Source organism: Tenebrio molitor, chromosome 6 (assembly GCF_963966145.1).
Source record: "Tenebrio molitor chromosome 6, icTenMoli1.1, whole genome shotgun sequence".
In the NCBI taxonomy this organism is placed as follows: Eukaryota; Metazoa; Arthropoda; class Insecta; order Coleoptera; family Tenebrionidae; genus Tenebrio; species Tenebrio molitor.
Genome location: NC_091051.1, coordinates 22,206,001 through 22,350,179, shown reverse-complemented (window position 1 = coordinate 22,350,179; position 144,179 = coordinate 22,206,001). Strand labels below are relative to the sequence as shown.

The 144,179-nt window shown below is 35.4% G+C and overlaps 3 protein-coding genes and 6 long non-coding RNA genes across 10 annotated transcripts; 2 read left to right on the top strand and 7 right to left on the bottom strand.

Moving 5' to 3' along the window:
- Positions 1–10,301: 10,301 nt before the first annotated feature.
- On the bottom strand, positions 10,302–11,489 carry LOC138133298 (uncharacterized). Its single transcript, XM_069051159.1, has one exon. It carries the CDS (start codon positions 11,487–11,489, stop codon positions 10,302–10,304), a length of 1,188 nt encoding a protein of 395 aa, XP_068907260.1.
- A 28,085-nt stretch (positions 11,490–39,574) lies between these two features.
- LOC138133297 (uncharacterized) lies at positions 39,575–40,147 on the bottom strand. The gene has a single exon (XM_069051158.1). The coding sequence runs from the start codon at positions 40,145–40,147 to the stop codon at positions 39,575–39,577; it is 573 nt and encodes a 190-aa protein (XP_068907259.1).
- A 10,903-nt stretch (positions 40,148–51,050) lies between these two features.
- LOC138134135 (uncharacterized) lies at positions 51,051–55,042 on the bottom strand. The gene is made up of 4 exons (XR_011160650.1): positions 54,681–55,042; positions 53,958–54,182; positions 51,841–53,896; positions 51,051–51,782 (listed from the first exon to the last, which is right to left on the bottom strand). It is a non-coding gene; the product is annotated as an uncharacterized lncRNA (long non-coding RNA).
- Positions 55,043–57,306: 2,264 nt separating this feature from the next.
- Positions 57,307–58,557, bottom strand: LOC138133557 (uncharacterized). Of its 2 annotated transcripts, XR_011160409.1 has the most exons (3): positions 58,002–58,251; positions 57,467–57,936; positions 57,307–57,414 (listed from the first exon to the last, which is right to left on the bottom strand). It is a non-coding gene; the product is annotated as an uncharacterized lncRNA (long non-coding RNA). The 2 variants fall into 2 exon arrangements; XR_011160408.1 differs by having other exon boundaries at positions 57,307–57,936; positions 58,002–58,557.
- Positions 58,558–59,083: 526 nt separating this feature from the next.
- On the bottom strand, positions 59,084–117,931 carry LOC138132903 (glutathione S-transferase 1-like). The gene is made up of 6 exons (XM_069050617.1): positions 117,813–117,931; positions 117,593–117,758; positions 117,478–117,536; positions 117,284–117,425; positions 86,526–86,690; positions 59,084–59,230 (listed from the first exon to the last, which is right to left on the bottom strand). The coding sequence occupies exons 1-6, from the start codon at positions 117,857–117,859 to the stop codon at positions 59,084–59,086; spliced, it is 726 nt and encodes a 241-aa protein (XP_068906718.1). The 5' UTR covers positions 117,860–117,931.
- LOC138132906 (uncharacterized) lies at positions 77,821–78,514 on the top strand. The gene is made up of 2 exons (XR_011160215.1): positions 77,821–78,282; positions 78,334–78,514. It is a non-coding gene; the product is annotated as an uncharacterized lncRNA (long non-coding RNA).
- Positions 78,622–79,264, bottom strand: LOC138132904 (uncharacterized). Its single transcript, XR_011160214.1, has 2 exons — positions 78,855–79,264; positions 78,622–78,803 (listed from the first exon to the last, which is right to left on the bottom strand). It is a non-coding gene; the product is annotated as an uncharacterized lncRNA (long non-coding RNA).
- LOC138132907 (uncharacterized) lies at positions 104,735–107,211 on the top strand. Its single transcript, XR_011160216.1, has 2 exons — positions 104,735–106,916; positions 106,978–107,211. It is a non-coding gene; the product is annotated as an uncharacterized lncRNA (long non-coding RNA).
- Positions 117,932–131,078: 13,147 nt separating the features above from the next.
- Positions 131,079–132,653, bottom strand: LOC138133921 (uncharacterized). Its single transcript, XR_011160567.1, has 2 exons — positions 131,910–132,653; positions 131,079–131,856 (listed from the first exon to the last, which is right to left on the bottom strand). It is a non-coding gene; the product is annotated as an uncharacterized lncRNA (long non-coding RNA).
- Positions 132,654–144,179: the final 11,526 nt, after the last annotated feature.

The window sequence follows — 144,179 nt, the reverse complement described above, 5'->3', positions numbered from 1 at the left end:
GGTAACATAAATCTGGCGGACCCAGAATTCAATGTGTCCAGAAAAATAGACGTTTTATTGGGGTCCAGTATTTTTTGGCGTGTTTTAAGTGTCGGCCAAATCAAGGCAACTCGAAACAACCCACATCTGCAAGAAACGATCCTGGGGTGGGTTGTTGGGGGCGATATGGTTGCAGGTCGTAAACCATCTTACGGGACTCTTTGTAACGTGTCATTGAACTCCATCAATAAACAACTTTCCAAATTTTGAGACGTGAACGAATATCCAACGAACAAAAGGGTCGTAATTGTAAAAAAGGAGGACATGGAGTGCGAAACCCATTTCAAAAACACGTGTTCTCGAAATGCCGAGGGTAGATTCACGGTCGAAATACCATTCAAGCTAAATGGCCCCAATATCGGCGTCTCGAAAGAGATGGCCATAAAACGTTTTTTATCATTGGAAAATAAGTTCCGAAAAGACCCAGCGTTGAAGCGTGATTACATGGAATTTATTGAGGAGTACATCCGACTCAATCATATGGAGCTAGTACCACCAACTCAAATGAACATTAACGAACGGGTGTTTCTTCCGCATCACGCGGTCACGAAGGAAACGAGCACCACCACAAAGCTGAGGGTAGTTTTCGACGCCTCCGCGAAAACGACCACAGGTGCTAGTCTAAATGACGCGGTTATGGTCGGTCCAAAACCACAAAACGACTTGTTTGATATCATCATTCGGTTTCGGACGCACCAGTACGTTTTCACGGCGGATATCAACAAGATGTACCGGCAGATAATCGTCGCGGAACAACATCGGAAATATCAAACCATTTGGTGGAGGAGAGAAAGTCCAGATATACCGATTCGAGAATATCAACTGGCAACGGTTACTTACGGGTTAAATTGCGCACCTTTTCTCGCGATACGTTGCTTACAACAACTCGCAGAAGAAGAAAAGGATAAATACCCTGCAGCTTACACGGCCTTATTGAACGATTTCTTTATGGACGACGCATTAACCGACGCTAACAGCATAGAAGAAACCAATCAAATAGTAAATTCGCGGCGAACCACGACCAACTTCTGCCGGACCTAAATAACGCCGATTCGCATTTAATCAACTTTGATAAAAACGGCGACACAAAAATTTTAGGGTTATGGTGGAATTGTCGTGACGATAACCTAAGATACGAAGTCAAAACCGAAAATCCTCAATCAATATTTACCAAGCGCAAGGTTTTGTCCGCGATTGTAAAAATTTACGACCCCTTTCAATTAATCGGTCCGGTCATTGTAAAAGCAAAGCTCATTATGCAAGAGTTATAGAAACGGGAAATCGGTTGGGACGAAGAACTACCTGAGGACCTCAAAACCAGCTGGACCATAAATCTGAATCAATTACACCTGCTAAACCAAATCAGAATACCAAGGAAAGTCATTATCGCACTGAATCGTTCTTCGTTCATGTTCAACAATTGATGACACTTACTGTCAAATTGAAAAATACGTTGTCACTAAACAAAATACGAACTATAATTATTCTCACTTGGATAATGTACTTAGATTATTCTCACTATAATAATGATACAATTGGACAGATTTGAACATGTGATCAAAAATGCTGATGAACTATTGGAAGTTATAAACATGAAAAAATAATCCGTAAAATTGTTATGTGCGAAGTCGCGGGTAGCACCGTTAAAAACTGTTTCCATACCGCGTTTGGAATTAGCCGCAGCTGTCCTATTAGCAAGGTTAATATCAAACATACAAGATATAATAAAAATCAAAGTTGATACGGTTCACTACTGGACAGATTCTACGATAGTACTCGCGTGGCTGGCAGGATCTCCCGGTAGCTTTAAAACCTTTGTTGCGAATAGAGTGAGCGAAATTCTAAATCTGTCGAACATGCAAAATTGGAATCACGTAAATTCGGCGGATAACCCAGCAGACATCATATCGCGCGGAGTCTATCCCCCCGAATTATTGACAAATAATTTATGGTTCACGGGACCGCACTGGCTGTCGCAAAACCCAGATGGTTGGCCCTCACAGACGGCACAACAAATCACTGACGAAGTACCGGAATTACGCAGGTAGTAACCCTTACGGTCACCGGGACGGATGATGGTCACTCAAGTCTTTCGGTTATCAATCAATTTTCCACATTTCGTAAACTACGACGGATAATAGCTTTATGTCTTCGATTTGCCGATCTCTGCAAAAAGAGAATAACAAAAAACGGTTATAATCATCCATCGACAGCGGAACTGCAAAACGCGGAAGAGAAAATAATACTTCTGGTGCAAAAGGCGAATTTCGAACACGAAATACGAGACCTAAAAGCAGGTAGACAGGTAAACTCGAAGAGTAAATTAAAGCTGTTAAACCCATTCATTGCCAATTCGGGGATGATAAGAGTGGGAGGACGATTGTCCAATTCGCAATACCCACACGACAAAAAATATCCGATTGTTTTGCCAAAGGGTCACGTTACCCGACTGATACTTGAGAACACACATCGCGATCAACTACATGCTGGACCAACGGCCACACTAGCGGCAGTACGCGAAAAATTCTGGCCGTTAGATGGGTGCAGTGAAATTCGGAAAGTCGTGCACAGGTGCATCCCATGTTTCAGAACAAAACCGCACGACAATAACCCGATTATGGGCAATCTACCATTGCACCGAGTTAAAGCGAGCCGGCCGTTCACTAACTATGGCGTTGATATTGGCGAATATCTACTCCGACAACGCCACCAATTTTGTTGGAGCTCAACGGGAACTACGTGACGTGTTTTTGGCTGACGAATTCGGCAACATCGTGTTAAGACACCTAGAGGAGTTTAATATCAATTGGCATTTCATACCCGCCCGGTCACCTCATTTCGGAGGTCTTTGGGAAGCCGGAATTAAAGCAGTAAAGGGGCATATCAAACGCGTAATTGGCCAAACCTCGTTAACATATGAGGAAATGTACACATTGTTGACAGGTATTGAAACTTGCCTCAATTCGCGACCCTTGTGCCCGCTGACCGAAGATCCGAGCGATTTAAACGTCTTAAGGCTCTCTATCAGTACCGAAAATGTATAGGAGAAAACAGCCAATTTTTGCCGGTAAATAACATCTTTAATCTTCAATTCTGAATGGAGATCGATATTTATACAGGATGACAAAGTCGTTTTCTATGTCGGACCGGGTTAATTATTTTTAAATTTTGATCCGAACGCCTTAAAAAACACAATAATTGAAAAACTTTGCATACATTTTTCTCCAAACCTATTTCTTTGCCAATCTTCATACTTACACCAAAATGACGAGCATGTTGCGAACTAGGACGGTGTGCGTTTACTTTTTTAGTAAATGGAATCTAATTCTCTCTATTTAAAAATAATGAGTCGAAGCAACGTAACTTTTGCATCGAAAAATTCCTTTTCGAGGGGTGATTTATAAGCCCTCATAATTTATATTGCCCCCTGGAGAGCGGTCGGACTCGCCGCCTCGCTACTGCTTTAAATAGACACAGACCTAGGTACCAATTCTGTTTGCCGATTTTGTCTACAAATACTTCGACTGCGTCTTTAAAATTTAATTTCATACTGTCCGGTAGATGTTCGATTACATTATCAATAGAGCATTAGGCATTAAAAATCGGTAAAATAGGCAGAGAAAAAGGCATTAACAATGCGAAGATAAACATTTACAATTAAATGTTGCTATAAGTATTATTGTTTCAGTGATTTTATCATTTACTTATCATGTAAACTGTACATTATAGAAAAAAAAAAACATCATTTAGAACAATCAAATACATTTTCTCAAAATTCACTGATTTTTGACAGATCTTACAAAAAAACAACACGGAAGCATCACTTGAAAAAATAAGACTTCTAAAGTTCCGCACAGATTTATTTAATTTGTCGGTAATTTTCGACATTATGACAGAAACGATTCTTATTGTAAAAAATTTGAAAGTGAACGAATATCACATAAAGAAAGTAATTTCCAGGTAAAACGAGATAAAAGCAGAAAGGGGGATTTAAGTTACATTGTGGATTATAGGAAAACTCGAGTCAGGTAATGTAAAGTCCATTCACGTTGGATTTTCCTCTCAAGGTCAAATAATTTAATTTTTTGGCCCTGTAATTATGTTTTGTAAATAGTGACATGCAGCTAACCAACATAATGCGATTTAACAATGCTCAATCCAACCTGTACGGTGTTTACCTGCATGTCACTATTTACATAACATAATTAAAGAGCCAAAAAATTTAATTATTTGACCTTGAGAGGAAAATCCAACGTGAATGGACTTTAGATACCGTAATGGGATGGGATTTTCTATGAACTGTAGGTAAAGTTATTTCGTTGCTGCTATGTATTCCATGAAAAACAAAATTTATGTCAAAATTGGCAGTTATAGATATAAGCCAAATGGGCTTTTTTTAGGAAATGATCAATTTGAGTCCGGTAGGTGAGTTACAACAGGGAAGCAATACTTACCAGACTGTTTTATTTTTATAAATCAAATCTGACAGTGAAAAGTTAAAAAGTCAAAAAATATTCGGTCATTGTTGTAACATAACATATTTAGCCGTGACAACCAAAAACAAGATAGTGGAACGTATTGATATGAAGATACAGGGTGTTTCTGAAATAAGTACATTCATTTTAACTGGTAATAGAACTCATCAAAAGAAACAAATTTTCTCTCCGCCATTTTGGCGAATAACGTTGCGTAGTGGCTTAAAAAAATAGGAAAGATTTTCCTAAAACCGTTCATATCTCCAAAACTAAGCTACCTAAAAACGTGAAACAACCAGATTCTTACGAAGTGGATTTTTTGCTATACGGGTAGATTTCTTTGAATTTCGATTTCTGCGTTAAAACACGTTTTCTGGATGAAAATGGACGTTTTTTTCATATTAGCGCAGATCTCAATTAGCCATTGCAGTATTTAGTGGCGTAGGGCTATTTTAGTGAAAAATCTCTCCAATTTTTTTTTGGAATTAAACATCGTTTTTCGGCAAAATGGTAGATAGAAAAGTCGTTCCTTTTGACGAGTTCTATTACCAGTTAAAATTAATATACTTATTTCTGTTACACGTTGTATGTAACCTGTGTTTCAACCTGTGTTTATTGGCGCGTGGAGTTCCAGTATCGACATACGATTTCGGATTCATGGATAACTTGATTAATTTGATCGCTCTTTATAAGATCACAAAATTCCAAATATATAATTCTTCTCGGAAGTTTTCCTAATCTGCCGTGTCCAAATTACCTGCCCCCTGGCTGTTTGGGCTAGCTAAAGGATCATTATTGGACGACACCGTTATTCATCCCCGTTTCAGGTACAATCTTGAATATAAATATTCTGTGTTTGTTTATACATATTTCTATTTATTTTGACTGCGTCCTAGTGACTAGAAGTTGAGTTATTATCCGAGTGCGTTTTAAAAATGGGTGTCCATGGCAAGAATAAGATTTCTACGAACGGTTGCCGGAAAAGTATAAAACGTAGAATGAAGGCAATACGTAATAAGAGGTAAATATAATGAATATAATTTCTGTTTCAATTTTACTCTGTCTTACTTTTCGCAACTGTACGATACTTGCAATCTGCAGCTATGTTATTTATTACAATTATGTTATTGTTACATGTTATTCTTATGCTTTTTTAGATCAAATCAGATCGTAGCAGACACTGAGCCGGTTGTTTGCGAGGACGTAAACGAACAGCTCCAGATGGAAGCTACAGGTAATTTGCCGGAATTGAACATTGTCACAGAAGATCCAAAGCATCAAGATTTTGGAATACAGGGTCGCCGTGTGGTAGATATACAATATTTTTTAACAAGTTTAAAAAACCTAAAGCATGATGGGTTTGGCTGCAGCTTTTTTGATATTGAAATTTTGTCAGAAACAAGGTACGGACTGAAAAGTATTTTCGTAACTAAATGCAAAGTGTGTAATGTATCAAATACTGTTGCAACTGAAGCTGATTCAAATGTCAGTATCAATAAAGCTGCCGTCTGTGGCTCCTTGGCAGTCGGAATGGGATATTCTTAATTCACAGAATTGTGCGCGTCTCTCGACATACCGGCAATATCTCCTAATACATTTTCATCGCATGAAAAATCTTTGTCTGGCGTAATTAATCAATGCACACATGACTCAATTATAGAGGCAGGTAAACAAGAAAGAGCTTTGGCTGTAGAAGCAGGAGACCTGGATGTTGATGTTATCCCGTACATTTCTGTAATTGTTGATGGAGCATGGTGTAAGAGGTCTTACAAGACCAATTACAATGCTTCTTCTGGTGTCGCATGCATAATTGGTATGAGAACGAAAAAAATATTGTACATTGGCATAAAAAATAAATATTGTCAATTTTGCCCGGACACTTCCTGATTGGCACGGCGATGACGTCCCCACTGGAGCATCAAATCGTCGACGTTCCCCAGAACCGCTTGACGCGATGGCAGCACCTAGAGCAGATGAGACAGCACTTCTGGAACCGCTAGTCCAAGGAGTACGTCGGCCAGCTGCAAGAGCGGCCAAAATGGCAGAAGGGCAATTTCAGCGCAGCAATCAAAGAAGGCGATCTGGTAGTTCTGAAGGAGGCCACACCCCCGCTCACCTGGAAACTTGGTCGCGTCACAGCCGTCCACCCAGGCGCCGACGACATCATCCGCGTGGCCACGGTGAAGACGGACTCAGGCACCACGAAACGAGCCGTCAGAAATCTGTGCGTACTCCCCATCGACGATTAATGCAGTGGTGATATGTTTCATGGGCAATTTTGTGCAGTGAAGTGGCGCAATTTTTATCAGAAATAACTGCCATTAGTTAAGGATAATTAATCAATTGAATTAATTTAGGTCACATATTAGGTTTTTTGAAATTAGTATTCCTAAAATGATAAAATGTAGATACGTAGTTTGTAGTTATGATTTTTTGTAATTTAATAGCTCGTATAATCTTGTTTATTGAAACGATTGTTTCAATCGGGGGCAGGATGTCGGGGCGTAGGGCTACCCCCCTCCTTTCCGAACGAGAACCACCCCTGCGTGGGTGAATGACAAAGATTTGAGAGGACAGTACCGAGATGGACTCAGGGTAGAACAGTCAGAGTCACAAGTCAGAAGTCATTTTACCCAACATCTCGAGTACGGTCGTACGGTCCAAAGAATTGTATAAATGTAAATAAACGTTTTACACAAAACCATACAGTGTGTCCGTTCACGCGCGCCTACAGTCAAACCAGTGAAGCCTCCATTAGGCTGAGCAAACCCAGGAGCCCCATCACAGTTAGTGAACGGCCGGCTCGCTTTCACTCGGTGCGATGGTAAATTGCCCATTATCGGGTTATTGTCGTGCGGTTTTGCTCTGAAACATGGGATGCACCTGTGCACGATTTTCCGAATTTCACTGCGCCCATCTAACGGCCAGAATTTTTCGCGTACCGCCGCTAGTGTGGCCGTTGGTCCAGCATGTAGTTGATCGCGATGTGTGTTTTCAAGTATCAGCCGGGTTACGTGACCCTTTGGCAAAACAATCGGATATTTTTTGTCGTGTGAGTATTGTGAATTGGACAATCGTCCTCCCACTCTTATCATCCCCGAATTGTCAATGAATGGGTTTAACAGCTTTAATTTACTCTTCGAGTTTACCTGTCTACCTGCTTTTAGGTCTCGTATTTCGTGTTCGAAATTCGCCTTTTGCACCAGAAGTATTATTTTCTCTTCCGCGTTTTGCAGTTCCGCTGTCGATGGATGATTATAACCGTTTTTTGTTATTCTCTTTTTGCAGAGATCGGCAAATCGAAGACATAAAGCTATTATCCGTCGTAGTTTACGAAATGTGGAAAATTGATTGATAACCGAAAGACTTGAGTGACTATCATCCGTCCCGGTGACCGTAAGGGTTACTACCTGCGTAATTCCGGTACTTCGTCAGTGATTTGTTGTGCCGTCTGTGAGGGCCAACCATCTGGGTTTTGCGACAGCCAGTGCGGTCCCGTGAACCATAAATTATTTGTCAATAATTCGGGGGGATAGACTCCGCGCGATATGATGTCTGCTGGGTTATCCGCCGAATTTACGTGATTCCAATTTTGTATGTTCGACAGATTTAGAATTTCGCTCACTCTATTCGCAACAAAGGTTTTAAAGCTACCGGGAGATCTTGTCAGCCACGCGAGTACTATCGTAGAATCTGTCCAGTAGTGAACCGTATCAACTTTGATTTTTATTATATCCTGTATGTTTGATATTAACCTTGCTAATAGGACAGCTGCGGCTAATTCCAAACGCGATATGGAAATAGTTTTTAACGGTGCTACCCGCGACTTTGCACATAACAATTTTCCGGATATTTTTCCGTTTGCATCAATTACCCTTACATATACGCAGCATCCATATGCAACTTGGGATGCATCTGAAAACCCGTGAATCTCGAGTGACTTATACGGATAACTTTCAATGACTTTCCTCGGTATTCTGATTTGGTTTAGCAGGTGTAATTGATTCAGAATTATGGTCCAACTGGTTTTGAGGTCCTCAAGTAATTCTTCGTCCCAACCGATTTCCCGTTTCCATAACTCTTGCATAATGAGCTTTGCTTTTACGATGACCGGACCGATTAATTGTAAGGGGTCGTAAATTTTTACAATCGCGGACAAAACCTTGCGCTTGGTAAATATTGATTGAGGATTTTCGCTTTTGACTTCGTATCTTAGGTTATCGTCACGACAATTCTACCATAACCCTAAAATTTTTGTGACGCCGTTTTTATCAAAGTTGGTTAAATGCGAATCGGCGTTATTTAGGTCCGGCAGAAGTTGGTCGGGGTTCGCCGCGAATTTCCTAAGTTCGAATCCGCCGCTCGCTAATAACCTTGTTAGTTGTTCGCGTATTTGATTGGTTTCTTCTATGCTGTTAGCGCCGGTTAATGCGTCGTCCATAAAGAAATCGTTCAATAAGGCCGGGTAAGCTGCAGAGTATTTATCCTCTTCTTTTTCTGCGAGTTGTTGTAAGCAACGTATCGCGAGAAAAGGTGCGCAATTTAACCCGTAAGTAACCGTTGCCAGTTGATATTCTCGAATCGGTATATCTGGACTTTCTCTCCACCAAATGGTTTGATATTTCCGATGTTGTTCCGTGACGATTATCTGCCGGTACATCTTGTTAATATCCGCCGTGAAAACGTACTGGTGCGTCCGAAACCGAATGATGATATCAAACAAGTCGTTTTGTAGTTTTGGACCGACCATAACCGCGTCATTTAGACTAGCACCTGTGGTCGTTTTCGCGGAGGCGTCGAAAACTACCCTCAGCTTTGTGGTGGTGCTCGTTTCCTTCGTGACCGCGTGATGCGGAAGAAACACCCGTTCGTTAACGTTCACTTGAGTTGGTGGTACTAGCTCCATATGATTAATATGTAATCACGCTTCAACTCTGGGTCTTTCCGGAACTTATTTTCCAATGATAAAAAACGTTTTATGGCCATCTCTTTCGAGACGCCGATATTGGAGCCATTTAGCTTGAATGGTATTTCGACCGTGAATCTACCGTCGGCATTTCGAGAACACGTGTTTTTGAAATGGGTTTCGCACTCGATGTCCTCCTTTTTTTACAATTACGACCCTTTTGTTCGTTGGATATTCGTCCACTTCCCAAAATTTGCAAAGTTGTTTATTGATGGAGTTCAATGACATGTTACAAAGAGTCCCGTAAGATGGTTTACGACCTGCAACCATATCGCCCCCAACAACCCACCCCAGGATCGTTTCTTGCAGATGTGGGTTGTTTCGAGTTGCCTTGATTTGGCCGACACTTAAAACACGCCAAAAAATACTGGACCCCAATAAAATGTCTATTTTTCTGGACACATTGAATTCTGGGTCCGCCAGATTTATGTTACCCGGAATTTGCCGTGACTCGAACTCAAAGGAAGATAACGGTAATTCTTCCGTAATTTTATTTAACACCAAACAATCGATGTGAGCATTGAATGGGTTATGTAGCGATTTGAAATGAATTTGCGCTAACTGCCGTGCACAACCCTGCAACCCTTCTACCGTCGTTATCGGCCAGTTGACCGGCTTCGTTCCGATCCCTAACCTTTTGACCGTTTCCTCACTGATGAAGTTAGACTAGGAGCCTGGGTCTAATAGCCCACGGCATCGCTGCCAGTTGCCCTGACCATCCCGAATTAAAATCTCCGCCGTTGCGAGTAGATTTTGTTTGGCTTTTCCGAATGATGAGTAAGTTATGAAGTCAATTTGTTATGAAGTCTGCACGTTATTTTCTACATGCAAAAGAGAATTATGTTTCTCCTTGCAGTACCGACATGCTCGCGATTTGCATTGTGCTTCGTGGCCTTTTCGGAAGCAGTTTTCGCAGACCTTCCATTTTTTGACCTGTGTGACGCTCTGCGCGATAATTGGTACAGTCCGTGTGCCTCTTTGCACATGTAGCACTGTATTTGTTTGTTTGTGCTAGCGTTGCACAGCGTCCTGTCCGTGCTGAAATGATTCGCGGAGGTCTTGTTATTTGATTTGGGCGTCGCGTTGTTGGTTTTTGCGCTCTGTTGCTCTGCGACGCTGAGCGATTCCAAAGTTACGCATTTTTTTTGCAAAAAGGATTTTAACGTCTCAACAGTCGGTGGATCCGGACCCAATTGAGCTTCCCATTCGCGCTTTGTGAAAAAGTCCATTTTCTGACTTATGATAGGTACTAATAAACCCGACCAATGTTCCGTGGGTTGCCCTAGATTCGTCAACGCTGCGAGGTTGACGTTGAAATCGTCAACTAATTTTCTCAGCGACTGATACGAGTTTTTCACCAACGGTGGCAGGTTTATTATGGCGTACGCGTGTTTTTGAATTATGAGTCGTTTGTTTTCAAATCGAGTGATTAGTGTTTCCCATGCTACCCTATAGTTTGCCTCTGAAACCGCAATTGATTCTATTGCCTTCAGGGCTTCGTCTTTTAAGCAACTTCTAAGGTAGTGGAATTTCTCGATACTCGTGTACAGATTACTATCATGTATCAACGCCCTGAATGTGTCGCGAAATGACAACCAATCCCGATAATTACCACTGAATGTGGGTAATTCTAGTACGGGCAATCTAACATTGCTGTTACCGGTACCATGGCTTGATACCGATGGGGTGAAGCCCGTCGCGTTAGCGATAGTTGCGGCTTCATTAACGGTGGCGGTTTCTATTTTCTCTAAAATGGTGGATTCAATGTTGTACGCGTTCTCAAAATCGGCGCGCTCGTTGCCTTGTAAGGCCGTTTCGTCGAGTATTTCGATTTGTAATTGAACCGCGTCAAATTCTTTGAATGCCTCCCGTAAATTCATGAGACGTGTTTTTACCTGGAAAATGTTACCGTCGCCGAAATCCCTTACGAAGTTAGATACACGCGTGACGGCGCTCTTGATTGTACCGCGACGTATTCTAAGTGATTTCAATTCTTGCTCGTTAGCCATGTTTTTTGGAAATGTACACACTAATCAACAGATAAAAAAGGCATGCACCTCGCTGTGGCTTCCTCGATGTCGATACGAGCACAAATTCCTGGAGCGCCCATTAGGCCCCCAAACAAACATTGTTATTTTCAGAATGTCTAAAGTAAGTGTACAGAAGTCAACGAATCCGTAAATGGATTTTACTGCTGACGGGAAAGTTATTTTTTGTCAAATATGTTCCAAACACAAAATAGTTATTTTTATATTAAGTGCGCGAAGAGAGTGTTTTTTGTGCATGAAAAGGTCTTTTACGCCGAGACGAAGGTCGAGGCAGTATAAGCCTTTGAATGCACAAAAACATCTTCACGCACGAAATATAAACAATATTTTTTCTATAATTGATTCAAAAAATTGAAATTAAAAATTCAAATTTTTGAAGGAACTCTGAAGTTTTAATGCAGTGACCATGTTGCTAGGTAACTAATAAAAAACAGTGCGTGAAATGAAAAACAGAAATAGTCGTATGCGTGAAATTGCATTTCACACACTGTTTTGTATGGTTTCTATGGTTTCGATCTTACTAACAATGTAAAAAGAAAGACACGTAAGAAAATGACCCACTTCATGCACAGATAACTATGCGTGAATTTCAATTTTTTGAATCAATTATATAAAAAATATTTTATCTGCCAGAAGAAAAAATGTTACTCCAGAAAATTTAGAAAGGTATCTTGTTTGCCATTTTAATGGTAATTAAATCAACATTGTATTGTAATTGTATTATTTTTTAATTCATATAAGTTTTAAATTAAAAAAGCGTGCCTCTTTTGATTTTTTAAAGCATATTTAGCTACATATTTTGCATACTAAAGTGCAGATTTTGTAATCTCGGTAGCATATTTTGCATGCATATTTCGACTTTTTTAGTGCATATAAATCCGGCCCTTACTTATCTGTCATCGTTTTTGACCTATGTCATCTTTTTTGCAATAAAGCCAGGTTGCAGGGCTTCATTAACAAATTTATAAGTCTTGAACCAACTGAAAAAAATAATAGATTTTTTTTAGTTGAATTCCTAAAGACCTGGCCGATCTTTTCCGTCATTAGTGAAATTTTTTTAATGTTTCATTCGCCTACTGAAATTTTTCAAAATTGCTAATTAAAAAATGTCAAAAACTTAATTTTTTTAAATGGCAACCACCATTTGTGACACTAAATATAAATGTAAAATTTAATTCTAAGCCTACTTTTATTAACATTGTGTATGCCTATTCCCAGCCGTTTTGGCGTAATTTCGATTTTTTGAGTAAAATATTGTTTTTTTTTATCAAATTGTTTTTTTTTAATTTTTATTCAAAAATCACATGCAATAAGCAGTAAAAAACAACGAAATAATAAAAAATAAGCAAATTAACAAAAACATATTTTCAATGAATTCATTTACATTAAAATATTTTTTTGTTAATTTGCTTATTTTTTATTGTTTTGATGTTATCTAATATTGCAATGCTATTGCAATGCTATTTTTGAATCAAAATTCAAATAAAACAATTGGTTATAAAAAATAATATTTTATTCAAAAAATTGAAATTACGCCTAAACGGCTGCAAATAGGCCATACATAATGTTAATAAAAGTGGCCTTAAAATTTAATTTTACATTTATATCTAGTATCAGAAATGGTACTTGCCATTTAAAAAAATTGCAGTAGGCGTACGAAACATTAAAAAAATGTCGTTGATAGCGCAAAAAAACGGCCAAGTCTTTGGCAAGTCAGTAAAGTAAAAATAAATTATTTATTTCTGATGGTTCAGGAATTATACATTTTTTAATGAAGCCCTGCAACCTCACTTTTGCAAAAAAGATGACAGGTCAAAAACGATGACAGATTAGTATTGACAAAAAGACGTACTAAACTCAAAAGTTGACGTAGAATCGAAATGTGAAGTCAAAATGGGGCCTTTCTATTTAAAAAAACAAAGATGGCATCGATTTCCGGTATTTCCGGAAGTACCGCCATTTTGAAAATATTTCATTTAAACTTGGAGTAGTCGGTTATAGTCAACTACCAATTTTCATATTAATATGATTTTGGGAAATCAAAAAGTTTCTAATGAACGGAATACGTGAATCAGCCTGTATATAATTTTTTCCTACATTGTATGGTTCCTCAGTAAGTTAAGATTTTCCTAGGGTGAGCTTACTCAGTAACTTTTATCACTCCTTCTTTTGTTGGGATTGGTTGAGGGTTCATAGATCTTCGCAAACATTCGTATCAGGTGAACACCTACAAGTGTTAAGGGTGATGTATACCGGGTGTCCCAACGGTTTGGCAAAGTAGATTTACTAAGTTAATATAAATTCTTAGAAAAATGTTATTATTTCATGTTATACATACAAGTTATGAGCACGGTTTAAAAATATTTTAGATTATACAGGGTGTTTGGTGTATCGGTGGCAACACAAACTTATATTTTTTTAAATAGAACACCCAATATTTTTTTACGTGTTTGGAAAGCTCTCGTCAAAACAAAGAGGAAGATACCACATTGGATGGGTCTAGCTTCTACTGTTAGTAAACTATTCGCTCTTTTGTGTCCGGACAAACCAAACTTTGAAAATTTGTAAAAAATATAACAGATGATAATTATTTAGATTAGGTTTTTTTAGAACATTGTAAATAAGTTATCCAAATTTGTGGATAAACTATTTATTTTAGATGCCAAACACCTTATATTTTTTGAACGCTCATTGAAAGAGCTATCCAACGGTATATCGAAATACAGGGTGTTCCATTTAAAAACATTGACTAAATAAAGAGTTTGCGTTTGAAGCGCCCTCTACGTAATTAAGTAAAAATCTTAATGTTTTTCAACAAGGCAATAAAATTGACGATATTTACAATGTTCTAAAAATACCAAATCATTATCATCCTTTGAGAATCTTTTGCTTTTTTCGTATAGAGCTTTCAATGTAGCAGAGAAATCAGATAAGTCGTTGAATAAGCATATAAAAGAAAATCTTTCTAATTTTGAAGTACCTCAAATACGAACTGGTTCTAAGAAACGTACAAATTTATCATTAGCTAAGAAAGTGGAAGCAAAAGTAGCCGATTTTGATATCAGAGGAGGTGTTAAATTATTGTCCTCGGATGACTCATTAGCTTCATTCAACGAAGATGTTGCCGAAGAACTTAAAAAAAAACATCCTTCACCATCTCGCGAACTTTTTTAGTCTTGCCATTCAACCAATTATTTTATCTTTGGATTCTCAAATGAATATATGGTATTTAGATGATGGAACCTTAGCTGATTACCCAGAAGTAGTTTTATCACACTTTAAGAAAGTTATCAATTTATCTCAGGAAATTGGCCTTGAATTAAACTTTAACAAATGCGAGATCTTTTGCTGTTCTGGAGACACAGATTTAAAAGTCATAAAGGAATTTCAAAATTTAGCACCAGGCATTAAAATCTGTGACCGAGAAAGTTTATCTCTTTTAGGTTCTCCAATCTTTGACCAAGGTTTCAAAAACTATAATTACAGTTGAAAATCTTTTAAACAAAGCTGAACTCCTTAACAGACACGTGGCTTATACTTTAATCAAAAACTGTCTTTTTATACCAAAATTTAATTTTTTATTAAGAACAACTCCATTTTGGAAATTTTCTAATTATGTTAATTCAACTGATTCTTCTTTAAAGTCTTGTTTAGAGAGAATACTTAATTTACGTTTAACTGATTTACAATGGCGTCAGTCCACTTTACCGAGTAGATTTGGTGGTCTGGGAATTCGTCGCATTTCCGATATTTGCCTCCCTGCTTTCCTATTTTCAATTAATGGGGTTAAAAAGCTTGTTTCTTTATTACTAAACTCAAAGGATAATAAGCTTAATATTCACCATTATGATGAAGCTTTAGCAGTCTGGGGTGTAGCAAATGAGAACGAAATACCAACAATCCCACAATTTCAGAAGAATTGGGATAATGTTAATATCAAACGAATAATTGCCAATGACTTAATCTTTAATTCACCTAGAGACTTGGCTCGTTTTAAGGCTTTGCAATGCAGAGAATCAGGATCTTGGTTACATGCAATACCTTCTCCAAATATTGGTACTCTTTTAGATAACACTTCCTTCCAAGTTTGTATTGGTTTAAGATTGGGTTGTAATCTTTGTACACCTCATATTTGCAAATGCAATGCGAAAGTTGACGAAATTGGCACCCACGGTCAAAAGCAGTGGTAGATTTTCGAGACACACTGAAATTAATTCCATTATCAACCGGTCTTTAACTTCTATTCATGTGAATTCAACTTTAGAACCAAACGGACTGTCTCGGGATGACGGAAAACGCCCAGATGGGATGACTTTAGTACCGTGAATTAAAGGTCAACCTTTGGTTTGGGACGTTACTGTTGTAGATACACTTGCAGACAGTTACGTATTGAAATCATCTGAAGTCTCAGGTTCTGCCGCTGAAATGGCTTGCAAACGCAAACACAGCAAATATAGTTCAATCATTTCGTCAAACTACGTGTTTAAAGGTTTAGCATTTGAAACCTTAGGCCCTTGGTGCAAAGAAGCCATCGATTTCATTAATGTCATCGGAAACCGACTTATCGCGGAATCAGGCGATTCAAAATCAAAGAAATTCCTTTTCGAGAGGATTTCCCTTGCCATTCAACGTGGAAACGTTGCAAGCATTCGGGGCACTTTTCCAGATTCCGCAATATTATCGGAAATTTTTGTATTATAAAACAAAAATGTTTATGTAATTATGTTATTAATACAGTTTTTTATCTAAATAATTATCATCTGTTATATTTTTTACAAATTTTCAAAGTTTGGTTTGTCCGGATACAAAAGAGCGAATAGTTTACTAACAGTAGAAGTTAGACCCATCAAATGTGGTATCTTCCCTTTTGTTTTGACGAGAGCTTTCCAAAAACGCAAAAAAATACTGGGTGTTCCATTTAAAAAAATATAAGTATGTGTTGCCACCGATACACCAAACACCTTGTATAATCTAAAATATTTTTAAACCGTGCTCATAACTTGTATGTATAACATGAAATAATAACATTTTTCTAAGAACTTATATTAACTTAGTAAATCTACTTTGCCAAACCGTTGGGACACCCGGTATATATATATATAGGCACACACACACACAATTTTGCTATTATTTCCGTAGGTTCCGTTTCATGCATTAATTAAGAACGAATTTTTTTTACAGAATGGACAGTGTCACATGTTTGTGCAAGCGTTCTGTGAAAGTGATACGCACTTACATAAGTAAAATAAAATCATTGACAGAAATTAATAAACTTCAAACTTATATTAACCGTACAATACAAATTGTTCGCAAAGCAATTATAATTGACTCAAGTTGCAAAAAACCACTTGTCATTTGCAACAGCATTTTTTTCATATTTTTGAACCAAATAAAGGCACAAAGGGACTAGAAAGTCATAGTCGGGGTTAAATATTTTCCATATAAGTACAGTTTAAAAGTAATTTCAAATGATTAATGCCATAAAAGTGCTGTTGCAAATGCAAAGTGGTTTTTTGCAACTTGAGTTAACTTTGTTGTTTGGAGTCACCTTTTTCTTTGGAAGCCAGTTTGTCGCATCTAAAATATTATCGATTGAAAATCAAACAAATTAAGAAATCGTTAATAAAGTCAGGTGAAGGTGTATCGACAAGTGTAAAAAGACAAGTGTGCAATGTAAAATGGGAAGATATTGAGTCATCTTTTAACAACAGAATTCGTACTGGTTTTATATCAACAGTAAACATAAAGGATCCTTTAATATTTTTGAAGAAATCGTATACATGTTTTCTGATAAAAATTAAGAAAATTCTTCAAGAATCTATGCTCAAATGTAATGTTATTTTATCTGCAAATTTTATAAAACCTCAAACAGGGGAAGTTGATTTAAAAAGTTTTAGCACTAAAAACTCTCCTCTCGATTCTACTACTGATCTAAAGCGATGGTATCAAGATAACGTAACGGATAAACTCATGACAAAATTGGAAGAATTTGCTGAAAAAGATTCAGGATGGGCCTTGCATGAACTCTTGGGTTTGAAAGGTAATATTAACAAATATGATCCACTTAAAATAGGCTATTCTACTTTTGTCTCAGTTCCGAATTATATAAAGAAAAAGCATGCAGTCATCAATGTTTGCAATGAGGATAAATATTGTTTTCTTTGGGCAGTAGTATCTGCCTTATATCCGGCTAATAAAAATGCTAATAGAAAGTCCTCGTATCCTCAGTTTAAAGATGTCTTGATATATGATGATGACCTACAGTTTCCCATTACAATAAAAGATATTAGAAAATTTGAAAAACTTAACAAATTAATTATCAATCTTTATTGCATAGAAAACAAAAAAGTTTTACCTTGCTCTCTTAGTTCCAATGTTGAAAGGAATGCTAAGACAATTAATTTGCTTATGTTACCGTTAAAATGTAACTCGAATACATATAGTTTGTCCGATACGGAACTACTATTTCATTTCACGTGGATAAAAAATATGTCGGCGCTATTGTCGAAACAGTTATCGGCACGTGGTCACAAAACATATATTTGTGAACGATGTTTAAATTACTTTGGAACAGTAGATTTGCTTGAAAAACATAAAAGTTTATGTCATAATATTAATAAATATTGCGTAACGTTACCGAAGGAAACGGAAAAATATTTGTCTTTTAAAAATTATCGTTATCAGGAAAAAGTGCCTTTTGTTATCTATGCAGATTTAGAAAGTATTTTGGAGAAAGTTAAGGAGAAAGACATTTCATATGAGACTAGAAGCACACCATATCAAAAGCACACAGCGTGTAGCGTAGCATATTATTTCAAATGTTCCTATGATGACTCGTTATCAAAATTTTCTATAAATCGAGGACGAGACTGCATCGAATGGTTTGTAAATGAACTAAAAAATATTGCTCACTTTTGTGATGATCAGTTTAAAACAATTATTCCCATGACAAAATTGAATGACGATGATCAAAACAAACTGTTTCTTAGCGTTGATGTTTGTCACATTTATAAAAATCCATTTACCGATAACGAAATAAGAGTTCGCGATCACAATCATCAAACCGGCAGATTTCGGAGAGCAGCTCATCAAAATTGCAATTTAAATTACAAGGATGTGCACGCAGTACCGGTCGTCTTTCATAATATGAGCGGATACGATGCACATTTTATTATTAGAAAATTATCTACACTACTAAAAGGAACTGTCAAATTATTACCTATTAATAAAGAAAAATATATATCGTTTAGCATATTTGTACCAGATACAAATATTTGCCTTAGGTTTATCGATTCGTTTCGTTTTATGTCACAGAGCTTGGATAAACTTTCATCCAATTTAAAAGATGAACAAAAGTTGACGACTAAATCTAATTGTAATAGTGTAGAAGAGTTTTGTTTGTTGAACAGAAAAGGAGTATTTCCTTATGATTACGTTGATTCTTGGGAAAAGTTAGAAGAAAAAAATTTGCCTTCCCAAAAAGATTTTTATAGTCAATTGCATGATAGTGAAATTAGTGACTTTGACTATTTTCATGCTATCAATGTGTGGAAAGTTTTTAACATCCAAACCCTCGGAGAATATTCTGATTTGTATTTGAAAACTGACGTCCTTCTACTGACTGATGTATTTGAAGCGTTTCGTCAAACTTGCATGAAAACTTACGAGCTAGATCCCTTACATTACTACACGGCACCAGGATTAACTTTTGATGCAATGTTGAAAACAACAAAAGTCTCATTAGAACTTCTTGTCGATATTGATAAAGTTCTTTTCATTGAAAAAGGAATTAGGGGAGGTGTTTCCCAATGTTCCAATAGATATGCCAAAGCAAATAATAAATATATGAAAGAACGTAATGATGTCAGTAAAGATAGCACCTACTTAATGTATTTTGATGTAAATAATTTATATGGAGCAGCCATGTCTCAATGTTTAACATACGGAAATTTCGAATTCATGGAGAAATTTAATGTCGAAGAAATCCTTAATACGGCAGATGATTCCTGTACTGGGTACATTCTGGAATGCGATTTGAACTATCCGATTCATCTGCATGATTTACATAGCGATTTACCGTTAGCACCAGAACATATGGTTCCACCAAGTTCTAGATCTAAATTAAAGAAATTACTTTTGACATTGTATCCGAAGAAGAACTACATCATTCACTATAGAAATTTGAAAGTGTATTTACAATTAGGAATGAAGTTAAGAAAAATTCATAGAGTACTAAAATTTAGTCAGTCTCCTTGGTTAAAAGAATATATAGATTTAAATACAAAATTACGACAACAATCACAAAATGAATTTGAGAAGGATTTCTACAAATTGATGATTAATGCTATTTATGGTAAATGTATGGAAAACGTAAGGAAGCATAGAGATATTCGTCTAGTAACAAAATGGGATGGACAATGGAGTGTTCGTGGTCTCATATCGAAACCGAACTTTCACAGTTCTGTTGTATTTGATGAGGATATGGTTGTTGTAGAAATGAATAAATTAGAAATATTTATGAACAAACCTATTTATGTGGGATTTAGCATATTAGATATATCAAAAATTTTCTTATACGACTTTCATTATGAATACGTTTTAAAAACTTTTGGATTGAATTCTAAGTTGATGTATACCGATACAGATAGCTTAATTTATCTCTTTAATGTTGATGACATATATCAGTATATTAGAAAAGATAGTCATCGCTTTGATACTTCCGACTACGATCCTAAAAATATTTATCAGATAGAGTTAAAAAATTAGAAAATTCCTGGATTAATGAAAGATGAAAACAATGGTAAAATTATGTTAGAATTTGTACCTAGGACTTAGATCAAAAATGTACGCTTATATAGTTGAAGAGAAACTGAACACAAAACTAATAAAAAAAAAATCAAAAGGATCTACGAGATCCTCAATTAAAACCATCACATTTGATGATTATAAAGAATGTTTATTTAATAATAAATTATTTGAAAAAACTCAGAAACTAATTAAAAGCAAACGTCATAACGTGTTTCCAATCAAGCAGAGAAAAGTTGTTCTGAGTTCATATGATGATAAGCGCATGCTCAGTTATGTCAGTACAGACACAAAACCGTGGGGTTATTTCTGTAAAGGGGAAGTATAAGTTTAGATTCACGCACATTCAGATACCATACCGTGATATCGTTTTGTTTATTGTGCTCTTGTTTATTAAAAGAAAGATGGATTTTGCCTTGCAAATTGAACTAACAGCACAAGAGACTGCGCAAAGGATATACCAAAATTTCTTTCAATGTGCCATTTCTCGGACCGAACCAAACAGTGCTAATAATGTTCTTACATTTTTGTTGAACAAGAAAGATTTTATTATATCAAGTGAAATTGTATTATATGCCGCACCTTATGGGAAAAAAATTGGTCTTTTCACAATGTGTCGCTTGTTAAACCGAAAAATAAATGTAGATAATTATCTCAATAAGTTCGTTGATATATGCGTAAAGGAAAATTGTGAAATGTTAAGTTTAAACGAACTAGATAAACTTTTAATTGCTCATAATTTAGAACGTAATATTTCTCATAAACCACATGTTATAAAATTACTATCTGGATTTAATCTTGTCGACGCATATCGTTTGGAGTACCCGGTGAAAAATATTTTGAAGAATAACAAGGACATCAACGCATGCATCGATGAATTCATCTGTCGAGCAGCGCACCTGGCGGATAGTCAAAACCTGGAAACGTTTACGCAAGTCAGTGGCGGCTTGTCAGGTGAGGCAACTGAGGCCGGGCCTCATCCTCATTTAAGCATGAATTTAAATAAAAATTTATTTTTAAGAATTAGTATTTTGCAGATTTGTTTTTATATAATAATTATTTTATAATTTAACATATTTTTAAACTAATAAATCCTAGCAAGAATATCAGGAGTAGTATCCAAAGCATTTATTTTGTTTTCTGTGTTCCACTGGAGAGCGATAAATTTTAAATCCAGCGCTCCCAGTGCAACGGGAAATATTCAAATATTTATCGTCGCGCCGCATCCAATAGTGGCCGCGTCAATTACTACGAATCGAGGCCGATCTTACGTCACTTTACGCATGCGTATTATGGTCTAATTCCAGAGAAAAAAGACTCCCATTGAATGGTTTATCTGCTAGGTGGTATGAAATTTTCGGGGCCTCCCGATGAGCATCGTGGACTCTCGTACTACAATTTTGGCAGCATGCATTGAGCTACACCATATTTTTTAACGCCCGCCTTTTAACCAATAGGAAATCATCCCCCAAAAATGACGTAAAGATCACGCCAGTTTATTACTCCAGCGGGCCGTCGCGACGCGGCGCCTTCGCGCGAACTAATATAATTCAGTAACAGTTTGAATAATAATTTGTTCTGTGCTGGTCACCTTTGTGTCATTTTCCATGGTTATTTTGATTTGGTTAAGTGCATATTTTTGATTTTTGGTAAGGTAACATAGGTAGATCAACCATCAAACATGAATCCCCAATTTGATTTAGTTATGTCGTTGTTAAATGTTCCAAAATATGCGCCTCACGCTTGGCCTCACCTCACCCAGAGGTCACGAGCCGCCACTGACGCAAGTTCTATTGTTGAATAACACTTCACATAAATTCAAGCCTTTAGAAAACCAAACGCATGCTGCCATAATGACCTGGTTGATGAAGAACATCTCTAAAGGAAAAAATGATTCTGAAGCTATGCTGGGTTGGACATGCGGTCCGGATTCTGCGAAGTGGCCTTCCACCGATTTGAAAGATTATGAAGAAACAGTATCTTTATTGAAGATGTTATCTTGAGGTTTTTGTGTGAAAAATAAAACTGTTTAAATGTATTTGATTGTGTTTTATTCATAAAATAAGTATTACATTATTCCTAAAGATAGAATACACTTAAATAGAAAATTACATTATTGCACAGTATTTATTGAACTAAAGAAACAATATTTTTTATTGGAACATATTTGGCAATTCTGTCATGAAGAATTAGACAATATGCTGTTATTTTATTGGGGATAACAACGTTGGTTTCAAATTCAATTCGTATATCGATTGGACTTCTCTTTAATTCTTCCTTCTGCTTGGAACAATCGATGACTACAATCGGCGCCAATTCTTTGAACTCTTCTCGTGTGAAAATTGGTTCGGTATCTTTATAAAGAAATGAAGTTTGAAATTCTGTAAACATATCATATAGAAGTGCGTACTGATTGTTTGCATAATTTATACAGGGTGTTTTCGAAGTTGAGGCGTTCCTTTTAATATGTGATAGTATGCGTTGTTCTAAAGAATGTTAGCCAAAATCACCTTAGTAAAATGTGTACCGCAATGAAGATACAATAAATTTTTTGAAATTTTTGAAACCGGTCCTGCTCAAATTTGCGCTGATTTGTTAGAAATTGGAATTGACCAAAAAAAAAATCAAATGAGCATGGACGTTAACCAAAAATACTGTCAGAGTTGTCATCTAATTAGTCGAAATAGCTTTATTATTAGGAAAATAATGAGCTCACAGATATGTTGCAAATGTATGGGCAATGTTATCACGTTATCAGAATGCAGCTGCGGCGTCCAGAGAGTACTGCAGAGCAATTTCCAGAAAGACACCATCCTGGGCCAGGTTAGTTATTAATCAAGTACAGCGGAAAAATGGACAGGACCGGACTCAAAATTTTAGAAAACAATAAAAATATACAATTGATTATATCCGTTAATACAAACATTTTACTAAGAAGATTTAGGCTAAAATTCTTAAGAATAATGTATAATACCTCGTGTTACAAGGAACGCCTCAACTTCGAAAACACCCTGTATTTAAATTGTCATACGGATAAACCGTATCATTAAGGAATACTTTGATATTGCTTAAATTACAATGATCGAAACGACTACAATCTTTTGTTATTTGATCTTTTCTGTCAGTTTGAAGACCAAAAACTATATACTGGGGTTTTTCAATCGATGATTTAATAGCCCAAGTGTGCCTCTGAGTCTGTGACAACATGGGATATTCATGCAATTCTCTACTTCTGAAGGGGATGTATAATTCTCTTGCGCTCTTAACAACATCGAGTAATTTTAATTGTTCCTTAATAGCCACAGACATATGTGGTACACGCCAAGCTATTTTATGTATCAAAACTTTGGCAGATCTTGCAGTAGCATCCACATCATCAAAGATTAAAGCGTTATTATCTGTATTGCTACGGACCAATACCAATTCTTGTCTGGAGTTTAGTACGATTTTTTTGAAATTTTCATACAAGCCTAAAATGGTTCTGAGTGGTATTATTGCTTCAAAAAGTCCAGTTGTTTTATCAATTAAAGTAGATTTTGCTTTCGGAAACCAGCCACCATTTTCAAGAGCCTTACTCTGTCCCGTATTGTATGTAACGTATCCTTTCATGACGGACATAATTCCAGGATTTCTAACGCGATCAACAACATCTCCAGCTACTTCTAAACGAATTTCATTGAACAAAAATAAAATACCCATATTAACAAACCGAACGTCAGGTGATTCAATGAGCACGTTAGTCTCATTTTGCACTTCTACTTTTCCTTGTACATGCAAAGAACTGTACCAAGCAGGGATGGGCGGTGTCGACAATTTGTGTCGACTATGTCATTGTCGACGCGTCGACAATTAGCTAGATGTCGACAAATTGGGAGCTGTCAACAATGTCGACAATGTCAACAATGTCGAGATTCCGATAATTAAAGTTTTAATTGCATTCAGAAAACATCCTTACTCTCGAAATAAAAATTTAAGAAAAGTGACGGTTTTAAATGCACTCTATGTAAATTAAAAAAAAAAAATCCAAAACAATCAAATCGAACATGGTCCGCATTAACAATTTGGTTAAGTTGGAAATAATGCTAAAGCTGAGTACGGTTGGTCAATAAGGAGGATTGCGCCAAATTTATACAATTACCTATCATTTAAGAAACCAAATACGAAATTCATTTTTACCGTTATGTTTTAAAATTATATTATTAGAAAAGTTTTCGCTACGGGACTGCGGCCGGTCGGGATCGAGTTAGGTAGAAAATTTCAAGGCAAAACCGAACATCTGGCAGCTTCAAAAAATTGCACCCTTTAACGCTCCAAATTGTTGTAAACAACACCGACCCAAACAAAGCCTTTAACAAACATTTCAATGCCGAGTATGACACTTTGTATCCAATGTTTAGCAGTGCAGCAGTTGTGCTGCATATTTTCAAGATATAGGATATTTATCTGACTCTGAAGGCCGATCTAATAAAACTATAATATTCACCACATACAGGGAGAGGCATTGTGTAGGTGTATTTCCCAAAGTATTACAATTAAATCTGAATTTACTAAGAACGATCCCTGTAATTGAGGAAAGGACTGTGCGTTCAGAGTTTCTAAATGATTTGACAAGAATTATGAATGAGACAAAAATGACCCTTGTGGTAAAACATTTTTAAGGTAAAATTACAATGAAACAGTCGGTACCAACATCTTCATCTGGTGTCCCATCGGTTTATTAGTCTGGCCTTCAGTCACATAAATATCCTAAAAAATGCAGCGCCACGAAAACAATTTGCAGACCCTTTGACGGCTTTCAATTAGTTGTTCTCCGATGCCACCCGTCACCCGCACAAAGCTTCCGTATTTACATAGTTGCCTGTCTACTTATGACACTTATCGCAGCTAATATGAAGTACGAGTAAGAGCAATTGTATTTAAAAAAAATAGCTGTTCACGATTGATTTAAACACGCAGCAGGCCAAGATATTTTTTTGTTAGTTTGGCGTCAGGTCTCGTCATATGACCTTTCGTTATTAAATATTCGTCTTGTTGTCAATTCCGTAATTGATTTAGTACAATTCAAGGTAATTGTTCACTTTAACTACTTCTGGAATTTTCGCGTTTTTTCGAGCTAGACAGCCTCAGGGCGTCCTCCTAGATCGTGTCCCACCATTCAAACCTTGTGCAAATGCCTTTTTTTTCTCTCTTGTTGTGTTTCAAGGTCGCGTCAAGGTCGCGCCAAGTCTTAGTATTTTATAACTAAAGGGTAAGGAAAATTTTCATTTGCACAAGGTTTGAGTGGTGGGAAACGATGTAGGAGGACGCCCTGAGACTGTCTAGCCAGAAAAAACGGGAAATATCCAGAAGTAGTTAAAGTCAACAATGACCCAATTCAATTATAACCTAAAATAGATTTATTATGCTAAATCACAATATTGATTATTGATTGCCAACTTAAATGTCAGATTTTCATAGACATTTTGAAATTGAAATAATTGTGAATGTTGTATAATAAATTGTTGGCATATATGCGACAGTGCATGTGAGATTTAAGTCATACATAACCTCACATTACATATTACAATTTCCGACATTGTCGATATTGTTGACGCACTGTCGACGTTTCATCGACATTGTCGACATTGATAACATTGATGACGTATTGTCGACGTGTCGATGTCGACAAATAAAGTCGACACGTCGACGCCCATCCCTGGTACCAAGGTAAAGTGTATACAGGGTGATTTACGAGGAATAATGAGCCAGACGGAATAGAAAATGCAACCCGCAATTCATCAGGAGAAAAACCCGGACATTTACCGCTTCGATGTCCGGCTTTTTGTTGCAATGTATTGTGGGTTGCATTTTCTATTCCGTCGGGCTCATTATTCCTCGTAAATCACCTTGTATATCTTGCTGGTGAATGGGAATTCTAATCTCATCATTGTTATTGAACGAACTTGATGCATAAGGTGGATGAGTTCGTTTTTCTGCATATGCAATTGTTGTATCAAAAAGAGGTGACTCATTCACGTTCAATATTTCAAAATTCATTTTCTCAATTAATTTTCACTTTAAATCCTAAACTCTCAAGGAATTTTCGGTTTTCCAATGTTAAATACTTGCCTCTCGTCAACTGACTGATCAACTTCCTCTTGTCAACTGTATTTATATATTTGCCTCCGGTTTGAGTTTTATTGAAAACGATACCCATCACATCAATCTAATGGATTCTTCTGAGATGCAGTCTCACCGTTATCACTTCTTCTCTAAAATTGACTAAATTTCCATCCTGGTCTGTTATTTTAATGATAATTTCATCAAGTTGCTTCGTGTTGATTGGTAGATAAATTACGTTCGATGGTGATTCTATTATTTTGTAACCTGACGGTAGTATAGTATCTCCCAAGAACGTTTTATTTGCATCGAGAATCTCTAACGAACGAATTTGCATCTATTTAAGTAATAAGTCTTTGGTTGATGACGTGGTCTTAAACCACTCATCCATCACCATCAATGACAAGGTCATTGGGGTACGTCGGTTAATAAACCCTGCGCGTCGTATTATTTTGTCAAATGTTTGTCCATCAATTCCCCATCATGTTTTCGAGAATCAAATTAGAGCTCTTGGATTTACTGTACTTTCGCAAATGTCGTTTGTCAGGGCAAGAATACTAGATGATGAATATTCACATGTCCTTAGTTTTCGCAGACAAATATATGTACAGCCGGATGACGCTATCGGGCTGCCAGATTCGGTCGTGTTAAAGTTCGATAATACAAATTACCGTATATTTATGACCTTCGACGATATATGTTTTAAGTGCAAAATGATTGGCCATTATGCGAGCGACTGTCCACAGGACAGAGATGCTGACCTTGAAACATCTACCCCTAATAACAACCCTACAACGCATGCTACGACTGACACTCTGGCAGGAAAGCGGCAATGATGATGACGACGAGACAGAGTTAAGCCCTTCAAACCCTACGAACGCGAATTCCGATAGCACCGGTAAATCCAAAAATATAAGATCCAGTGACTCAGTGGAAAGCCTGACCTCTACTTCTGAACTCTTAATGCTTGCAAAAGACGCTGTTAATAACTCTGAGCAGTATCCAATTGACTTCAACCAAATGGTCGAGTTTATGGAGAAAGTCAGCGGTGAAACGGATATACTTGCTCTGGTACGATCTTTCACAAATGATACTCAAGGCGTAATTAACCTCTTGCATGATGTTTACAACGTGGTCCCCCACAAGAGTATCAAAAACAAGTGTCGAAAAATACAGAGGCGAATCCGGAAAGCCTTATTGTGTAAGGATTCGGTGAGCGCCGATGACCTGAACTTGAGTACCATAGTTGGCGAGCCGTAAATTCTAGTAAATTATTTTAACATAACAACATTCACGTCAGACGCAAATTATTTATCCTGTAGTATAGCTTACACCAACATCGCATCACTTTTAGCAAAATACGATGATTTTTGTGCTTTTGTGGGTCGGGACGAGCCGTCCATCATTCTGTTGACCGAAACGTGGCTCTCATCTTCTATCCCCGACAGTTTGGTCTCCCTAAGAGGTTACACACTATTCCGGAGGGATCGGTTCGGCAGGAGGGGTGGTGGTTTTTGTATGTACTTTGCGAACAGAGTTCTGACCAACTTTAAGATACAACCAATATCCGGGGACTTCCGCGGTATTGAAGCACTGTTTCTTGGGGTGCACAGCAAAACTGTATCATTTGTTTTGGGTTGCGTATACAGGCCACCTTCGTCGTCTATCAGTGACGACAAAATCTTGATTGATTTCATCAAAGGTCTGGCGGACACATCACAAAGGATTTTCATTTTCGGTGATTTTAATATGCCGGACATGCTGTGGCCTTTGGACTCTAGCGGGCCATTCAGCAACTCATCTCAACTAATGGCTGATCTAATTATTAACAGCCACCTATGTCAACTTGTATCGGAACCCACAAGGTTCAGACTCAATCAGACACCATCCACTCTGGATTTAATCATTTCCTCAGATGATAATTCGCTCACAAATTTAAAATACCTGAGTCCAATTGGGATCTCAGATCACGTGACCCTGTGAATCGAGCTTCAGATCTATTCTTGTCCCAGATTGAAAACTGTTTCATTTGAGAGAACAGTGGTAGAATGGGCTGCGGTAAATCAGCATCTATCAGTTGTTGACTGGAATTTATTACTTTCTAATACTTCTATGACCCATAACTGGAAAGTTTTCAAAACCACTTTGCAAGACACGATTGCGCAGCACACTACTAGAGTAACTTTTAAAAGATCATCAAAGAAGCCTTGGATCGACTCCAAGATTCTAAAGTTGATTAGGAAAAAACGATCGTTGTGGCGTACCTTCAGGCGGACTGGGGATGAAGCTGATTATAAGACCCATAGAGCTTTCTCTAATAAACTTTCCACCACTATTAAGGAGGCTAGAACTAGATATGAGGCGAGTATTGCTAATTCCAGAGATACCAAACACTTTCACAAGCACATTCGCACTCAACTGTCGGGTCCAGTGGGAACTCCACAGGTCAGAGATATTACTGGCTCCGTGACAGACAACAGCGATGTTGTCGCCGACATTTTTGCCGATGTTTTTTCTAAAGTTTTTACGAAAGAATCACGGGACCGGATCCCCGCTGTCCCTGGCCCGCCCAATTCCACTTTTCTCTCGGATATCGATTTTCTTGAAACAGTAGTGTGGGAGAAAATCAGGAAATTGAAGGTGTCTAAGTCTCCAGGGCCGGACCTTATCACAGCCAAGGTTCTCTCAAACTGTACCGCCGAACTCAGTGTCCCCTTCTGTTTTCATGAAGCAGTCGTTTAGGTCGGGGGTTCTACCTCCGGACTGGAGATCGGCAATAGTGCGTCCCATATTTAAAAAAGGTGACAAATTCGACGCTGCAAATTATAGACCTGTTAGTCTAACTTTCCTAGTGGTCAAGGCGATGGAGTCGATAATCTACGACCAGGTGGTTAGATTTCTTCTTGACTGTGATTTAATTCCATTGCAGCAACATGGCTTTCTACCAGGTAAATCTATCCAGTCTAACCTTCTCGCCTGTCTGGCAGATTGGACTAGGGAGGTTGATAATGGCAACTCGGTGGATGTCCTGTATTTGGATTTCTCTAAGGCTTTTGATCGGGTTCCTAAGCAACGGCTAATTTCCAAACTACAGCATCTGGGAATATCAGGAAATCTCTTGGCGTGGATCAACGCTTTCTTAAGCGAACGTACTTTTTGTGTAAGGCTGGGCGAGTCATATAGTCGCCCTGTCGGGGTACACAGTGGGGTGCCACAGGGTTCAGTGCTGGGACCCCTGCTTTTTATAGCCTATACTGCTGACCTTGGATGCATATTGAGATCGCCGTTTACAATGTATGCTGATGATATCAAAGTATACAACATAAGCAACCAAAGTATGGCATTGGAGCAGGATCTCTTGGCCATTCATGACTGGTCCTGTGACTGGTTACTCCCCTTGAACTCGGATAAATGTGGCGTACTGCACATAGGTAACACTAACCCCAAACATACATATCGCATCAACGGCAAGGAACTGGCCAGTTTTGACAACTATCGTGATCTGGGTGTTACAGTCTCCTTTGATTTGTCTTGGTCCAATCATATTCTAAAAATAACTAAGAAGGCCAACTCCATGCTGTTCCTTGTAAACAAAGTCTTCCTCAAAAGTAGTCCAGCAATATTTGCGAAACTGTACAAGACATATGTCAGGCCTGTCTTGGAATTTGCGAACTGTGTTTGGACTCCTGTTTTACAGCGGGATATTCAATTGCTTGAGTCGGTTCAACGGAGAGCAACTAGAGTGCCGTTTGGCAGAAGCAGACCCCAGTATACAGCCAGGCTTTCTTTGATGGGCATTCCGAGTCTGTCAGCTAGGCGTGTGAGAGGTGACTTCCTGGTAGTTTTTCGCACCTTGTCCTCTGAACAATCCCCTATTAGGCATCTGTTTACTCTGCACGAAGGGGGTCGCACACGTGGACACTCTTTGAAACTATTGAAGGACAGGTTTGTGACAACTGCAAGACAGTACTTACAAATAGAATTTTTGACCAAAGGAATTCTCTTCCACCAGAGATTGTCAACTGTAAAACCGCTGATTCCTTCAAAGCAAAATATGACAGTCTCTTAAAGCCTAGACGACCAGATGGACCATAACGCTAAGCGCTGCCTATACCAATAGCGCGGGCATAACAGGCTTCTGCCTCTGCCCGATCGCTGATCATAATAATAATAATAATAATAATAATGAGAGTGCCCTGACAACTGTCTAAATGTCAATAAATTCGCTCTCTAATAAAAACGCGCCAAATGTTGTTGCAAGTGCTTCACTGCAATCCAATGGTGCTACACTAGTTAGAAAACGCAAAAAATGGACTATGGAAATGAATATTTTCATTATACGGGAATATTTTCGGATCACGAAACTACAGGATGTTGTGAGTACTTACAGGCTTGATTTATTTAAAGCATTCCAAAGTAAGTACCCTCAGTTTCCTGTTACTATTCAAAATTTAGCTGACCAGAGGAGAGCCATTATGAAGAAAAACTATATCCCTTCGGCAATTTTAGAAAAGATCAAAAATGATGTAAAGTTAGAATTGTCAATTAATTATTCTGACAATAATGAAGTTTCTAATAATTTAGTTGAAAATTCTGTTGAACCGCAAAGTTTACAAAGTTTACCAAATCATAATGACTCTTTCTGTTATCAAAGTAATTCAACACCAAACAACACGATACAAAACGACATAAATATTAAATTAAAAAAATTAAATTTAGACTTGAGTTATAATGATATACATGTTATTAATCAAAATTTTTACTACCATCAAAATTTTAAAGAACAAATTGATGATGAATTTAATAGAACTCTGAACGAATTTGAATATATAGAACCATTTAATAGACCACTATTACCTAAACAACAAAGCTCTTCTTTGCAATGATTGAAATTTTAAATCAATTCATTTTACCTAAATTTGTAAATAACACGACAAGTTTTAGAAAATTACACAGTATCATATATAGTGGAGCTTTAACAATTATCAGATTAAATGGTTCAAAAGAAATTGACCAGACAAATAATATAAAAGCTAAAGAATTACCAAAATGGGAACGAAGACTAAATAAACGCATTAACAATATCAGACGAGATTTAGGTAGAATAACTCAATATTTAAAAGGTATAAATTCTAATCATCTAAATAACTGTATTAAATCGATTTTAAATAAAAACAGAATACATTGTTTAAAATATAACGAATATAATGAAACACTAATAGAAATTAAAGACACTTTATTACAAAAATTGAATATTTATTCTAAACGATTAAAAAGATATAAAAATAATAAACAACGGAAATTTGAAAATAAACTATTTAGAAATAATGAGAAGTTGTTTTACAAAAATTTAGCAGATAATAAAACTCAAAATAATAATGGTCTACCAAATATAAATGAAATTAAAGAATTCTGGTCAAACATATGGTCAAATGAAGTTCAATTTAATAATCAGGCAGAATGGATTCCTAATTTAGAAAATGAGATACCAGATTGTAATAATCCACATCATATTCAAATTAGCCTTGAAATTTTAGTTAAAAATATTAATAGTTCACATAATTGGAAATCCCCTGGAGGTGACCAAATTCATAACTTTTGGTTAAAAAAATTTACTTGTATTCATAAATGCTTACTTGATCACTTTAACGGATTTATTAGGGAACCTAACACATTTCCAGAGTTTTTGGCCCATGGTATAACATATCTGAAACCAAAAGATTCCGATACTAAAAATCCATCAAAATATAGGCCAATCACATGTCTGCCTACAATTTATAAAATTATGACATCTTGCATTAAAGTAATAATTTACGACCATTGTCAAAAATTAAATATACTTAATGAAGAACAAAAAGGTTGTGTTAAGGAGTGTTTTGGTTGTAAAGAACAACTCATAATAGATACGGTAATAATGGAACAAGCTAGAAAAAATAATAGAAATATTTGTACCGCATTCATAGACTACAAAAAAGCCTATGATTCAGTACCACATTCATGGTTAATTAAAATTCTTAAAATTTATAAAATTAATTTGGATTTGATTAGCTTCTTATCCCATGTTATGACATTTTGGAAAACTACTTTAAATTTATCAATAAACAATACTAAATTAAAATCCGAGCCTATTCAAATTAAACGGGGAATTTATCAAGGAGATTCTTTAAGTCCTTTATGGTTTTGTCTAGCCATCAATCCTTTGACAAATCTATTAAATAGCACTGGATATGGTTTCAATATTAGAGTTAATAATACCACACTATCCAAATTAAATCACCTTCTTTATATGGATGACATAAAACTTTATGCATCTAAAAAGAATCACATTTTATCTTTACTAACAATAACTGAAAATTTCTCAAATGATATTGGCATGAGTTTTGGTATTGATAAGTGTAAAACGCAATCAATATGTCGTGGTCATTACGAAAATTTAGAATATATAACTAAAGAAGGAGAAATCATTAAAAATTTAAATAAAGGAGAATTTTATAAATATTTAGGTATTAATCAATCAAATCATATTCAACATTCAATTATAAAGGAAAATTGAGAAAAACAATTTTATTTAAGAATTAAATCTATTTTAAAATCAAAATTAAACGGTAATAATTTAATTAAAGCAGTTAATACATATGCTGTTCCATTGTTGACCTATTCTTTTGGTGTTATAAAATGGTCCAAAACTAATTTACAGAATATAAATATTCAAACTAGAGTTCTCTTTACAAAATTTTGTAAACATCACCCCAAATTGAAAGATTTAATTTACCACGCGAAAATGGTGGTAGGGGTTTTTCAAATCTAGAAATTCTACAACACAATCAAATTGCTTCACTAAAAAATTATTTTCTCAATAGAGCTCGTGATAACACTTTTTTTAATGCTTTGGTTTCAGCGGATAAAGGTTACACACCTTTAAATTTAAGTGATAATGTAATTTCAGATATTGTTGAGCCAAATATACCTGACACTATAGCAAATATAAAACAAAAGTCTTTACATGGGAGATATTTTAAAGAGCTAGAACAGCCAGAAATTAATATTCAAGCTTCTCATGCATGGCTTAAAAAATCAAATATTCATCCTGAGACTGAGGGTTTTATATTTGCAATACAAGATCGTGTTATAAATACAAGAAATTATAAAAAACACATATGCGGTTTACAATCGATCATCGATAAATGTAGGATTTGCGGAACTGAAGGGGAAACCATTGAACACATCATTTCTTCTTGCACCGTTTTGGCTCAAAGCGAATATAAAAAACGTCATGATATATTCGCAAAAATTATACACATGAATTTAGCAGTTAAATTCAATTAATTAAAGGATACACAACCACATTACATTTATAAACCAGAAAGTTGTTTAGAAAATGACAATTACAAATTATATTTTGATCGCACAGTTTTAACTGACATTCACATTCAGCATAACAGACCAGACATTATTATTTTAAATAAACAACAAAAGCAAGCATATCTTTTAGATATAGCTGTTCCAAATTCACACAATATAACACAAACATATAATACAAAAATTAATAAATATTTAGAACTATCCGTTGCTATGAGAAATCTTTGGTGTTTAGAAAAAATTTCGATTTTACCATTTATAATTTCAGCAACAGGAATAGTACCGCAATCTCTTTTTAAAAATTTAAAAATTTTGGACTTAGAGAACACATTGGTGGTTGAAATTCAAAAAGGTATATTATTATACTCATGTCACATCGTGAGGAAATTCCTTAACATTGACACAGAACATAAAACACAAAAAAGTCAAAATGTGGAGGCGAGACGCCGGTAATTATGTTGATAAGCACTGCACTATTACTTGATAGTATTATCCGTAATAGTGTATGTACTCCGGCAAAATTGCCGTGCCGCCGGGTGGAGGTGGGATACGAAATAACAAATGGAAAAAAATCACATGTACTTGTTCACCATTTTTGTATGCTTCAGAAACAATGTTGCATTCCACACATAATCCATTTATTTTAGAAATTTTGCATGGAAAGTCTGGTATGTGTCTCGTGTGTGAAGTTAATCTTTTTGGTTTAAAGCCTAACAAATTACCGATTGAATCTTTCTTAGTGAAATCAATATCCAATGTACATTTAATTTCTGATTTAAGGGTGTTATTATTTCCCTTTAAAAACAAAAATGGTAGTGTTGCAGTCTGTTTAGTTTTCTTATTTCCACGTTCAACAAATTTTGCAAGTTTCTCACTCAAATAACTACTAATATCATCGATTTCATATGAACCTTCAGGAATTGTGATGTGAGATTTTTTACCATTTTGTAATGTGAAATAAAATTTATTATTGGTAACATCTACATTTGCAAATGAATTACGTGTTCCGAAATTTATCAATACCAAAACATATTCACTCTCGTCATCTAATACAATAGGGGGATACAATTTATGTGAAAGAACCGAATTCGTTCCTGTTAGTGTAAAGGTTGTTAACATGATGCTGTCAAGAAGAAAGCCGCAAATATACTAAACAATTACAATGAGCGTGCTGTTTATAACAATTGTTAATTATTGTTATATAAAAACTTTAAACATAAATGTCCACAGTTCACCGCCTTGAATGATTGCAAATTTTGATGATTATAAACAATTTTACAAGAACCTTTGCTGTTTAAATATTCAGTTAATTCTAATGGATTTCCAACTTTTCTGTAAGCTGTCCAATGTGTCCCGTCTCCTGTTTCATCATCTAAATTTATAATGCCACATTAATTCGCACGAACGTTCAATTTGGATAAAGAATCCTTCATAAACACTCCCCTAAAATGATGAATTTTTAAAATCTTTGCATGTTTTTTCAAATCTATGTCAAGGCTCGTTTTGGCAACTTTATTGGAAGTCGTTTCTTGACTTCCAAGGTCCTAAAAAAAGACCGTATCCCTTCTTATATGGTTTTAGATATAACCCATTTCCTGATTTGTTCAAAGCAAAATTGCCTCCATTTTTTGGTTGTGTCGTTGATTTTCTTTAAGTTGTTTTTGAGCTTCTTTTGCGGCCCCACCACCTAATGATCCTAATGCACCGAGCGCAGCAAAAATTGGAATCAGTGGTAAAAAAACCCCACTTTTTGGAACTGGATTCACACGAAGCGGTGTAATTCTTCTTTTGCCTTTTGCAGATTTTATTGCTTTTACTGCAACTTTTACAGCATCAGTAGAATTTTTAAATTTCTTCTTCTTTAATTCTGATCGTGCTGTTTTTGTTAAATCGTTAAAACGCAATCCGTTGCCACGTTTAAAATTTTGTCTTTTCCGTTTTTGATTTTTAGATTTACAACCCATACTAAGTTTCACTTTGGCTTTCATGATGCTGGCCACACCTAATGCTGCCGCTTTTTCTCCCAATGAAGCGTTCAAAGAATGAAATCTCTCTTTTGCCTTTCCCAATAAAAAAAACACTATCTGCTTTGTGTCTTTCTTGTAACTCCTCGTGGTTATTATAAGCTATATCGTGTTCTTTACAGGCTTCGTCTAGCTTATTTACACCTTAATCTCCTCTTGCTAGTCGCTTCGATAGTTTTGTTCCGGGACCGCAATAATTGTATCCAGGAATATGAATTTCGAAAGGCAATTGTTAATGAGCGAATTTACAACACCCTCACCGCGATATCTCTTATTGATAGTCTTTTTTGGACTGTTCACATTTGGTCTCCTCAGCAACATTTATAGTTTTTTCTTTACACTCCTACTGCAAGAACCAAACTAACTTAATTCTTTAAATATGATTATCTTTATATATCCAAAACCAAGATAAAAACTTCAGCTTAGTTTCTATCAAAATGCGAATAGTACAACAACCGATCACACGCACGGTCACAAATAATGACTTAAAACATTCTGAAACTAATAAACAACACGGTGAATTATTACCACCAACAATTCGTTGTCTTCTTGTGGGACCATCTAATTGTGGAAAAACCAATACCATGATCAGTTTAATTGAACATTCTAACGGTTTACGATTTGAAAATGTTTATGTCTATTCAAAATCTCTTTTTCAACCAAAATATCAATATTTAGAAAACTTGTTGAAACCCATTAAGGATATGAATTATTTTGCTTTTAACGATTTGGAAAGCAACATACCTCCACCATCCAAAGCAAAAAGCAATTCGATATTTATTTTTGATGATGTAGCATGCGATAAACAAAATTTGATGCGAGAATACTTTAGTATGGGCCGACATAAAAACATAGATTGCTTTTACTTGTGTCAAACGTATAGTCGTATTCCTAAACAGTTAATTCGAGACAACGCAAATCTCTTAATATTATTCAAACAAGATGATTTAAATTTACGTCACATATATGATGACTTTAAGGAAATGTGTTCACTCTGTTGGAAAAATTGTTACGACTTTTTAATTATTGATCTAGAAAGAGATATTAATGCAGGAAGATACAGAAAAGGTTTTGATTCATTTATTCAACCTCATATGTAAATGAGAATCGAATAGTACTCAGATCGTTTTGCACAACGATATCAAATCAGTTTGATATCAGCGGTTGACCGATACAGTTACAAACGCTTAATATCGCTTTGCACACGGTTTGTTGCAAACAGTTGGCTGGTAAATACGCTTAATCTCGCTTTACAAACGGTTTGATATCGCTTTGTATTCAACCGCTAATTAATAAATCGTTTTGGGTGCGCTTTGAAATACTATGGCCCCTTACACCATGAATTCGGAAAATGAATTATCAAATTCGGTAGAATTGGCTAAAAAATTAATTAAGAAAAGAGAAGAAGTAAAGCGTAAAATGGATTTATTAAAACAAGGTGAAATAAGGCAAGAAGGTGCATTTTCTCCTATCACTAAGCGTCTAAAGACAATCTCTGATCAGTTACCAAATACAGATGTTGAATCTTATAATAATAATACCAACAAAAATGATAATCACAACAAAAAAAAAACAGAAACTGATGAAACAAGAAATTTTACCTATCAATTCTCTTTTGGATGAAACTTCACCACAAAGAATGGAAAATAATTTGTCTGCTAAAGTTTCTAAGCTAAGGAAAAAAAATGCCACATTAAACGAGAAGGAAATAATAACGTCAGAATTAGTAGAAAATAATCCTGCTAATGTTTCACATTATGATGAAGAAACGCTAATTTCAGAACCTTCCAAAAGATAAAATTACACATTAGTTGATTTAATGAATGAATCAGTGGAAGAAAATAGAGGAAAGCAAGGAAAAACGCTTGACACTAATGCTTATGAGTAGACTTAGGCGAAAAATAGTGAGCGCGTCAAGAATACCTCCCACCATCACGATCCAGTGCAGCGCGCTCGTATTATAAAACGATCCACGGTTCACGCTCGCAGCGAAAAGATAGCGGTGCGACGCTGTAGCGAACTGGTGGGGAGCGCCAACTATTTTCCGAGACAATACATTGACGCTATGAATCGAGATAGAAAAAGAAAATTTGATCATAGAACAGGAATAACGCATGATGATATTCAAGAGAAGTTTCTTGTCGGAGTTTCAGAAGTAAAATTTGTAGGATCTGATATAACGGTCAATGATGCATTCTATAAAACCACACCGGGTCTGTATCAATTGTTGTTTAAAAACAACCCAAAAAATTATACTCAAGAAGATCTGTACACCTATAAGACAATTTTAGACAGTAGTAATGCCTGCAGACTTAACTTTCATCCTAGCGGACAAATACAGGGATCAAGATCAAATAAGTATAAATCAATAATCGCTCCTTTATATTTTGAACAGCAAGCAATTTATAAGACACCAAAACCAGCAGGAAAGGAAACATTGGGGAAAGGAATGTTTAAAGAAGTCTCCAATAAGCTGATTGACTACGTTTATTGGAATGATCCAAATGAGTTAGTTAATAGATTGAGATTATTAGTCGCATCTCAGTCAGCAGGTCATACAGGTCACTCTAACGAAATTGTTTCTGTTATTGAGGAGTTGCGTGAAGCTAACATAATCGAATAAGACATCAGAATGGTTCCACCAAAGCAAACTTCGGTTAAAAGAGATTTAGTTTCAGAATTACATAAGCCTGCAAGAATCAATTTTAAAAGAGGTCGTGTTATTATAAAAGGTATTAATGACACACTGCAAGCTGATCTTGTTGAAATGATTCCGTATGCCAAGCAAAATAAACAATTTAAATATATACTTGTCGTAATTGACTGCTTTTCAAAGTATACATGGACTGTTCCTGTCAAAGCAAAAGATTCAAAACATATAACAGAAGCAATGGAAAAAGTTCTATCGCAAATTATACATTTACCAAAAAATTTGCAAACTGATAAAGGATCCGAATTTTATAACAGTATGTTTAAAGCATTGATGAAGAAATATAAAATGAATCATTACAGTACATTCAGTACAAAAAAAGCATCCATAGTTGAACGCGTTAACCGCACCCTAAAAAACTTAATGTGGAAACAATTCAGTTTGCAGGGTAATTATAAATGGTTAAAATTACTATCTGACATTACAAAACAATATAACAACAGTTATCACTAAAGACCGGATTTATATGCATTTGCATATTTTTTTGCTAAACAGCTTCGGATTACTTTAAAGTTTTCTTGGCATTTCAGATGATTCTAAATAAAATAACATCATTCTTGTTATGCATATTATTGCGTTGTACGATTAATCACTGTTGGGTGGTGATATTAGCCGTACAAATGATATGGTCGTCTTTGTATAAATACTTAAAACTTTATTGTATACATTTATGACAGAATGTTGATGTACAAGTGTTAAGTACCAAGGATAGTGGTAGACTCTGGTTTTTACCGCCATATCCCGACTTAAATAAGGCTGGGTGATTTCACCCCTCTCACAAGAGAAAGTAGGCAGGACTACCTGTTACAGTACCTGTTTCTAACAATAACGTTCAAAACTACATTATTTTGTACATATACCGCCCCCCTTGAAGGCACGGACTTCAAAAATATTGGAATTAACAAAGATCGAACATGGTTATTAGAAAAAGAATTGTTACATAATAAACATGACAAAAAAAACATTAAAAAATACAAACATTGAAGTCAATTATAAAAAAAAGGGTTAATACATAATTATAACAAATATTTACACGATACAAACATAGTCTATTCATTCGCTGGCAGAACGCACACTTTTCGCGTGGCTCTTTTGAAGATGCCATTGACAGTCTTTACGGACACTACGCGCACAACACCGTCACTTCCGGGATGAAGTTCTACGATGCGTCCCAATTTCCATTGTAGTGGCGGCGTGTTGTCCTCAACTAGAATCACCATGGAACCAACTTCCAAGGCGGGGGTGGACGATCTGGAACCGGAACCACGGAGCTGCTTGGAACGATTGATGTTTTGAACAAGGTACTCCCTTTGCCAGCGGTGCCAAAAGTGCTGCCTCATCTGTTCCACTCTTTGCCATTGCGTCAATCGGTTGATCCTCGTCGTCGTAAGATCTCTTTCACTTATAGAAATTAGTGGCTCTCCGATAAGGAAGTGACCAGGGGTTATGGGGTTAAGGTCATTAGGATCGTTACTCAGGGGACATAAAGGTCTGGAGTTTAGGACAGCTTCAATTCTTGTTAACAGGGTATACAATTCTTCGTAGGAAAGCACGATTTCTCCAATTGTTCTCTTTAAATGACCTTTGATGGATTTAACGTTTATTTCCCAAATACCGCCCATGTGCGGGGATCTGGGGGGAATGAAATGCCACGATATACCCTTATTAGCCAGATTTTCTGTAATTTGACTAAATGAAGCTGACTTTAGAAATGTTCTTAGTTCTAGTAATTCTTTATTGGCGCCAACGAAATTTGTAGCATTGTCCGAATAAAGATGGTACACATGACCACGTCTTGATATGAAGCGTTTTAGCGCATTCAAAAAGGTTTGAGTCGTTAAGTCACCAACTAGTTCTAAATGAACGGCTTTAGTTGAAAAACAGACAAAGACGCAAATATATGCCTTCACAGTACGCTTACTGCGACCACGACATTCCTTGATGTAAATAGGCCCGGCATAATCTACGCCACTGGTTGAAAATGGTCTGGTTGGTTCGACACGGGATTTGGGCAAATTACCCATAATAGGATACATGACGCTTGGTTTGACTTTAAAACATTGCAAACACTGGTGCAAAATCTTGCGTACCACACTGCGTGGAGAAATTATCCAAAAATTTTGACGTAACGCGGCTAAAGTTCCCTGAACACCAGCGTGCAGTTGCTCAATGTGCACGTGTTTGACTAACATCTTAATCAAATGGTGATCGTTTGGTAGCACGATGGGATGTTTGACATCTTAAGTTAAGGATGAGTTTTGCAACCTACCTCCCGCGCGAATTATCATTCTTGTCGAGAAAAACATTTAAGCACAGTAAACGTGATTTCTTGTTAATCGGTTTGTTTTGTTTAAGACAAGCTAATTCATCATTGAATGCAATTTCTTGAATTAAACGTATAATGGCCTTCATGGAATCTTTTAATTCTTCACATGTTAAAGAACTAGAGATTTGCCTTTGGTTTGGCTTCCTACAATTGTTGATAAACCGTAATACCCACGACATTACGCGTTCAGTTTTTTTGTAATTTGAAAATTTTGTAAGAATCGGTAGTTGTCTTTCGCGTGAATGAATAGTAGTCAGAGTGACAGTTCGACGTTCTGGAATTTCAATATCCGAAAGATTTACGTTAGATACGGGCCAAGTGTCGTTGTTTTCTGACAGCCAATCAGGACCGTTCCACCACAGTTTATTAGTTTTTAGTTGACCAGGTAAAGCACCTCGGCTTAGTACATCCGCAGGGTTACTTTCGCTTTTGACATGATACCAATCTTTCGCATCCGTTAGCGTTTGAATTTCGGAAACTCGATTTCCTACAAATGTTTGTAAGTTTGAAGATGTAGAGTTTATCCATGCCAGAACGACTGTGATATCTGTCCAGAGAAATTGCTGATCAATTTTGACATTTATCGTTCGTAAAACTGTATTAAATAATCGCGACAAAATTAAGGCGGCACACAACTCCAAGCGTGGTAACGTAACAGCTCGAAGAGGAGCCACACGAGATTTAGCGCAAATTAAATGAACTTGATGATTGCCATTATGATCGGTTGTTCTTAGATAGACAGCAGCGCCATATGCGATTTGTGATGCGTCACAAAACCATGTAGCTGCGCCTGTACGGGGCTTGATTTTATTATGTTTCTGGGAATTTTGATTTCGTTTAAGTGAGAGAGTTCTTGCAAGATCTTAACCCATGCACAATAAATACTTTCAGGTAATAGATCGTCCCATCCAATTTTCAAACTCCAGCATTGTTGAAGGATTATTTTTGCTGTTACAACCACTGGGGCCACAAGACCCAATGGATCGAATACCTGGGCAGTTTTAGACAGGATTTCGCGTTTTGTTAGTCTTTTCGGAATGTCACACTGTTTTACCTGATACCGTAACGAATCGTGATTAGGATTCCAAAAAAGCCCTAACGTTTTAGTGTAAGCATCTTTATCGAATCTGACGTTGAGATTAGGCTCGTGACTATCTGGAATTAATGCAGGATGATTGGCGGCCCATTTACGTAATAAGAAACCACCATGAGCTAAAATTTGAATTATTTGATCTCGTAAAGAGATTAGGTTTTCAAGTGAGTCCCCTCCCGTCAGAAGATCGTCTACATAAAAATCCTGCTGAATTGCGTTTGCGGCTTCCGGGTACCGATTTACGTTTTGAAGAGCTAGTTCTTTAAGACATCTTGTTGCTATAAAACTGGCCGGTTTTGTACCGTAGGTTAGAGTGGTTAATCTATACGTTTTTAGCGTATCTTCGGTGTTCTCGCGCCAAACAATTCGTTGATAGTCAGTGTGATCGGGATGTATTTCTATCATGCGGTACATTTTAGCTATGTCCCCGTTTACGACGTATTTAAAAATTCTGAATCTCAACAAAATTGCAAAAAGCTCTGGCTGGATTGTAGGTCCTGCCATGAGATTGTCATTTAGACTTAATGCATCAGCTGAACGAAATGACGCGTTAAAAACAACTCTTAACTTGGTCGATGTAGAATCCTTGAGTACCGCGTGATGAGGCAAATATGTACAGTTTAGTTTATTTAATTCGCAACCCGGAACTTCCTCCATGTGACCCAAAGAGATGTAATCCCGCATGAATTGCACATAATCTGATTTTAGTGTAGGCCTTTTGTTTAGGTTTCGTTCCAGATTGTTAAAAAACTTTACAGCACTATCGTGGTTTGACTTGAGAATTGGAGGATCATTTTTTAATGGCAGTTTAACAAGAAACTTTCCGTTTGTTTGTCTGCACGTATTTTGAACAAAATGTTGCTCGCACATAATCTCTTCATTTGAAAAGCATTTTTGTTCGGAAGGGTTGCAGCATTGCTTACCGACGTTAGAGAAAGTGAGCAGGTGCTTCAGCTATTGTTATTGTTCATATTTAGTGACCCACCTGCAATGAAACACATAATGGGTATTTTGCAGCATTAGTTTGTTATGGTTCTCAAGTGTTATTTCTTTGCGGTCTTGACATAAAAGGTTCCAAAACAAATCAGCCCCGATAAGTAAGTCTACTGGTGCAGTTTCTAAGAATTTCGGATCGGCTAGCTGTAATTCCTTTGGAATATTTATTGCAGACATATTTATGGTCACCAAGGGAAGATTTTCGGTTATTTTATCCAAAACAAAACAAGTTAAGTTCGCCGAAAACTTATTATACTGAGATTTAATGTTTACCTGAACGGCCTGTTTGATGTTCGTCGAAATTTGACCAATTCCGCCAACGGATATATTTACAGCTTTCTGCTGCAGACGTAATTTTTTGGAAAATAATGACGTAATATAACTGTTCATGGACCCTGCATCCAGTAGAGCTCTACATTTATGTGACTTATTATTACGATCTTCTATGAGAACGATCGCGGTTGATAACAAAATAATTGATGATTGGGACCTCATAGAATGAGCCTTTAAACTTTCTGCCAGTGCTGGTGTTTCATTGGTTTGCGTGATTTGTCTTTCTTTATGAAGCAGAGTATTGTGGCTTTGATTACATTTACGGCATTTGAATTTGGACTGACAGTTGTTAACAAAATGATTGGTTCTTAGACAATTAAGACATAACTCCAGGTTTCGAGCTTGAGCGTTTCTTTCCTCTACATTTAATTTTAGAAATTCATTGCATTGAAAGATTATATGATCGTCATTTTTACAAAATGTACAATGTAGTTTGTTTGTGGCAACATGAGCTGTAGTGCTTCGTTTTTGTGGCATATTGTTTTTTGCATTATTGAGATTCGGGTTGACGTTCGATTTGGGGTGCAATAGATTTAAGGATTCCAACAACTGACATTTCCTTTCTAAAAATTCGATCGTTTGACCGTAAGTTGGAACCTCGTCGGTTAATGTAGCCTGCCATTCTCTTGCAAGATTGTCGTCTAATGTGTCCACAATTATTACGACTAGAAGAGCGTGCCAAGTATCAATCGGTACTTCTAGCTGTCTTAACGCGGCAACATTTGAATTCAACGTATCTAAAAAACACCTAAGTGACGAATGCGAGGCTTTAATTATTTGGGGTGCCTTTGTGATGGCTATTAGGTGATCGTGGACGATCAGCCGTTTGTTGCAGAACCCTTTCTTTAAGATATCCCACGCTACATTATAATTTTCTGATGACACCGTTAATGACTTGACTGCTCGCAAAGCTTCATCAGATAAACATGATCGCAAATATTGGAAACGTTGACAGTTGTTTAGCATGTTGTTTTCGTCTTCAATAATGGATTTAAATGAATTTTGAAATGACAACCATTCCTTATAGCAACCAGTGAAAGATTTTAAATTTAAAGTTGGCAGATTCAGTTTGATTGATTGATCACGATTAGAACAAAGTGAATTAGCGCTGGAACAACTACCGTTACCATTCGTTGTGGCCGCAGTGTGCGGTGGAGGCGTCATTTGTTCAATTTTTGTTTGAATTGATGATAATACATCGAAATATTTTGACTCAATTTTGACGCGGTCCTGAGTCTGCGTTTCAACAGCTGTCGTTGAAGAATCAAGTAATTCAATTTCAGTTTGTACCTCTTCATAATCTTTGAATGTCTGTTCGATTCGTTTTCTAAATTTTAGTGGATTTACATCGTTATCATTTGATTGAAAGTTAGCAACAAAGTTTTAAATACGCGTAATTTTTGTTTTTAATGAGGTTCTTTTCTTTTTTAAAGCCTCTAATTTGGCAATTGATTCGTCTAATAAGGATGTCTCGGGCATAATAATTGATTTGATTTACGTGGTCGAGATGAAAATTTGCGAAATTAGGAACAATAGAAAAAGTCGTACGTAGTAATGTAGTTTGGAAGGGAAATTGAATGGATCGAGAGCCACTAACCTTTGTTGATGTCTTGAGTGATGATCGCTTCGCTGCTACCCAATTCGGTGACTATTCGTGCTGCCCTTTTACCCTTGCTGAAGGTGACGAAATCGTTGCTGCCCTCTGGGTGTCGAAACTGCTTCTTGAATTGTTGATGTATTACACTTGTTATTACACTAGACGACCGTCGTGTGATAAGGATTTAATCATCCGGCTCGAAGGACCAAATTTATATATAATTTATGCATTGGCATGGGGTCGAAATAATAATATAATATGACAGTTTCTCTCATAATCACAGCGACTTTCGTATGTTCAACAGCTTCTGGTTACTGGAGATAATTATATTCTTGTTAAATAAGATTTAGTTTCCAGTGGTGGTTATATTTTACCGTTGATTTTCAGTGCATTAAAATTGTTATTTTCAGAAAGTCTAAAGTAAAAGGGTACAGAAGTCAACAAATCCGTGAATGGATTTTACTGCTGACGGGAAAGTTATTTTTTGTCAAGTATGTTCCAAACACAAAAAATATTTTATCTGACAGAAGACAAAATTTTACTCCAGAAAATTTAGAAAGGTATCTTGTTTGCCATTTTATCAACATTGTATTATAATTGTATTATTTTTTAATTCATATAAGTTTTAAATTAAAAAAGCGTGCCTCTTTTAATTTTTTAAAGCATATTTTGTAATCTCGGAAGCATATCTTGCATGCATATTTCGACTTTTTTAGTGCATATAAATCCGGCCCTTAGTTATCACAGAACAATCAAAACCAAACCATCAATGATAAATAAGAGAAATGAAAAATTATTTTTTTTGTTCGACACTGTCAGAATTTGAGAATTTTCTCCTGTGTGAACGGATTTTTATAAATTTGACAACTTGTCAAAACGAAACGTCAAGCTAATTTTAAAGATTTTTAGCGATTTGGAGCCTTTAAGAGGCTCGTCGAACAAAAAAATGTTGTATTCAACTCGTTCTTGTGTAATTTGGGCTTTTTTTGGCACTCGTGGACCTTTAAAACTCTCGTTTCACTCGAGTTTTCAACTGCTCCACTCATCCCAAAAAAAGCCAAAATTACACACGAACTCGTTAAATAAATAACTATTTTCTTCAAACGTCCGTAAATTATGACATTATCCTGCTGCATTGACAATGCTAAAGTGTCACTTCATTGTCATGGCATCTAACGAGCTGACGAGCAGCAGATAAAGTTATTATCTCCGCTGAGAGCGGCAGATAAAGTTATTATCTCCGCTGAGGGCGTCCGTGAAGTTATTATCTCCGCTGATGAGCGGCAGTAAAGTAAACTAGCTACATCATTTGAAATTCCTACCTGGTTTCTTAACATGTCTTAAATAATTTGTTATGAAGGTTTGAAGAAAAAATAGTATATGTTATTCGGAGCAAAAATGGTTTTATGTGCTTTGGCTGGTTTGTCTGCCTCACTGCGTTCGGCAGCCAATCTACCAGCCGCAGCACATAAAATTGCTAGTAAAAATAACAAATATGCAGTTGGAGATCATGTTCGAATCAGCAAACATAGGGAAGTATTCGACAAGGGATACACCCCGAACAGGTCAAATGAATTTTTTCTCATAAGGAAAGTTAAATTAACCAACCCAACTACTTATCTGCTAAAGGATATGAACGGAAAAGATATTTTAGGTGGATTCTATGAAATGGAGTTGTAAAAAGTGAAGCATCCTGACGTCTATTTAGTCGAAAAAGTTTTGAAGAAGAAAGGAAAGAAGCTCTACGTCAAGTGGTTAGGCTTCGATGAAAGTCACAACACCTGGATCGATGAAAACAATATCACTTAAAACTACTACAATATCTACTATTCACACCATATATTACTACAATAAACTGTACACACACATTCTATAATTCATAATACCGAGCGATCATTTAAAAAATAAATCGAGTTTGCTTTGGAGCCTATGCTATAGCATGGGTTGCCATAGGTAACACGCCGACTCGATTTATTTTTTAATTGATCGCACCGTATTTCGCATACAAATTCTGCTTTAATTTTATCCCACACCAAATCCTTAAGGCGGCCTTACACCAAGGCAACAATTGGCAACATGTTGCCGGCAACATTTTTTAGTAATGACGGGCAACATTATTAAAAAATGTTGCAGGCAACATGTTGCCAATTGTTGCCTTGGTGTAAGGCCGCCTTTACATTTCACCCCGCTTCGACTTTACATCTCAACATGAAATCAAACATCCTGCGCCGCGAACGACCCTTCATTTTACAGACTCGAGAAGTGAGCCAAAAACGGACAACAATTTTTCAGGTCAAAACACAATCCAAACATTGACACAATCGAGTGAGCCAGGATCGGCCACCACTTTTACAGGTCTACACACATTTCAAATTTTCGAGCGCTTTAGTGACCCAGGATCGGCCACCACTTTTACAGGTCTACACACATTTCAAATTTTCGTGCGCTTTAGTGAGCTAGGATCGGCCTCACTTAACTGCTTATACTCAATTTCATATAAATGTGCATCTAAGCAAGCCATGAAAATCTGATTTTCTGTTGGTAGTAAAGCTAAAGCTAGTGACTTTGACTTTCAAAGTTGCTTGCTCTGTGCGAACCCGATTTGACTAATTTTTCAGTTCTTGTCCATTTTAACATTTCTGATTTCAAAAGCAATGTTACGTCTTTTTACTGATTAAATTAAAGTATTTCTTATTTGTTTTTGTCTTTGTATTTTTACCAAGTAAAGATTTATTGGACATGACCTTCATAAATGTGACTTTTGTAATGTAACTAAATTAAAGGTGCTTTTACAAATGCACAGCTCACTTGATGAACATTTATATGAAATCAATTATATACGGAGTGATCAAGAATGACTGAGTCTGTTGGTAACAATGAAATTTTGCAAATTTAAAATTTACCAACGAAGGTTAATTTTTATAATAGTATAAATATAACCTGCATAACCAAGAATGTTTTTAATGTCATCTCAAGTTAAAAAATTCGGTCAGTGCGTGGTCAGTGCCAATTACTAGACAAAAATCACCAGTATTTTCAATTGTTTCATTGCCAACAGACTCAGTCATTGTTGATCACGCTGTATTTGCTTTAACAATATCTGAAATTATATTATCACTTCATCGGCTTAAACCAAAGCATTAAAAAAGGTGTTATCACGAGCTCTATTGAGGAAATAATTTTTTAGTGACGCAATTTGATTGTGTTGCAGTATTTCTAGATTTGAAAAACTCCTACCACCGTTTTCTCGTGGTAAATTAAATCTTTCAATAGCAGATTTAGGGTGATGTTTACTAAATTTGGTAAAAAGAACCCCTGGTTTTAATGTTTATATTCTGTAAATTAGTTTTGGACCATTTTATAACACCAAAAGAATAGGTCAGCAATGGAACAGCATATGTATTAACTGCTTTAATTAAATTATTACCGTTTAATGTTGATTTTAAAAGAGATTTAATTCTTAAATAACATTGCTTTTCTAAATTTTCTTTTATAATTGAGTGTTGAATATGATTTGATTGGTTAATACCTAAATATTTATAAAATTCTCCTTTATTTAAATTTTTAATGATTTCTCCTTCTTGAGTTATACATATATTCTAAATGTTCGTAATGACCGCGACATATTGATTGCATTTTACACTTATCAATACCAAAACTCCTCCCAATATCATTTGAGAAATTTTCAGTTATCGTTAGTAAAAATTTGACTTTAATTTTATTGTATTATTTTTTATTTTGTAATTTGTACTTCCACAATATTTAGGGAGGCCTAGCCTCCCCTGCCTCTATTGAGAAGCCGCCACTGACGGTCAGCAACCTCTCTTAAAACTCGATATCAGCTGACGCAGGTTTTTCTTTAAGAGATAATATCTGTTGTTGCAAGGACTCGACGGTGGTATTTAGTTTTTCAATCGTTTTTGTCAGTTCCGATATCAATTTGCTGCAATCACAATTACCGTTGGTATTCAGCAATCTACAATTTGGACACTTCCAATACAAGCCATCCCTGGACTTAATGACATCATATTGCGCTTTATTCATATTGATGCACTTAATATGGAAGAAAAGATTGCATGAGCAACATTTCAAACCAGGCACTGTTGGAGGTGCAGTACTCTTACAAGTCGCACAAAGGACAGGCATATTAAATTGAGATGACCAAGAACACCACTCAGTCACAAAATAAATCAAAATAAATAAATGTTATGTAAGGTAGGTACCAATTTTTTTCATCCGTCATTTAGGTGGTAGGATACTTTATCAAAAAAAAGAAGAAAAAAGTGAAGATTTTGATTTAAAAAAATTGGTAATGACGTCATTGTACTAAAACAAATGACGTTATTTAAACAAATTCCATATCACAGGATGGCATGTTTCGAAATAAAATCGACCTGTCCGAGCGATTTTCTTAAAAACATCAGATAATGCTATTATGAATTTTGTTCCAAACTTTATGTTCACACTCTACAGGGTGTCTCAGCTCAGCGGATTTTTGTGAAATTTAAAATGCAGATATTTTAGACGGTGAAGAATAAAATCCGATTAATGCAATCACCCAAGTCTTAAAAACGTAATTTTTACATGCCTTTTTAAAATGTTGAATCAATTAAGATTTACATAAAAAATTGATCGTCAATAAAAAATGCTGTAGGGAAAAACTCGTTCTTGAAAGACGTCTGGTTTGCAAGAAAAAAGCAAAAAACTGTGTTAAACGTGGCTACAAATGCAAAAACGTAGACGCATATGAAACAAACGTGCAATTTTGCAGAATTTTGGTCATCCCTTTTCGCAGAAGCGCAGGCGACATATTTGACGTTTATCTTGCTAACCTTACAAACACTTACAATGTTAAAGACAACATTTGGACGTAATTTATTATATTGGATGCTTTAATTCTTCCATAAAAGACTAAAACACGATCGGGATATTTTAGCAAGGTAGTTTAGTTCACGTACGCTTCCTTTGTCTTCAAATAAATTGACGACTCTCTTAACCTTACATTTTGTAAAGCCTACATTTGGATAGTGTTCCACGAGAAAACGAACTGTGTCATTGAAGTTCTTACGATACTCTCCATAGGCAAAATTTTTTTTCTTTTTCAACAATATTGAAATTTCTGCCGCTGTAGTCTATTTTTGGTAGAACCGGACTTGCGGTAATGGTCAGTAAGGTTTCCTGGTTGCCGAAAAGGTTCTTCTAATCCGTTCCCGAGTTGCGGTACGGAGGCACAGGTAAAGGCGTAGGTGATTAAGGGGGAGAACCCAACCAGGTTATAATTAAGAAAGGGTGGACTGAAAAATCTTTTAGTTTTCTTCTTAACCTGAAAGATCACTTATTGTGAATATGGCATTCCAAACGATGTTTAGCGAAAAAGGCAAATTATTGCTTCTGGTTGATAATTTCAAATTTCGAAAATATCGTCTTAACAGATCAAGTTTAGAAATGTGTTGGTGTTGTACACCGAAAACATGGCGTGTAAATTGGACCAGACACAATGTGTTCTCTAGAAAAGAAAGCATAATCATGACCCCGTTTCGCTTCAAGTATTAAATCGTCAAAAAATTAGTAACCAAGTGAAGAGAAAAGCAGGTAGTGATCCATCTGTCAGACCTCGAAAACTTATTCACCATGAGATAAGTGTTCAAAATGTAATGGAAACGCCAACTGTGACTGATATAAAACGGATCAGTAACAATATCGGCAATGCATGATATGATCTCCTGTAAAAGCAATATTAAATTTCTTTGTGAACAAGAATTAATACTAGTGGATGGTACTTTTGATTTTTGTACTAAGCATTTCGTGCAAATGTTTACAAGACACACATACTCGTACAGTGGGGAGCACGGAATTTCGCACACCAATTTGTATGTCATTAAAAAAAAACTATCTAGTCTAAGCTTTATGGTCATTATAATCAATCATGATATATGTGATCATGACTGATGTTTCACCTAAACTGTCACGAAACTGCCGCCAGTATCTCATTTTAATAAAATTATGTCAGTGAAATGTCCAATGTGTGCGAAATTCCGTGCTCGCCACTGTACATTAATACATGAGTGTAATCTATTTTTACTTTTATTGAACAGTTTCTAACAATACAATATTAATTTAAAGGTAATAAGACGAAAAAAACTCATTAAATTAAAATGCACCTCTTCCTTGTGGAATGCAAGTACAGTTAATTTCAAAATTATCGAGTACACCTCAAAAATCAAGAAGTCGATTTATTACAGTGTTTTCCACATGTAAAGATGCCTTTTTGAAATTTGAACGTCATAGGTTAGGTAAGTTTGATAACATAAAATGTCGCTGATATTTTAGAACACCATAATAGTGTGTATTTTATCCTCTGCACGGTGCTCTTAGCGATGTTATAATACGGGCTACCCTCCGGATCGACCACCCTTCTTCTAATTTGGAAAGAATGAGCACTTTCGCGTTTTCAGTTAGATCAGGCATTTTGTTTGTCAAAACTGACATTGATCATTGACAAAAAATGTAAGTGCATTTTACACTGTAGAAAATTAGGTGTACTCTATAATTTTGAAATTAACTGTACATATAGCAATACATTCTTGAAACATCAGTTAACTTATAAAACCACAACCAAAACGTGTAAGTGTATTTGAATAATTGAATTTATTGCTAAATTTGTTCCATCATTTAAATGCATTCCTTACAAATAGGGGTCAATCTTCTATTGTGTACATTTTCTGCAACTTGTTCTGGCTCCTCATCAGTCATTGTTCAGATTCTGAACTCTCATCTTGAATTTCTAACTGATCTTCTACATCAGTTTCGCTATAATCAGCCACTTCTATGTTAAAATCAACTTCCTTCAAAAGAAGCTGGAGTCATCTCTGTTCTTCTTTATAACTGTACTTGGCCATTTTCTAATGAGTCCTTTTAAAAAGTATCGATAATTATATTAATTATGCAAAAAAATAAATTTGAGACTTACTTTTTCACTTACAGCATGTGTTACTTTACAGCTAACATCGGTCCCTGATACGGAAATTGTTTATAACTCGGAAAATGTCACATGTAAGCAAATGCTTTTCTGACACTGTATAGATGCATGTAAGATCAGAAGGTACTCATTATAACTAAACTGGAAGGAAAGGTTCGAATATAATCGAAAAAAATTGGGAGTGGTCAGTCTCCTAGGTTAATTATTGTGGTCATCATCAACAATCATTAAAGTGATTTCTTCACTACCTGAATCAAGTTCCATTCTGTCTGATGGCGGTTCATCTAAATCACTGAAATCATCGGAATCTGAAGATACGCAACTCACATTTATTATAAATGGTGGAATACTGTCAATATCATGTACACCCATATACAGGGTGTTTTCGAAGTTGAGGCGTTCCTTGTAACACGAGGTACTATACATTATTCTTAAGAATTTTAGCCTAAATCTTTTTAGTAAAATGTTTGTATTAATGGACATAATTGATTGTATATTTTTATTGTTTTCTAAAATTTTGAGTCCGGTCCTGTCTATTTCTCTGCTGTACTAGATTAATAACTAACGTGGCCCAGGATGGTGTCTTTTTGGAAATCGCTCTGCGTACTCTCTGGACGTCGCAGTTGCATTCTGATAACGTGATAACTGATAACATTGCCAATATACATTAGCAACATATCTGTGAGCTCATTATTTTTGTAATGATAAAGCCATTCCGACTAATTAGGTGACAACTCTGACAGTATTTTTGATTAACGTACATGCTCATTTGATTTTTTTTTATCAGTTCTAATTTCTAACAAATCAGTGCAAATTTGAGCAGGACCGGTTTCAAAAATTTCAAAAAAATTAACTTATTTTATCTTCATTGCCGTACACATTTTACTAAGGTGATTTTGGCTAAAACTCTTTAGAACAAGATGTTAAAAGGAACGCCTCAACTTCGAAAACACCCTGTACTTGTGCCAATCATTTTTTATTTCTTGCTCAGTGTGTTTAATGAAATTTTGCCACTTTTCCTTTGTACACTGCACAAGAGCCTCTCACGAAACTTCTTTAACTCTACCAGTAGAATCAAGCCGAGATGAAATGTGTTTGTTGTAGTAATTTTTACAATCTGCCCACCCCAGCTCGATTGGATTATATTGGCAATTGTAAGGTGGAAGTCTCAAAACGGTATGTCCTTCTGCTTTCAGAATTTCGTCAATTTCATAAATAATAGAATTATCTGTCAAATAATGCTTCACCAATTGCAAAAGTTGTTTTTTTGAAAAAGAATCCTCAAATGATATGTTTTCATTTCTTAACCAATTTTATAAGTATGTCTTCTTTTCTAGATGATATTGTTGGTGGTTTATTTATTTTCACTGAATGGTAAGGCGCGTTGTCCATAACTATTGCACATTTTATCTTCAGCGAAGATAAAGCAGGAACAAGTTGGTCTTTTACCCATTTTTAAAATAAATCACCCTTCATTGTTTTGTGATAATCCCTGTCATTAACTTTAGTATCCAAAATTATATCACATCTTGGTAAAAATCCCTGATCACATCCAGCACTAAGTATGGTGAATCGTTTTCCTTCAGTTTTAAATTTTGTAGGAACACCTTTTCGATTGCTTTCTAGCAGCCACTGACGAACTTGGCTGCCGTTTTGGTATACCCAAGTTTCATCCAGATAAACATCTATTATTTTCTTTCAAGATTTGTAGATATTTGTGGCAAAAACGGATTCTTAAATTGACAATTCTTTGGGTTTCGATTAATATTTTTCTCCTGTCCACTTTCTTAAATGAGTAGCCAATTGATTTTATTATCTTATATAAGGTTGTTCTGCAGTAGGAGAAATCTAGACACTCTGTTGCATGTTTATGAATGTCTGATATTGTTACATGTTCATTTTTCTTAATTTTGGCGAACGTAAAATCATTTAATTCTTGTTTAAAAGAAAATTCAACGACTACTTTTCTTCCTGACTTTAATGCAGGCTGATATGGTATTCCAGACTTATTTTGTGCTAAAACTTTTTGAACAGTTCGAACACTAACCTAAAAAATTATTATTTAGTACAGGTAACAAATAAATATAAATAATAAATATTAATTTTACCTGGAATATTAAAGCCACTCTATTAATGCTTACTGCTGAATCGTTAGAATTCTTCAGAAGCTCATTGTGGCAACGAAAAATTGCTTCAAATTCTCGTGCAGTTAAATCAACCATTCCTTAGTATGAAATAGTATATTTCAAACCAAGGTAAAAAAGTGGTTTCTTGCAGACCGCAGGCAAAGATTATAAACCGAGTCGTAGACGAGGTTTGTAAGTGCCTAAGATCTGCAAGGACAGTTTCTTAACAAGGTTTGAATACAATTTTTTTCCCTACCGGCACAACTTTGTTGAAAAAAGTCAAAAAAGATGGTTATATTCGTGATTAAAACGAAAATTTTGAGAATTGAATAGTAGGCTGTGTTATTTGTTTAATTAACTTGTCATCGCATTTGAAGATTTGAGGTTTGTTCGAAAATTTGATATAAACAGGGTAAAGTAATCTACCTACCTAGCTTATCTGTTTATTTTCCAGATTATATGATTGACCTACCAACTGACTTCATTGAATTGGCTTTCATTTATCAATAACTTATTTCACTTTTGACACTTTTGACATTTGTATTTTGGTACAGTTTTACCATAAACATTTCATGATTAACTTTCTTACCTTAGCGAGAAAGTTGAATTTTCTCACCTCAAATGAGGTATCCACAGCCTACATTTCTAACCGGTAGGGAGAAAAATACTGTTTTTTTAGTGTATCACGTATGCAATGAAACTCACAAAGAACAACAACTTTCAGATACGATGATAACTACGAAGTCTGATGAAGTTTTGAAAGAACGCTGAACGGTTGGCCGTTGGCGCGTTGGCATTGTTGGCAACCATAACAAAACAAAGCACTAAATGCGGGCCTTTAGCCAGGGTCGCCAAACTAAAATCAGCTTTCCATAGCCGCCTACGACGCACATTTATAATGAATGGAGTATACCTATACACACTTGTTTGAAACTTTAAAAGACGAATGTGTGAAAATGGGATATTGGTTCCAATCCAAATTTGTTGTTGCCGATTTTGGAAAGGCAATTCATATGGCAACGAGAGAAGCATCAGTATCGAGAATAACGTTAATAGGATGGAGATTTCACGTCAAGCTTGGTAAATACAACATGTGATATTAGAATATGTTGCATTAAACACCGTCATTTTATAAATTTATATACAGGGTGATTTACGAGGAATAATGAGCCCGACGGAATAGAAAATGCAACCCGCAATTCATCAGGAGAAAAACCCGGACATTTACCGCTTCGATGTCCGACTTTTTGTTGCAATGTATTGTGGGTTGCATTTTCTATTCCGTCGGGCTCATTATTCCTCGTAAATCACCCTCTATAGTCCATTTTTTTTATTATTGTCCGATGAGCTTAGTCCGAATCAAGAAGTCGACATGACCTATGTCTGCTTTCGACATTTGACAGCAGTGCATGGTGCTACCAATATTTGATAACTATTGCTGTAATGTTGACATTTTTTGTTCCACATTAAAACAAATTAAAGATAAGGTATTAGAAAATTTGGTCAGTTTTGGGCGTGAATGAGTAATTTCTTTCTTTAGTATTAGATTTTTGTTTTTTTCTCTCTTATTTCTTTTTTTGTTAATTTGTTATTATTGTATTTCGACTGAGTTAATTATTTTAGTTTAATAATGTTATCCTGTAATTAGTAGTGTGTACCTACTGTTGGATAATAAATTATTATTATTATTATTATTATTATTGGCAATTATTATTTATCAACTAATAGGTGAAATATATTAAAAGTTGTTGAAAACGACACTAAACAACTAGGTTTGGACTGTCTTTAGTGTCTTTCTTTCTTCTTAGATTTTGTTTCGGCAATGCCACGTAAGGTCAATGCCATTACACCCAAATAAGAAATTTGTTAATGTATTTTACACGGGAACGAGACAATAATGGTCCGCTTCTGCCAGTGAGTGCTGTTCAAGAAAGAGTTGCGTACCTTTTCCTTGGCATCATACGGCGGAAATTTCAAGCAAAATTAAATAAAATTGTCACAAATGTGTTACGACCTAACCTAACAATTTGACGCCGCTAGTGGAATGAATAAACGTACAATTCGCGTCTTGCTCTAATCGCACATGTCAAAGCGAGATGCATAGTGGGACGGACTTAATAAAATACGTACAAAAATCCAATAGCTTGTTTTACATTATGTTGAAAAGAGACAACAATGTAACGGTTGCTCTGCTTATTAATTGATCCATCGGACTATAATTAAAAAATTGACTATATTCTGTTTTATTATGAATTATGATTACCATATTTACCGCAACTCAGGTAAAGGATTAGGCCCAAAGCATCTATACTCCGTACTCTGGTAGATTTCACGTTTTTTGACAGAAGACAGATACAGAAACCGGTTTGGCGGGAATTAATCTGCAGGGATACAATGGTTTTCTACATAACGTGAAACAATTGAGATGGAGAGTTTAGTATTTTTCACTGCTTTATGTTTTGGAACTAGAATTTAAAAACGTGCAATCTATCACCGTACGGAGTATACCTGATTTCTTGTACCCAACTCGGACAGGGGATTAACTGAAACCCTGACCGGTACCGCAACTCAGTGTCAACCCTATTTTTAGAGTATTTTCAGCTATAATATAACAAGTGGTATGATTATTATCGATGATATTATGAGTGAAATTGTGCTGGAGATTTCACGAGTCCGAAGGACGAGTGAAATGTCCTGCTTCAATTTCACGAATTTAATATCATCGATGATTAATCATACCACGTGTTATATTCGATGAGACAATATAATGAATGAAATACAAAATTATTCATTTATTTGTCAAATTGACAAATTTATTTCAATCAAAAATCATAACAACGAAAGTAAATAAGAATAGTTATTTACATTAGAGTACGGGATGTGAATTTTCCGGCACGACAACTGGTTTCGGGCACGATGGCGCAGCCGAGTGCCTGATTAGTTGGAGGGCCGGAAAATACGTCCCGTACGACATTTGTATTAGACTTTTCGGCTGACCAAAATATTAAATCTTTTAAAAATCTAGACTAATTTTATTGTAGAATTTGACATCGTCAATAAAGAATCGAATGCTGTGGAATCAATTCCTTGACGACCGTGACCGCTCATTTGTTTTTTTCCTAACAAATTATTTGCCGGCTAAATTTTCACGGTCGTGCTTCAAAATTTGATTTTGGTGTATTAATGGAGTGAAAAAAATGTCTAGTATATAATATAGAGTAAGTTAAATGTGACACCAGAGGCAGTACAACTAGTGGCAGGACTAAATGCTGAATTATTACCACAAAAATCGAAACAACGTTACATAGGAGAATTTTTTCTCACGAAAGTATGTAATAACTATTCTTTAATTCACAAATTTTTAATAAACCATATTTTATTACAGACAGTTTTATTAATAGGTGTTTGTGGTGCCTGTCTCCGAAAGGAGTTATATACTCTGAAAATGGAAAATGTCAAGAGAAGATATTACATATATTGATAACTGACACAAAAACCAATATTTGTAGATCGTTTGCCATTACCAATCCAAACTGGGTTTAAACTGTGAAGAAATATATGGAAGTCAGGTTAAATTGGTATTAAAACAATTTCAAATAAAATTGACAAATATTTGAACCTTGATTGCCCTATGGACACAAGATTGAAGTTCCTAAAATGATTCGTGATGACTGATGGCCTTCCTTCAACATCAAAAACAAAATGTACTATGTTGCAGCTACAGCTCCTCAAACAATGGTGAGTTGTGTCACAAACTTCGATACAGTGCTTTAATCTACTTGAATTTTTAGCAGTTGCTTCCAATGTAACCATCCAACATTGAGAATTCCATCATCAGTACCGTAAGAGAAGCACCAGTACAACATATTGACATTCAACCCAGAAGTAATAAAGCTGACAGTTACCAAATTGTTTCTGCATTGTTCTCTAAAGTGGAGAATTGTAACAATAATGTTTACAACTGTAATTTTACAAAATAAATTATGATAATAATGTTGCAAATTATTAAAATGTCTTGTACTTAACCACTACTTCCTGGTGAAAACGAATCATCTTTCTTCAGGTGAATACAAGATTTTGGGGTTAGAATGTTTTGTAGATTTTTATTTTCCAGTTGCACTTTAGCACTAACAGCTAGTACTGGATAAAGTAGGTACACAAAACCATATATCAACTTCTGTGGTTTTGTTTTATTGTGCTATTTTGCAGATATTTATGAAATACCTGACAATTGTCAAACTTTTTGACATATACAGCTGCCAACCCAATAGGTTGTATTTTCCCTGTTACGATTATTTTCTTTTTCGATCGATATAAATTAAACAAACACATTTATCGGAAAAATTATACAGGGAAATGTGTTTTTTACACTAAATTAAAGTAACGTATGGACACTTTAATTTTAAAGTAACTGTGAAAAGAATAAATCAACGGTGTCCGCACATTTTTCCCGTACTCCACTAGATTTTTCCCACATTCCACTAGAAATTTTTGACATTGTACGGGAAATCGCACCTCCCTTGACCTAAAGTGTAAGGTAACGCTATATTTCCCAGATTGGGAGGCCGAAAAATAATTTTTTTGTTTTTTATAATCGCTGTGATAGCCATGCAACTAAGGACTTTTACGCGTTTTCATTGGATCATTCATGATCACGTGATACATGAATTATATTGTCACTAAATTTTCATAATTTGTACAAAATGTTGCTTGGCAATTAATCATCAATTGTTTCAAAAGGTACCTAAGTGCTCAAATACCTTCAAATTTTACATTAAATTTTTAACGACAAAATCTAACCTTTTCGTTGAATCAGAGAAGTGATTTACTTAATTGTGTGTGTAGACCCCTAATTTTTAATGTTTAACAATCTAATAATAATCGCGCATAATTTTCGATAAAGGAAACATGTGTTAGAATTACATTTTTTAACTTGAGGTAATTTTATTATTACTAATTAAACCTTCACGGTCTAAAATATCTGCATTTTAAATTTCATAAAAATCTTGACTTGACATTTTGATGCAAAGTAATATTTTCTGTTACAAGAATGAATAAACAAAAAAAAATTTATTAAATTTTATTGTTTAACAACATGTAAATATTAATTATTTTAGTTTATTTTTAAACATAGCCCCAAAGGCATCGGCTCCAGCTTGATTAACATCTTCATATCCGTAATTAGACATTGCGTTCTTAACTTTATGATACCATTCAGATAAATTAGAATATTTAGCAATATTGAACATCACAGCCTGAAATGAAATGAAATAAAAATTAAACTGATATTACACAATTATATTAAAGAATAGTATATTGTTATAGTCCAATTTTTACCCTTTTGAGGTGACGTCACGATTTCCTTCCTCGCTTTCTCTTTATTGAAACGACAGAAACAGAAAAAAACAAAAAAAAAGGCACGTTTATTTATTGATTGTCACTTTGAGGTTATTTTATGCTAATGTAAATTTGACAATCTTTAATTTCTTTCACTTATTATTACATTGATTACAAACATAACCTTTCGAAGCAATTGTCAACAAATTTGACACATTTATAGTTATTTATGATCAATTCAAATTTGTTTCTGATCCTAGCTCAAACATACGTAAAGTTACTAGATAATGACGTCATCGCAAAAGGGTAAAAATTGGACTATATAACTACGAGTTGCACAAGACAGTCTATTGTCGAACGAGAGGGTTAGAACACGACGAATGCAGTGAGGAACTAGTTCGACAACATGTCTTGTGCGACGAGTGTAACATGCTATTTTTTCTACTTCGGCTTCATTAATTTAATTTTTTTAAATATACAATTATTTTCTAGTGACTTTTATTTTAATGGAATTGGGTTGGTATTGACAAAACAATGTCATATCATTGAAAATTAAATTTTAAATGGTCTCCCAGATGTTGTTACAATAATAATCTACCCCCTTAATAGCTTATTTGGATCCAAAACATGGATTCAGGTTCAAATGACATCACATTTAACACTGAAATTTGCTTTCAATATCAACCCCAAATTCAATTATCACTAGAAACGATGCTATAAAATTGATCTTTGTGAAACTGTTTTCGGTGTCACAAAATGCTCATTGTGACACCGAAGTAGAGAATACTTATTTGCAAACCGAGTCCGAGAAGACATTTTTCGCACAAGAGCGCATTATTTGAGGCACAAGCGACGAAGGAGCGAGTGCTTTATTTGCGCGAATGTGCCGAGTACGTCTTCGCGCATCGAGGTTTGTACAATATTTTTTAAAACGAACATTAATATTATTACCCAATAGTTTCCAATTTAGTGAATAGATGGCGATTGCCCAAGTCTTAATCGAATTAATAGCGATTTATTTTCATTCTTTCGAAATTTTGTACATCCAAATTGAAGAAATGACGTTTTGTAAACCAAATTATTTTCAGAATGCTCAAAAAGGCCAATGCTTTTTCGATGATTTTGAAGCACTGGTGCGCGAAATCTACGTTCGCGGTTAACTGTTGCGTTTGCGATATGTCATTTTGAAGTTAGTGAGTTCAAAAAGAAGATTACATGTACCTATAGATTACAAACTATTATTTCTTACAGGGAAAAGTAAAATACGATACATTTCTTGCCGCTATGTAATTGTATATTTTTTAGAAATCAATTTCAAAAGCTGTTAATTACAGTTCTGACAAATGTGTAAAACTTAACTTGTTTTTATAGTCTAGGTATTCGGTTAATTCTGTAACGGAAGATTATACAAGTTCAACTCTGGTCTGGCAAGATTTTAATTTTATTACATCCGCGTTAGTTACTCGAAGGCAAGTAATAGTAGATTACATACCGAGGTGGGAAGTGTTATATTCCTGTCGAGAGTTACCAAGGCGTAGCCGAGGTGAGCTAATGGTCGAGACAGGAATGAATCACATTCCCACCGAGGTTTGTATATTATTTTATTCGGAATCATCACGTTTTTAGCAAATAAAAAAAAAAAGAGTGTGTACTTAAGACCGCACGACAGAAGTGAAAACTTCTATGATGCTCGTTGCTGATTTTAAGTAATATGTACCTATTCTATAAAAAATATATCATTATGGATGACTTGGAGGAGCAAGGAGCAAGGCATAAATGATTAATATTATTTAAACCTAATGCTGTTTTTAAATAAACATCAAAAATCTGTATTTTTCAATAGAAATTACAAATACGTCCGCTTTTAGAGGTACACTCTAGCAAAATTTGTGAGGTTAGGTTTGGATGTTTAAGTTTTATTTTCTTGACGATGATATTGAACACAACACAAGTTTTCATAGCAATACCAATACCCTGTATTATGATAATTTGTCCATTTTCCTCTTCACATTTTGCTACACAAATTTTTCCTATAGGTGAATTGTTGAAGCCATATAATAATTGAGAATTACGTATTAAATCCTACATTCATCTGTAAACTAAAAATATTTGTCGTGTCTTTATCGTTTATATCACGACCTGCTGTATAATATTAATAACCGGCCTGTTCATTTCATTAAAAAAGCATTGCGAAAATGTTTCCGAGAAAGAGCCAATTTTCGCCGATGAGGGCGCCACAGTACGGGCGCTTCTAAAGAATAAAAATGCGGAAAAATATGTTTAGACATTATTTTACAGTTCAGATTGAGTACAGTAAGTTCATATTTTCTTTCTAAAACAATACTGAATACAATTGTATTTTTGTACTTTTGATTTTAAATTCGAATGTCATTTGAAAGAAGAAAAACTCTCGGTGACAAAAACTTAAGATGAATAATATCCCCAAAAAGCGCCCGTACACTAGCGCTCTGCAGGGATCACTCAAATTACACTTTTGAACAGGCCGGTTATAATACAGCAGGTCGTGGTTTATATTATATAAAACTATACAGGATATTTCACAAGTGATAATGAGCCTGACGGAATAATAAATTCAACCCACAATACATTTTCAAAAAAAAATCCGGACATTTTAATTTTAGTAGCCAGCTTTTTCAGAAATATAGTGTGGGTTGCATTTTAAATTACGTCAGGCTCATTATCACTCATGAAATATTCTGTATATATATACAGTTACTCCTGCAGCTCTACACTGAGGTCAGTCAGGTCACAACACAACGTACAATGAAAATTTAAAATTGACAAGTGACGCACAGTTGATGGTTTTTCGCTCGATCCGCTAAAAAACTCGACTCCCTTAATTTTAGCTTGCCGTGTCGTACTGCGAACGGTTTTTCCTGATCTGCAAAGTATTTTCGCTTGTGCTGCGAATGATTTTACCGTGTCGCATGAAACTAATTCACTGCCCGGGAATAAAATGTATGTGGCGCGCCTAATAGTATATTATATATTGAGGGAGAGAAATGCATGATTTTTCCTAAGGTGCAGTTTGTAGCTAGAGGGCGAAGCCCGAGGGCTACAAAGCACCGAGGGAAAAATGAGCATTCTCTCCAGAAGTAATATACTATTTTTTTCACGGTAGGGAGTAGAAACAGCACAAAAATCTCAAATTTTAAGAATAAAAAAATGATGACAAATGAGTTGTCATCTTTCGATGAATTTAATGGAATTAGTAGTTGCCTTGACAACACAATTAGATTTTTGTCACAACAGTCAAAAAAAATGAAAACTCCCATTAGACCAAGAGAGGGAAGTAAACATAAAAAGGAATGGTTAACTTTCCGCCCTCGTATAAGGTTAGGAATGCGCATATTACAATACGATTCCGAATAAACTTGACTACATTTTGCAGAAAAAAACCTTTTGTGTGCAACCGTACGCGAAACGAGCACTTCGCGTGCGTAGAACTGGCTGCGAAATTGAATTTCGCAGCCGGCCTTGACGACAGTCGTAAAAGTAAAAGTCATCTTAATATTTATAATTTAATATCACAATTACAACATATCTACCTGCATATTTGCGGTGTAATCTTACAAAATCTGGATTGATTACAGTTAAAGTTTGATTTATGCCAGTTTTTGTGTCAGGAACGGCCACTATTACTACAGAATTTTCATCCGGTTTGAAATTTCCGCCAATTTCAAATGGGGCCGCCTCAAGGGGTCGGTAAGAAAGATCCCCATAATCGATCTACAGTCCGGACCCCCTTAGTTGACAAAGTCCGGCGCATACCTCATGTAGCTTCGTGTCGAGTCGTCATAACAGGATACAGAAACGCAAGAGCCAGTGGCGTAACATTTAAAAGACTTTAGTCACGTAACTCGCATAGAGAATTTATTAATGTTAAGAAATATTTATTAAATAAAATAATGCATTATAAATGGTACTCGATGTCACTATCATAACTGTCGATGTTAGATTTATTACTCTTTTGAACAATTATTATTCTACGAATTTGCACCCCCCACTGACCGAGATATTTTCAAAAGACGGGGGCTGAAACTTTCTCCCTCCCGCACAACCGAACCAGTGCGCAACATTTGCTTTTGCCAACTAAGGGCGTCCGGACTGTGTTTACAACAGGCATGTGTAAACTATGTTAATTTTTCACCGATCAAAAAAAGAAATATCTATTATTATCTCACTTGACATCCGCACTTTCGGATTGACAGGCTGTTGGTAGTATTTAAAATCCCTATTATACTAACTTGGTAATTTACGTACAATAATGTTGCCAGATTGGAGAACTATATGGGTCATTTATCTATTGCTGATGTTCCTCCTATAATTATTTCTCTTGTCTCGTCCGATTCAGAATCAGAATTGGAGTTCTATTCTGAGGAAGATTTAGATACAATACCGTAAATAGCGTTAAATAAAATAATTTGAAAGAACAGTTTATAACCCAACTTCTTTCTATCTGAGAGTGGTAATTTATTTATCACTAGATTTAATGTACACTCAAAAGAAAAGTCGAAATTTTAATGTACTATTGCGGGCAAAAAAAGTGGGACATCAACCTCATTGTCTTGACTGTTAATGTGAAATAACCCTTATCTGATTTTAACCCTACTTTGAATTGGTTGACGTTGTTACTAAGTATAGTAGGTTATAGGGAATGATTGTAAGTAAGCACGTAGTGAATATTTATTTAATGCAAAGTTCCAATCAAACTCTACCTTCATCAAAAGAAGAGGGCATTTGGAAAAAGAAAATAGGAGTGCAAAATAAATTTTTAAACTGTCAGCTCGAAAAGTGTCAAAAAAATAACAATAGAGCTTGAACTACATCAAATTTTTCAAAACTGACAGAAATTTGATGTTCCACTTTTCCACTTTTTTTGCCCGCAATAGTACATTCGACCAATTTGAATAAAAAATGACACTGACAGTGTGGATGACAGGTGAGCGGATAATAGTAACTAGAAACATATCCTGAATCCTGAATGTCATCAACAGACATTTTGGTTAATTTGTCGCACAGCCCCTGATATTCCCATGATTAAAAAGGAGCAGGATGATACAACTTATCATAACAAAACTTAAAACATTTACCTTCTACAATAAATAAATTCCAGTAAACAGGTAAGCCAACATTATCCGACACCGTTTTTATATTCTTATTGTTACACCAGTCTCAAAGTCACTGTAACATTTTTCATACTGCCGTTTAGATTCCATCGCAATTTTCTTCTGACATTTTTACAATCTTTTTCAAAACGAATTGTTTTATTTATGTCGTTTCTATAGCAACATGGCGACATGTATGCCGACTTTATTTTTTTGACAGTCAAAGAAATTTTACTTGTTCATTTTATAGGTAATTAGAAATTTTCGGTTGCACACAAAATGTTGTGTACACCTTGGCTACGAAATCCTTTGACGATCTCGAGATTGTTGCCTCGGCCGCAAGCGACCTCGGCGACAATTTTTCTCTCGGTTCATCAAAGTACGATTTCGCAGCCTTGATATTTATATACAGGTGTCCCCAAAAAAAAAAGACGAGTCCATAGCTCCCTTATTTATCGGAGGATTTTAATTATCTATACACCAAGTTAAATGGTTGTTAATAGGCTGCAAAACGGCTTAATAAATTCACGTATAGCTCCAAGGGCTTCAAGACTAAACTGTCAAAATATTTTTTTTTTAAATAGGATTACATACTTTTTTTTAGTAATTCTGATAGAGATTTTAATTCTGAAAACAACAATGAATCACAAGTATAACTTCACATAAGAAAAAATTACACTAACTTTTGAAACAAATGACGAGCACCAAGCGAAAAGCTATCAAAATGCATTGCGTTACAATGTAATAACCAAATTAAGGTAGCTGGAAAAACAAATGACAAATAATAACATGTGGGATTGCGCAGATATGCCACCAATGTTTAGCGCAAAATGGAACATAGACGATAGTAGCGTTTTTTTACATTTTTTTGGTAAAATTTTTGGTATTTAAGTGTATACTTGTAATACATTGTTGTTTTCAGAATAATAATCTCTATCAGAATTACTAAAAAAAATATGTAATCCCATTTGAAAAAAAATATTTTGACAGTTTACCCTTGAAGCCCATGGGGCTATACTTGAATTTATTAGGCCATTTTGTAGTCTATTGACAACTATTTAATTTGGTGTACAGATAATTAAAATATTCCGATAAATAACGGAGTTATGGACTCGTCTTCTTTTTTGGGGACACCTGTATATAAGCCTATAAGCGTTTATTCGATGCCGAATTTAAGCTACCCTATGGTGGAGTTTTTCGATTCTGTTTTTCCTGCGGTGAATCACTCCGCCTTGTTCTTCTCTCTTGTTATCGTTAGATTCTGCCTTGCTCCCTGGCTGCTCGTATGGTTTTTTCCCAGCTCTTCCTATCTTGAATCTTGATTCTCCAGTCCTCTATTCCTATCCTTCTAATGTCCTCGTGTATCTGGTCTTCCCACCTTATCCTTGGTCTGCCTCTTGGTCTTCCTTCTACTGGTCTCCAATTTAGGGTTTTTCTTAGTATGTGTTGTGTATCCCTCCTTTGCACGTGTCCGAACCACCGTAGCCTTTATGTTTTCACAAATCCTACAATATCTTCTCCCTCGATTATGTCCCTTATTTTATGATTCATTAGTGTCCTGTATTCCCTTTCTTCTGTTCTTCTTGGCCCTTCTTTCAAATATCCCGAGGTTCTCTTCGTCTGTAGTAGTGAGTCGCATTGTTTCCGCTGCATAAGTCGCTACAGGTCTAATTGCTGCCTTATAGATTTTTATCTTTGTTGCTCTGCTAATGTGATGGTCCTTTAGGTATCTTTGATACTTCCAGTAAGCCTTGTTCGCTGCTTGTCTTCGCTCTTTGATTTCGGCGCTTCGTTCATTTTTTTCGTTCACGTTCACTCCCAGGTATTTAAAATTTTCTACTTTTTTAAGCGTGTAACTCCCTAGGGTTGTTTCTTTAATATGGTCTGTCTTTCTTCTCGAGATTATCATGTATTTAGTCTTATCTTGGTTGAGTTGTAGACCTCTTTATTCTGTTTCTGTAACTAGCTTTTGCAGCGCCGCTTCCATACTCTTTTTATCTCCTGTTATAAGTGCTATTTCATCTGCGTAAGCTATTACTTGAGTTGCACTCTGTCCAGTCCTGCAGCCTTTATTGCACCGTCGAGTGCGATGTTGAAGAGCGTTGTGGACAGTGCGTCTCCGTGCCTGACTCCTCTTTCTATGTTTATTTCGTTTGTTACACCCTCTGTTGTAGATATTCTTGCTCTTGAGTTGTCCATCGTCATTTTCGTTAGCTTGATTAGTTTCTCCAGTATTTTCATTTGTTGCATTTGCTCTACTAGGCTGCGCCTGTTTATGTTGTCGAAGGCTTGTTTGAAGTCTATAAATAATATATGTCGTATTCATAGCTCTTCTCTATTATTTGTGATATAACGTGTATTGCGTCTATGGTTGATTTGCCTTTTCTGAATCCATTCTGATACTCCCCTAGTTTTGTTTCTGTGTGTTCTGTCAGTCTCTTCCTGATAATCGATGTTAGTATTTTATGTGTTGTGTTGAGTAACATGATTCCTCTGTAGTTGCTACATTGTGTAGGATCTCCTTTCTTAAGTAGTGGAATGAGTAGTCCTGTTCTCCATTCTTCTGGCATTGTCTCGCTCTGCCATACCGCCACTAGTATTCTATAAACTCTGCTTAGCAGTTCGTGCCCTCCTTGCTTGATTAATTCATTACTAATTTGGTCCGGCCCTGCTGCTTTCTTTGTCTTAAGCTGTGCGATGATCTCAATGTATTCGTCGTAAGACGGCGCGTCGTCCTCGTTGTTACTGTCTTCCATTTCCACTTTTTCTTTTTTTCTCCCTGTGATTTCTTTTTCTTCCCTAAAATGTTCCATGTAATATGTTTCCCATCTTTTGTTATCTATTCTTTGTGTCTTTTTACTCATCGAGTTCCGGTGTTTTATCAGTTCATACAGTTTCCTGCTGTCCCTATTGTTGACTTTCACCTCCTGCATTAGCTCCCCAATCCAACTTTCTTTTTTTTTGTTTGCAGTATTTGGTCGCCTCTTTTCTTTTTTCTTTGTAGTTCTCTAAGTCTTTTAGGTTTCCCGTCTTTAACCATCTGTTTCTGGCTTGGTTCTTCGCCTCTATTCTTTTTTCGCACTCCTCGTCGAACCATTCCTTTCTTTTTCTTGTTGTTCTTCGTCCAAGCACTGTTTCTGCCGTGTCCATTATGCTTTCTTTTAGATTCTTCCACTCTTCATTGATGTCTACTTCTTCTTCTCGTGTTTCTAATTTTTTTCTCATCTCTTTTTTGTACTCATCGTTGGTCTCGTGTGGTTTAGCTTCTCTACATCCCATCTATTTTTCCTACTGCCTCCTGTTTGTTTGACCACCTTCATTCTCATTTTGGCGACAACCAAGTGATGGTCTGAGTCGACATTTGACCCTCTGTATGTCCTAACGTCTTGTATTATTCTTTTCCACTTTTTGGAGATTAGCATGTGGTCTATTTAGTTTCCCTCTGTCCCCCCTGGAATCATCCATGTTATCTTGTGCTCTCTTTTATGTCTGTATTGCGTGCTAACAATGAATGTGTTTGTTGCTGCCGCCTGGTCGCAAATCTTCGCTCCGTTGTCGTTAGTGGTATCGTAGATTGTCTCTTTCCCTGCTACACCTTCATTGCGTTCCTCCTTCCCTATCTTCGCATTGAAGTCCCCCACTATCATTAAGATGTCGTTTCTTTTTACTTTCTCACATACTTTTTCCAGTTTGTCGTAAAATTTAGTTTTTTCTTCTTCCTTGCTATTCTCTGTTGGCGCATATGCGTTTATCATTGTTATGTTTGCTTGCTTGTTTTCGATTCTGATCCACGATATTCTTCCATCGACCGCTTCATATTGCATTATCTTGTTTCTTATCCCCCCTCCTACTAAAAATGCTATTCCGTTCTTCCCTTGCTTTTTCTCCCCAGCGTAATATAGTGTGTAGTTCATTTTGTCTATCTTTCCCTTTCCTGGCCATCTTGTTTCCTGTATTGCTAGTATTTCTATTTTGTATCTTCTCATTTCTCTCGCTGGTTCAGACATCTTCCCTGGCGCTAACATTGTTCTTACGTTCCATGTGCCCAGTCTGATGGTTTTCTTATTCATTTTTCCCTTTTTATTCGGTTTTTTTGCTCGTTTGCCTGGGTTTGTCGGTTCAGTTTGTTCATCACGTTCCGTTTGCGTCGTCCTTTTTTTTGCCTTGTCGTCTTTGTTGTGCCTTAATTTCTCCTACTTTCATGAGCTTTTGCTCCTTTTTGTTCCATTTCCAGTTCCTACCGTCAATTTCCACTCCCTGATGCTTTACTCTTACTGTAGAAAAACTAGTAGGCAACACAGAATACAGACGGGTTAAAGTGTAATCGAGTGAACCCATGAATAATAACAAAATAAACAAACCGGATCACGACTCTTCACCAGAAACAGAACAGAAACTATTCCGAGGAGGTACCCAAGTGGGCAGAACACAGCTAAAACAAGAAAAAACAGAGGAGCAAAACATGGAGGAAATCAAGCAAATACTGCTGGAGTTCAGCAGAGAAGTAAAGGAAATGAGAAACGACATCAATCAAAACAACAAAGAAATGAAGAGCCCCAGAGAGGATGTAAAAACCATGCAGGTGAACTGGGCGAAGGAAAAGCTGGACCTGGAAGAAAAAATCACGAAAACAGAAGAAAAGATAGAAAAACTCGAAAAGGACAAGATACGCAACAACTTGATAGTGACAGGAATGCGGATGGAGACAGAAGACGAAGAGCTACTGAGAAACACAATGGAAAAAATGATAAACAAAGAGTTGAGCCTAAACGTGAAAGTAAAGAAGGTGTACAAGATAGGGCCGGATAGGTACAACGTGGAAATGAATAATTGGAATGAAAAATTAATGGTCCTAAAGACAAAAGGAAAACTTCGCCAAGCCTTGATATACAAATAACTATTTTCGTCAATTCCGTCTTTTATTTCATTTTCTCGGTTAACCAATGGTCACTTCAAAATTAAAATCTTTCCGACAAGAGTTGAGCTCTCATGATCTAACTGTTGATAAAATGATATTATTTTCTAAAGAATTATTCAATTAATCATAAACTTTAAATTTTGTAAATCTTAATTAATGTCAAATTAGTACCGTGAGATCATTTAAGTTTATAATTAAAGTAAACGTTTTTTGCCAATTGACGTTTAAGGTTCTCATGTTCAAGGGTTTTAATTTAAAAGAAATGACGCACGAGAAAATAATACAACTTTATAACAATCATAGAAAATATTCAAAGTGTTCTCTCCCGGCTTGGATACAACTGTTAACTCTCCGTTTCATACTTTGTATTGAATTTTGAAGCATCACTTTGACATTTCAAATCAAGTTATCAACAGTATTGCTAATCTAATCTAAGCCTACTTTAATTATACATTTAAATGATCTCACGATACCTACCATGGGCATTTAAAAGTGAATTAAACTACAGGGTATCTATAAATGATTGTCGGGTGAAGCCAACTTTGCAACAAAGTATTTATTATTGTGTTGCCTTTTCGAAACAGATGCCCAATTTAAATTCATTATTAACTGTCACTTCTGACATTAATGACGTTTTGTTCGCGCTTTTTTCGTTCCTTATACAGGGTGTCCCAAAATTGGCGTACAAACTACTTACTACCTTATCGAGGATGTTTAAATCTACATGAAAAAAACGTTTCCGACAAAAAAATCAGTTATTTTTATTAATATTATTAACGGTAATACAAATGTAAACAAACATATATTCGTACATCATTACCTTGCAATGTTACCGTAGTGGATTTAAAATAATTTTTTCGATTTCTAAAGCGTCTAAATTCTCTATTATGCAGGATTAGATATTGGTATACTACATTTGTTTAGCAGGATGAAACCAGGTTTACACAGCAAAAATTATAAATCGGGTAGCAGGATTGCAGGAGAAAAATGGTGCCAATATTTGAAAATGCCGAATATAAATCTCAATTAAATTATTATCGCAGAATGTTATTCAATTCAAAAAATTGCATTATGTAGTAATTTTTTCTTCTAAATCACTAAAAGATTCAATTCACTAAAGTCTGTTTATATAAAAATTTTATTATAAATTCATATTCAAAATGTTGAGAGGTCAAGAAAAAATAACAAATACAAACAAAATGTGTATAATAATAAAAATGCGGAGGCGAGACGCCGGTAATTATGTTGATAAGCACTGCACTATTACTTGATAGTAATATCCGTAATAGTGTATGTACTCCGGCAAAATTGCCGTGCCGCCGGGTTAGTATAATAAGAATATAATTGTCTTTGAAAAAAGTGGCCCATGGTTGACCAATTTAGTCAAAATTTTCTTTGTCACTATCTGACTCAGTAGATGTATCACTGGAGGAATCCTGTAAAGAAATAATCAGTTCAGGTACTGTGCCAAAATTTTCACCAATTCTTCTCATTTCATTTTCAATTTTTTTTTTAATGTTCAATACATTTTTTCCAGTTTTCATCAGTTACATGTTCCACAGCTTCCTGAAATAGGGGCTTCACATCTCTTAATTTAAAAGTTATATTTTTTGAAGCATTTTTTATCTGGGCCCAGATTAATTCGATGGGATTTAACTCGCAATGGTATGGTGGTAAACGTAAAACAGTTTTTCCCTCTTGTACAGCAAGTTCATCCACAGCATGCCTTTCAAATTTATGTTTATGTTGTTTAACCAACATCAGGAGTTCAGCCAGTTCTGAATATCACCCTTTCTCCATGAGGTTGTTGGAATTTTTTCAACTTTGCGACTATGGTATGAGGCATTGTCAAGAACAATTACTGCATTATTTGGCAGGGTTTTTAAAATTTTTGCAAACCATGTTTCAAAAACTGTCGCATTCATTTCTTGATGATAATCACCACCTTTGCTCCCTTCAAATAATAACAAACCACCATCAACAAAGCCCTCGTCAGAACCAATGTGTAAAATTATAAGGCGTTTGCCTTTCCCACATGGGTCTTTCAATCCTGTTGAAAAGCCTTTGTCTTGCACTTTTTATACTTTCATCAACCCATATTTTTGTTTTGGTATGACCTTCGTTGATCCACGTTTCATCCAAATAAAATATTTTTCGTTCTTCTGATCTGAACTTTTCAATTTCACGCAAAAACTTTGCCCTCCAAACAGTAATTTCAGGCCTATCAATAAGAAGACTCTTTCTGCCACGTCAGCATGAACCTTGTTCCAATCCATGTTAGATACAACCCTTCTCTCAAAAACTCTTACCTAAATTGTAATTCTTTCAGCATTTTATGCAATTTTGATCGGCCCATCTTAGGAATTTCAGGATTAAGTTTAGTCTCCTCATGTACAGCATCAATTGTTGGCGGAATTTGTTTAAAAAAAAAATCATGCACAGTTTTCCTAATTAGATAGTTTGCATGATCATCTAATATTATTCTTTCTTCATGCTTCGCTTTTTTTGCTGGGCTGACATGTCCAGTTGAGTGTACTTCACCCAGAAGAGTATACATTTTAGACAAAGAGAAACCTGTGAATAATTATATGTCACAGACAATTAAACTATAGTAAGACTGTCAAGTGGGATTACATTTTCGGGGACGCGCTCAAGTGGCGCTGCCCGAGCGTTAGGCCAAACTAATGTATAACAAGTTGCATATCTGACTAGTTTCTGTATACCTAGTTGCCTATTTTTTTTTCAATTTGATTTAAATTGATACATACTTATTTAAAAAAAATAAAAACAACTAATTAAGTATTAAACATTTTATACAAATTCTAACATATACAACAAATTAGTAGTTCATTAAACGAGTTTGTGTGTAAATTGGAATTTTTTGGGCATGAGTGGGTTAGTTTAAAAGGCGAGTGAAACTGAATTGAAGGGTAGATCTAGTTCAATAATTTGATTTTGCGTTAAACTTTTAAAATTTCTGGAGATAATTTTAGAATCGTGCAGAGATTTTTTAATTTTGAAATTGTTTTTCGCTGATATCGGTCCATATAATAAATGTTTCTACCTTTTGAAGTAAGACTACTAACTTTCTTGCATTCAAGTATTTGCAACACACTAGAAGATTTTGTTGGGTGTCTATTTTGGGCCTTGGGCATAACAGGAAGGATTAGATTATCTATCTAATCTACAGTGGGATTTTCAGTAATCGTATAATTTTCAATTTCTTCAGCTGGTCTAACATTGAAGTTTGTTTGTCTTCACGAAGAAAAATCGACGGCAGAGTTTTGTTTTTTGTGTAAAGAAATTGTTGCTAAAATATTTCTCGCAAATAAAGGCATTATCTGTTTTGAAGGGTGCTGCAACATTTATCTAAAGCTTCTATCCATCGTTTCCTTTGTTCTTCTAATTTTGGAAGTTTAAAATGTTTATTTTTTATCGCCGATCTTGTTGTTTACAAAGAATTTACCTATGTTTAATTTTTCCCATATCCAAATAAATAAAATAAAAATTGCGATCTGAAAAACCATATTTTGTACTTTTTCAAAAAGAAAAAGATAACTTACCAAATAAAAAGATAACGAAAAATTATCTCAACATACTGGTTTGGAGTAATTTATTTTGTAGAACAATTTATAAAATTTATTGACTAAACCTTGACAGAAATTAGAAAATTCAAAATTACTGATGACATTATTAATTAATATTCAAATCAACCTTCTTTTTAAACGGAAATTCCCGATCGGATTAACGAGTAAATTCGGTAATTTAGTTTGGCCTAACGCTAGAGCAGCGCTAGTGTTGTCAGTGTCTCTCATGTTTTATACGGGTTTTGAAAGTCTTAATTCTGTTGATGGTCTGTGTTATATGTCAAAGAATTTTTGTTTTTAGCAAAATCACAGTAATACCAGTATATGAAGCTGTCTTCTTTTTCTGTTCAGTTGCTCCAATATCTGGGAAGTCCTTTACAATGTTTTGGTAAACATTATGTATGACAGTTTTTTCTCGAAGAGTCAAATGACCTATATGGAACAAAATTAATCATAACATGCACTTTTCATTACTATAATTAATTATACCTGTTGGTAATTTTCGTCTTCTGGCATTTACTGTAGCAGAATTTGCAGCCTCCATGATACGAGGAAATAGGTCCACAAGACTGGTTCTTCGAAATCTTGAAATATACACAACAGTATATCATTTTGTTTTCTCATTGATACAACTTACCACGAAAACTGTAAACACAGCAAGGATTAGTTCTGACAAGAACTGGTTTTTAATAGACAAATAAAACGAACACAGGAGAACCAAATGATAACGAAACCACGCCAATCTCAAAAACGAATACCAATGACAGTTGTCAAGTGTCAAATGCTCAAATGATTCCCTCTGCACTGTTGTCAGTTTCATATCCTGCAAAATCCTGCTGATAATATTATTTATAATGGGTAAAAAAAATATTAACTTACTAAAATATAATACTTACTAAGTTTGATTAACGCATGAACGCAAGAGTTTTATCCATTTCGATATGAACAATTATATAATTTTTCCTACTTTTAACAACGGCTAAATTTTCATTTTATGCGATTTTATTAAAAATATCTCAAAATTTTTGAATTTGTAAATACCTACAAATTCCATTAAGCTTTAAGAACATTACATTATAGTTTCTTTTTTTTTTTCAGTCATAATTTAGAAGTTTTTATTTTAAATCATGAACCCTAAACTTTGCTCGTGTAAACGCGCCTCGCTGTTAGCCAATCAAATTTAAAGACTCCCTACCACGATTTCCATCTAACAAGAGGATATACTATAGTGTGTGATCTTGTACTTTGTGATAACATGTACGATTAAAGGTAACTGTCATGACAATTTCATACATATATTTCAAAATAATTGACCTGTTAAGTGCCACTTTCAAAGACCGCCAAATCAGCAAATAAATCCAATAGAATTTTTTTAACATTTTTCTGACGTTTACGGTAATCTCTTCTACACCGTAGTGCACCGTTAGTACGCCATTTTTGGGACACCCTGTTTTCGTTTTATCGCAGTTAATAAACACCAAAAATTTGTATTTTTCAATACAAATTACAAATACGTCCGGTTTTAGAGGTAAACGGACTGCCAAAATTTGTGAGAGTAGATTTGAATGTTTTGTTTTTTCATTTTAGCTTTATTTTCTTAACATGGTTTATTCTATTGAACAGAACACGTTCATTGTTGTTTCTCACTGTCAAAATGGAGGTTTATTAATTGTTTATTAAATAATATCCGGACAACACTCGGGATGATTCTTCGTTAACTCACACTGGGCGAATTGTAAACAGTTAGCAAAGGTGGAAGAGACCACAAATATCCGTAGTCCGCTTATCTCAAAATCTGGTGTATAATATGTTGTTTATGTTGAATAAATTTCAGATTTTATTGAGAAACCTGGAAGACATAGATATTTCTCCTGAAAAAACTGTTATTTATATCAGAGTAAAAAATGGAGTCAATAACATATTCGACAATCCAGTATAGGTAGTATTTATCACATTCATTAAACAAGTAATGTGAAAGCAGACAAAAAGGCAGTATTGTATAGTGGCATACAATGACAAGGTGTTCTCAACATTTATCTCTTGTCTTGATTTTTATAATCTTTTATTGATAAAAGATTTTCTCCTTGGAACATGCCATAAAAGTTACCAGTTTTATTGCCAACTCAAACAGTAATTGTTGGTCACGCAGTATATTAATGTTAGCGGGAGCAAAACAGTTGGAACTTGTCTCTAGGTAAAAGCAAACAACCTAACCTGAAAATGTGATATTCAGTATTTGCCGAATTTATTCTACACGTAAAGCGGCACATTCAAAATTTGCCAAGTTTTCATAGCAAGCTGAATCAGATAATCATTTATAGATACCCTGGAGTATCAATGCATCCAGGATGCACAAAACTATAATCTATTCATTTTAATTGTGACGTGGAGGGAGAAAAGACTGGAGATGGCATTTCCTATGCTTCCCATGTTAAAAATCCGAACCCTCTAAAAGCACGTGCAACAACCTTTTATGACCCAGTCCACAATGCGCTAGATAAAGAAGCACAATGCGCCTGGAAGGAAGGCGAAGGAAGCTATTGGTCTAGTGTCTATATTCAGAAACCTTTTATGACTCTGTAATTTTCGCGGGCTGGTACACTTATTTGAATTAGTGCCATCTCCAGTCTTGTCTCCCTCCACGGATTGTGACCACTCCCTAGTAACTTTTCAGTTGCTAGGTTATTGATAGGGAATTTTAGATAACACTAAACCAAGTCGCAGTTGGCAACTCTCGGAGGAGCCATTTTGACAGAAACGTCACGCTCACAGAAGACAGAACGGAGAACGACTTGCGCAAACGTTTTTCGACGTACACTGTGCGCATATCTATAAAATTGAGTTTTGGTACAAAATTTTAGAATTCAAAAAGAAAATGCCACGTCGTCTTCTCAAAGTTGGGACCAAACGGTTAATATTGACTTGTTTCGAGACATTTATTGAAGCCAACGGGAAAACAACTCACAAAGACGAACATCACCAATAAAGTTAACTCTATTTGTGCTTTTTTGTTGTACATTTTGGCTAGTAAGTGTTGTAGTCTGATACCTTCTGCCTTTTCATCCCCTGTAAATCATTTTTTTGAACTTTCTGTCTGATTAGTTTTTATCTGAAAATATTTGTATTAATCAATGCTAATTGAAAGTTCTGATTAGGTAGGTACCTTTAGTAATCCCCAGGTATTTTTCGCGTTTGTCTTACTGCCAAATGACCATTTCATTCGTTCTTCATTAATATCGAGAATTGCATGAGGTGATTTCGAAGTTTTTATGTTAAAAAATAAGCTGTACCTGGATATAACCCCACTTTTCAACAGACGTGATCACAGAATCAGAGAGGCGTTTTTAGTTTCTCCTAATTCAAATATTGATTTCCGTTATTAATATTGATAAATACATTAAAATCATTGCTTTACTACCATCGTCAAGTTTTAACAATTCTGACATTTTCACATCATGTTCACACCACACAAATATTTAGTGTAAAACGTATGCAGCACACAGCTAAACAGCGCCTACTATGTTTTTCGTTGTGGTCACAATCAAAGTGAATAGATATTAAGCAAGATTTATAGTTCCGTATACATATAGCATAAAGCAGGATTTATAGTTCCGTATACATACAGCATAACATAGTCACAAATCATAAACATAACATAACTTTTAAAATTCAATTTATAGTTCACGACAAAACGTGATACGACTGTTGACTTTTTAAATGTCAAACTAATTATCAAATGTCTTTTGTGAAAACGAGGTTTTAGAAGCTGCTGCCTGTGCTGTAGTCTTACACGAGATAGGTCGTAATAAAGAAAAAAGGAAGAAACCACGAAAAAAATGCGTTACAAAAACACGGATAAACAAGCTACTCCAAATCATTTCCTTCTTCACACTGTCCTCAAAGTCTTTGGAAGACTTATCGTACAGTGGCTTGAACCTTTTAACACACTGTACGATTAGAATTTCCTTCATATTTTCCACCTTCTCAATAATATTTTTAAATTCAATTGATTGACAGCGTACCTACACCTAACCGTTTCTATGGAAAAAATTTTAAAATTCCGTAACTTTCATGATACATAACATAATAATTGGCCAATTCATATGTAAACGGATACGGACTTATGTTATGTTAACGGATCTATAAATGAGTACATTTGATTCAATAGGATTCAATTTTCATATGTTATGCTATACGTACAAGTTACGGAACTATAAATCGGCCTTTACATAGTCAAAAATCATAAACATAGCATAACTTTTTGAATTCAATTTATAGTTCATGACAAAACGTGATATGATTGCTGATTTTTTAAGTGTCAAACAATTGTCCAATATGTTTTGTGAGGACGGGGTTTTAGAAGCTGCTGCTTGTGCTGTGGTCTTGCACGAGATAGGTCGTAATAAAGAAAAAAGGAAGAAACCACGAAAAAAACGAGTTACAAAAACACGGATAAATCAGCTCCTCCAAATCATTTCCTTCTTCACACCGTCCTCAAAGTCTTTGGAAGACTTATCGTAAAGTGCTTTGAACCTTTCAACACACTGTAAGATTAAAATTTCCATAATATTTTCCACCTTTTCAATAATGTTTTTAAATTGAATTTATTGACAGCATACCTACACCGTAACCGTTTCTATGGAAAAATATTAAAATTCCGTAACTTTCATGGTACATAACATAATAATTGAAATTGGCCAATTCATATGTAAACGGATACGAACTTATGTTATGATAAAGGATCTATAAATGAATACATTTGATTCAATAGGGTTCAATTTTGATATGTTATGTTATACGTACAAGTTACGGAACTATAAATCGCCCTTTAAGTATTGGTTAAGTTAAGTTCAGTATCCGTTTATAGCTATTAACATACCTAGCGATGTTATAACCATCATAACTACCGCAGATGTCGGTTTGAAATCCGAGCTCGTAGAGCGAGGATTTTAAGACATCTAAGGTTGTTATGATTCATAACATCCGCGGTTTGTTCAATAGTTTACCGGTTTCAGAATAAGCCGAAGAGAATTTAAAACAATTAAATCCAAACACACAAATAGATTGAGTTGATCGCGTTTGCATGATATGTTCGAGTGTCATAGTTACATTTGGTTGTTTATACAAACAGACATTTCGCAAAATGAGTTTGAATGATAGTGTTTTACCGAAAAACGTCTTAAATGAAGAAGAACAAGCTTTAAATAGCTTAATACCGGAAAAATCGAAAGGCAGGAGGTACTTATCTGAAATTATAAAGACACTCAAACAAGGGCAGGATCTAAATAAGGTTACAAGTGTAAATGACAGTGATGTTGGCGTATTTTCATGAACTGGTAAGTGCTCATAGTGTTAGTTCCGTAGCGTATTTATCTTTTTGTTTATAGAGTCGAAGAAATATAGCCCCTCTGCCCCTCATCATTATGGACGTAGGTACTACCCGATGCCCCATGCTATGAAGTGCAGTTCATTTTTACTATGGCAGAGTTCCGTCTATTTAAGTAATTATTGTTGTTTTTAGTTCCGATTGTTTGAATTAATAATGAATAAAGTTAGATATTGTCTTCATTTGTTGATTGTCACTATGGCAATATTACCCTACAGCATAACTGTACTAGTACAGTTATGCTGTAGGGTAATATTGTCATAGTGACATGTCAACAACAATCAACATATGAAGACAATATCTAACTTTATTCATTTATTAATTCAAACAGACGGAACTAAAAACAACAATAATTACTTAAATAGACGGAACTCTGCCATAGTAAAAATGAACTGCACTTCATAGCATGGGGCATCGGGTAGTACCTACGTCCATAATGATGAGAGGCAGAGGGGCTATATTTCTTCGACTCTATAAACAAAAAGATAAATACGCTACGGAACTAACACTACGAGCACTTACCAGTTCATGAAAATACGCCAACATCACTCTCATTTACACTTGTAACCTTATTTAGATCCTGCCCTTGTTTGAGTGTCTCTATGATTTCAGATAAGTACCTCCTGCCTTTCGATTTTTCCGGTATTAAGCTATTTAAAGCTTGTTCTTCTTCATTTAAGACGTTTTCCGGTAAAACACTATCATTCAAACTCATTTTGCGAAATGTCTGTTTGTATAAACAACCAAATGTAACTATGACACTCGAACATATCATGCAAACGCGATCAACTCAATCTATTTTAAGACGAGTGTTGGGATTTAATTGTTTTAAATTCTCTTCGGCTTATTCTGAAACCGGTAAACTATTGAACAAACCGCGGATGTTATGAATCATAACAACCTTAGATGTCTTAAAATCCTCGCTCTACGAGCTCGGATTTGAAATCGACATCTGCGGTAATTATGATAGTCATAACATCGCTAGGTATGTTAATAGCTATAATTTCCTGTTTTGATTATTTTATTTATGCGTTCCTATTAGAGTTAGTTATTTTCGGATATTTCCCGAATTCCGATATTGGTACTGGTATAGTGCGGGAATTCCTTTTTCGCTTTTATGGCAGACACCATGGTGTAAACGTTAAAGACCAAAGTACCACAAACCATTGGGCTGTATATATGTATAGTGGCGGCCGGGGAGAATGAGAATGACTTAAATCACCCTGGACTGTATTCAAATAAAACTGTAATGGTTATTATTATAAAGATTTACGATAGGGCCAAATTTTTGCCTGTCACCACCTGCAAACAAAACCCTTCTTAAATCGTTCCTTCTAAGAACACAGGTATTCAAAGAAATCGGTCCCTGTCGTAAATTTTTATAATGATAACCATTACAGATTTATTTAAATACAGCCTAAAGTAATTTAAGTCATTCCCATTTTCCCCGGCCGCCACTATACCTGCACCCCTTCAAACACAGGCAAACAGATAAACTATATAATTTATGCCAGCCCAGTCTAATGGTTTGCGGTACTTTGGTATTGTTGCAGTATTTACTCTTTAAACCATGGTCCCTGCCATAAAAGCGAGAAGAAATTCCTGCACTATATATGCTTTTGGGGTTATCCCCAGCCTGCCTGCCCGAAAGCGTTAGGCAATCTATATTGGTACTAATACATACAGGGTGGAACAAAAGTATCAAATATTGGCTGTTACTTTTTAATTTGACAATTTATGAAAAAAGGTTTAATATAAAAGTTGATTGGTGTATTATCCTGCATCATCTGGTCTTCTAGTTTGTTCCTATCTTCTTTTGTTTCGCTGCTATGGCAACCAACTTTGGTTTTTTAAATAGCACCCATACATTTTTTGTGTGATTTTCAAACAAGCGTATCTTTCTGTATTCATAAATACAGTTTTGCCATTATGGGGAAAAAGAATAAAATAAAAAAAAAGGTGATAAAATTAACTTACTAAGTAATAAAATGCAATATCAAGAATGCCATGGAAATTTGACAATTTTTGTTGAACGTGTAACGGTCCGAATAGGTTCGATAAATTAAGAATTTTAATTTTAAAATAATTTCAAAAAAATATTTTAAATACCGTTCATTTGCGACGGAAATGCTGGCCAGTTGTAAATTTTATTGAAGCCGTGTCGGCACCACATTCCTCAAGTGAAATCTGCCAACCTTTCTTTGAAAATGCAGGTACACGCCCTGTCCGAACACAACACAAAGATAACAGTTTTTATGGGAAAAGAAACATTGCAAAATTTACTCGTTGACAATTTGGGGAGTCCAGTTAAAATCAGGGGATAATTGAATTAATGAATTTGATGTTAGCAGGTTTCAAATTGAGAGAACAATAAAATTAATGTTCATTAGGTTAATTTACTTTTTTTAGCATTCTCAAATTTATGGCATATTTGTAATTAAAGGGCGAGAATTGCAAATTAAAAACAGAGCGCTTTATCGTAGAAAATAACTAGAATCGTTTGCACTTTTAGTTAGAAAAGTAACAAACGCAAAGTAGAAAGGGAGTCGGTAGTAAACACAGAGGACCGGGTAACGGTAAAGCCAGGTAGTCGTAGAAATCAGACGTGTGAGTGAGAGAGAGAGAGAATGAAATTTACGAAGTAATTATTAATTAGAACGGTTTTGGGGAATCAAACCAATATAGAACAATTTTTAGAAGTAACAGATCAACGGAATTTAGTTGCATGACATGACAATTACGTAACAGCGTTTCAAGCCCAATTTAGGTTTCAAAATAAGGTTAATTTGTTTCATTTTAATTCTGTTTGTTTCATTTTAATTATGTTTGATTCATTTTAATTATGTTTGATTCATTTTAATTCTGTTTGTCTCATTTTAATTATGTTTATTTCATTTTAATTATGTTTGATTCTTGGTGCTGATTTTTGTTATTGTATAGAGTCGGTAATTCAGTGTTCCTGTTAATTCTGTTTGTTCCATTTTTTAGATTGTGTTTGTTTCTTGATGTTGATGTTTATTATTGTATAGAGTCAGTAATTTAGTGTTCTTTTTCAGAGTTCTAATTCACCAACAAATTATGTACATTCGGTCTGGTCCTAACAAAAGTTTAAATTTAAACATTTAAAATAATGGTGGAAAAACGGAAACTGTAATTTCAAAAGTTCTAGAGATTTCGAAAAGGCGTCGCGATCGGCGTAAAGTAGAACCGAGCTGATTGGTCACTTTGGTCAAGTAGGGGTTGCGAAAGTGGGGTGCGCCAGAAATGATAAAACCGATTGCGGGACGGGAAACAGGGCTTTTTTGATTCACTCGGGGTTTGATCTCCAAAGTAGCCGGAGGTACGTTCAGTACTTCCAGCAGCCATTTTGTGACCACGTTCTTTACATTTACAAGGCAAATTATTTCTCTAATTTTTGTACATTATTTGTAGCCGCGATTTAATTAGCCAAACAGCATTTAGTTCTTTATCGTTCTAAAGTAAAGATTATATTATTTTCTTTGAGCTTTTGATGACCACGTGACTCTTTAGAATCTTGTATTAATTTCTTTATCGCGAAGTATGTGATCTTCTTGCATTTACCGATTGGGGAAACCGTGCTTTCATCAAGGGGAACTAGTATAAATTCATTATAAAACATTTTCATTTATTATGTATGTTTTGGAGTCTCGAGATCGGGAAGCTACCGCCAGTGTCCATCGCACTCAATTAGCTGTGGTCCGGCGTAAGAGCACAAAATTCAGCCGCGTCATCACCCCCAAGGGGGCCAGCGACCAAACTAGGCCAGCTGACACGTGAAGAGAGGTACCCTTTGGCCCTGTTAGAACCTTTTTTCCCTTTTAATTTCGACCACCGGAGTAGACCGGGGTGATCTATGAGATTCCAGGGCATCGCGTCGGGTTCAATTTACAAGAGGTACCCTTTGGCCCTGTTAGAACCTTTTTTCCCTTTTATTTTCGACCACCGGAGTAGACCGGGGTGATCTATGAGATTCCAGGTCATCGCGTCGGGTTCAATTTAATTGGGGTAAATTGAAATCTAAATCGGATCACATAGTTCGCATCTCAAACTTCCATAATGTTGTTCGCGCCAGAAACTTCTGTATTTGCCCAGCGTAGTCATTTATTCATGAGTCAGGTCTCAATTCGAGGGCCGCGAGTCAAATCTCATTAGGTCAAATTTCCACCAACTTCTGTTATCAAATTCATTTATTTATTTCTATAATTTGTTGGGACCAAACGCCACCACACTCGATTATTTGTTAAATAAAATTTAAGTGAAGTGTGCTCAATCGTTTTAATTCTATTTTTTGGAAAACCTCCGAAGGTACGGCCTCTCGTTAGAACCTAATTAAACAAAATAAAAATAAAACACAACGTAGGATCCCTAAATATTTCTTTTCTCATTATTTTTGTTTCGTATTTTTCCGCAAAATTTCATCCGAGGGAATGCGGCAACCAACAATACACCAAATGAGGGAGAAAAAAAAATCATCGAGGAAAAGTCAAGGAAGTCGAAAAGTTAAATTAAAAGTCAAGGAAGTCGAAAGGTTACATTGGTGCCGTGACCAGGATGAGTAGGTGACCACGTACCGCTGGAGGAACCTACGGGAGCCACAACAGATCAACCACCAGGACGAGGGGTTGACCACTTACCACTTACCTCCAAGCAGCCGAGCCAGCTGACCGCGTGGGCGACGACGCGGATTTTCAGCGAGCGAAATCCCACGGGCAGCGAAGCCACGGGGGGCAAAAAGCTCTCCAGAATGTACCAAGGGAATGGGGGCGAGCGAACAACATTCACCCAAAAGCCGCTGCCACTCAGAGTCAAATCCAAAGGAAAGGACGAACTTTGAAACCATTTACTGAGGTGATCGTCAGCAGAAAAGTAGCAGTTAACAACTACTTCAACAACAGGGGCAACCAGAAGAAAATGCCGTACCAGAACACACGAGGACTGCAAATATATTGTCAAAGCTACCAACAAAACCTTGTAAGAACTTCGAACAGACAAGCACTTCTCGAGTATTCGAGAAACCGAACTCAACGAAGATAACTTCAACGGGGGGCGAAGCTCTTGAACCCCACATCGGCAACGGGGGTCTTGCTATGCAAGGAACCCGGGCCAGCCACCGAAAATCGCTGCCAAAATCATCCAAACGCGTTGCCCAATTCATTCCGCAACTCAACAAAGGGGACAGCATTGACACGGCGAATTCGAGGAAGCGCCAACGACCAACAGAGGATTCGGACACTCCACAAGATGCTTTCCGTCATCTCCAGGGATCTACCGGAAACCAGGGGGCGTCTGTAACGGTCCGAATAGGTTCGATAAATTAAGAATTTTAATTTTAAAATAATTTCAAAAAAATATTTTAAATACCGTTCATTTGCGACGGAAATGCTGGCCAGTTGTAAATTTTATTGAAGCCGTGTCGGCACCACATTCCTCAAGTGAAATCTGCCAACCTTTCTTTGAAAATGCAGGTACACGCCCTGTCCGAACACAACACAAAGATAACAGTTTTTATGGGAAAAGAAACATTGCAAAATTTACTCGTTCGACAATTTGGGGAGTCCAGTTAAAATCAGGGGATAATTGAATTAATGAATTTGATGTTAGCAGGTTTCAAATTGAGAGAACAATAAAATTAATGTTCATTAGGTTAATTTACTTTTTTTAGCATTCTCAAATTTATGGCATATTTGTAATTAAAGGGCGAGAATTGCAAATTAAAAACAGAGCGCTTTATCGTAGAAAATAACTAGAATCGTTTGCACTTTTAGTTAGAAAAGTAACAAACGCAAAGTAGAAAGGGAGTCGGTAGTAAACACAGAGGACCGGGTAACGGTAAAGCCAGGTAGTCGTAGAAATCAGACGTGTGAGTGAGAGAGAGAGAGAATGAAATTTACGAAGTAATTATTAATTAGAACGGTTTTGGGGAATCAAACCAATATAGAACAATTTTTAGAAGTAACAGATCAACGGAATTTAGTTGCATGACATGACAATTACGTAACAGCGTTTCAAGCCCAATTTAGGTTTCAAAATAAGGTTAATTTGTTTCATTTTAATTCTGTTTGTTTCATTTTAATTATGTTTGATTCATTTTAATTATGTTTGATTCATTTTAATTCTGTTTGTCTCATTTTAATTATGTTTATTTCATTTTAATTATGTTTGATTCTTGGTGCTGATTTTTGTTATTGTATAGAGTCGGTAATTCAGTGTTCCTGTTAATTCTGTTTGTTCCATTTTTTAGATTGTGTTTGTTTCTTGATGTTGATGTTTATTATTGTATAGAGTCAGTAATTTAGTGTTCTTTTTCAGAGTTCTAATTCACCAACAAATTATGTACATTCGGTCTGGTCCTAACAAAAGTTTAAATTTAAACATTTAAAATAATGGTGGAAAAACGGAAACTGTAATTTCAAAAGTTCTAGAGATTTCGAAAAGGCGTCGCGATCGGCGTAAAGTAGAACCGAGCTGATTGGTCACTTTGGTCAAGTAGGGGTTGCGAAAGTGGGGTGCGCCAGAAATGATAAAACCGATTGCGGGACGGGAAACAGGGCTTTTTTGATTCACTCGGGGTTTGATCTCCAAAGTAGCCGGAGGTACGTTCAGTACTTCCAGCAGCCATTTTGTGACCACGTTCTTTACATTTACAAGGTAAATTATTTCTCTAATTTTTGTACATTATTTGTAGCCGCGATTTAATTAGCCAAACAGCATTTAGTTCTTTATCGTTCTAAAGTAAAGATTATATTATTTTCTTTGAGCTTTTGATGACCACGTGACTCTTTAGAATCTTGTATTAATTTCTTTATCGCGAAGTATGTGATCTTCTTGCATTTACCGATTGGGGAAACCGTGCTTTCATCAAGGGGAACTAGTATAAATTCATTATAAAACATTTTCATTTATTATGTATGTTTTGGAGTATCGAGATCGGGAAGCTACCGCCAGTGTCCATCGCACTCAATTAGCTGTGGTCCGGCGTAAGAGCACAAAATTCAGCCGCGTCATCACCCCCAAGGGGGCCAGCGACCAAACTAGGCCAGCTGACACGTGAAGAGAGGTACCCTTTGGCCCTGTTAGAACCTTTTTTCCCTTTTATTTTCGACCACCGGAGTAGACCGGGGTGATCTATGAGATTCCAGGGCATCGCGTCGGGTTCAATTTAATTGGGGTAAATTGAAATCTAAATCGGATCACATAGTTCGCATCTCAAACTTCCATAATGTTGTTCGCGCCAGAAACTTCTGTATTTGCCCAGCGTAGTCATTTATTCATGAGTCAGATCTCAATTCGAGGGCCGCGAGTCAAATCTCGTTAGGTCAAATTTCCACCAACTTCTGTTATCAAATTCATTTATTTATTTCTATAATTTGTTGGGACCAAACGCCACCACACTCGATTATTTGTTAAATAAAATTTAAGTGAAGTGTGCTCAATCGTTTTAATTCTATTTTTTGGAGAACCTCCGAAGGTACGGCCTCTCGTTAGAACCTAATTAAACAAAATAAAAATAAAACACAACGTAGGATCCCTAAATATTTCTTTTCTCATTATTTTTGTTTCGTATTTTTCCGCAAAATTTCATCCGAGGGAATGCGGCAACCAACAATACACCAAATGAGGGAGAAAAAAAAATCATCGAGGAAAAGTCAAGGAAGTCGAAAAGTTAAATTAAAAGTCAAGGAAGTCGAAAGGTTACAAACGTCATGCATGATAATAAACCAAACAATTTTTATATTAAACATTTTTTCATAATTTTTCAAATTAAATATAAAAATTGTTTGGTTTATTATCATGCATGACGTTCAACAAAAATTGTCAAATTTCCATGGTATTCTTGATTCTTATTCTTATTCTTTTTCCCCATAATGGCAAAACTGTATTTATGAATACAGAAAGATATGCTTGTTTGAAAATCATACAAAAAATGTATGGGTGCTATTTAAAAAACCAAAGTTGGTTGCCATAGCAGCGAAACAAAAGAAGATAGGAACAAACTAGAAAGACCAGATCATGCAGGATAATACACCAATCAACTTTTATATTAAACATTTTTTCATAAATTGTCAAATTAAAAAGTTACAGCCAATATTTGATACTTTTGTTCCACCCTGTATAATAATTTAACTAATTAGTAAATCATCAAAATATTTCTATATCGTATAAAATTAGTACCTCTGCAGTAGCAATAATAGCCACAATAGAAAAATCAGCAATGGTTAATTGTTGACCGGCTACCCAAGGCTGGTTTTTTAAAAATCCATCCAAAAAAACCAAAGCTTCCTCAAATTTCTCTGCTTTGCTTGAATCTGGTTGTTGATTTCCAAAAAGAACAGGGCTCTGGAACAATAACGAAGAATCGTGAATTCTATTAAAAAAAAAACTAGGTCACACATTTTTTTTTACTTCATTACTTCTATATTCCGTAAGAAAATGAAAATATGGTGATGAAGTCAAAAAATCGTATTCGAAACACGGACTATTGATTACATACTGATCAGGCTAATGATTTTGGAAATATACGCAATTTTGTACAATTCTTTCACTCACCATACTATCTGCAAAATGCACAGATTTGAATGTCTTTTATGCAAAATATTTGTTTTAGGGGGAACTCTAGGCCTATTGACTAACCACGGTAGATAATACAGGGTTATTCTAAATGATTGTAGTCGAAGTAGGCCATGCCCATGTTATTGCATTTTTGCCGCTTTCATGTGAACTGTCAGTTTTGTCGCTGTCACTGTCATTTTTTAGGTGAAAAGTTCGGTGATGAGAATTTTATTTATTTTTGTTAAATTAACGATTGAATCCGAATAAGTGAGTACACACCGTTCACACATGGGAGTTAAATTGGGTGCAAAACAACTCAATATTTTCACATCATTTTGATGTTTTTTTTTATGTGGAGCGGCAACCATAAATTTTACATTCAATTTTCACGCCTACTTCGACTACAATAATTTAAAATAACCCTGTATTATAAGGTAAGACGACGAAGCGTGTCCAGCGCTGAGATTGTGTCCCTCCAACGCTAGACATGTGCGAGTGAGAGATCAATATAAAGGATGGAAAAGGTAGTGCTTAGTCCAATGCATGTATACGAAGGACTGCTGTTATTTTTTGCATTTTTTGCCTGACAATTTACGAATTTGCTCTAAAATAACGGATATGCATATAAAACCATCTAGTTTACATAAAATGTGAGTCAAATTAAAGGTAAAGATACAGTAAAGTTTGCATAAAAAAATCTTTTGTCTAGATATTTAGTCATTCATAGCGGATGGATTAAAATATTATAAAGATAAGGATGATTATTTAAAAGATTGCGATGTAACAATATTATTTACAAAAAAAAGGTAAATGATTTATTAGATGCTTTTTAAACGGTCGTCACCCTGTAGAAGCTATCAGAGTTAATAGCAAAGATCTTCAGATACAGTGTACAAGTACCGCAGAAGGTTTGCGCGTTACAGTTTTGCCCACTATTGAATTAAGTCAATATTTATTAAGTTGTGGATTTCATTACGTACTAATAGTGGAGTAAAATCACATATCTAGCTCGCTTATTTCTGAGGGTAGGTGATTCCAAGGTATAACTAAATGAGACCTATACTATCTTATAGAGGACATTTTGGGGCATACGGAATGGTCATCTACAACTTTTTTTAATAGGGCCGAACTTTGAAAACGGCCTTTATACGTAGTTGAGGTGCCGTCCGAAAAACTACGTTTCTCGTAACATTTAACGCTGTGTTAATTCAACTATTGAAGTTATAATTATGATTTTCTGTATATTTGTAGTAAAAAGTACAGCGCTTCCAATAGTGTATCGGAAATTTCGCAAATATCGATAGTTTTGAAAAAAATAATTAATAAATTTAGATTAATCAAAAATGCGCATCGTAAACTTCACTCTGCTGGGACCAATGTGAAATGTTGAAAATTTCGATACACATGCAGCGAGTCAAATGTAACTAACATATTGTAAAAGTTTTTAAAAAAAGAAGTCAGTAGCCCCTATACTTTTTGAGAAAATAATTTTATTTTTTAGTAACACGATATTGTTTCTTTTTGTCATAGATACAGATTGTGAAAAACAACTCATATCTCCCTTGGGATTTGTCAAATTTTTTCGCCCTCCACATTGTTGGCAACAAACTCATGAGAACGAAACTATAGCAACCACATATTCACGCAATCTTCCCTGCTAAATATTTTTAATAAAATTTTAACTTTTAAGTAGAGACTAAAAAATAAAATATTGTATGCACCACGGGAGATATTCATGTTTTTCCCCTCGGTTGACTTATAATTCCTCGGGCCAAAGGCCCTCGGATTATAACCACGTCAACCTTAGGGAAAAATCATGTTCATATCTCCCTTAATGCATAAATATCTATTTTTATTGGACGAGCGAAAGCGACGGGCGGCTCCTGGCAGGCTGATATAACCCGGCACGCGTATTTAGTCGTCTATCGATGTAGGGATTGTACGAGTAGCAGTCTAAAAACAATCATTGTAAAATTTTGAGTATGGAAATTTTTTGTATTTTTGCTAAAATTCACCCATTTTAAATGCTTTCTTCGTCATCTTCATTCTCATATACCTAAACAAGAAACATTGTTGTGACATTTTTTGCAAGAACAATCTGCAGCATTTTAAGCCTTCCTTCATGCACATACATTTATTATTTTGGCATCATTGGTCTGTGCAAAAAACGTTCACCATTGTAGCTAAAACAGGTTGTAAAATGCCCTTATTTAGATTTTGAGATTTTAAATTGTATTGAATTAACCCAACACTACAAAACACACTAGAATACATTAATTAGAGCATAAGTCCATGAAAAAATGTTATAAACTGCTTGAAGGATATATTTCAAATTTTACGTGCGTTAGCTACTTCTTGCTCTACGTAGAATTTAATGAATTTTATGTCAACCAATCTCTCGCTGGACAAACTATACATGACTATACAACGATATACGTAATTGATCAATGCATCTAAAATTTGAGTGAAGTATGTACATAATAATAATTATTTTTTAATGTTAATACCTTAGCACAAAAACATCATCTGTTGGTGGCAATTTTTTTAGCAGACTTATTAGAGGTTGTAGTCAGTTTATAACTCAGTTAGTTTAATATGTTAATGGTCTAAGTTTTATTTTTTTAAAAAGCCAGTGCGAATTTAGTAGAAATTTTAACAGCCTCGGTCATAGTCATTGAGTTTAACTTCCCTAACATTTTAAATGTTTTCAGAAGGACATTGTATGCTGTTTTTTTTTGCCGATTTTAAAACGTTAAAAAATGAATCGCTGGTAACACTTGCAAATTTCATTTTCAAGTAGGTACATATGTGCACACAAAAACCCATTGATAAATCTTTTAACTACTTAAAATGAGCATATTTTGCAAAAAAACAGGAAGTAAAAAAAAGAGAAATGAACTGCAATTCAAACTAGTATAAAAATAATATTTTTTGATATTGATTTAGTTTGAAGACATTTTTCTAACATTTTTTATAGGAACAGGAGAATCGACGAGAAATAATAAATATATATATATTTTTTTGTAATGGTATTGCTTATCTATCATTAAATTAAAAAAATAATTAAACAATAAATGTATGTGCATGAAGGAAGGCTTAAGATCCTGGAGTGATTGTTCTTGCAAAAAATTTCAGAACAATGTTTCTTGTTTATATGAGGATGAATATGACGAAGAAGAAAGCATTTAAAGTAGGGAAATTTTAGCAAAAATACCAAAAAAAAACTATATACTCAAAATTTTTGTCTTTAGACTGCTACACGCCCTCCGAGTATACTCGTATCGATAGACGACTAACTACACGTGCCGGGAGCCGCCCGGCGCGTTCGCTCGTCGAATAAAAAAATTATTTCCTCAAAAAGTATACGGGCTACTGACTTAATTCTTTTTTTAAAAACTTTTACAATATCTTAGTTACATTTGACTCGCTGCATGTGTATCAAAATTTTCAACATTTCACATAGGTCCCAGCAGAGTGAAGTTTAGGATGCGCATTTTTTATTAATCTAAATGCATTAATTATTTTTTTCTTCAAACGTCCGTAAATTATGACATTATCCTGCTGCATTGATAATGCTAAAGTGTCACTTCATTGTCATGGCATCTAACGAGCTGACGAGCGGCAGATAAAGTTATTATCTCCGCTGAGAGAGGCAGATAAAGTTATTATCTCCGCTGAGGGCGTCCGTGAAGTTATTATCTCCGCTGATGAGCGGCAGTAAAGTAAACTAGCTAAATCATTTGAAATTCCTACCTGGTTTCTTAACATGTCTTATATAATTTGTTATGAAGGTTTGAAGAAAAAATAGTATATGTTATTCGGAGCAAAAATGAAGTTTTATGTGCTGCGGCTGGTAGATTGGCTGGCAGTGAGGCAGTGAGGCAGACAAACCAGCCAAAGCATAATATACTATTTTCAAAACTATCAATATTTGCGAAATTTCCGATTCACCATTGGAAGCGCTGTACTTTTTACTACAAATATACAGAAAATCATAATTATAGCTTCAATAGTTGAATTAACACAGCGTTAAATGTTACGAGAAACGTAGTTTTTCGGACTACACCTCAACTACGTATAAAGGCCGTTTTCAAAGTTCGGTCCTATTAAAAAAAGTTGTAGATGACTATTCCTTATGTCCCAAAATGTCCTCTACAAGATAGTATAGGTCTCATTTAGTTATACCGTGGAATCACTAAAAGTCATAATTTCAGTCCGATTTTACTCCACTATAAGCAATAAGTTTAATCAGGATCCAATCTAAACTAAAAGAAATTTCGCTTATCTGATGGGTATTGTAGAACACGCACAGAATGTGCATTTCTTTTTTAGAACCATTACGGGTATAAGTATTTTTTTTAACTTTTCACAGTGTTTATTTCCGATTTAACATTTATTTTAGAGATTTTTTGGCACTCAACGTCAAGCTGGAGGGACCAACGACAATCTAACGTAATTTGTTAAAGCCTCCAGTTTGGCAACTGTTCAGTATTAGATTCCGATACGAAGAAAAGTTAGCTGACATTTGAAAGAAGCTGGAAGCAATTAATTAGAAAAAATTCGGGAAAAAATAGATTTGCTCATTGAAAAAACTGATACAGATAAGGAAAATGGAGAATTTGATAATGATATGAATTTTCATAATCTTGATCAAGACACCGTAGCTTGTATAATCTATTATCTAATCGGATTCATTTGTAAAAATTTTTATAAAAACAGTAACTGTGAAACATGTCGCAAGAATCTCAAGATGCTAACAAGAAGAGACAAATTTTAGTCTCTTACGAACATAAAATCCCGAGGTGGTCTAAATCACCCACCTTTAGCAATTTTCAATCTTTTTTTTAAATAGAGTGCATATTTCTCTCTGTTAATGCATTTGACCAAACAATAGACGAGATTTTCTCTAAAAATATTGTACATCTGTACACTTCTGTGCAATAAAATTAAGCACAAGTCTTATGACTAATTTTCACAATATTTTAGTTATATAATACGGGTCTATGGTAACTGATAAAACATTTGCAAACATTTTTGAATTGTCTAAACGATGCGGCATTTTGGCATTCCTAAAAAAATTTACTGATTTACATAAATATTTTTGTGTGCAACCGTACGCGAAATGAGCACTTTGCGTGCGTACAACAGGCCGCGAAATTGAATTTCGCAGCCGTTGCCTTGACGACGGCCGTAAAAGTAAAAGTCATTTTTATATTTATTTATTATTACAATTACAACATATCTATCTGCATATTTCCTGTGTAATCTTACAAAATCTGGATTGGTTACAGTTAAAGTTTGATTTTGTGTCAGGAACGGGCACTATTAGTACAGAATATTCATCCGGTTTGAAATTTCCGCCAATTTCAAATGAGACAGCCGCATGAGGTTGAGGAGTCGATAAGAAAGATCCCCATTATCGATCTATCATCTATATGAAACATGCACATGTGAATTAGGTTAATTTTGGTTAATCTTTCACCGATCAAAAAGAGAAATATCTCGTAACATTTCCTGAATGTCATCAACAGACATTTGGTCCTGATATTTCCACGATTAAAATAAGCTAAAAAGGAGCAGATGATACAACGTAGCATAACAGAACTTAACATTTACCTTCCACAATAAATAAATTCCAATAAATAGGTAAGCCAGTACAACATTATCCGACACGGTTTTCACATTCTTCTTGTTGCATCAGTCTCAAAGTCACTGTAACATTTTTCATATTGCCGTTTCGATTTTTCAGGTTTAAAATGCGACACTGCACAATTTATAATATTTTTTTAACTCTGGATGAGTACACGGAACTGAAATTTTTCACAAAGTGAATTGTTTTATTTATGTTGTTTCCATAGTGACATGGCGACATGTAGGCCGACTTTATTTTTATTGACAGTGAAGGAAATTTTACTTGTTCATTTTATAATTACATATTTTCGAGTTGCACACAAAATGTTGTGTACACCTTGGCTACGAAATCCTTTGACGACCTTGAGATTGTCTTGTCTCGGCCGCAAACCGGCCTTGACGACAATTTTTCTCTCGGTTCGTCAAAGTACGATTTCGCATCCTTGATATACAAATAACTATTGTTGCTAGGATGATAGAAATTTCGTCATCTCCCGTTTAAACATAAAATATACTACGTGACAAAGAAAGATAAACACCTTTTTATTGATCTTGATTCTCTTGTTGTCATCCTACGACGTCCGGTGCCCCTAGCCCTGTGTTCACGGCCTTCTGGAGTCCATCCCTGACAACATCTTAAAATGGTCCCTACAGATCTGCCAATTCTTCTGGCAATTTCTAAAATCCGTTTTTTTTTTCAAAGTCACTAAGCCGAGTAATCTGACCAAGTGCACGCACTCGCGGCATTTCTCGTCTTACAAAAACACTTTTCCAACAAGTTTTCTAAAATTCAAAAGTCAAAATTTTCAATGTAAACAAAATTTCCTTACACTTGCAATAACCGGACCAGCAGCACAAAAGGCAGAATACTGCACAGATAGGGCTGCAAATTTAATCATTTCTTATCTGACCCAAAACACATTTGCCCGCAAAAACTTATTGAAATCAAACTATAAATACTGGGTGTTTACCTTTCTTTGTCACGTAGTATATTTGCTGTATAATTTTATTGCACAGAAGTGTACTTGAATTTTCCTGTCAAATGCATCAACAAGAAATAATGTCAAAATTACTTTATTACTTTTTAGTGATGAGAACAAAACAATATTACAAAACTGATTTCAAATACACAAAAAACTGTCATAAAAAATAGAAAGAATCAAGACTTCAAACGCAAAAATATTTAATATTTACGTTAAACGTTAAAAAGAAATTAGTCAGCTGCAGCACTACGTTTTCTGTCTCTTTCTAACACGATCGTCTACCACACGAGAGTCACTGCTTAGCATAGCGCTTCGTCGTTTTACCTTATATTATTTTCTACCGTGGTGCTAACCGTACTAGGTAGTAGTTTTAAGAAAATACTCAATGTTGTGCAATTTTCTTTCATTCACTTTAACGTTTGCAAAATACTGGCCACGGTGGGGACGCAGGTTTTTTGATTTAGGTGCCATCGGATCGACTATACTTCTGGACAAAATTAAGGAACCATCAATAAAAATTAAAATTATTTTATGAAAATCTCATAGATATTGGCAAAATTAACACACGTCATAGTTAAGTGTATATTATTGCACTTGTTTTCAAAATAACAAATGACAACATTCTGCCACACATTAATTATTATTAATCCAAAAGTATGCATAGACGGCATCTCACAGTTGAGGAAGTGTTTCAAATCATTATTCTTTTTCGCGAAGGATATTCGCAGAGAGAAGTTGCTCATTTTTGCCTAGTTTATAAATGAAAAATTGAAAAAATTCCCACACACCAAAAATTTGTCGAATTTTGTCGACGCGTTTCATCCAACCAAGTTGGCATCATCAGGACGATGAACAAACTAAGAATTAACCTAGGGACAATTGCTATTTATATCTACCACTGCTTTATAACAGTTTTGGGGAATCAAACCAATGTAGAACAATTTTTAGAAGTAGCAGAACAACGGAATTTAGTTGCATGACATGACACTTACGTGACAGCGTTTCAAGCCCAATTTAGGTTTCAAAATAATGTTAACTTGTTTCATTTTCATTCTGTTTGTTTCATTTTAATTCTGTTTGCTTCATTTTAATTCTGCTTGTTTCATTTTAATTTTGTTTTATTTCTTGGTGCTGATTTTTATTATTGTATACCGGGTGATTCAGTTTGGTATTCGCGGCCCTACATCTTTTTTGTTTTAAGAAAAAAGTATAGCAAACCATATATATTTGTAAATCGCTTGTGAAACTACAATAGATGATGTTGTGAAATCTTCTCTACGATGACATATGTCAAAGTTAAGACAGTCAACTTTTTGTTTTAAATAGTACACTATACATTTCTTAACCTATTCTTGCAAAGCTTTTTTTTCTACATTTGAATGTGTAAAAAAAGTTGACACTTACATCAGAAAAAAATCGAGAAAAATAATAAAATATGATTTAATTTATTCGAAAGCGTTATTTTCTAAAAAGAGCTAGTAAGCCAAACATTTGTAAATTCGCATTATGTTGGTTCCCTGCATGTCACTATTTACAAGACAACCACACAGCCAAAAAATAAAATGATTTGACATTGTTTGTTTTCAAGCCTCGGGTGCGCCTCGGCCAGAAAACTGAGACTTGGACGAAATACCAAATCCATACTGAATTTACTATGCTAAATTCGCGTTATGTTGGTTCCCTGCATCTCACTATTTTAAGAATTACATAGCCAAAAAATAAAATTATTTGACAGTGAAATACCCGATCCATCCTGCATTTACTTTATTCGAATATTAGAATTTACACTTTACACAGTCACCTATTTAAATATTCGAATAATTCGAATACGATTCCCAATACTCATCATGTCATTCATGCACTATCAAAATTCAACTACACATTTTCATCGTGTATGCATTCAAAGCGGTATAGTCAGGAAGAAGTTAGGTTTCGAAGCCATCATAGCTATTTATTTAAATGTAGGTTATAATAATATAGCTATTTATTTAAATGTAGGTACGTTAATAATTGACGCTAATAATGTCAAAATTCAATTGTCTCCATGGCTAACTAGCTCTTTTTAGAAAATAACACTTTCGAATAAATTAAATCATATTTTTTTTTCTCGATTTTTTGCTTTTGCAGTTTCATAAGCGATTTACAAATATATATGGTTTGCTATACTTTTATCTTAAAATAAAAAAGATATAGGGGCGCGAATACTAATCTGAATCACCCGGTAGAGTCAGTAATTCAGTGTTCCTGTTTAATTCTGTTTGTTCCATTTTTAATTGTGTTTGTTTCTTGATGTTGAGGTTTACTATTGTATAGAGTCACTAATTTAGTGTTCTTTTTCAGGCTTCTAATTCAACAACAAATTTATACATTCGGTCTGGTCCTAACAAAAGTCTAAATTTAAACATTTAAAATAATAGTGGAAAAACGGAAACTGTAATTTTAAAAGTTCTAGAGCTATCGAAAAGGTGTCGCGATCGGCGTAAAGTAGAACCGAGGTGATTGTTCACTTTGTAGCGGTTGCGAAAGTGGGGTGCGCCAGAAATGATAAAACCGAATGCGGAACGGAAAACAAGGCTTTTTTGATTCACTCGGGATTTGATCTCCAAAGTAGGAGGTACGTTCGGTACCTCCAGCAGCCATTTTGTGACCACGTGCTTTACATTTACAAGGTAAATTATTTTTCTAATTTCTGTACTTTGATTGTAGTTGCGGTTTAATTATTCACCCAACATTAGTTCACTATCGTGTTAAAAATAAAAATTATATTATTTCCTTTGAGCTTTTGATGACCACGTGGCTTTTTAGAATCTTGAATTAATTTCTTTATTGCGAAGTATGTGATCTTCTTGCATTTACCGATTGGGGAAACGTGTTCTTGTCAAGGGGAACTAGTATACAATTATTATAAAACATTTCCATTCTTTATTTATGTCTTGGAGTCTCGAGTTCGGGAAGCTACCGCCAATGTCCGTCGCACTCAATTAGCTGTGGTCCGGCGTAAGAGCACAAAATTACCGGCGTCACCCCCAAGGGGGCCAGCGACCAAACTAGGCCAGCTGACACGTGAAGAGAGGTACCCTTTGGCCCTGTTAGAACCTTTTTCCCTTTTATTTTCGACCACCGGAGTAGACCAGGGTGATCTATGAGATTCCAGGGCATCGCGTCGTGTTCAATTTAATTGGGGAAACAAGTCAAATCTAAATCGGATCACATAGTTTGCATCTCAAACTCGTATAATGCTATTCGCGCCAGAAACTTCTGTATTTGCCCAGCTTAGTCATTTATTCATGAGTCAGATCTCAATTCGTGGACCGCGAGTCAAATTTCATTGGGTCAAATTTCCACCAACTGCTTTATTTCTATAATTTGTTGGGACCAAACACCACCACACTCGATTATTTGTTAAATAAAATTTAAGTGAAATGTGCTCAATCGTTTTAATTTCATCTTTGAAAAACCTTCCGAAGGTACGGCCTCTCGTTAGAACCTAATTAAGCTAAATAATAAATAAAACACAACATCCATAAATATTTCTTTTCTCATTATTTTTGTTTCGTATTTTTTCCGCAAAAATTTCACCGAGGGAATGCGGCAACCAACAATACACCAAATGAGGGAAAAAAACATCGAGGAAAAGTCAAGGAAGTCGAAATGTTTCAATATGTACCAACAAAACTGTGATACAAAGAGCTGCTGCAAGGCATAGAACCACTGCCAGTTTTAACAGAAGAGGACAAGGTGCTGAAAGGAAAGCGACTGCCGAGGAAGATCACTACATACAACTGCAGGTCTTAAGGAAGCGTTTTGTAAGCCCTCAGGAGGTAAAAAATGACCTTCGTTTGGCTACTGGAGAAGAAATTTCAACAAGAACTGTAAGAAAGAGGTGCAAAGAAATCAATTCGATTTCTAAACAACCTGCAACTGGTTCAATTTTGACAGCATTACATAAAGGAAATGGTTTGTTTTTCTGTTTAAACTAGCATGAATGCAATGAAAGACAGTCGAACTCAGTTCTATTCATCGATGAGTCCCGATTTCACATTTCCAATAACGATTGCCGTATTCTCGTTTTGCGAAAACCTGGTGAGAGGTACGCGCAGTGAAGTTCATAAATTTGGTGGAGGATCTTTGATGGTATGGAGCGGAATAAGTTTCATCGGTCGGACAGAATTAGTTATAGTGCGCAATGGGTTGTAGTGACCCAGTTTAAAATTTAAATTTAAGTTTCCGGTACCGCCACAACAGCGCGCCAAATGTGAAGGTACTAGTGGCTAGACTGGGAACTACTAGCGGAAATATAGCGGGGAGGAAACGGGCTCGCGCGGGTGGTTGAAGGGGGTAGTTCACTTTTGTTTGGTTTTTCGAAACGAACAGACCTAGCGAAGAGCGATCCAATATTCCAAAAATCTGTAAGTTACATCTGAACCGATTACACTACCGTTCCGAGTAGATATTTTGTGTCCCCGTGAAGAATTCAACGTTTTTAATTCACCTGGGTAATTTATCCCACTTTCGTTGCCTTTTTTTTTGTGTTTTGTTTTGGGACCAGGACCACGTGGTAAGGGTATGTTGTAGATTTCAATTTGTTGCATGCTGTTGCTTTAAGAAGCGCCCATTCGTTAATTTTAAGCGTTATCTTTCTCCCGGGAGGTCCTTTTTTTTTGTAATCTTGCAATTTCGGAAATTAGGAGCCGTCGTCCGAACCGCGAACGTCCATTTTGTTTTCCTTTTTCTTCCCTAACATTTTACTTTCGCGGCACTCGACCAGCCATCTTTTTTTGTTTAACATTACCAGCGATTATTGTATTCGTGATTTATGTTGTTTACTGATATTTGAGCCATTTAAAGTGGTTCTATTCTATCGTTATTTAACTTCACGTTTTGTTCTCTTTTATTTCCCAATTGTTTAATGTTGCGGTTTGTTTTTGCTTATGTTATCCTTGTTTAATGTTGCGTTATGTTTTGTGTATTTCATCATTGTTTAATGTTGCGCTTTGTTGTGTTGAATTTTCGCATCGTTTAATGTTACGCGTTGTTCGATTGAATTAAACTCGGGTTTTCTTTATGTTGTTGTTTAGCACCGCTAGATTTCGGAAGAGTTAAAGTAAAATGTTGTAAGTGCGCCACTATGGGGGTTAGGTTTCAATCAGGAAGTCGTGGGGTTGTCTAGTAAATTTCTGGGGAGGCCACGGTTAAGTTACGGCCGTTAGCGGAGGCGGACCTAAGTCCTGCTCGATGCGGCTCTGGGATGCTGACGTGAAACCTCCGTCGCGGTTCTAGAGATCTTAGGTTTTTGTCGGTAAACGGTTGGTTGGGGAAGGTGGAGCAAGCTCTGCTCGAAGCGGCTTGGGAAGCTCATCGTACAACCCCGAGGCGCTCTGTCACTATTGCTGGGTCGGTGAAATAGCCCGACGTTCATTACTAACCTGAGTATCTAGAAACGTCGCTGGTCTCAAGCCGATTTAGATTATTCTTCTGAGTCCCCTCGCGGCCGAGAGTTTGTTACCTCCAGCTCTAAGCTCCCATTGGCGTACCTTGACCGCGTAGTCCCGAGTTAAACATTGTTTTGTCATTAATCGAATTGTAAAATATGAGTAATACCTGGGATACGGTTTTTGAAGAGGGTTTTTCATCCGTCCCTGTCTGTAATAACTGCCTTATAATTTGTTTACTTGTTTTGCCAGCTTTAAACTGTCATTTTGTTTGTCATGTGGCCGTTTTTTCTGTTATTTTAAATATTGTTGCATTCATCTTGTCGTTTATCTTGTGATATACTCAACTAGTGAATTTCTTGTACCTCGTTAACCTTAATTTCTGGCTTTTGTATTCGTTTCAACTTCTTTTTCATCAGAGTTATTACAGGCATTTTTAATAAAAGGTATTTTGCGTCCCTCACATGTGTGTTTTATTTGCGGCACTCTTCCAACTGGAACCCTCACCGTTTGCATTCCGAACCTTTTCCGCCAAAAGAAAATCACAACGTAGGGCTCCTCCGATTCGATGACGATCACGACCACATTTGTTACCGTTTTGCGCAGGTTCAAATATTTGGCGGAAAAAGTAATGTATTCAAATCATTACAGTGTCAATGACGGCAACAACATATAGGGATAATATTATTTATTATACCTCATGTTTCATGTACATACATCCATACGCTGAAAATTTTGCTCCGAACTTAATTTTTAATGCACGATAACGCAAGACCACACACTGCTCATATAGTAACAACTGCTTTGAAAGATGCAAATATTGACTGTCTAGAATGGCCAGCAAAAGGCCCTTGTCTAAATCCCATTGAGCACCCCTGGGATCACTTAAACCGACGAGTTACAAGTGTTCACGTTCTCGTACCTCCCATAAATTTTGAAGAGCTGTCCAACTTGCTTATAAAGAGAGCATTTAAAACCTCGTTAGGAGTATCCCAAGATAGATGCAAGAGTGTATAATAGCCAGAAACGGAAACACACGTTATTACTTTACGTTAATGATTTTTTTTTATTACATTTCTTAATTTAGTGATTTTGAAATTTTGACTGTTTTTAGATTTTAGCTAGATTAAGTTGAATTTGTATATTTTTTGTGAGGCAATTAAATAATGCAAAATACACTTAACTATGATATGTGAGAATTTTATTAAGATTAAAGAAATTTTCATAAATTAATTTTTTATTGGTGGTTCCTTAATTTTGTCCAGAACTGTATTTTGGAGTATGCGCAATTTTGTACATATTTTGTACGTATAACAAAATCATCGATGAAATTGATAAGGAAATTTTAGCAAATTCTACTAAAAATGTTTGCATAAAAAAAAGAGTCTGTGCTTAAGATCGCACGACAGAAGTGAAAACTTCTATGACGCTCGTTATTGATTTTAAATAATATGTGTATATTTTATAATAGTAAAAAAAAATGTTACACAGTCTACGACTGGTTTACAAATCTATGAGGGGCGTGATGACCAACTCAATAGACCGGGACCAATGGCTTAACGTTACTTCCGAATCACGAGATAGAATATAGCCTTTTTTTTCGCCCTGGGTCGGAATCGAACCCGCGACCCTCGCGTCCCTGAGCCGAAACGGACTCCCTTAGGCTATATTCTGCCTATTTATTGTATCAGTGTTTTAGATAACATTTTATCCACGCAATCGCGTTTAATATTCTTAAGTGGATAAAATGCGACTAAAACACGAATGCAATATAACGTTTTATCCACAATCAGAAGCCCAAATTATTATTTAAAATATCACAAAGAATGTTCCTTCTGAAACTCGGTGAAACTCAGAACGCGCGCTGCTGGTTGCTAAGGTTATTTGTTGTTTCATTTCATTTTCACTTATCTAGTAGGTAGTTTACTCCACTAGTGGATAAAATGCTGGTTAATACGGTTCATAAGTGCTTATTCACAATGGACATAAGACATAAGAAATACATAAGAGATACATAAGAATAATCTATAAATTTGGGCAATTAGAAAATAATTCATGTGTCCATATAACTCGAATATGATTCTTCATGCCTTTTTGTACACAACAATAATAATAATTATTATTATTATTATTAATATTATACACTGCCCGACAGACGAATCCAATTACGGGGCAGGAAACTTTACGGCGTTCAGCAATCACTTGAAAATATCATTGTCTTGTGACTCATTATAATAAGTGCACATTTGGTGTAAAGGTGAAAACTTCAAAACATTCGTTCTGGGTATGGATATGTAAAAAGTTCTCGGCACATGAAGAGAAATCTGACTCAACAAGTCAGGACAGTCAATTTTGTATATGATCAATTTTTTTTTTTAATTCATTGAAAAATTTCTTCTCCTGGTCTGAAGGTCTAGAAAGTCAAACCTTTTGAGTAAGTTCTGTTGAGAATAACCTCTCTCAGGATAGACACCATCAGTGTTGAATGCTAAGAATTTGAGAAAACGACGCTGAATAGTTTCGACTTATCCACATATCTCTGATAACTTGGATCCCAAATGATGCTGCCATACTCAAGTTTTGATCTTACATATGCACAATATAAGAGTTTTAATGTGTCAATATTTCTGAAGTGCATGGAACACCTTATAATAAAGCCAAGTGCCTGAAATGCTTTTGTAACGACAACGTTTATATGTGGAACAAAGGACAATTTGTTGTCAAACGTAATACCTAAATCAACAACCTATTGAACTCTTGCTAATTTCACGTTATTAATTCTATACTCAAACTCAATGATGTTGATTTTGTGTGTAATGGACATTACAGTACACTTGTACAGATTTAGATCTAATTTATTTTCATGACACCATCGACTGAGTTTGAGTAAGTCATCTTGAAGAATCACACAGTCACTAATGGTAGAGATTTCACGGTACAACTTAAAATCGTCAGCAAATAGCAGTTTCAAAGATGATAAGCCATTGACTATATCATTGATGAAAATCGAAAAAAAGAGGGGTCCCAATACAGATCCTTGAGGAACACCTGAAGTTGGAATAATTTCTTTAGATTTGAATCCCTTATAGAAAACATACTGCTTCCTTTCAGTTAGGTAAGACTTAAAAAAAGTTAACAAAGAAGCAGAAAACCCAAAACTGTTCAATTTAGAGAGAAGAATATTGTGATCTAATCTGTCAAAGGCTTTTGAGAAATCCGTATAGATCACATTAACCTGTTTTCTTTCATCAATACACTCAGCTGAAAACTGGGTAAAGCAGCAAAGATTCGAGATTGTAGAGCGTTTCAGAAAGAAACCATGTTGGCAGTTGGATAAATGGTTACATACTTTAGTAAATAAATACTCATGCAGAATGAACTCAAATGTTTTGGCAAAATTGCAGATAAGTGAAATTGGTCTGTAGTTACTAACGTCATACTTATCACCCTTTTTATGAACTGGGGTTATATATGAATTTTTCCATGTTGAAGGAAAGTCACTTGTTTTTAGTGCAAGGTTAAAAATGACTGAGAGAGGAAATGCAAGTGTAGCGGCACAATTGGACAGCAGAAAAGCCGGAATGCCATCAGGACCAGTTGTTGATTTCGGTTTAATTTTCTTTAAAGCAGAGAGGACTTGATCTTCGGAAACCGAGCCAAAAGAGATAATGTGATAAATTAAGTTATCAGTTAGACTAGGACTTGAATTAGATTTGATATAATTTACATTGAAATGATCAGCAAAGGCATCAACAATTTTGATTGGTGTAGAGAGTGTTTCACCGTTAAAGATCAATTGACTGGGAATCCCAGAGGTACCTTTTATATTACTTAGAAATAATGTTCACTGAGGTCACTTCTCATAAGTTACGTAATAGTAATTTACGTTATAAGTCCGGTAGGTTACTTGTAACAGTACTAGTCTAAGATCCCACCGCATGATTTCTACGTTCATCTGTTTTTTAATCAAAATACCATTATTATAGATAATTATGAATAGAGAAATATGTTTCTGAAGGGTTGCCTATCAAAATATGGCCGCAAGTATTTTTTAATTAAAATTAAATTAATTAATTTTTTCCAAACTGTTTCGTTCACTTGTTTTTTACATATATTATAATTCATTTCAAAGAGAGATGTGTAAAGAACTTGAAAAGTTTGGGTTGCCATTTCTCAGTTGGCCGCAACCCCTTGGCAACCGGGTGTAAACATGCACCTCTCTGTTTAATTTATAACTTCATAACGTATCCTCATAAATTATATATCAAATTAAAGCTAATTTTTTTCTCTACACGATGGAATACGGTTGCTTATGGAAAAGTGGCCGCAAATAGGGGTAACTGTTAAAGATAGATAAGAGCGAAAGGGAGTTAGCGCACCACACCGTGCATCAGATAAGGATGCATTGTGCGTGGTTAAAATAAAAATGACGCTATCTAATTGAGCAAAAATGACGTGAAGTTGGCAACTGAGAAATGGCAACTAAAACTTTTCAAGTTCTTTACACATCTCTCTTTGAAATGAATTATAATTTATTTATTAAAAACAAGTGAACGAAACTGTTTGGAAAAAAATAATTAATTTAATTTTAATTAAAAAATACTTGCGGCCATATTTTGATAGGCAACCCGACAGAAACGTATTTCTCTACTCATAAATATCTATAAAAATTGTATTTTGATTAAAAAACAGATGAACGTAGAAATCATGCAGTGGGATCTCGTACAGTGCGCCCAGAAATGTGGTAGCAACTTTTACACAAAGTGTCACAAGATGGCACTTTTGAAAAGCCAAATTTGTTCAATCTTGCAACATTCAATTTTTGAATTTTTTCAAAAGGTTTTCCGAACAATTTTTACACCCGATTTGTGCACTAAAGTTTGTCGAGATGTTGCTCGAAGGGTTCAGTTATGCATTGAGCATAATGGTGGTCAATTTGAACATTTTCAATAAAATTTAAATTTGAATGTTTTACGTTTGACAATTCTTGACATTTATTTATCCCAATTTAGATAGCGACGTTGCCATGCATAAAAAAGGTCTCTGTAAAAAAGTGTCATCTTGCGGGACCAATCGAAAAACTTGCTACCACATTTCTGGGCGCTCTGTATTATACGAGTTAGACATTATGGACGAGGCGACGTTAGGAGCCGAGTCTGGAATGTCTAAACGAGTTCCTGTTACAAGTACTACCGGATGTATATCGTAATGTATTTTATTTCATACTGGAAGTCTCTTGTGCATCATTATTTTATTTCAAAAATTAAAAAACCACATTATATTGTGAAAATAGCATCACCTTTTTTCCTGTGACAACGGCCGTTGCTATTGTTTTTTTAGATCAAATATTTTTTGACTTTTTTACTTTTCAATGTTAGATGTATAAAAGGAAAACAGTCCGGTAGGTGTTGCTAAGTGACACAGTGGAGTAAAATCACATATCTATATACAGACTGTCTACAAAAGAATGTGGGATCGCAGAGGGCTCTGGAATTTGAATTAGCCAACCCCTTTAAATTCGTCGACTACTAACCGCCAAATCCGCCAAATTGTCAAATATATTCACAAGCTGTCAACACGAAGTCAACTTAACCTCATTTCCGCTTTCGAAGTCTTGTTTTGTTGTTTCTTGCGTTCCTGGTCTGCTTATTGTTTAAAAAAAGCTTTTTTCAAAGCTAGATAACTTCCGGTGGTGTTACAAAGGTATTGTCTTTATCTGTTTTTATAATTTTATTACCTCTCAAATATTTTAGAAGTCCTAATTGCTAAAGGGTCGTAATTAACGCCCGGTAATTTAAAGCGGTTTGCAGATTAAAAAAATACTAAATGCTCGATAAAAAAAATAAAAATGCAGTATAAAATAATAGAAAATGCCTTATATTTTTTATAAAATCACAATATAAAAAATACAACTTGCACGTTAAGTTCTGGTCGGTATTTTAACCAAATGTGCACCAAAAAAATATATAAATGCTCGATAATTTACGTACACTATTGAATGAAATTCTGCATTTTACAGTAATGCAAATAAACGGGCGCTTGCTTACCGACGATCGACGAACAATACATAACCTCACAAAACGAAACGGGCATGTTCCATGTTCTACGTGTATTTCTGATCTGCAGTGCGGGAATAGGTGTGTTATTATTAACCCGTACTGTTTTTAAAACCGATATGAGTGGCAGTGAGATTCCTCAATACAGTTCTTCAGAGGATAGCGCGGCTGGTGTACTTGAGGAGTCGGAGCCAAAGAAAAGAAGGAAAAAGGTTGATAAACAGTGGAAAAGAGAACAGGTATTCAGTAACAAAGCCTTAGCTCAAAAATCAGTAAAAGTTTAAGGTATTTGGAGCTGTTATCATAAAAATGTTGATACAGAGGGTAACGTTAGTGCAATTTATCGTTGCAATAAAGTAAAGTATCGAGGAGAACAATGTGCTTCAGGTGTATATTTATATTATCCCGCAAATACTGAGGATGTAGTTTTATACCGATCGGAATTGCTTCATACATGCGAAAGTATCCCGTCCAAAACAACCATTAAAATAAGCGGACATACTAAAACTGAGATCAATACCTTGTTTGAAAATGATCCAAAACTAAAACCGAAAAAGATTTTGGAAATTTTGGCGAAGAAACATTTACCAATTCCTAAAAAGCAACAGTTAAATAATTATTTGGCTTCTTTAAGAAAGTCAAAATTTGGTCCGAATTCGATAAGTCTTGGGGAGTTAGAACAATTTTGCATCGACCACTCTCCAGTTCCAGAAAATAAAGATGAGGCTTTTATAACATCTCACCAAATGGATTACGGGGATCCCCTTCTTTTCGATTTTTTATGTCAACCAAAAATTTAATCAGGCAATCACAGAATGCTTGCCATGTCCACGCAGATGCCACATATAAACTTATATGGCAAGGTTTCCCGCTATTGGTGTTCGGAACAACAGACAAGGCCAGATCATTTCATATTTTTGGAGTGGCAGTTTGTGCCAACGAGCAAACTGAGGATTTTATTTTTGCATTCAAAGCGCTAAGAACTGGTGCAGGGAAAGTTTTGGGTGAAACCATTAATCCATCGATACTAATATGTGATGCGGCCCATAGCATACAAAATGGTTTCAAAAATGTATTTGGTCCGAACGTTACAATAAAAATGTGCTGGGCTCATATGAAAAGAAACGTAAAAAAAAAGCTGATCAACTGGTGCGTCCAAAAGCAAACATACATACAATCTTGGAAGATATTGATTGTCTTCAATTAAGCAAAAGTCAAGAGATATTCGATAGAGCGTCTATTATGTTTCTTTCAAAATGGGAGGAGCAAAAAGACTTTTTACGTTATTTTGAAAGTGAATGGCTACAGATGAACCGAAACTGGTATGAAGGGGTTGACAAGAAAAGTCCAAGTACTAACAACGCCCTAGAGGCTTTTAACCGAGTTATCAAAGATGAAAATACTCTAAGAGAACGGCTTCCTCTATCTCGATTCTCTGTGATATTAAAGGAGTATGTAACTACCTGGTCTCAAAATTATTCTTCGAAATTAAAAGAAGTGCACGTAAAGCCAGCTATTCACCTAGATTTGTGGACAAAATCTTATCAGTGGGTTAAAGCACAAAAAAAGATTATTTCTAAAGCGACATCGGGAAATGTTTACATTATTCCTTCAAAAGATATAACCGAGGTGAACCAGGATAACCTTGAAAAGTGTACGAAACTAGACTTTCATAGTTTTGACGAATATAAGACTGTTATGTTTAGTGTATGGACAGTAACAATTCCCGACGACAAAGATGATTGGATTAATGGTGAATGTGATTGTCCGACTTATTTTAAAATACTGATTTGTAAACACATTGTGGGATTGGCCATACGGCTAAAACTTACCACACCACCTCCTGAAGCAAAAGCTATTCCAATTGGAGTAAAGAGACGTCGTGGGCGACCAGCTCTTTTAGTTCAATAGGTAAGTCACAGGTCAATATTTCCCTGATGTACCTATGTACATATGCCATTTTTTATTTCAGATAATCTCATATCCTCAGATGTACTTTGTGCCTAAAGTTTTTGTTGTTGCGAATCAGATTTAAGTTTTGTTTTGTTAGTAGATACCTACAAAATTAACAACTTTATTTTAAGTTCTTGCGAGCATTTTGTTTTCAGAATAGTTAGTTACCAGAAAATGTGTTTTTGTTTTTGAATTGTTAGACTTTTTGTTTTGTATTACATATTTTATTAAATTAGTGTTTATTTTGTGTTCACTGATTTTTTTATTTTCAATGAAAATGTATAGGTAAGTACCTACTCTTTGTGGGCTTTGAACTTTTTTATCGATAAAATCATCATTTTTATTGAAGGGTAAGTATTCTTTCACCATCAAACTTCTACTGAACATTCATTATATGTACATTTATCGAGCATTTATTATATTTTACCGAATATTTAATAATTTAGGAAGCATTAGAATTTGGTACTGAGCATTCGTTACATTTATTGAGCCTATATTTTTTATATCCAATATTTATTAATTTAGGAAGCATGTGAATTTGGTATGGAGCAATCATTTTATTTATCAAGTGTCTATTATTTTTATCGAATATTTATTATTTTAACAAGCATGTAAATTTTATATCGAGCATTCATTACATTTATCGGGCGTCTATTATTTTTATCGAATATTTAGTTTCTTGTCATGCATTTGAATAAATTAACTGGAAAATGTAACATGCATTGGGAATAAAATATCGAGCATTTAATTTGTTCCCATTGCTAAAATGGTGTTCACACTTGAACAAAATAAGTTCATTATAATGTCTTATTACCGCAACGGTATTAAAAGAGACGGAGAATGGACATACAGCGTTCAAGCTTGTAAAGAAGAATTTTTAGCCAACTACCCGGACCAAAATATTTTAAAAAAGTCCCTTGCCGCTCACATTAATCGAATTGTTGATCGTTTTGTTGCTACTGGTAGTGTTGAAAAGGGGAAATCGTCAGGTCGTCCCAAGGTGATGGAAGATGTAGTTGAAAACATACGAGATACTTTAGAAGAACATCCCTTACAAGACTGGCTCTTCAGACTGGTGTACCTCGGAGTACATGTCATAAAATTGTTAAAAAGAACTTGCATTTCCATCCGTACAAAGTAACAACTGTACAAGAGCTCCTGCCTAATGACCCTGAAAGCCACATAAATTATTGTAACTGGTTTCAGAATAATCTCAATAATGACAGATTGTTAGACTTGAATTTCTTCTCAGATGAAGCTTGGTGTCATGTATCAGGATACGTTAATTCACAAAATGTTCGCTATTGGAGTTCTGAAAATCCACATGTGTTTGTTGAAGCCCCCTTATATCCAATGAAAGTTGGCGTATGGATTGCAGTTTCGCGCAGGAGACTTATTGGTCCTATATTTTTTCATCAAACTATTAATGCTGAGAGATACAGGGAATTAATTTTGAATGAATTCATTAACCAGTTAGATGATGAAGAGCTTCAGTATGGTTATTTTCAGCAAGACGGTGCGACACCGCATACAACTCAAGCAAATTTACAGTATTTAAGTGACTTTTTCGGTGATCGTGTCATAAGTAGAGGTACAAATACGCCATGGCCTCCGCGTTCGCCGGACTTAACTCCCTTAAACTTTTCTGTGTTCGGCTACTTGAAAAATGAAGTGTATAAACGACAAATGAATAATTTAAATCAGTTAATGGAAGAGATTACCAACTGTTGTCGTAAACTATTCAACTTCCATAATTTCATTAGAAAATTCTGAATCATCATTACCTGCGTCAAAATCCCAATCAAATTCCGAGTTAGATTCTTCTAATGAAATTATTAAAGAAAGAACGTTTTCAAATGAAAGATTTCCCATTAATTTTGCCCAATCTTTCGAAATTAGTTCTTCACAATATCTACAAAAATGTTGGCAAATTTCAGGAGTACATTTCAAAATAGACTCAAGCCATAAATTCACAACTCTATTGCGAAGTTATAATTGGTCTTAAAAAACCCCTGTGCCATTTCAATTGGGTCGTTGTTTCTTCCTTCACTATCCGTGCTACATATTTATCTTGTACTATGGCGGCCAAAAAATTTCGTCCGTCATTTTTCCGTCATTTCAAAAAAAATCGGTGTAGTCCATTCCTTATTGTCATTAACATTATGATTGATGTTTTTACTTGTCACTTTTGAAAGTCAAGCAAAATGCCATCGGTATCAAATTTTAATAAAATTAAAATAGTAACTCTTGCACAAAGAGGAATGTCCCAAGCTGAGATTTCGATGGACCTTCGTATACCTAAAAGTACAATTTCGTCCATTCTTCAGAAATGGAAGCAAAATGAAACTATTGAGAGACGCCAAGGCTCAGGGAGGCCTAGCACATCTACTGCAGAAGAAGATAATATCCTTCTCAATAGGTTACGCAATAGCCCTTTCATGACGGCTGTTGAAGCGGTAAATACAAGCAAATACAACGGAAAGGAGCGGTCGATTTTCGGCAAACATATAGGCATGGATTTCAGTAGATAGCCCCGGGATAATGTTGCATCTAGAAGATCAGCTCAACAGTGATGTGTTTATGTTAGGATTCTTGAAGACGTGATGATGCCCTCAGTTTCAAGAATTTTTCCGAATTTTAACTTCATATTTCAACAAGACAATTGTTCAGTGCATACAGCATATAGGGTAGCAGAATGGTTCAGGAATAACAGCATAAACGTTCTTGATTGGCCGAGTCGCAGTCCTGATTTGAACCCTAAAGAAAACATGTAGGGACTTTTGGTTCGTAATTTGCAACAACGACAAGTGATTCGGAATAGGGCAGAACTTTTGACTGCGATTACTAATGCATGGCAATCATTACCTAAGAATTATTATTAAGAATTATTACAGAGATTTATGCCTCTCCATGTCGCGTCGTGTAAGGCGAGTTATTGATGCCAATGGAGCGATGACCAAGTATTGATTTTAAACTTCATTCATTTTATCTTTTGATTTAGCTAAGTACTTAAACAAAAATAAATGTTTCATTTCCTTGTCTTTGCCTTAATGTTTTTCGTTTGATTTTTTTAAAACTACAGCATACTCGTATAATTTCCACGGTTCTCTGTTTGGTGCTTTAATCCAAAAATAGCCGCAAGTCTGCCTCTAGTGCCACTAGCGGTCGTGTGGTAATTGTGTAAGAGTAGAACTTGTCCTTTGTATTCACAAAATTTGAACTGATGGACTGAATGACAGATTGTCAAAATGACAATAACGATAAAAAAGCGAGGTTATTGGTGCTTAAGGGTACTTTACACTTTATGTCAGGGCCTTGAAAGTGACGGACGAAATTTTTTGGCCGCAATAGTACTATTGCGATCAAAAAATTTTGGACACTAATGTCATCGTGCTGTCATACATTCTAAAACGACCCTTATGTATTAATAACCTCAATTTTGATTGTGTCAATTTTGAAAATGTGAATGTCTGATTTACCGAGAAAATATTCAAAAAGGTGTAAAAATCAGACAAATGGAATAGAACGAGGTTTTAATTAATAAAAAATATAAAACAAATACCCAAATGTACTCGCATATTAAAAAAATTATATTTTAAACCGGTGTCAAATTGACAACAATTTCATCTTTCATGTGACAGTTTCAATAAAGCATGATTTAGAGTAATTTTTTTAATGTGACAGAAGTTTGATGTCCAAAATTTTATGATCGTAATAGTACTCTTATCTTGTACCTACGATTCAATTTATACACAAAAGGAACTTGACTTCATTGTAACTTACTGAAAATATGTTCTGCAGTCTAATACAAACACCATCAATACGTTCTAGAGTCGCTTAATTATGATTACGGGAAATTCGGCATTCGGCAACATGTTACGTTCATTTTGATAGGTCCGTATGTCAGGCACTTTAGTGACAGCAGAGATGACAGAAATCAATCATGTATCCAACGTTAGAAAATGAAATCATAGTCTCCCCTTATGCCAAAACATCGTGAATGGTATATGTATAGCTCGCTTATTTCTGAGGGTAGGTGATTCCAAGGTATAACTAAATGAGACCTATACTATCTTGTAGAGGACATTTTGGGACATAAGGAATGGTCATCTACAACTTTTTTTAAAAGGACCGAACTTTGAAAACGGCCTTTATACGTAGTTGAGGTGTAGTCCGAAAAACTACGTTTCTCGTAACATTTAACGCTGTGTTAATTCAACTATTGAAGCTGTAATTATGATTTTCTGTATATTTGTAGTAAAAAGTACAGCGCTTCCAATAGTGAATCGGAAATTTCGCAAATATCGATAGTTTTCAAAAAAATAATGAATGCATTTAGATTAATAAAAAATGGGCATCGTAAACTTCACTCTGCTGGGACCTATGTAAAATGTTGAAAATTTCGATACACATGCAGCGAGTCAAATGTAACTAAGATATTGTAAAAGTTAAAAAAAAAAAAGAATTAAGTCAGTAGCCCGTATATTTTTTGAGAAAATAATTTTTTTATTCGACGAACGAACGCGCCGGGCGTCTCCTGGCAGGCAGATATAACCCGGCACGCGTATTTAGTCGTCTATCGATGTAGGGATTGTAGCAGTCTAAAAACAATAATTGTAAAATTTTAAGTAGGTAAATTTTTTGTATTTTTGTTAAAATTTATCTATTTTAAATGCTTTCTTTGTCATCTTCATTCTCATATACCTAAACAAGAAACATTGTTGTGAGATTTTTTGCAAGAACAATCTACAGCATTTTAAGCCTTCCTTCATGCACATACATTTATTATTTTGGCATCATTGGCCTGTGCAAAAAACGTTCACCATTGTAGCTAAAACAGGTTGTAAAATGCCCTTATTTAGATTTGGAGATTTTAAATTGTATTGAATTAACCCAACACTACAAAACACACTAGAATACATTAATTAGAGCATAAGTCCATGAAAAAATATTATAAACTGCTTGAAGGATATATTTCAAATTTTACGTGCGTTAGCTACTTCTTGCTCTACGTAGAATTTAATGAATTTTATGTCAACCAATCTCTCGCTGGACAAACTATACATGACTACACAAGGATATACGTAATTGATCAATGCATCTAAAATTTGAGTGAAGTATGTACATAATAATAATTATTTTTTAATGTTAATACCTTAGCACATGTTGACCAAAAGCATCATCTGTTGGTGGCAATTTTTTAGCAGACTTATTAGAGGTTGTAGTCAGTTTATAACTCAGTTAGTTTAATATGTTAATGGTCTAAGTTTTATTTTTTTAAAAAGCCAGTGCGAATTTAGTAGAAATTTTAACAGCCTCGGTCATAGTCATTGAGTTTAACTTCCCTAACATTTGAAATGTTTTCAAAAGGACATTGTATGCTGTTTTTTTTGCCGATTTTAAAACGTTAAAAAATGAATCGCTGGTAACACTTGCAAATTTCATTTTCAAGTAGGTACATATGTGCACAAAAAAACCCATTGATAAATCTTTTAACTACTTAAAATGAGCATATTTTGCAAAAAACAGGAAGTAAAAAAAGAGAAATGAACTGCAATTCAAACTAGTATAAAAATAATATTTTTTGATATTGATTTAGTTTGAAGACATTTTTCTAACATTTTTTATAGGAACAGGAGAATCGACGAGAAATAATAAATATATATATTTTTTTTTGTAATGGTATTGCTTATCTATCATTAAATTAAAAAAAATAATTAAACAATAAATGTATGTGCATGAAGGAAGGCTTAAGATCCTGGAGTGATTGTTCTTGCAAAAAATTTCAGAACAATGTTTCTTGTTTATATGAGGATGAATATGACGAAGAAGAAAGCATTTAAAGTAGGGAAATTTTAGCAAAAATACCAAAAAAACTATATACTCAAAATTTTTGTCTTTAGACTGCTACACGCCCTCCGAGTATACTCGTATCGATAGACGACTAACTACACGTGCCGGGAGCCGCCCGGCGCGTTCGCTCGTCGAATAAAAAAATTATTTCCTCAAAAAGTATACGGGCTACTGACTTAATTCTTTTTTTAAAAACTTTTACAATATCCTAGTTACATTTGACTCGCTGCATGTGTATCGAAATTTTCAACATTTCACATAGGTCCCAGCAGAGTGAAGGTTACGATGCGCATTTTTTATTAATCTAAATGCATTAATTATTTTTTTCTTCAAACGTCCGTAAATTATGACATTATCCTGCTGCATTGATAATGCTAAAGTGTCACTTCATTGTCATGGCATCTAACGAGCTGACGAGCGGCAGATAAAGTTATTATCTCCGCTGAGAGCGGCAGATAAAGTTATTATCTCCGCTGAGGGCGTCCGTGAAGTTATTATCTCCGCTGATGAGCGGCAGTAAAGTAAACCAGCTAAATCATTTGAAATTCCTACCTGGTTTCTTAACATGTCTTAAATAATTTGTTATGAAGGTTTGAAGAAAAAATAGTATATGTTATTCGGAGCAAAAATGGTTTTATGTGCTTTGGCTGGTTTGTCTGCCTCACTGCGTTCGGCAGGCAATCTACCAGCCGCAGCACATAAAACTTCATTTTTGCTCCTCATAACATAATATACTATTTTCAAAACTATCAATATTTGCGAAATTTCCGATTCACCATTGGAAGCGCTGTACTTTTTACTACAAATATACAGAAAATCATAATTATAGCTTCAATAGTTGAATTAACACATCGTTAAATGTTACGAGAAACATAGTTTTTCGGACTACACCTCAACTACGTATAAAGGCCGTTTTCAAAGTTCGGTCCTATTAAAAAAAGTTGTAGATGACTATTCCTTATGTCCCAAAATGTCCTCTACAAGATAGTATAGGTCTCATTTAGTTATACCTTGGAATCACTAAAAGTCATAATTTCAGTCCGACTTGACTCCACTAACACTTTCCAGCTCTGATACTGTTATAACTGACCTACCGGACTCAAATTGATGATGCAATCGAGCATCTACCGGACAGTATGAAATAAAAATTAATAGTATGTCCACTGCATGTATCATGCCATGTCCAGCTTATGTCCATTGTGAATAAGCACTTAAAGTGGATAAAAGTCGTTTTAAAATGTGATTGTGGATAATAGTATATTAAAGAACGGGTTTTATAAGGGTTTATTTGGCGCACGAGTCCCAATGCTGTTTTTAAATAAACACCAAAAATCTGTATTATTCAATACAAACTGTCAATACGTCCGCTTTTAGAGGTAAACCGACTAGCAAAATTTGTGAGGTTAGGTTTCGATGTTTAATTTTTATTTTCTTGACGATGATTTATTATATTGAACAGAACACAAGCGAGAGCAGACCATCATTTATATCCTGTATTATGAATTTTGATAATAATTAATTTGTCCATTTTCCGTTTCACATTTTGCTACACAAATTTTCCAATAGATGAATAATTGTTGAAGCCAAATTGAGAATTACTTACAAAATCCTAAATCCATCTGTGAACTTACAATATGTGTCGTGTCTTTATCGTTTTTATACAGGTGTCCCAAAAAAAAAGACGAGTCCATAGCTCCCTTATTTAGCGGAGGATTTTAATTATCTGTACACCAAATTAAATGGTTGTTAATAGGCTACAAAACGGCTTAATAAATTCACGTATAGCTCCCAGGGCTTTAAGACTAAACTGTCTAAATATTTTTTTTCAAATGGGATTACATTTAATTCTGAAAACAACAATGTACTACAAGTATAACTTCACATTAAAAAAAATAACACTAACTTTTGAAACAAATGACGAGCACCAAGCGAAGATTGGGATTGCGCAGATATGCCGCCAATGTTTAGCGCAAAATGGAACATAGACGATAGTAGCATTTTTTACATTTTTTTTGTGAATTTTTGGTAAACCTTGTTCACGTTGAGTTGAACATTTCAAGGTCAAATTATTTAATTTTTGGGCTCTGTAATTATGTTTTATAAATAGTGACATGCAGGTAACCAACATAATGCGATTCCGCAATGCTTAATCCAACGTGAACGGTGTTTACCTGCATGTCACTATTTACAAAACATAATTACAGAGCCAAAAAATAAAATTATTTGACATTGAAATTGTCAACTCAACGTGAACAACATACCGGGACATTTTTTTAATATTGAACATAGCCCATACTTATTCCCTATGTTCAGTTTTAAAAAACACAGGTCAATTCATGTATATAATCACGTAACCAAGATAACGAAAATAAGTACTTGACATGACAGTTTAACAAAATGGTCAAGTTGTTTGAAGAAGAAATACACATAATGCAGTTATTCTATGCCAATCAGAGCATTAGAAATGTGCGTGACATTTCCAATGCAACACATGATAGACCAATTCAATCAATCGGAACAATTTTTAACATTATTTCAAAATCTTTGGTGTTCGGTATAGATGGTTGCATAGCAACTCACAATGCATTTGATCTGTGTTTTTTAAAATTGAACATAGGGAATAAGTATGGACTATGTTCAGCTATAATATAACAAGTGGTATGATTATTATCGATGATATTATGAGTGAAATTGTGCTGGAGATATCACGAGTCCGAAGGACGAGTGAAATGTCCTGCTTCAATTTCACGAATTTAATATCATCGATGATTAATCATACCACGTGTTATATTCGATGAGACAATATAATGAATGAAATACAAAATTATTCATTTATTTGTCAAATTGACAAATTTATTTCAATCAAAAATTGTAACGACGAAAGTAAATAAGAAAATAATTTCTTTGTTTTTTATAATCGCTGTGATAGCCATGCAACTAAGGACTTTTACGTGTTTTCATTGGATCATTCATGATCACGTGATACATGAATTATATTGTCAGAGTTAAAAAAATGTCCCGGTATATTTAAGTGTATACTTGTGATACATTGTTGTTTTCAGAATAAAAATCTATATCAGAATTACTAAAAAAAAATATGTAATCCCACTAAAAAAAAAAAACATTTTGACAGTTTACCCTTGAAGCCCATGGGGCTATACTTGAATTTATTAGGCCATTTTGTAGCCTATTAACAACCATTTAATTTGGTGTACAGGTAATTAAAATATTCCGATAAATAACGGAGTTATGGACTCGTCTTCTATTTGGGGACACCTGTATATGGCTACTACTGCAGCTCTGCACTGAGGTCACTTAAATTTAGCAACACAATGGGTCATATGCATAAACTATTAGCAAATGCTTTTACTTGTATTAGTGAGAGATAGAAATACATGGACTCTATTAGATAGAAAAAGACAAATATATAGTATAAGCAAATGCTTATTCTTATGCATACTACCCAATGAAAACGCAATGAACAATCAAAATTTGGAAGTGACAAGTGACGCACAGTTAACTATTTCTCGCTCGCTCCACTAAAAAACTCGACTCCGTGTCGACCGTGTCGCGCTGCCACGACCGTGTCGCATGAAACTAATTCACTGCCTGGGAATAAAATGCATGTGTGCGCCTAAAGAAGTTTTCGCTTCAAAAATTAATTAAAGAACAATTTTGATGCAAAAAGTTAACTTCCTAAAGTCAATCTTTCTGTAACTAGTGATAAATTGCTTTTACTTTTTGTAACTAAAGACTTTTTCCTTTTACTTTTTGTCACTCATAGCAAATAATATTTCGTTTCCTCAGATACTTAATGTGCAAAGTGGCTACAACTAAATTTTCATGTGCGTTGCCTCAACTCAAATACATAACGTGGAAGATAAACTTTTCCGTTTATACATATACCTAGCTTGACATCTATCAAAGATAACCTCAAAATTTACAATGAATTAATGTTTTTTAAAACTTTGCTTAAACCAACACGAAAAGTTTCTTAAAAATTGAAAAAATCTTGTATAAAACACGAGGTTAAAGCGTCTTTTCAATTTTCACGCTTAGTGATTAAAAGTATGGCTTTTAGAGTAAGACCGGTCTGAGATATGACAATTGGTGGGGGTGCGCATAGACGGAAAACAGTCTTTCGTAAAATAGGGGTGTTCAACAGATTAAAAATCAGCTGACTGTTACTGTGACCGCTATTATCTGTTGTGAGCTGTGACCGGTTTTGCCACGCCACTAGAATACTTTGTCTGTGCAGATTTCCCCCACCAAATGTCATATCTCAGACCGGCCTTACTCTACCTCTTGTTGTATAAATAACTATTGAAACATTGAAGTCACACTAACATTTTTATTGTTTGTTATAGATCATTTTATTTTTGTTAAATAAAAAAATATAAAGACTATTAAACTCTAGGTTTTTCTTGTTATAAAAATGTAAACGGAAGAGCAGATTTTATATCTATACATACGCAGTAATCCTGAAGTCTTGGAAACAGAACGGTAGCACTAAAAAACAGGCGATGGTTGACAATAGCTCCTTTCTTAGCATCTTTTGGATGAAGACTATCGTCTTTACCATATTGATCTACTAAATATTTCATGATTACGTGACTGGAAAGTATCGATATTATTTTATGTGATACAAAGTTCAATCGATTCTCACCTGTCCCACAATATAAATCCATTGTCGTTGATTGTGGGAACTGTATGCATGGGATTAATCTGAAAGTTAAACTTTAACATACTCGTATTCTCACACACACAATCTAAAAAATTACCTTAATGAATTCAGGATTCATCTGTTCTCCAGCCAGAAGATTAAGAGTTTTTACGTTATGTTTTACGCCGAGGGCTTTAACAAGCATTAAAGTCGCTCTCGATGGGGGACTTCCGGGAAAAAAGTACAAATCTATGCTATGATTTATCATTTTAGGATCAAATGTGCTGAAATACGAAATTAAAATTTGAATTATAAATAATGTTTCTGTTTCTAATTACATGTTATTTAGAGGCACAACACCTTCCGTTTCCATGCAGTTTCCCATCAGTTTAATTGAACATAAAACTTTTCTGCGAAATATCACGAATCACTCTTGTTGACTTGCGTTACAGTCGATATCCACATTGCAACAAGGTCTTGTACGTATTAATTCTTTATAAGACAACGATAACCATGGAAACTGTTTTCAAAACAATAGTCAGCTCTCAGCTGTCTCATATTCTAGTAAAATAATTGCATTAAAAATTAAGTCTCAACATACTAGACCTCGCAAGTTTCATTTAAAATGTCCATATTATTTTAATCTTTTTAATCTAGTTCCTTATTAATAATGCAGGGTATATCACGAGTAATAATGAGCCCGACGGAATTGAAAATGCAACCCACACTACATTTTCGAAAAAAACTGGCTATTGAAATTAAAATATCCAGCTTTTTTCGAAAATGTATGTAGTCTGTACGTATCCTAACAGCAACTTATCTTTGTAGATGGATTGGGCGTGGCAACTCTGGACGTTGATCTCCAAGATCTCCAAACCTTTCTCATTATCTCATTGCGATTATTTGCTGAGGAATCAAAGGATTATATATGCTGAATACCTGTGAATACCCTACTAAGTGATAGACCATAAGAGGGCATTGCTACTGTGAAGCCTGCGATGATAGACAATTAACAGCAAAACTGCAAATTATGCAGTGTGCTTTCAGGAGAGTGACAGGCAATTTCTTATTGTCTAAAATTTGAAAATAATTTCTTCATCCTCTTCTACTTCCTGTTTCTGTAGGCAAATTGCTTGTTCAATACTGCATTTATTGTTGCTGTTCTTGTTGTTGTTCCTGTGAGATGAATTGCTAGTAGACCTTTCGGTGGTCTTCCGGTAGGTCTTCTGCTAGTCGACCTTCTGCTATTCTCGTTACATGCCGGTTCCTCTCTCTTCAGCAACTTCTTATCCAACGTACTATGTCGTTGGCTTTACACTCTTCTCTCATTTCTTCGCTTCTTTTCTTATCTTGTAGGTTGTGTCCTATTACGAGTACATAGACAGTTTTTTCTGACTAATTTTGAAATTGTTTTTTCTCAATTGGAAATAGAATATTCTCACTTTGAAATTTCTTGATTGATTGAGAAATTGGGAAATAAAATATACAAGTTTTGTGTAGGCATTCTTTTAATTTAAAAAAAATATTTTTTCTAACACTAATATCTTATACTGTTTCTATGGTGCATTTGAGCTCACACCTTATGTTTCTCATAAAATACGCTTCCTCTATAAGACACGTCGTCAATAGCAACGTATCTTATAGAGTCATAAAATACGCTCACACATATTATTCAAGTAACATTTTATTCATCATTTTTACAGTAATTATCACAAAAGTGAAAAGTACAATTATTGAATTGGAACTGCCACATTAGCTTCGTGCTCTTGTTCCTAACATCTTCTTCTTTATCTTCTGTTGTTTCATCCAATGCAAGTGGCCGGCCATCGAAAACTGGCAATCTTTACATTTTCTTCAAATGATTCTTGCCGTAACGTAAATTAACTTTTAATGAAGTTCTACACACCTACCTATCAAGAAAAGCCAAAATGACATCTTCCGTTACCTCCGTGATGCTTTTTTCATTGTTCCGGCCTTGAAACGAAACATACACCTTTTCATATGCACTTTAAGACTTCATTGGTAACAAATTGCCCCTTTTTTCTTATTTCTTCTGGAACGTTTTGGCACATTTCAACGATGAAAATTGTTTTTTTCCAAATTTGTTGATATTATTACCATAGTATCCACGGCAATCTGCGCATTTTGTGTATTGTGACGCGCCTCGAATAATTTCTGAATTTATTAAAATTTCTGATAAGATGTTAGTGTTAGAAAAAATCTTGAAGACAACGCGTGTTTTATAGTTTAAAAATCTCGATCTATTAAATCCTCGCTCCCTGCGGTCGCTCTGATTTAAACTACGATCTCGATTTTTAAATCGGCTATAAAACACTTGTTGTCTTAATAGCTATAATAGCTTGTTAGCGGTAACAATACGGTACAAATTTGAACGTTATAAACTTTTAATATAGTTATTATCGTATCATTAATGGATATGATCACTTTATGTTACACATTTATTGATAATTATAAAGACCATAATATTCGAATAACTCAGCTTCCTTAGCTACTTATAATACGTTAGTTAGTCATAATAATACATTAGTTACGCGCTCATAATACGTTAGATACAATGATACGATAAAGCTTGAAATATAACTCGAATATTATGGGATTTAAACAACGCTCGGACGTTGTGCAGGTGACTTGGCTAATTGCCTCGTCACCTGGCAACCTCCTCGCATATTATAAATCCCATAATCTTCTCATTATATTAATAGCTATTTTTGTTACAAGTACCTAAAACATTGTTTTTGCGGACGAATCGTTGCTGTTTCCAGACGAGGTGGCAGCCGAGTCTGGAATAGCAGACGAGTTTGCAAAAACGTTTTAGGTACGTGTTACAAAGAACATTTTTTTTGTTAAAGCTCCCAAAAACGCATTCAAACCTCTTATTATGCATGATTATTGATTAATCTGATCAGAGCAAATATTTCTCGAAAACAGTGAACTTTGAATTTTAATTACCATACCACCATAGTAACCAGATTGTTTAATATAAACACGAAACATTTTTGACGTTTTGTTTGTATAAAATGCAGAATCCAGAAAATATTACAAAACGCGAAGAAAATTGTATTAGATTTACTTCCAGTGTAGTCTAGACAAATCTATGAAAAGGAATATGAAGCATTCATTCGATGGAAAGAAATTAACAACCTTGTAATTATAGACGAAGAAGCAATGTTGAACTATATACATGAAACGGTAAGTTCCGCTATTCTTTACATTCAATTGTGTTAATCATTTCTTAACCCACCGAACCCGACAGACTATACAGGACATTGCTTCCGCCGAAGTACTGCGTCTCTGTAATCTTGATTTAACCTCGTTGAAACGGCTAGGAGGATGGAAGCAAGTTTTTTCACAATATTATTGCCTTTTTATTCTAAATTATAAAAATCGTTTAATTATTGTATTGAACCATTGTGTTTTATTTACCAAAATAATCCGGAAAAGTTGTCATGGCAATTTTTTGTGAATATTTACCTAAATAATCCGGAAAAGTTGTTATGGCAATTTTTCGGGATTGAATCCGAAAAAGACTCATTTTATTGACTCAAACTTGTTCGTAAAATAGCTATTTTTGGGAGCGTGTACAAAAATAGTTATTTGTATATCAAGGCTGCGAAATCGTACTTTGACGAACCGAGAGAAAAATTGGCAACGGATTTCGTAGCCAAGGTGTACACAACATTTTGTGTGCAACCGAAAATTTGTAATTAAAAAATGAACAAGTAAAATTAGTTCACTGTCAATAAAAATAAAGTCGGTTTACATGTCGCCATGTTGCTATAGACACGACATAAATAAAACAATTCGTTTTGAAAAAATTGGTACAAATGTCGGAAGAAAATTACGATGTTTCCGTTCCGTGTACTCATATAGAGTTAAAAAATATTATAAATTGTGCAGTTGCTAATTTGATACCTGGAAATCTAAACGGCAGTATGAAAAATATTACAGTGACTTTGAGACTGGTCTAACAAGAAGAATATGAAAACCCTGTCGTATAATGTTGTATGGGCTTACCTATTTACTGGAATTTATTTATTGTGGAAGGTTAAGGTTAAGTTCTGTTATGATAAGTTGTATCGAGTGTTTTTTTTTTTAATTTCACCTCGTAGTAGGCGATGTGACCGCACGACTAGTGTAAAACGTCAGATTTAAACAGCTGATAGGTGATCCGTAACCCGTATAGTGCATTCACAATCGACTCTTCAACACCTACTATGAGGTGAAAGTTAAAAAAACACCCGATATCGTCTGCTCCTTTTTATGTTATTTTAATCATAGGAATATCAGGGGCCGTGCGAAGAGACAAATTAACCAAAACGTCTGTTGATGACATTCAGGATTCAGAATATGTTACTAGTTACCTACTAGATATTTCTCTTTTTGATCGGTGAAAAATGAACCTAGTTTACACGTGTCTGTTGTAGATAGATCGATAATGGGAATCTTTCTTACCGACCCCTACTCCTTGAGGCGGTCCCATTTGGAATTGGCGGAAATTTCAAACCGGATAAAAATTCTGTACTAATAGTGGCCGTTCCTGACAAAATCAAACTTTAACTGTAACCAATCCAGATTTTGTAAGATTATACCGCAAATATGCAGATAGATATGTTGTAATTGTGATAATTAATTATAAAAATTAAAATGACTTTTACTTTTACGGCCGTCGTCAAGGCAACGGCTGCGAAATTCAATTTCGCGCTTGTTCTACGCACGCGAAGTGCCCATTTCGCGTACGGTTGCACACAAAATCTATTTTAATATTAGTTTATAAAAAATGTACTTTACAATTTCAGAGGACTACTCAAGGCTTAACTGCACAGTTAACAATAATGAATTATGAATTATAATTTAATAATAATAATTTAACATTTTTATTATGAATTCTTATTGTATATAATTATAATTATAAATATAATATATATTATAATTATAATTATAAATATAATATATATTATAATTATAATTATAAATATAATATATATTATAATTATAATATATACAGGGTGTCCCCCAAAAAAAAGACGAGTCCATAGCTCCCTTATTTATCGGAGGATTTTAATTATCTATACACCAAATTAAATGGTTGTTAATAGGCTACAAAATGGCCTAATAAATTCAAGTATAGCCCTATGGGTTTCAAGGGTAAACTCTAAAAATACTTTTTTTTAAATGGGATGGGTGTTTAGAAAAAAATTCGATTTTACCACTTGTAATTTCAGCAACGGGAATAGTACCGCAATCTCTTTTTAAAAATTTAAAATTTCTGGATTTAGATAACACATTGGTAGTTGAAATTCAAAAAGGTATATTATTATACTCATGTCACATCGTGAGGAAGTTCCTTAACATTGACACAGAACATAATAAAACACAACAAAGTCAAAATGTGGAGGCAAGACGCCGGTAATTATGTTGATAAGCACTGCACTATTACTTGATAGTAATATCCGTTATAGTGTATGTACTCCGGCAAAATTGCCGTGCCGCCGGGTGGAGGTGGGATACGAAAAAATTTATATTGCTATTGTGCAGTGCGAACGAAGAAGTATTGGACATGAATTTTTAATTTATTGAGATAGCTGAGTTTGAATTCAAACCAACCGCCAACAAAAGCCATAATAGTACCGATGTCGGTACCACCAGCGACCACTAGAGGTGGGGGTGGAAGCCGCCAGGGGATGAACGACCATGGTTTTTTTTTTGGAGACACTTCTCCCTTGTCGGTAGAAGAGTGCAGAGGTACCATATGTGATTTTTTTATGCTTTAACTGTGTGATTTTCGGTGCTTCCCGAACTACATTAGACCTTGTTGTTGTCCAGCCCTTCTTGTTTGAACTAGGTATGTCTTTGCGTTACTAAAATTATTTCTGTTTCGCGCAAAATGTATTTTAACAATAACAAATAGGTCGCACGTGGGTTGGTGATGTTCCCACCATGTTTTATAAAATCCGCAATTATCTCGACCATACCCATGTATCACGCTTTTAACATTTGTAAGCTTGCGCTAAATTTATAAAATCGTGCGGACTAAGTTTTTTTTTGTCAAATCAAGTTTAACAATGCACTAACTTTCCTAAAAGAAAAGGGCACCAAGTTTTAGGATTGGTCTGTGGCTTTTCCCGATTTATAAGCGCACTCCTTCACTTAAATCTCCGTTAATTTTTATGATTATTATACTCTAACCCTCCACCGCCCGGCGGCACGGCAATTTTGCCGGAGTACATACATATTAGAGAGTTTTCGCGTTACGTTCCGTTAAAATAACCGGTACGCTATTCGCGAGAAATTACCGTAATCGATTATTGTAATAATGAATCGGTTACGCTATTGCCTAGCAACACCGGCGTTAGCGTACACGATTATCTGAAAAACGTAACGCGAAAACTCTCTATTATTAGAGAGTTTTCGCGTTACGTTCCGTTAAAATAACCGGTACGCTATTCGCGAGCAATTACCGTAGTCGCTTATTGTTATAATGAATCGGTTACTCTATTGCCTAGCAACACCGGCGTTAGCGTACACGGTTATCTGAAAAACGTAATGCGAAAACTCTCTATGTCCTCACTCGACAGACTACAAAACGCCTTTATCTGGAACTTGCAAGAGAACTTTAGAATAGCACCTTGACACTTTGGAGAATAATTATCTCGGACGGTTGATGGACCAAATTGCCATGCTCATTGTAGACCTAACCTAAGAGGACATTAACAGACGAGCTTGGCCAAGTCGTACGTTAATAAAGAGACAAAATAAAATACATAATCGAGGGGAAATGAAAGACTTAACTACAACTTAAAGAATCCTAAACTAACTAAACTGAAGCTATATGGATAATGAAACATGAACATCTGAGCATCCCAGTGACTACCATCAACCAACACTATCCAGTGTACCCAAGGCAGACAAGTCACATCAACCTATGGTCAAGTGCGAGCGAGTCCCAGGCAACAAAATCCATCGCTCTCCTCTCGACTTGAACCACAGTCTAGCTCACTCGTATCTTACCCAAGGCCTCATATTGTCAACTGCAGCTACTCCACTGTAACGTAGCCTTGACCTACCAGTCCCTGGAATGTCCTTTACCTCGTACCGATCGTTCAAAACTTTGGCCACTCGGAACGGTCCTCGCCATTTTGCCATTTTGGCAGTAACTTTTGGCTGGAGCCGGTCGCCGGGGTACTGCTTACGCGAATAAGCACGAGGTCACCTTCCTGATACAAACGGGGAGTAGATCAGGAATGATCGAAACGCTTCTTCTGGGACGCTTGATACCGTTCAGTGTGAGCGACCATACGAGCACGAATTTCAGTTACATCCAAAGGGGTTCTATCTTCAGGTTCCAATAGGCCCCCTGAAGCAACTCTCTTACAATTGCCTCGGAGATGCTAGCCATCGGTACGCTCGTGGTGGAAGTCCCGCATCGTGGAGTGTCCACCAGTACTTGCAGCTCACTGTCGGGATGATAACCAGACGCCTGAAAGCCATCGTTCGTGGGAACTCCATCAACACCGTCGGGGTGCTGGGGAAGGTCATGTGGAAGTTCATCACCCTACGGCGACGATGCGGTGACCGGTGTCGTTCATCACGTCGGCGTCGCGAGCTATGTTTTTCGTCGTGGTACCGGCGAAAATGCGATCTGCCGTTTTGGCATTTTGGCTTTCGATTCGAGCACTACACGCAAAAGTGCGATCCCACTTCTGATTGAAATTGAAACTCGCCAGTCACAACAAATACAATAGATATATTGGTCTTGTCTTTTATTACAATGTGCGACTGAAAATTAATAGATTGTTTTTCTGACGTATCTCAACAACGCAATGTTCAAATATTTCCACTCGGTATCTCGGATGCTGACTCCGGCCTTTTGTCCCAGTGGCGTCTGTTGTTTCGTGCGGTCTAGGCAGGGCTCGGATCGTGGGAACCTCAGAATGTTAACATAGGGTTATTGCAAAGCTAGAAGAAAATTGGTCGTCGGCTGCTGTGGCGAGAGAATTACATTGCAGTAAGACTTGCAAAGAGGCGTTGGTAAAAAAAAGGCTACACAAACGCCAATGAATACAGCCTAATTTAATCTAACGAAAAATACGGAAATTTTCGTAAGCTATCGTTCACTTTTGGATGTCCGCCATTGTACTTCCGCCATTTAGGTACGCGCGCCCAACATACCAAGGTTGTTGCAACTGACTAATTTGTATAGAAGGTTGCCTCGATGCCATTTAAAACAATAGTTTGAATTTTTCCCCCCCGCAAAAGTTACTCGTGACGTCACAATGTACTAAAATTTTACGACAGAGTCTGTCGATCATGTACTAGGTACTAGGTGTTCCCTCGCTAGAATAGAGCCCAAAAAGCCCCCCAATAACCTTCAGGGAGCCTATAAACCTTGGGTCCTATTCGAACACTCAAAATTTCTGGGTTGATTTTACGTCACGAGTTACTTTTCCCCCCTCCCCCCAATTTTCAACGAGGCAACCTTCTATACAAATTAGTCAATTCTACCAACCTTGCAACATACTATTCAGGGCGCCATCTTGTGTCGATGAACCGGGGGGGGGGGGGATGAGCTGGGGTCGACCAGACTGTTTTTAATTTTTACGTGTTTGTTATTGTTTGTTTGTCGCATCCCGAATTGAAAGTTTTCTTAGGTGGCTCCGTCAACAAATCTTTGTCGCGGTTTTGTTTGTATTTTTTTTCCAGTTTTGCAGTAAATGTAAATTCTTGACCTTACCACGAGGGTCTCTCTCTTTGTGGGTTTTTGTGGATTCCTCTAACATCCAAGCGTTGAACACGACCTCACGGCCCGTCGTTTAAAATGTTGCGCCCCAGAAAGACCCGAAAACTTAACGCTTGGCAGAGCTTGTTGAATGCAGGGTAGCAACGTCGCTCATGGTGTAAGTTGTCCCCCAGTTCCTTGGCACAAGCTTCCGGAATTGTGATCAGGTCTATTTTCCCTGAGTTTGTGGGACCTGACAAGCGCCGTTTGTTTTTGCTTTGTAATAGTCAATAATAGCTGATGAACTTAGAGTAGCTCAATTTGTTGACTTAACCTAAAGCAGCTAGGACTTTCCTTTAGCACCAAATCACGGATAGGCGGAAAATGTTAAAGTCGTAAGGATAGGGTGCCACAGACCGCCGGCCATGCAAGGCCACTCACTCCGATGCGTATCTGCCGCATATTGTAAAAAAAAAGGATGCTAAAGTTCTCGTCTAGTGCTCGCTCTCGCTCGAACGGTCCGAAGTAACTGCACTGCTTGTAATGTTCAAGACCCTTTTGTTTTTCCTGAAATTTGGATTGTGTTGTTTATGAAATCAGGTTTCTCAACTTTCAATAATTTGCCACGTCCACGTTGTCACTTCGGACTTGTTCGTATTTTCAGGAGGGGTTTTAGCGGAGCCTTATTCGGGGGTCTAGGGGAATAGCCAGAGCTCACTATTTTCCAAGAGTTCCGAATGAGTAGCCTTCTCACATTCGGGGAGACTTGGGTGCCCTCTTCCGAGACGTTTATTAGTCATAAATCCCAGCGTTACAAAGATTATAACATTGAATAAATAGCTGGTTATAATTGTGTACTTTTATTTGCACTCTTCTGTGTGGTTCACAAACCCTATTGGAACGAATCTGGTACTGTTTAAATTGTAAAAAAAAAAAACACACAACTTAGGGAAATTAACGAGGTACGATGACGCGTTCTTGGCCATTTTTGAATCTCGCAGGTTTTATGTTTTCATTGCGCATTAAAAACCTGTAAGTTAAGTACACAATTTTACATAATTCGCACATGTGTTTGCACTTTGCAGACATCAGTGATGATATAAAGGGCCTTCAAATAAATTTATATTTAGAGCAACCTATGGAAATTCAATTGTTTGCAACATTTTTCCAGCGTAGAAAATGACACAAGAAACGTCTGACATTTTAACGAAATAAAATTAGGTTAGAATATGATAATATGAAATTGGGAAAAGCTTACTATGTAACCTGTGTAACACTGTTAACAGAATTAGAATGTCGCCTACGCCTACTCTAAATATATATTTATTTGAAGGCCCGATATTTATGACTTAATGAGAAGCATCTTTAGTTGACTGTATCGACCTTGCGTATAATATTTTGTATCAAGAGTTGCCTACCCGATAGGTGGTGCCATTAAAACTTACTGCGGCGAGACGCTCCTGTAAAATCTACCGCCAGTATCGCCACCTATAGACGATATTAGTTTGACTCATGTTATGAGGCTTGCGGTACATTCAACTGCCAACTGCGATGGGACCGGCTCAATTGCTTACACCTGATTGGTCGAGCGTTACTGAATCCGCAGCGGTTGCCGCAGAAGATAAAAAATGGTTATATCCAACGGCACAGCTGCGGCTGGCGAACTGCAACCGTTGCTGATACCAAACTTTATTATAAATCACAGTACCCAATGCGCATCTTTTTTCTTCTTGCTGTTGTGTTAACAGATACTGCTGCGGCTGCTGAAAAGTTTATAAATTCACCTTAACTCTGTACAGTACGAACTAACCAAAATAGAGACCTTCGGCAGAAACCTAATCTAATGGCATCAAGTTTACTGTTTCTTAACTTAAGGCTCCACGATCCCTCACGTAGCGCCTATACTAAATACATGGAGTTATTTTTTTCGGAATTTTTCTACAAAATCAACTTTGAAGCAATGCTTGACTTTTGGTTGGTTAGTAGGCACCTAAACGGAGGTCGATAGCATATTATTTTTAAAAAAAGTATAACAATTTGTAATTAAATAAAAACGCGAAATCATTTTTTTCGGATTTTTTTGTCCTGGAACGTTTTTTCGCGGTAAGTAAACACTCATTTGATAGATAATTGAAATACGGAGGTCGATAACATTTTCTTTTTTCGTTTACTGTCGTAGTTTTTTTGTTATTTATAAAAAATAAATCCGAAAATAGGCAACCAAAAGTACTTAAGACGACGCGGCCCTTGCCGCTCGGACATGGTTTATGGTTAGTGAGAGCGACTTACGCAGGTCCTTATAACGCACTAATACTTTTATGACCGAGGGTTCGGTCAGCCCATTGCTTTGGGCCGTCATTTATTACAGGGGGTCTTTAACGCACTTGTGCTCTGCAATTTTGGCGATATTATAAAAACAGGTTGCACTGATCAGGATTTTCATTGATTCGCGTGCCATAAATATTATGCGCCATTTTTGATGAAAGAATGAATGAACATGTTTTTGTGCGAGAAATATACAGTGAATTTTTTTATCAATGAACCATAGGGAACAATTTTATTTAATGAAACATTTATAATCTAAATTATAAATTTTAAAGTAAAGAGGTTGACAAATATTTTAGTATTTTAAATGCTCAAACGCCTCAAACTCTTTACCAAAAGCCGCTAAATAGTAACCTAATCGGTCTCCAAATCCGTCGAATAATAATATTTATAAAATTATTACACTGTTTTTCTTTTGATTTTCCTCTTTTGTCAACTGTAGTTGGTTGCAAAAAAAAAACCGGAAACTGTCAGAATAAAATTGGCACATTTTTATGGTGTGAAACCTTGCGAGAGAGAGGTTAGAATTATGATCAAAATTCAATGACAATTTTAGAAATTATTTGATAGGTATTGTCAAGTAGACAATTAATTGACAAATGGACAAAACCAAATTGTACCAACTGTACCACTATTTCTCAAAACTATTTCCTATCTCTATTAAATGTCAAAGTGAGGTAAATATGAAATAGTTTTGAGAAATAGTGAAATACCATTGACAAAAAAAGAAAACAAAAGAAAAACACTGTTATATTATAATAAATTAAAATGATCCAATAATATGAACTCCCAAAATTCATTCAGTTTTGTTACTTTCACTTTGAGGTAGGTAGGAATGTACTGTCGCGAGCAATAAATTTTGGTCGTCAATGTCATTTCAAAATTTGGTTAGATTGTCACACATTAAAAATTTTTCCCTGCCTGATTTTGCTCATGTCAACAAAGTGTCAAAAAAATGAGAAAAAATTACAATTAATGTCATACAACGTGATGATATTTACGACTGTTTTACAATGGATCATTTTCGATTGCGTCAAAGAATGACCTTGTCGATCAAAATTTATTGCTGGCGACTAGGTACTGTTATTTTTTTTTTATTTTTTTTTTTAAATTTTAAACCTACCTCTTCTCACCGTTATTACCGTACCGTACAGTTACTTGGGGGGATGATTAGTGGTCTAGGTAAGTACCTAGAAGGACCGGGAAAATCCAATAATCCATTTGTTATCGAAAGAGTCAAAATTCCTGGTACACATTATAAAATTTCCAGTATGGACTATCAAGCTGCAAACGTTTGGAACCATCGAAATCAGGCATTATTTACGACATTTGTGTTGGTTCTTGCTGTTATGAAATAAAAACTTTATTAATTATGGATTGAGTGATTGATTGATCAGAAAATTAACTTGTTTTATAGGTAGGTATAGATAAGTACATGGTTATGATTTATAATTTATAGGTCTTTTTTTAAGATGCTTCTTATAGGTAAATTTCGGCTACTTCTCGAGTCAGTTATTTCGGGCAACATTCCATTCAAATATGTAACATACTCGTATTTCTAAAGTATCTATCATTTTATCGTACCAGTATTTAGAATCATCTTCTTCAATAACACAATACATATTTTAAGTCACATTGTGTAGGTACAATAAAATAACATTTTTGGAGATTGCTCATAAGCAGTTGACCTTGAACCTGGTATATATAATTGTCGTTTTCTTTTAATAATATTTTATTATCATCCCTGGGATTCATTTCCAAATATTTAAAAAAAAATTCTATTGCCGTTTTGATGTCGGTGTTTCGAGCAGCAAATGGACATTTGATTTCAACAATTGAGTCCAAATCAACCAATCCATCTGGTGATGCCCCCAAAAATGTTTTCTCAATGTCTACAAATAAACCGCACGAACATAGACCCGTTATTTCTTCCAATTTTTGTTTTGCTTTTTCTTCGTTGTCAATACCCCATTGCAGTGATTCAGGTAATTTTTTAAATTTTAATTTTTCGAGGCGACATAAAATATCTTTTATCGTATTTGCAGTGTCTGTGGTAATTTTCATATTTATTATTCTTCCAAGAATATAATCTCCAGTGGTTTCTAAGCCAGCCGATTACTGGCAATATCTGGATTCATACGACCATAATGGGCCCTATTAAAATCCTCGAAGATTATCAATATTTTTCTTGTAAATATTCAAGTAACTTCTTAGAGCACAGGACAAAATGCAAAACTTCACGAACAATTGGTAAATGTTTTTTTTTACCTACAATATGAAGATTCAGGTATAATAAGTGAAACGACCCTTCCAAATGTTTACCAAAAATACTGCAGGTAAACAAGAAGGTAGAGAATATCGACATCGACATAGTGTTATTACTTACTACAATTTTTTCAGATAACCCACTTATCAACTTTCATTAATTAATTTCTTTTATTATTTTATCTACATCTGTGTTATAAGAGCGTTACTATAGCGCTCATTTGAGTTGAATAATGAACCCTATTACACCACTAGTGGTGTAATGAAAAATCACCAATCTTTAATTAATCATATTTTATTAAAATGAAAAATGAACTAAGTAACTATTATTTCTGATAAATATTAAACACACATTTTTTACAATTAGTAAAATTAATGGCAGATGAAGTCACCTGATCTGAATTCTTGCTCCTGACATTTAAATTTTGTTGGGAAATGCCTGCTTTAGCTTGAGCAATAACAAGTTCTCTTCCAAGAAGGCTGAAATCTTGGTAGGAAATGTTGGAAGCACTTGTTGTAGCTTCATTGTCTGTCATCTCTCCTCCAAGAATTTTTGAGGCTATTTTTTTCTTGTTTTCAACTGAAGTATCAATGTAACCCTCACATACAGCATTTGATCGCCAACCACCATGACGCTTTATTGTTAATAGATCTGCTCCGGTATTTGCTAATAGTGAAGTGGACGATCTTCGAAAACAATGCCCTGTGTATTCTTGAGCTTGTGGTAAATTAAGAAAGTTGGCAATCTTCTTTGGCATTGCACTAAATGTGTTTATCCCAACGGGAAGCTTTATGCAATTACCACCTCTGTAACCGACGAAAAACCTTCCATGAACAGCATGATTAGGACGCAGCGCAAGGTATTTTTGTATTACTTCAACCATGTTCACTCCTTCGATGCCTCCGACAGTAACAAAGAATTCTCGGGATACTTTGGTCTTTGTATTTGGTATGAAGATATGAAAAAGCTGTCCCTCTTTTTTCACATTTTCTAATTGCAGGTTAGTTAGTTCATCTACTCTGCAAGCACCTCCTAGTCCAATTATCAAGGCAACCTTAAATATGAAGTTATTGGTTTCCTTATATCAAAGATTCAAAACGTTTTTACCTTTATTAACAGAAATTCTTTATCTCCAGCTTCTTTTAAAAATTTTGAAACTTCCTCTTTTGTTAATACTCTGGATTTCTTTGGCCTGTGTCCCACTGATTGCTTTTTCAAAAAAGCAATTAAATGATTAAATTTACTAATATCAACATTTTGCTTCATTGAGATTGTAGCTCGCAGCATTGAATAGAAAGCCCAAAGACTGGAGCACTTATACTTCTTCGATAATTCTTCAAAAAATGCCAGTACTACTTTTTCTTTTGCTTCATTCTTAATTTTCTTGGACGTACACCAATCAGTGAACCGTTTATAAAAATGTTCATACTTCGCTTGTGACTTATCTGGTAAAAGTGAAGAGACAACATTTGCAGCAGCTTCTTCAATTTCCAAGGGCAGATTTTCCGTTTCTGAATCATTCATTATTATGGGATTACAATATTGATGCACAATGCACAAAAAATTGTTGACATTTAAAAAATTGTTTGTAACAAATTTGAGCGGTTGCCATAATAACACTCCGAAAGTTTCCTTGATTTTTATTTTGAATGAAAATTATAGATTTAGATTTTTTTAGAGTTTCTTGAATTAGGCAGATGTAGATAAAGTTTTGTACATCACACGTGGGCTAGAGCCTATTACAGTAACTCGTGTGATTACAAATGAAGCTCGGGCTAACGCCCTCGTCATTTGCAATCATTCACACTCGTAGAGTAATAATGCTTCTATCCCACTAATAAAGTAAATAACTATTAATAAAAATAAAAAAATAGATTTTTAACGCCTTATCTAAATGAATAAAAATTCGAATTGAGTTAATTTTAAAATATTAACAATGCAAAATTATAACTATTTTTTTAGTATTTGGCTGACCTCTTTGATGTCTAGGATCCACTAATTCTGGAAGAAAGTCCCAATTTCAAATTTATCAGTTTCATGCCAGAATCTATCGTCCCTTTTAATTATGCAATATTTTAAATCAGAATTGATTTTCTCTTTCGTAGCAGTATATAAACAACGAAGTACAAATATCACGATTGGTGATATTTGTGGTACTCGTACCTAATTATAATAAAGATGCGATGTTTTTAATTTTATATGGTTTTCATGATCCATCGTTAAATAAATCAGTAATGTTATTTTTGATATCTTCTTCAATTGTTAATTCACGTGTGGAATATGGTCACTTTATTGCAAGAATTGCATCCGAATTTATTAATCCATCTCTTTGCTAAAAATGATTTATATTTAGCAATAAACATGGCACAACTTTTAACATTCAACCCGATAATGTGCTCCAATTTTTCTGTCGCTTTGTTTTGTCGCAGAATTTCGAATGGATGATTTTTCTGAATACAAAATTTCTTTTACCGTATTTGTAGTCTCAGTATTCGGAAATAATGGTTTATGGGATAACGGGAACAGGTTTGTTGGCCGTCGTCAGTGTCGGCATTTCTACCTGACAGAAATGCATGCATTTTATGACCATAACTTCTGCTCGAAGGACCCCCGGCAAATTGATTGACACCCGTCAGAGTTTACAGAGTATACAACCCACATTCCCCGAAACTGGAATTTTATTTTACTCCACTGGAGCCTTAAAAGTGAATTGTGTATCTGCAAAGATGTCGTTAGGAGCGCTGTCAACCAAGGTTAGTAAAACTCAAGGAGGGTAAAGTCACAGTATACCTTCTAAGCAGTAGTCGCACTCCGCAAAATATTTGTATTCAGTTGTAAGTCCGCGCTAGTTACTGCGCATAAGAAATCCAATACCCCCGATTTAAATTCCTGTCCGCAACGTTTAATTTCATGTAAAACGCCTGTTAAATTCATTGCGCAGTAACTTGCGCGAAAGCGGTTTCAGAAAACATCAAAGTGCCGACGTCGAGTGAGACTACTGCTTAGAAGGTATACTGTGGTAAAGTATAGATGAAACGATGCCTCGATGCGGTAGGAAACACTGATTGGCTGACGCATACATGACGTCACCGTAGACTTCCAGCAACATATTTCAAATGAGAACGCATGAGATTTTGAAGCAGTTTATCAATTTTTCTACAAAAATTATATTAAACCGATAAAAATATATACATACATTTATATACACAATATACAGGGTGATTCATCTTTTACCGCCGGTGGCAAAATGACCCTTACGAATTGAGAAAAAATTATGAAATTTACAGATTTGTCGAAAAATTTACTTTCAGTCGGTATAATTGATTTCAAAAACATTTTTTTCTATGAGCAGATATTTATAAAAAACTATTTTAAAAAAATATTTTATGTTTAAATTTTTGCATCAGAATGTGGCTAATGACGTATAAAATCAACATCTGGAACCCGTTTCGAAAGATCTTTGATATTTTTTGAATTATATCGATTTTAATGGAAAAATTGCTTTTTTTGTTCGACACTGTCAGAATTTGAGAATTTTTTCCTATGTGAACGGATTTTGATAAATGTCACAACTTGTCAAAACGAAACGTCAAGCTAATTTTAAAGGTTTTAAGCGATTTGGAGCCTTTAAGGGGCTCGTCGAACAAAAAAACGTTGTATTCAACTCGTTCGTGTGTAAATTGGGCCTTTTTTGGCACTCGTGGGCCTTTAAAATACTCGTTTCACTCGCGTTTTAAAATGGCTCACGCGTGCCAAAAAAGGCCCTATTTACACACAAACTCGTCAAATAAACTACTATTATTGGCAGTTGTTGGCTTTTAAGGTTGTAAATTTTCCTTAACAATGACTACCCTGTACAACTAACCTGCTTAGGTGAATTTACGATATCATTTGTAAAGGATCCACTGCTGTGGCAATAAAGACCTTATTGTTAAGATATTGGGACATTATGTCGTAAATCATGAAGCAAATACAAATTTGAATATCAAAATGCGTTTATTTCAATAATACCATATGCTAAAATTGATTTAACATGGTAAAATTGTGTGAAAATACCTGAGTGTGCATATGCCACAAGATTGAATAAATTAAACAACTAATAACTGAGAAAACGCCAAAATTTGACCTAATTAACTTATAAATTCCATTTTTTGATATTACGTGCCTTATGGATAATAAATTAGGTCTTCAAAATATGAAAGTGAAATCATAATTTTTAAGGTCAATTTTGCCACCGGCGGTAAAAGATGAATCACCTTGTATACAAAAATATACAATGCGTTTTTTTTTTTAACTGTTGCCATTGGGAATAGCATCGTAAAAATTATACCCCCTGTTAACTTTTGTTCTGATGAAAATATTCAAACTGAACTGTCGAAAAAGTTGTGAAAAAAATATTTTATTAAAAGTGATTTCTTGCCACTTTCATTTGAACAAGCTGAAATGTTAGTTGCCTTTTGTCACTTTCATTTAAAAAATAAATAGCGAGACCTTCTCGAGGCTATGACTAAAATAAATAATAATTAATTAAAATATACATAAACCTAATTTTTTGTTCGACACTGTCAGAATTTGAGAATTTTCTCCTGTGTGAACGGATTTTGATAAATGTCACAACTTGTCAAAACGAAACGTCAAGCTAATTTTAAAGATTTTAAGCGATTTGGAGCCTTTAAGGGGCTCGTCGAACAAAAAAACGTTGTATTCAATTCGTTCGTGTGTAAATTGGGCCTTTTTTGGCACTCGTGGACCTTTAAGACGGTCGTTTCACTCGCGTTTTAAAATGGCCCACTCGTGCCAAAAAAGACCCAATTTACGCACGAACTCATTAAATAAACTACTATTTTGTTCCCATTTCGCCTACCACATTTTTTGTGAAATTATTTACATTCATTAATTTCAGTTTTGAAGAGTAAAATTAGTCAAATAAAACTGCTTGTCGTTGTTCAAACAGTATGCATTATGTAGACTTATTAATGATTTATTACTTACTAATTCTTTTTTCCATCGTTTTTTTAGAAGATGTTTTTGATTTTAGATATTTTATTGTGCGCCTCATTTTTGAAACTGTTGTTGCCTGAAGTCGACTAACTTTTTTTAACTCTGAATTTTCCATCTTTAGCGCATTAATGGTGCTTTTTAATGCAGCAACTTCATTTTTAAGAGTATCTTCTTCGACAGTCGTTCGTGGCAAAACAGTGGCCTCTGCTAATTTGTCAAATTTTGAATCGGTATCTTCCTCGACGGCCACGTTTAAAATGTTTCCAGAAATTCTTTTTTCTGCTTGACGCAAAACCGTTTTTGTCAGTTAGACAAACAAGTTTTTTCATTTGGTTTTAAATTTTTTGATGGAATAGCATCTTTCTTTAAAAGATTTCTTTCAGGAAGGTTCATTATCATTACCCTATTCCTAACATCATCATCAAAGTCTTCTGGCAAAAAATGGTCTGAACATACGTGACATGTATCAGGATTCCAACTGCCAGCTTTAAGCTCTATTACATTTTTCAATCGAAGCCTTTCGAAGATGTGGAATTTTAGGAAATCTGTGATAAGAAACTGGTGGAACTTTTTGCTTTGTTTTTGTAGCGCTGTTTGTGCAGACCGCTACTGTACACCTTGTCATGATTGTGATTCCTACTAAAAGATATTATTCAATTCGCGACAGTTTTGCTTGATTCATGCAAAAAAATTAACGTTAACATTAATTTAAATTAACCGAACTATTCGTTAGATACAAAGTTTTGTGTTAATTTAATTTTAAATATTGTGCGTGAACAGCCATACCTAAACGTTCACATTTTAATTTTTCCGTAAATACTTGAATCCACGAATAACGCTTTAATTCCCGTATTTATTCAAGTGGATTTAAATGATTTAATAGTAAAATTATACTAATTTACTGCACCGACTTATCTAATAATAACAATATAATTCACAATATAGTCACAAAACACACAAAAAAGTCAGAAACGCGAAGTTAAAAACAGATAAGTTGGAAAATACACAGCAAAACCCGCTACACCTGTGACGGCGATGTCTACAGTGACGTCACAAACGCTCCCCACTCCGCTCTGAAGTGAGACACATTGTTTGATAGGGATCGAGGCATCCTTCTATACTTTACTCTCCTTGAGTAAAACTGACTAATTTGTATAGTAAACTCCATCCATTTTCAATATACAGGGTGTTTTCGAAGTTGAGGCGTTCCTTTTAACATGTGATAGTATGCGTTGTTCTAAAGAGTTTTAGCCAAAATCACCTTAGTAAAATGTGTACGGCAATGAAGATACAATAAGTTATTTTTTTTGAAATTTTTGAAACCGGTCCTGCTCAAATTTGCGCTGATTTGTTAGAAATTAGAATTGACAAAAAAAAATCAAATGAGCATGGACGTTAATCAAAAATAGAGAGAAGAGAGAAGAAGTTTATTTAGCAAATTGCTACAAAATTACAATAAAAATCAAATTAACCATAGTTAAACAATCACAAAAATACAAATTTAAAAACAAATTTACTATTTCTAACACATAACAATATTCTCTTTTTTGTAACTTATATCCGTGTTTCTGTCTAACACCTAGTATACCACCGTGCTTGTTAATCTTCACTTGTTTTCTTTAACCGTCTTGCTCTCGAGACGTTAGTGTGTGTGTGTGTGCCGGACTTACGAGACAATCAGTCACAAAAAAGCGTTATTTAAATTTTCCCCAGCGTAAGTCGGGAAATTTAATTTTACTCCAGTAAGAGAGTACATATTTAATAACGTAACAGTATTCAATGTAAACATTTACTGAAAAAAATTGCTTGAATATTGGAATGTTGTACCATCAACATAAATATTATCGACATGGCAAAAAAAATACAAGTGTATAAAAGAACTAAATATGAAGGTTTAATTTCTTTGGCCCTCGGTCACTACCTGGAAGATCTTAATCCCCTTGGTGGCGGCCGTGGTCATACTTTACCTGTACATGGACGGCCGTATTGCGGCGGAATTGAAATTGTACCTGTAAAGGTAGGGGCCGGATTGCGGCCGATCGGCGAAATTACTGGACATCCTTAGGGAAGGGATATTTAATCCTAAAATGTCTATTACCTACCATAAAAGTCCTGTTATAAATATCCAGTTTTTCAAAATTATGGTTAGTCTTAACAGTAAACGACACAAGAAGAGAAGTGAAGATGGAAGTGATATTTAGTGAACGTGGTAAAGAGTTGATTCTTTTAGAGTCTTTTAAATACTCTAAAAAAAGTGCCACAAAGCAAGTTGTGAAGTGGTGTTGCACAGTGAAGAGCTGCAATGCAAAAATATATGTAGACGAAAGTCGGAGAGATTTATAAGTCCATCGCCGCAATTCGGCCCTGCTCCTTTTTTCCCGAATGCTATCACTGCCGCAATCCGGCCATCACCTTTCCAGGTACATTTTAAACGGGAGATTTAAAAGTTGACCATCGCCGCAATCCGGCCCTGCCCGGTGGTCGAACTCGATCATCAGATTAACACAAATTAGGGATGGTGGTCCAACTCAGTGACACCCCCAAAGACACGGGTGTATAACGATTTCATGCATTAGAGGCCAAATTTAAACAAAATCCACAGTTCAAACGCGAATACAAAGAAGTCATTAACCATTATCTGATCCTCAATCACGCTGAAAAGGTAACAACGGAGGAGAATTTTGAAACAGATTCCAATTTTTATTTGCCACATCACGCGGTAATTAAGGCGGAGAGTACAACGACGAAAACGCGAGTTGTTTTCAACGCGTCTGCAAAATCTTCAAATGGAACTAGTTTAAACGATCTTCTGTTAATCGGACCGATATTAATTTGGTTCGGGAAACATGAAATAGCTTTCACAGTCGATATAACCAAAATGTACAGAATGGTCGAAGTTGAGCCGATCCATCCTGACTACAAACGATTTTTATGGCGGGTAGAGGACAAAGGACACATTCTAGAAACATTCCGGTTAAAAACGGTCACATTTGGTACGAGTTCAACCTCATATCTGGCTGTTAAATGTTGGCACATGGCGTAATCTTGACAGAGTTTTATATGGACGACTTGTTGTAAGGTAGTAGGACCGAGTCAGAAGCGCTGACAATACAAAAACAATTAACGTCTTATCTAGCACGCGGCGGTTTTCAATTGCATAATTGGGCATCTATTTCTCGGGCGAACAACAGCAGCGCAATCATTAATTTGGATAAAGAAGGGATGTCGAAAACTTTAGGTTTGAATTGGGACTGCAACTGCGATCTGCTCAGCTACAAAACTGGCTCCCCAGAGAAAACAGGCATGTGCCGACAACAAAAGAGACTCTAAATTGACTAAAATAAATTTTTTCACGATCGGGAGTAGAAATCAACTTTTCGGATGTCAACATCGTGACAGAAGTAGAGCATTTTCTCCCTAGGGAGCAAATATTTGCAAATATTTGCTCTCTAGGGAGTTTTCATTTTTTTGACAGTTGTGACAAAAATCTAATGGGAGTTTTCATTTTTTTTGACTGTTGTGACAAAAATCTAATTGTGTTATCAAGGCAACTACTAATTCCATTAAATTCATCGAAAGATGACAACTCATTTGTCATCATTTTTTTATTCTTAAAATTTGAGATTTTTGTGCTGTTTCTACTCCCTACCGTGAAAAAAATAGTATATATACTTCTGGAGAGAATGCTCATTTTTCCCTCGGTGCTTTGTAGCCCTCGGGCTTCGCCCTCTGGCTACAAACTGCACCTTAGGAAAAATCATGCATTTCTCTCCCTCAATATATAATATACTATTTCTGCTAGCCCAAATTACCGAGTTATAAAGTTTTTAATTTCACCAATCCCTGAAGCTCGTCCTCAGGTATTACTAAAAAATCCGATCGGTTACTAAACAACAACAAAAAATCTCTGATATTACAAAAATCAATAAAATGTTTGGGCAACTGGAATTTTGACGTTTTTCGATATAAAAATTCGTTGACGTTTATCTGTCATCAACATCAAGACTTGACAATTGTAAAAGATAATAACTTCGACATAAAACAATAAAAATGGCGATTCTACAAAGAACTATTTATTTAAACAGGTAATAATGTTAAAGCAGATGTTCGAAATGACCACCATGCACAATTGTGCTCTACGTAACAAACTTCCTGTAGTAGCGTTAATTATCATTTCTTCAGTAACTAAAACAAAAGCCTCCTGAATTCGAACTCTCAGATCAGCCTCTGAATTTATGGGCCGCCGATAAATGAGAGATTTCAAATGACCCCAGAGAAAAAATCTAGTGAATTCAGATCTGGAGACCTGGCAGGCCAATGATGCGGTCCCCCTCGACAGATCCAGCGCTGTGAATATTATTTATCCAAAATTTCCCGAACGTTTCTGCTAAAATGTGGTGGAGCAGCATCATGTTGGAACCAGTCATTTATGCGATAAGCAAGAGGTACAATTTCAAGTAGATCAGGTAGCTCCGTACCAATGAACTGAGCATATCTTGCCCCCGTTAATTTTGCGGGGAATTCAAACGGTCCAATCTAGAGCGGGAGATTCGGAATTTTAACAAATGGGAGGATCCACCACACTTATACTTGCCAAACGATCGCCCAATAGCCCAGTCCACATATTAACAGAAAACCTATGTTGAAAACCTCTGGGAAATAATTCTCTTGGATTTTCCTCTGCCCATATGAAGGTTGTGATAATTGCATAAACTTCCCGGCAAAATAGCGACTCATCAGAAAACAGTATCCGTGACAAGAAATGTGGATCAGCATCGTTTTGGTTTATTAACCATAGACAAAATTCTCGCCTAATTGGATAATCCTCTGGCGGAAGATGTTGTACTCGTGTATAGTGGTACGGATGTCTCCTATTATCAGCTAGAACTCTTGGATAAACCCATTTCACGAGAAACTGTTCGAATACTCCGGGTGCCGTCTTCCTCAAGGACATTCAATACGGCTTCCTCGTGTTCGACAGTCCTTACATTTCTTGGAGCACCCACAACTTCTCTTCGAAGTGGCTGCATCTGACCCGTTTCTCGACTCCGAGCGATTAATTTCAGGATTGTTTTATGATCCTGATGATTTTGTCTTTGCGGAAATTGTTCACGGTACAACCTTACTGCTTCACGTGCATTATTCCCACATCGTGCAAAAGTAAGAATCATATCTACGTACTCAGAGGAAGAATACATGTTAAATGATACACTTGAATTAAATATCGCAGCTAAATTGTATAACAAATGTCAAACTGACGTAAACAATCATTCTAATAAATGTAGTGGACCAAATCTAATGGACAGAATTATAGAGGTTTACGGATAAAAAGGAAACCTAGACAACGCAAAATTGCGATTATTCCACCTTAATGGTGCTCAACTTTGATTGGTCAACTTCAAAATGTCTTTTCTTGGTTATCATTTGAGATAGGACTTTTTTTCTTCAAAATACACGTTAATATATTCGCCCTAAGGCTCCCTTTTTTCTCTGGGGAGCCAGTTCTGGGACATCCTGTATATTCGTACTTTCAACTCTAACTGAGAATATTTTATAATAAATGTTCTGTGTGCCTTCCGTTGGCATTTGAGTACGCCCGCCGGTACCAATTTTCATAAACAGAATCCAGCATTTCTGGGTTTTTACGAATCTGGTTCGCGGCGTCTGTTACGCGTTTCTCGAGTTGGCCTTTTGTATTTATTTCTGTGTATACCAAATCTTTCGTGTGGCCCCAAAAATTAAAATCCAGAGGGGTTAAATGGAGGCTCGGGGACGCCATCGTATTGGAATCAGTCAGAACCAACCTCACATAAATGCAGATGTAGTTCCGCAAAAGTACAACGGGACGGAAGGACTCCTTCAGGAAAATGCTCGCCGTATGGTCGCCTTGCCGGTCTTGAATTACCACGTATTTCGCCAAAGAGTAGATGCAAATCGGCGTATTTTTGTTTTGTGAATTTCATAACTTTTTGAAGGATTCGCAAATTTAAAATTAAACTTGACAAATGTCATAGGTGTTACAGGTATCGTTGGTAAAGAAATTGCAGCCAAGTAACCAGAATTACCTTTTTAAAACCGATTAACTCATTAGCGCACAGCAAATTTTGATCAAATTTTCAATTATTTTTATTTCGAAAACGAAAAGACTTTTATTAGAAACATTTTTTGTGTATGAGTTCTACTCATTGTCATCTATTACTGGATTTCTTCTGGCAGGTTATATCGGGACCACCCTGTATAATAGGTAAGGTGTTCTGTCAATAGCTTTAAAAACCAAAATAAAACGAACTTCAATTGCTTCAAAATATCAGACATAAACTCAAATTGTTTTAATTCGAATTTAGTATTTTCTGAATACATTGTGTTGTTGGATAATGTGACTCGTGTCAGCATTAGAATAAGTGAGCACATCAAAAAGATTGTCACCTGTGAAAAAAGTTCAACAAGAAAATGGTAAATTTCCTAGAATGGAATAAAATTTTCATGGTTGCAGAGGATAACCCAAATGGACTTAATATGTAAATACAAAGGTTCGCTGACTCAGCTAGCAAATAAGTTACCAGGGGCCAACAAGTCATTTACCAAAAAGAAACATTAAGTTTAAAGGAAAATGCATAAGGGAGGAACTGACACAGGATGAGATCCTAAATTTTTAATAAAAGCTTTAAAAATGTATCGATACGTTTATTAGTAAAAGCAAAACGCGGTACTCTGTATAGCAATCAATGTGCTGTAGTGTTGTGAAAATAAGTATCCTTTTTTTGAATATCTAGTGTTTAAGAAATAAAATTCAGGAACTTGAGGTTATATTAGAAATCAATAAATTTGATATTTTATGTTTCGAAGAACACTGGTTGGTTGAGTCTGAGGCGAATTGTTTTAGAGTGGGTAGTTATTCAGTAGCTGAATACTTTGCTAGAAAAAATCACATCCATGGAGGAGTAATACAATTTGTTGACTCCAGTTTTGAATATATACCTCTCCCTATTGTTAAAGATTTATCCGTAGAAATAGACTGAATTGGGAGGTACATTTATTCCTTCAATTTGAAACCATTGGTGAAAGACCTTGCACAGCCAACAAAATGCTCTGCTATGTTATCCACGGGTTATCAAATAGATACACAATTCCTGCAGGGTACTTTTTCCATTCAATGGCACAATTTTTACAGATTTTGTTTTCATTGTTCTTTGGCTTGTTACTGACAATCATACATTAAATGTAGCTTAATTTAAAAATCTTTCCAGCGGAACGTTAAAAAATCATATTGACCATCCATTCCTAACCTTTTTTCCCACTATTTCTATTTTAAGTTTTGATTAATGTCATTGTGACAATTTCGTTTTCAAATCAGTTCCTAATGTTAATTTAGGGGGCGCCACTGTACGTACGCTCCACGGCCTACTCGACGGGAACACTTTTTCAAACCAAGTGGGTCGGCCATAATAAGCGCTTAGCGTTTTGATACAGTTGGCCATGGCTGGACAAATTATACAGTATGTCCCCGGATTGAGTTTACAAGAGGGAAAACATTTTTATTTTTGATTTTACGCAAAAACTTCAGAGGAATAACATTTTTTGCTTCATCTGAAACCCCCATTTCTGTTATTAAAAAGTCTTTTTCAACACAGAGGAAGACATAACATTAAAATCAAAGAAAATGCAAAAAAAATATTTTCCTTTTTTTTTGAAAAAATCAAATGATAATTGAATATAAAACTATTCTATTAAGTATGCGCCGTTTTCTGTATATCATTCAACCCTGTATCGAAGTTTAAGCTTCTGAACACCCATGCCTGATACATAACTGTTGGGAAATTTTTCATTAAATTTTGTAATTATGTGACAAAAACCGGTCCAACATTGGATTAAATAAATTCTTTGTTCTAAAGACAACATTTTGCAACTGTAATAAGTTGTTTGTCAAAAAACCAGGCCAATTGTAATAAAATTTATAACATAAAAATTAATTCTAAGTCCAAATTTGAACAAAAAATGTTAATTTAAGAATACAGTGTATCAATACTGAGATTTTAATAACGGAAATGGGGGTTTCAGATGAAGCAAAAAATGTTATTCCTCTGAAGTTTTTGCGTAAAATCAAAAATAAAAATTGTTTTCCTCTTGTAAACTCAATCCGGGGACATACTGTATATAGTAAGGGTAGCTATACAGGGTTATTCAGCGTAGAGTTCCCGCGAAAATTTAATGTTATGCAGCACCACATACTAAAAGCTCAGATTGCTAGATACCATGTTTAACGTTTTACAAATAAGGAATCAAAGCAGTTTCATTTAAAAGTCAAAATGACATTTTTTTTTCTCTATGTAAGGTTATACGAAAAAATATTGGATGAAATCAACGTTAGACAAAAAC

Coding starts and splice junctions, on each gene's coding strand:
- LOC138133297 (XM_069051158.1), bottom strand. CDS start 40,147: ATGGGCGGTATTTGGGAAATAAACGTTAAATCCATCAAAGGTCATTTA.
- LOC138132903 (XM_069050617.1), bottom strand. CDS start 117,859: ATGGGAAACTGCATGGAAACGGAAGGTGTTGTGCCTCTAAATAACAT. Junction 117,537..117,592: donor TGAATCCTGAATTCATTAAG/GTAATTTTTTAG, acceptor TTTAACTTTCAG/ATTAATCCCATGCATACAGT. Junction 59,231..86,525: donor CTATTATTGCTACTGCAGAG/GTACTAATTTTA, acceptor ATTTCATTTCAG/GCTGTGATGTTCAATATTGC.
- LOC138133298 (XM_069051159.1), bottom strand. CDS start 11,489: ATGGCTAACGAGCAAGAATTGAAATCACTTAGAATACGTCGCGGTACA.